Genomic DNA, 144,179 nt, shown 5'->3' on the forward strand with positions numbered 1-144,179 from the left:
CATATACTGCACAATGATTCACTTAGAGTAGATAGCATAGTTTTGTACCCGTTAGTCCACCCCTTCTCCCCCTCCCCACCACCATAACCATTATTCTATTCTCCACTTCTATGAGAACATTTTTTTTCTAGATTCCACATATGAGTGAGATCATGGTTTAACTAAGCTCAATGTTGTAAGTAGAATGCTGCAGAATCAGGATTGTAAAGAATGGGGCTTGGCTTTATGTAATGGAGATGTTTACATAAGTGGTTATTTGCCTGTGCCTGATGGCAACCAAAGCCAGCCTTGGTTTCTGAACATGTTCAACATTGCCTTTCTGCTAGAGAAATTTAAATATAACATCAAACCAAAACAGTTTTCTATTTACTGATGCACTGTCACTGTTTATTTAGTTGTGTTCTATATATTAAAGGAACACAACCATGACACTCTGACTTTACACAATAGAACAATTAAGTGCTAAGGGATTCATAACACCACAGTTTCCCCAGGAGATTCTGATGAGCACAACTTGGTTGAGACCCATGGAGCCTTAAGAGTATGTCAATTTGCCTGGAGGGACAATCAAACCAAAACAACTATGAACCATCTTTCAAGCTCATTAAATAAGACTGTTCATCTGCCACTTACCTGGATATGAAGGGGTCTTCAAAACGTTCATGGAAAGATTCGTATTATCTTTCCACATACTTTCTGAAGTGCCCTTGTATAAGGGCATCCTGACATTCCCCATACTGTAATGAGAAGCTCCTGCTAAATGAGTATTTGTGGGACTGAGGAAATTTCAGCTGAATGAACTTAGAGAAAATGGAAGAGCCAAACTTAAACCCAAGGCTGAGGCCTTTGAAGGAGAAACTATTTAGCACTTATGCTCTGGTAAGACACCAGCAATAAAATCTGGCATCCACACAGTTCTCTGATGAGGCTTACCTTTAGCCACTTTCATGAAGAATGATTGCCATTTTCTGTATAGCCTACCCACCCCACCCCCTGACTCCACTTCTTTCCCCTTCATCATTTGAATTACTTTTCTCGAGATCCTCTCCAACTCTATTATTCTATTATTCCTGTCTTATACACAGATCAGAACTACAAAAAAGAGCCCAGGTGCAGACACCTCAAGGATTTAGAAAAAAAATTAGGATGACTGCTTACTGGTTTTTCCTATTTTTCTTAATGATGTTCTACATTTGCTATCTTCAGGGACTATAGTCTACAAGGACTATTGGCTTCCTTTCTAGGGATGTAACAGCTCAAAACCTGTCATTTTAAAATATGCTTTAAGAAATGAAGAAGTGAGGAGATTTCAGAGGTGAAAATATAGGTGTGATTTGAAAAAACAATTTAAATAAAGATACGTTGTGGAGATAGGCTTGTAATACAGAAAAAAGGGGGGAGTAAAGATTTGTAACTGAGGAGTAATTCTGTCTAGCAAGAATGTGATATGAATAAAGTCATGATGGGAGATGGGGTTACAAATGTGGGTTAGAACCAATTTAGTCTTAATGACTTTATGTCACTAATCTGGAAGCACGTTGTAGCAACTCTAAAATGTGTTCTTATACTTCATCTTCAAAGATTACTTATGAAAATGAAAATTTAAGCCAATTTCAGAACTAATTCTTGGAGGATTCTGCCATTAACAATTAAAATATCTCTAAAATGGCATAATAAAACTTACTCTATTTTCCTCACAAGAATACAGTGATAATCAAATGGCACAAGGCATGTGGAAGACAAGTTGTATACACCTGCAGAGTGGCGGAATTGCCTAGAAAATTCCCCACTGGCTCCTACTTGTCTCTACTGCATTTCCTACAACACAATGCTATGTTGAGTATAATCACAATATTCCTTGGTTTGGAAACTTTCAAAGGCTTTTTTTTTTTTTTCTTAAGTTTAAAGTGCTTCTGTATACAGACCCCTACTTTTGTACCTACTTTCTACTATCTCAAGCTCTATTATATTAATATAGAATGGCTTTTTCTCCAAGTTCTGTGCTTCTGTGTTTCTGTAATCCTAATTTTTACTTTCCATTTAACCAGATTACTCAGTGTATTGTGAGACTATATGGAATTTGTAGTTTCCAGAAGCTTCTCTGGAGTATTTATCTTGCATTTATTCTGAACAATGTTCCACTAGAAACAAATTTTTTTAAAAGATAGCAGATTTTCAAGTGTTGGAAGGCGTAAAAATATAATGGCTAAAAGAGGATCAGATTGCCTTGATCTGTAATCCTGCCTTTATCTGTTTCCTCTCTATAATATGACAGTGATGATAATATCCACCTCACAGGGTCATTTCAACAGTTGAGTGAGATAACGTACAGAAATTGCTTAGCACCAAGCATGATGTATAGTAAGTGTTTAATTAGCATTATTATTATATATATATATAATTTATAACATCAACTATTTTGATTTTTAAGCATATTACATGAAAATATATTTAACACAATTTCATCCCAGTAAACAACCACAAGGCTAACCCCCATTACTTATGTGTAGTCTTATCACATAGGTCATGGCTCACGTCTCAGAAAATTAAAAACCCACAACATTCATTTGGGTGGCTGTTTGGAGAAAATACCTCATATTTGTATAATGCTTTATGGTTCAAAAGGGTCTTTCATGTGTATTTGCACTTAACGCTCACAATAACTCTGAATAAAAATGGTGAGTGGACTTTTCTAATACTACACAGTAACTGCGATGAAGCTGGTTTTAGAACCTAAGTCTGGATCTTTATTTCATGATAGGCTACTTTATTATTTGTTAGGATCCCCCGGATCATCTTGACATCACAAAACAAGTATATTTTAGGAAAATTTCTATTTGAAAGAAAAATATCTAAAAGTTAGCATAGCAAATTTATAAAGAAATTTATGATACTGAAGGTAAGCAATGGTGTAGGCATAACAGAATGCCCATCCCCCTCAAAGCTTGAGGAAAATGTAGAGCTCCCTTTATGACTGCCCAGACTGTACATTTAATCATGTTTCAGGCTCTAAAACCTCAGTGGTCAGAGATACTACAAGGGACTCAAGGGAAATTTTACTTAAGACCATCAACTGGAAAAAGCAGCTACAAATGGAGGACTTCTATAACTCTACTCATCTTTGGTGAAAGATATTTTCATTTTATTCCAACAGCTGTTCTTTGTCTATCATTCGGATTACATTACTGCCCATTTGCTTTGCCAGTACTTTTTTTTTCTCTCGCTCTACTTTTAATGAAATGAATGGTACAAGGTATAAGGCTCATCATCAGATTGGAATGCAGAAGATACAGTATTGGTATTGGCCATACTTTAAATTTGCCACTGTAGAAATTGTAAAAAAGAAAAATATATATATGAGGGGATACTTACAAAAATTCATGGAAAAACTGAATTGAAAGATAACATAAATCATTATGATGCCAGAGGAGAGAGTCTGGGGGTCCAATAGCTGGCCTCAACCCACCCTGTCCTCTTACCCAGTTCTTGACTCTGCCACAGGAAAGAATTCAAGAGCAAAGTCATGGTAGAAAATGAGAACAGGTTTAATGTAACAAATAAGAGATATAATTTTCACACAGAAAGTGCCACACAGCTCCAGAGACTGAGCAGGGCCCACACCAAGTTTAATACAAAAGTAAGAAACACACATTCACAGACAAAGTACAGACTGTCGGTAGAGTGAACAGCAGCCAGCTAAAGGCAGGTTTGATACAAAAAGAAAGATATATACACTCCACAGGCAGCGTGCAGGCTGGCTCTAGGAAAGTGAGCAACAGCCCCACCTTCTGCCAAGATTCAGCTTTTATAGTTTTGCTATCTAATACATATCCATGCTATCTAATGAATATTCAGTTAAAGGGGTGGTTCCCAGTTATGTAACATACTCTTGCACATGCCCAGTTGGTCTTTGAGGGCATGTTCATTGGTCCAATTCTATCACATGCACTGAACATATTCAAGAATATCCTGTGCTCTTTAGCACCCCTGGTGGAAGATCATTCAAAGGATAAACTCCCTTCCACTGAGCATGCTCAGTCACTGGGGTCATATAAATTGTTTTTACTGAGCATGCTCGGCTACTGGATTTCCATAAGTCTGCCCCTTGTGGTCTCCATCTCCCCATGTTGGTGCTAAAAATAGGTCCAATAAGCAACAGTAACTCCCCTCTAGGGGAGGGCCTAGAGGAGGGGCCTGAGACCTTAGGGAGTGGCTTGAAATCCAGAGGCATGTCCTGAAACCCAAACCCAGGAAAACTGAGCACCTCCTATCTAATTTCCATGAACTTTTTGAAGTACTCTCAGATATATAATGAAGTTTGTTACCTACTGAAAAACTCTGAAAAGACCTTGACAAAATTAAGGTATCAACTTTAGTGAAATATTCAAACTTACTAAAAACATGTAATTGAAGCATGACAATTCATATTTTTTGAAATTTTAGCAGTCCAAAAGGTTTTGCACTCTCAGAATGTAGATAAGACAACCTCTCTATCTGTATATGAATATGAAATCATTTAGCAGTCATCAAAAACTAGATATAAACAAAACTTTATTACTGGATATGAGTGGATGAATATATCGAATTAACTGATACAAGTGAATGAGAAAAAAAAGAAAAGAAGGATAATTGGTAGCCCTTCACCTATTATAAGGTTCATATTCTATAAAGAACAGTATATATGCCATCACATTTTGTTCTTAAAATGTAAAGGAACTCAAAGAAGGACTTAAAGATTAATGATTTAAGATAACCCCCCAATGTACTAAGAAACAATTATAGGGAAATAAAAATAACACTGTTGACAAGGCATGTACACTGGCAACTTGGCTATCTACGTGGTTGAGTATAAAGCTGTATGTATCCACAAAACAGGACCCAGATGTTTAGCATAGGAATAAAACTGCAGGGAGTTTCAAAAATATGCTAATTTAAAGGCCTTTACGGCTATTTATCAGTTTGGAATCTGCCCTGTCAATGCTTTCAATGTCTAAATCAGAAGACCATAAAAAACTTTCCTTACTCTTAATCTGCTGATTTGGGAAAGTAGAAAATTCTGGGGATTTTATTTTATTATTTTTTGATAGTATTAACACACCATGGCTAGATCCATAATGCCAATTGATAATTAAGACAATTACCTGAATAAGTCAGACCAAAAAACCACTCTTGCCTGCATTTGTGAAGTGTTTTGGTCTGCTCTTCAATGCTCAAGTTGCAGCAGTGAGGTGGTGTCTTAAGTGATAATAAATTTCATTTTAAACTCTCTATATGTCTTAAATCCTAAGTACCAGGAGTGGAACAAAGTGTTCATCTATTAACCACCCGATTTCATAAGTGAGGAGACTCAAGCCCAGAGAGGTGAAGTGTCTTGCCCAATATCAAGAAACTAAATGCTGGCACTGTTGGAGTACAAGTAGGTCTCCAGATTTGTAGTCTAGTGCACTTCTCTGACTTCAAGAGACTGCTTCAAGTTTTAACTGTTACCATCAAAAATATACAACAATTTGTATTTTATAGAACTTTCTGATTTTAAAATGATAACAAGAGTAATAATTCATTGACTGCCTATAGGTGCTTCTCTCTGTGCAAACTGCCTTATGTTATTGGGAAGAATTGACACCATAGCAACAATAACTCTTCCAACCAATGAACACATATATCTGTCCATTTATGGTTTTAGGCAATATTTCACCTATTCTGCCAGCTAAGTATAAACACCATTTATATGCCTCAAATTATTCCAGTTTTTCAGAACACTTACTAGGCTATTTTACTCTCCTTTTTAAGATGAAACCAGTAAACTACTGGGAAAGTACAATGTGTTCACTCAGGAGAGGCCTCTCATTTGGCTCCAATTAACATAGAAATATCAGCAAGACAGTTCATGGCATTAACAATGAATGCATTTCAAAAAAAATATTATAAGCTGATATTTAATTTTTAACAGCTTTATTAGGGTATATAATTTGACATTCAATAAGCTGTATACATTAAAACTGTACAATTTGATAGATTTTGACATATGTATATACACATGAAATTATCACCACAATCACCACCCCACAAAAGTTCCTCTGTGTTTCTTTTAACTCGTTTCCTCAAACTTAATCCCTACTTCCCACACCTGCAGGCAACCACTGCTCTGCCTTCAGTCACTATACATTAGTTTGCATATTCTAGTATTTCATATATGTGGAATCGTACTCAGCATAATTATTTTGAGATTCATCCAAGCTGTTACGTGTATCAAAAGTTTATTTCTTTTTAGTACTGAGTAGTATTCTGTTTGTATAGATATATCACAATTTGTTTATCCTTTTGACTGTTGATGGATATTTACGATGTTTCAAGTTTGAGGCTATTTTACTAATAAAGGTGCTATGAAAATTTGTGTAAAGGTATGTATGTGTTTAACTTTTTAAGAAGCGGCCAAACTGGTTTCCAAAATGGTTGTACCATTTTATATTCCCACAATCAGTTCCAGTTTCTCCATATTCTTGCCAACACTTGATATGGTCACTCATTTTCATTTTAGCCATTTTAATAGGTGTGAAGTGGTATCTTATTACCTTATTGTGTGTGTGTGTGTATTGGCAGCTGGCTGGTATGGGGATCCAAACCCTTGACCTTGGTGTTACCAACACCGCACTCTAACCAAGTGAGCTATCCAGGCAGCCCCTTATTGTGATTTTAATTTTCATTTCTTTGATAACTAATAATGAGCATCTTTTCATGTGATTATTTGCCATTGATATATTTTCTTTGGTGAAGTGCCTATTCGCATCTTGCCCATGTTTAAATTGGGTTGTTTGCTTTCTAATTATTCAGTTTTGAGAGGTCTTTACATATTCTCCATGCAAATCTTTATCATCTAGATGTAAATATTTTTGCCTAGTCTGTGGCTTGTCTTAGCATTCTTTTAACAGTGTCCTCCAAAGAGCAGAATGTTAAAATTCTGATGAATTCCATTTGATCGATTTCCTGCGTTTATGGATTGTACTTTTGGAGTTATATGTAAGAAATCTCTGTCTAACGTAAGAATGCAAAAACTTCCTCCGAAAGTTTCTTCTAGAAGTTTTATATATTTAAGTTTTATATTTAGATCTATGATCCATTTTGAGTCAATTTCCACATATAAAAAGTGTGGGTCCACATTCTTTTTTTTTTTTTTTTTCTTTTTTTTGCATAGGGATATGTAATTATTCCAGCATAGCTTATGGAAAAAACTGTCCTTTCTCCATGAAATTGCATTTGATCCCTTGCTGAAAATCAGTTGTCATCTCTACCGGCAAGCTACTGAAAAAAAAAAAAAATCAGTTGCACTTGCCAATATCTGTGTGGGTTTATTTCTGGACTCTCAATTCTGTTCCATTTATCTACATGTTTATCTTTACACGAGTACCATCCAGTTTTGATTACTAGAGATTTATAATGAGTTTTGAAAACAGAAACTGTTGCTACTCCAAATTTGTACTTTTTTTCAAAGTTGTTTTAGCTACTCTAGATCCTTTGTATTTCCATATGAATTTGAGTATACATGAATCTATACATCAATTCAGAGAAAGCTGACAAAATAACAAAATTGAGTCTTCTGTAAACACCATATATCTCTCCATTATATAGAATTTCTTTAATTTCTCCCACTAGAGTTTTGTATCTTTCAATGTACTGGTCTTGAATATCTTTCATCAGATTTATCCCTGTGTATTACATCGGTTTTTTTTTTTTTTTTTTTGATGCTATTGTAAATGGTAGTTTTATTTAATTACAATTTCCAACTGTTAATTGCTAAAATATAGAAATAACATTGATGTTTCTATTTTTATCTTGTATCCTGCAACCTTGCTAAACTCACTTATTGTGTCTAGTAGCTTTTTTGTAGATTCCATAAGATCTTCTGTATAGATGATCATGGTATGTGTGAATAATGATAGTCTTACTTCTTCCCTTCTAATCTGAATGCCTCTTACTTCTTGCCTTATTACACTGACTTCCAGTACACTGGTAAATAGAAATGGTGAGAACAAACGTATTCATCTTGTTCTCTATCTTAAGAGCAAAGCGTTCACTTTTTTTTTTTTTTTTTTTTTTTTTTTTTGGCGACTGGCCAGTTTGGCGATCTGAACCTATGACTTACAAGGCTGTGCTCTAACCATCTAAACTAACCAGCCAGCCCCAACTTTTTTTTTTTTACCATTAATGTGATGTTAGCTACAGAGTCTTTGTAGCTGCCTTTTGTCAAATTGAGAAAGTTTCTTTCAGTTTCTAGTATCCTGAGATACTAGACATGACATCTTTTTGAGCTTTTATAGTCTTTTGGGAGGAGTGGACAAAAGATTTAATAATCATCATAAACAGAAGTATACCAATGTTTCTCCATTAAAAAGATTTCTGACCCCTTATCACCCAGCCACCAAAAATAAAAATGAAAATGAAAAGATTTCTAAGAGGGCAGATATTACATGTGAAAATGCCTGGAGTTCTTATTCATTTCTATAGGCAGCTCAGGCACTTACTGCCGCATGTCCTTCTGTAAATGACTTCGCGTCTCTGAACCTCAATATTTTTCATCAGTAAAATAAAGTAATATCACCTACATAACTTATGGGGTTGGTATAAATTTCAAGTAAGATCTATAGTACACGAAAACACTTGTGTTTTAACAAAGCATATAAACATTGGTGATTCTACCACCAAAAGAAGAGAGTATATAAACCATATTTTAAATTAAAAGGTTGAAGAATTTATAAGAAATGTTTAAAAAGCAATATTTTTAAAAATATTATGATTTTTAAGGTTATTTTATTTTCATGGATATCTGTCATAATAGAGTTAAAACTTTAATGATACGCTGGTCTCAGGATTTCATAAAAACATTTTCTTATGATGCAATAAAGCAACTACTGAAAATCCATATTTCTTACAAGTTTTTGTTTGCATAATTTGATTCTCCTCCCAGAATTGCTGTAAGTTTAGAGAACAACCTATGTTATTAACATTAACTTGTACTATTTGTCATACTTAGAATCTGCCTTCAGGGATAGCCTGGAGTGGAGGGAACTTATCTCCTTTTGAGATAAGGAGTAATTAAGTGATCAGAGAAGCAGACATCAAGGTATTCAAATGTGAAAAAGATGTATTTCTCTTTCTAAAATTGGTAAGAACTAAATGTAGAATCATCAACTTTTCAAATACTTTTGAATCCTCAGATGAAAGTGTGAAGTGAATGTTGATTGAAATGATCAGAACAGGTAAAGCATCTGAGTTATACTTGGGAAGGTGAGATTCTTTAATTACAGGGAAATTCCACGTGAGATCTACATACTCATTTTAAGTGCTCTGCAAATTCTCATTTCAAATACTTCTGCTCTTTTGACTCAGTTCCATAGTCTCCCTCCCTCCCCTGTCCTATCCCCCCACCCCACCTCTTTCTGGCTGAGTCTTCATACTAAGAACAGCAGGGAGTTGAAGCACTTATAGTTGAGGCACTTATCTGAATGATTCAACAAATGAAGAGCAACTGGGACAGAACAAACAAGGGATCTAAAAGGGGCTTTTTGTTCCCTTTTTAAATTTTTTTTGCAGATGGGTGCAGGGCTTTAAAATAATTCGTTTATGAAATGAATGGTGCTCTTCACAGAAGATCTTTCCACTCATTCAAAGAAATCTTATATGCTGAGAAGACATGCAGGAATGAAAAAAGATGAAAACCTTGGAACTAAAAGCAAACCTGCCTCTTAAAAATTAACCAGCTCACTGGAATATTATATAATCAAGCAATGCTTTCTAAGGTTAGATTTGCTAGGTATGCATAGGGTATTCTTATACTAAAATTTCATTTGTTTATCGCAAATTCAAATTTAATCGGGCATTCTGTAATTTTATTTGCTAAATCTGGCAACCCTCATAAGGTGTTACACCATCACATCTGTGGCACTTAAAATTCAGAATCAGGTTTCATAATTCAACACTTTTTAAAGAACAGAGAGTTTTTACACTGCAATGTGGAGGGGGAAAATTTTTCCTTGACTGTAAAAAAATTTGAAACCTAACTATTCCATCACTTTTCTAAAAATTTAGGATTATTTATGGAATTTAGATTATAGGTTCTTAGGCAGTTTCAAAATCAATGTAAGAGTAAGTTCTAGGTTTTTAAGTTTTCTCTCTATCTATGGATTTTGCTACCTTCTCAATCAGGGCCCTGTATTTATTAATACCAGACTTTCTGTTTCAGTGACCTTGGGGGAAGGGGGAAAATTCAAGAACACTGCTTTGCTATTAGTACTGGCAGAGTGAGCACAATATCACACTTGCTGAGCAACAGAGGGTTAACATCTTTTTCAATAGTGCCACTCAAATTGCTGTTTACCATCTAAAGTACAGGGTACAGAGTGAGGAGAAAGGCCACAAGGGTCATTATGCTTTGGTGGCAAAAGACGTATCATTATTTTCATTCTATTCAATGCCAATAAATCGTTTATTAAAGGACAAAATTGGAAATTGTCCACTTTACTCTTTTTGAGAACTGTTTTATTTTATTTCCACAACCTGAAGAAAAGAAAGAAGGTTTTACAGATGGCATACTGCAATTGTCAGGGCCTTTTGGTGCCCACAGGCAGCGCTCACCCAATGACACTATGTTCATTGTTGAGACAATTGAATCTCATTTCTTCCTTATATCGAGTTGAAATATTTTAAAATCTTGTAGCCAGGACTGGCTGCATGAAACTGACAAGTCATTTGGTCAGTCACTGAAGGAAACTAATTACATGAGGTTTTTAGCCTGGAGGAATGTCTCCCTTCTCTGAAGACACATTCTATTTCATTTGTACCACACACATGTCATTTATCCCTTTAAGCTCTGTATTATAGTTGTTTGTGTGCGTGGCTTATCTCCCCTATTCAAGCACAAACTCTATGAGAGCAGTGTCCATAGTATACTCATCTTAATCTGCTCATCCAGAACTTTACATTGTACATCACAATGTTCTTGATAAATATTTGTTGAATGAATGAGTGAATGTGTAAACTGTTTTTATTTTGTGCTAACTCTAGTATGATCAAAGACATACCCAGATGTGTGGGGCTTCCAGGCAAATATCTCAGAAAGGAGCTTCCCTTTCATTAATTCAAAATAAAAGGCTTTGGAGTTCTATTATCCAGGACTACTTGGACGCAGAGAGAAAGGGAAAGAAAGGTTTTGGTATTTTCCCCACTGACAAAGTCTGAAAAGTAAGTAACACCCAGGAACTAGAAAAACTTCTTGGGCCCCTGTGGGTAAATAGAGAGGTCCATTTAAAATACATAAAATTAAATAATAGAGGTAAGATATTAGTACTGACTGTCAGTGCAGTGTATTCCAGACTCTTAAAACAGGTCTCTTATCATACTGTCAAGGTCAAGTGATGAAAACTCCAGCCTGATTGGGACATCATCCATCATTAGCTGGATTTTATTTTATTATTATTTTTTTTATTTTTTATTTATTTATTTATTTATTTTTATTTTTTTTAAAATTTTATTATGTCGATATACATTGTAGCTGATTATTGCTCCCCATCACCAAAACCTCCCTCCCTTCTCCCTCCCCCCCCCAACAATGTCCTTTCTGTTTGCTTGTTGTATCAACTTCAAATAATTGTGGTTGTTATATCTTCTTCCCCCCCCCCCCCGGTTTGTGTGTGTGTGTGTGTGAATTTATATATTAATTTTTAGCTCCCTCCAATAAGTGAGAACATGTGGTATTTCTCTTTCTGTGCCTGACTTGTTTCACTTAATATAATTCTCTCGAGGTCCATCCATGTTGTTGCAAATGGCAGTATTTCATTCGTTTTTATAGCTGAGTAGTATTCCATTGTGTAGATGTACCACATTTTCCGTATCCACTCATCTGATGATGGGCATTTGGGCTGGTTCCAACTCTTGGCTATTGTAAAGAGTGCTGCGATGAACATTGGGGAACAGGTATACCTTCGACTTGATGATTTCCATTCCTCTGGGTATATTCCCAACAGTGGGATGGCTGGGTCGTATGGTAGATCTATTTGCAATTGTTTAAGGAACCTCCATACCATTTTCCATAGAGGCTGCACCATTTTGCAGTCCCACCAACAATGTATGAGAGTTCCTTTTTCTCCGCAGCCTCGCCAGCATTTATCGTTCATAGTCTTTTGGATTTTAGCCATCCTAACTGGGGTTAGATGGTATCTCAATGTGGTTTTGATTTGCATTTCCCGGATGCTGAGTGATGTTGAGCATTTTTTCATATGTCTGTTGGCCATTTGGATATCTTCCTTAGAGAAATGCCTACTTAGCTCTTTTGCCCATTTTTTAATTGGGTTGCTTGTTTTCTTCTTGTAAAGTTGTTTGAGTTCCTTATATATTCTGGATATTAATCCTTTGTCAGATGTATATTTTGCAAATATTTTCTCCCATTCTGTTGGTTGTCTTTTAACTCTTTTAATTGTTTCTTTTGCTGTGCAGAAGCTTTTTAGTTTGATATAATCCCATTTGTTTATTTTTCCTTTGGTTGCCCGTGCTTTTGGGGTCGTATTCATGAAGTCTGTGCCCAGTCCTATTTCCTGAAGTGTTTCTCCTATGTTTTCTTTAAGAAGTTTTATTGTCTCAGGGTGTATATTTAAATCCTTAATCCATTTTGAGTTGATTTTAGTATACGGTGAGAGGTATGGATCTAGTTTCATTCTCCTGCATATCGATATCCAGTTATCCCAGCACCACTTGCTGAAGAGGCAGTCCCTTCCCCAGTGAATAGGCTTGGTGCCTTTGTCAAAGATCAGATGGCAGTAAGTGTGTGGGTTGATTTCTGGATTCTCTATTCTATTCCATTGGTCAGTGTGTCTGTTTTTATGCCAGTACCATACTGTTTTGGTTATTATAGCTTTGTAGTATAGCTTAAAGTCAGGTAGTGTTATGCCTCCAGCTTTATTTTTTTTGCTGAGCATTGCTTTGGCTATTTGTGGTCTTTTATTGTTCCATATAAATGTCTGAATAGTTTTTTCCATTTCTGAGAAAAATGTCTTTGGAATTTTGATGGGGATTGCATTGAATTTGTATATCACTTTGGGTAGTATGGACATTTTCACTATGTTGATTAGCTGGATTTTAGGTCAGTGTGTGCTTGCATATCTATAGGATGACTTGACTGTGGCTGGAAAAGAATGAGGAACACTGGAGGGCTAGGCAAATTACTCTGGAATGAGGAAAGGGGAGATGTGAAAAAACCTTGATATAACAGCAGGAAGAATGATGCCTAAGAAAGATTAGAAAGAGGACACACACACACACACACACACACACACACACACACACACACACACACACACACACACACACACACACACACACACACAGAGGCTAGTTTAGAGCAATCCTTCTGAGTAGAAGACCTGGGGAATATATTCAGTATTCCAGAGGCTAAGGGCAGAATTGTTAGTCTAGAAAGAAGTGGTCCTAGATTCCAGATAAAAGGAACCTCCCTTCCTTAGAAATAAAGGTGGGAAGGAATCCTATATGATTCCTTGGCATGGAATCAGATCTTACACAAAGAATCTTCCAGTACATGTATTTCTTATGCTCATTTTAAGGATAAGAAACCTGAAGGTTTTGATGCTTTCTAGGACACAAAGATATTAGGTTTGCAGAGCTTTTTTCTGATTAATAGACCAGTACTCTTTTCTTTTCACCTATCCCCCTGCCTACCGAGTGAAGTACTGGTTTCAGATCTTTGACTTCAAGTCCTCACATGCTTGCTTTTTGTCCTTTGCCTACATGGGTCCACTTCTTAAACTACTCTCTAGCCCTAACCTAGAGATTCTCAAACTTGAGGGTGTGCCAAAATTGAAAGGATGAGGCACAAACGTAAGGCAGCTCGCAGGAGAAGTTCCGATTTTTCTTAGCCAGTACATCTGTTTTATAGGGTTAGGAGAGAGTTGATAGGTTTACAGGGGATACAGGGCGTTTGGGGATTGGATGGATTATGTTGCTAAGGGGCCAGGAGCAGGGAGCCTGTGCTGATTGGCGCGCAATTCACGCCAGCGGGAAGGAAAAAGGCGGAAGAGAAGGGTAGCCAGCACCATGATGGGGCGTGGCTGAAAAAGGGTTCTCATACGACCTAATAAAAATGATCTGGAATGTTTGTTAAAATATGGATTCTGGGACCACAACCCCGAGGGATCTGATTTAGTATGTTTGGAGGGGGAATTCAGGAATCTCCACTTTAGCAGCTAGTCCAAGTGATTATGGTATGCAGAGTCCAAAGACCACCTTTTGAGAAATGCTGTTGCAGGTATTCTGAAATAAGGCTACAATCAGATAATCCTCAAATTGAAAATCCTGGGGGATTCTTCAGTTTGAGTGTTGCGTTGTTTTGAGTTACAGGGCTCTTACACAATGTGAAATGAATAATGCGGAACATTCAATCAACACAGTTGTTCACTGCAATAAAATGTCAACATTTCAAGTCTTTTTTTCAAAAGACTTCTTAAGAATCGCTCTTTCCACACCCGGTCCTGTTTAAAAGGAATTACAGCTGCTCCTACTGTTATAGCTAACACTTCCAAATCTGTCTATAAAATATTTAAAATGAACAAAGTGCAGCTATTGCTATATTTGCAGCTGTGTAAAACAAATCCATTCCTTCAAAATTATAAGCCTGACTAATTAAAACTAACAAAAAAACCCTACTGAATAAGAATGGAATTTTTAAGAATATAAGCAATGGAACAAATCACACATGGAAAAATCAATTGATTTGGACTACACAAAAATGGAAAAAATTGAAGCTCCAAAGCCATTACTAAATAAGAAAATCCAAAAGACAAGTCACAAACTGGGAAAATATTTGCAACAAACATCAAAAAGAAATGATAGATTTGAAATATAAAAAAGTTTACAAAACTCAAAAAGGAAAATGGGTAAAGAACAAGAGGAGATAAATACACATTAGATGAGTTCAAGAATTTAATAGATATATATTTTAAGTGTTCAGCATTTTCAAACACAGTGATATATACGGTTTTTGTCAATCAAATTAAGAACTTGGGGCTGGCTGGTTAGCTAAGTTGGTCAGAGCCTGGTGCTGCTAACACTGAAGTCCAGGATTGAAATGCCAAAATAAATAAATAAATAAAATAAAAAACAAATTAAGAACTTTTAAATGATTAATTGGGAGAGAGTTCAGTGAATTGGACAGGCACACTGAAACACTGCTGGTGGGTGGGTAAATTGGTGCAAACTCTCCTTAAAACAATTTTTAAAAAGAGAAATACTACATGTTCTCACTTATTTGTGGTAGCTAATAAAAATGAATAAATAAATATACAAACAAATAAATGGGGGAGAGGGGAGAAGACACAACAATCACAACAATTCCTTGAACTTGTTAAGACAAATGAACAGATATGATGTTGATGGGGGGAGGGGGGAAAAGGAGAGAGAAAGGAGGAATTGGTAAAGGGACACAAAAATCAACTACATTGTATATTGATAAATTAAAATAAAAATTAAAAAAACAACTTAAAAATTCTTATCATGAATGTTTTTTGAAAATAAAATCACACACTTAGACCCACTAAGCTCCTTTCTAGGATTCTAATCTAATGAAATAATCAGAAATTCAGACAAAGTATTAAGTAAAGAATTATTTTTAAGATGGAAAAATTGGAATCAAATTAAATGTCCAACAATAAGAGAACGTTTTAAAATAAACGGCACATGGTATATCCACATGACAGAATGTTATATGGCAATTTAAAATGATGTTTTCAAGCATTTAATGGTGCTTAAAAATGTATCAGACACAAGGACACTTTGAAAGATCAAGATATAGCATTTTATGTATACTATGATCCCAATTTACTTTTTAAATATTTTATATGCACATAAAAAAGCTGTAAGTAAATACATCAAAATGTTAACAGCCGTTATCTCTGGGTGTTGAGATTTTTATTCTCCTCTTAGTACTTTTCTGTGCTATTAGTTCTCTACAATGACCATATGTTATTTTTATAATCAGAAAGTGCAATAAAAGGTATTTCAAAAGTTCCTCTGAACACATAACATAAAGGAGAAAAAGCTGTCAACTTAATTAATTTATAGTTTGCAAGTGACAAAGAACACTCACCACTTGTTTCTATAGCAGTCACTGGAATCCATTTATGGAATGCCAGTGATCTTATACTCATAAGACAACTGCTTATCTGTCTCCCTAATTGAAAAAGGGGGATATAGAGAAAAGACAACAGTCTCTGGGAACAGATGTCTGAAGGGAGATAAGACAAGTATCAGGGTAAAGTAAAAGGAGAATAGTAGTAACAACCCTTAGTCTAACTATATTCTAATTCAGGACTCTTAGACCAAAACATTTCTCCTTGTACAAACGGGTGCACTAATTGATCGTGACTAACACCATTAATATTTATGAGTGTTTTTTTTTAAACAGGAAAGAATTTCCTGGAAGAATTTAAAACTGTAATCATATGAGAAATGTCTTATTTTTGAAGGTTGGATGGTTAAGTAAGGGTTAATTTTGATAATTAAAAGACTGAAAAGGAAGAAGATACATTCTGGGTTATTTGACCCCCATCAAAGACCAACTTTGCATGAGAAAATGCCAAAGAATCTTAGGCATCCATAATCATTTTGTATTGATAATGCTTGATAGAGAGACGTATGGGACAGAGATAACTGTAGTACACTATTTGCTAGCTGAATACTCAACTAGAACCCAAATTTCTTCATATTAAAATCAGCATGGAAAATGGCCCCTTTGTGGTAGCTGGACAAGTAAAAACAAAAGTGGGGATCACTTCAGGTAATCTGGGAGGGAGGCAGAGCCAAGATTTTCTCCCAGCTCCAGAGAAGATCATTACTTGAGCATTCCCAAGCTCAAAGGAGGGAATTAGACTTGGTGAGTTTAATTCTCCATACTTAATATATAGGTTCAAAGCAGGGATTTCTCAGGTTGATGCACTATATCTGATTTATCACACCTCTGCTCAGGGCTAGACACGCCAACTGACAACTGGGTAGCCACTGCATACAATGTACATTGTAGCTGGATTGAGGCACTGACTGGGAGGAATAGCAAGCAGTTAGCTAATAACACATTAGCAGAGATGAGTTTATCTTATTTAAACCTATTCTTCGAAACTTAGCAAAAGAAAGCAGAGACTGAGAGCATACATGGAAAGGCAGATATTGTTAGGATGCTATGAAGTTGATGGCGGAAGGTGGGGGTGTGGTTTACTAAAATAAAGGAAAAGAAACGGGTGGAAGAGCCCTAAAGACAGATTTTGCCTGCATTAATTCAACAGATATTTATTGAGCTAAGCACTGCATCAGTGCTGCAAATACATGGAAAGGGGGCCTTACCTTAAAGATTTCACGGTCTAGTGGGGAAGATAGATATGTGAATTAAAAGTATGGTTAAATCCTACATTCTAGTAAAAGCTCTGGCAGACAACTCAGTCTCTTGTTCATCTTTCATCAGACATGTATGGGCTCTATTATGTAATGGGACTTAGAAACTACAGATGCAAAGAACCAACAAGATAGGGTCACAGCCCTTAAGAAGCTTATTATGGTCTAGTTGGGGAGACAGACAAATCAATGATAATGGCAACACAATGCTCTGAGAGCTATGTATAAGATGTTATGAGAATGCAGAGATAGAAGCATTAGCTCTGCCTACAAGGGCTGAAGAAGTCATCTCCAAAGAGATGCCATCTGACGTCGGACTTAAAGGATGGCTAGGGTTTGCTAGGTTAAAAAGGAAGTTGAAGGCAGGCCTCCCCTCCCAAAGGGACAGAGGGTAAATGATAAGAGGTACTGTGTACTGATACTATGTGCCAGTCACTGTATTGGCTGCTTTATGTATGTTATCCGATCCTTCATTCAATAACAATTTATTGAGCACATGCTATATACCTAGTACTATGCTGGAGTGCTAATTCTCTGAATTTTCAAATGAGGATATCAAGGCACACTGAGACAAAGTGACTTTCTCAAAGCCTCACAGATAGTAAGAGACAGAGACAGATTTAAACCAAGTTCTGACTCTCTCCTAAGAACACATATTTTCCATTTTATCCCCTCCCTCAAGCTGGATTATATAGGTATACAGGAATATTAGGGAAATGATAAAATATCTGGTTTGAATAAATAAGGGAATGTGGGAGTGGGGGAGTGAGAAGTGGTAGTGGAAAATCTGTGGAATATTTCACTAATTTGCACGTTAAGGTTTACTTATCTGATCATTTGCATTTGATGTTAGAAAAGTAGAAATAATTTATTTTGTGCTTCTTTTCAAGAAGACCCTGGAATAGTACAAGAATAACTTTTAGAAGTTTTTTAAAACTTATGAGCCCACAACGTTGAGGGGGAAAAAAACCCAAGAAGGAATTAAAATTGATCCTTAATGCAACCAGTTTTTACTTGCAATTACTTTAAAACATCATGAAGCATGAATATTTATCACCTAGCTTTTCAGACAATATACCCAACCACTGATAAGGGAACAGCTGTCTGAAGCAAATATGGAGAAGAGTACCAAATAAAAACAGCCTTCACATTGCATCATAACTGTATTGTTTTTAGGTAGTTTCATGTTTTCGTATTCCAAAAATACATTGCCAAAATCTGCATATACCTTGAAAACTCATTACTTATAAAATTAAATCTCCATAAATGTGTTAAGAAGTGCTGCAAAACAGAAGAAAGTATTTTGCAATAAATACTGAGTTGCTGAGTAGTACAAACCAACAGTCATTTCATGGGATTTCTATTAAATCTTCAGGGCAGTAATTGAAATGACCTATCTTAGTGATCTAGAAAAGAATTATACAGTGTACTGAGATTTACGATGTTGGTTTATGTTTGTAGATGTTCATGTTTGAGCAAATATTTAGCTTCCATGGAGGACCAAAGTATTACAATTAATTTAATAGTTTTTAATAGGAATAACCAAAAACAGAAATTAGCTATGAGCACAGCACTTTCACTTTATATAATTTTTAAATGATTGAAAAAAGACAAATGGTTATGCATTTCTTGAATTTATGATTTCATTTGTGTTGTTATAGATAATGTATCAATTTTCCTTTTAGAAATAAAAATTTTATTTCTAGTTATTTATAAAATGCTGTCAGACATTTGGACAAAGTTACCAATAAGCACTTAATTAGCCCAATTTTCTGACCTGCACTTTGGAGGCTAAGCTGTTCCAAACCTTCAGAGGATTTTCCTTCCTCTGCCAAAAAACTGTGTTGATATAAATATTAATGAAGGTATAGATGTATTTTTGAAAAGTATGCATTTAATTCAAAATGGAAAATAAAGCATAGGAAATACCTAATGTTCTGAATCACTTCTGGCAAAAGAATAATATATATTACTATTTTAAACATCCCAAGACAAATTTTAGCAGCTTTTCCTTTTTTGGGGGGGGGGGGGCTGGCCGGTAGGGAGATCTGAACCCACAACCTTGGGGTTATAAGGCTGTACTCTAAACAACTGAGCTAACCGGCCAGCCCTTCAAGACAAATTTTAAAAAAGAAAGAATCCTGGACAACTGGTTCTAGTCTTGCACATCCATTTTGTGCATCTGGGGAGCTCCGATACATAATTATAAGTTGCTGGGAGCTAGGAGAGGTTGGTACTCATATTTGGATTTAAAGGAAGTACTGCCAACCCTTTGCAATGTGTTACCTATGCTTCTCTCCTTGATGGGTTTTCTGCTCTGTAAAAGTTGTAACTTACACGCATCCAGAGTGATTATGCCATTTTACTGAGAAGTACCTGCTTCAATCATGGTAAAAAAGAAATCAAAAAGGATAAGTAAGGCTGGAGTTTATTTGTCAGATTTGATGAAGATAAAGAGCTTCATTCTTCCTTAACAGAAGAGAAAGGATTTTGTATATACTCAAAGATAAGGTAAAGCAGAGCTGGCCAGTTAGCTCAGTTTGTTAGAGCTTGGTGCTGATAACACCAAAGTCTAGGATTCAATCTGTACTGGCAAGCTGAAGAAAAAAAAAAAAAAAAAAGTCTAGGGTTCAATCCTGTACTGGCCAGCTGCAAAAAAAAAAAAAAAAAAAAAAAAGTAAGGGAAAAAGGAGAATTAAAGCAAATGAAGTCCTCCTATTGTGTGGCAGAATGACCTGACAAGTGACCTTTTTGCAGGCACTGAATTGTTCCTAATGATGTAAATTATTTACTCCAGCCTCCCAAGGAATAATGTAGCGACTTTCACACCTCTTTGAATCAGATTGTGTCTTAGTCCATTTTCTGTTGCTATAACAATGTCATAGGCTGGGTAACTCTTACAAAGAAAATAAATGTATTTCTTACAGTTCCAGAGGCTGGGAAGTCCAAGATCATGGTACTAGCATTTGATGAGGGCCTTCTTGCTGTGTTATCCCACGGTAGAAGAGTAGAAGTGCAGGTGAGCACCTGCCAGAAAGAGGAAATCAGGCTGAACTCCTGCCTTTTATAACTAACCCACTCCCAGGAAAAAGGCCTTAATTCCTTCATGAGGGTGGTGCCCTCATGATCTAATCACCCGCTTAAAGGCCCTGCCTCTTAATCTTGTTATAATGACAATTAAGTTTTTAACACATGCACTTTGGGGGACATATTCAAACCATAACACAGGGAATTAGAGAGCAGACTCAGGGAGCAGCCCAAATAAAGAATCTTTGCATTGTGTGATCTGTCAGGGGCAATGTCTCAAAACAAACAAATCATCTTTCCACTGAGGTGCTAATTCAGGTTTCCTGTGCTTTACCTTGCTTCCTTGTCAAACCCTCATCCTGGAATAGAACCTTAAAGCTTGGATTTTGCATTCCTTTGGTTGACAGGGTTCTTGATCTTGGTCAGTCCTGGCCCTAGTCTTGCTCTGTGGATGCAAGCTTTGGAAAGCCACTTATATCCTACCTGCTATTTGACCTCAGCCAGTGCCCTATTATTAACTTCACTTCTCCAGGAAACTGACAGCTGGAAGGGACTCCACCCTACTACATGGCATGAGTTATGTCAATGTCACTGGAATGCATCATTATCTAGCATCTTTGTAAAGCTACACTTAAAATTAAAATATATAGAAAGAAAATTATAATCCTGAAAATGCCACCTGTTAAAGTAACTTGTAGAAAGACTTTTAAAGAACCAAATGATTAGAGGAAGTCATTTTGCTCCTGATAGCCTCAGAATTACTAACTTGTAAAGTGAGGGGAATGGTCTATAATGTTCCTCTAAAACAAAATCCTAGGATTTTAATTATCAAATTATTTTGCTTTTTAAATTTGATGCTTCTGAAGATCCTATATTAAATAAAATTAAATGAAATGTCAGCCATATGCTTTGGTTGCTTTCCTTATAAACACATTTATTTTAAATATATATTTAATGTGCTTAAAACTATCCCTTACAAAGATTTGTGACTCATAATTCAGAGTTTGTCAGGTAGGACAAGTTGGACTATAATAGTGTATTTTCTGAAAAATTGGATAAATTATGCCTCTGTCTATATCCTGCCTAGAGGACAGCTGAAAATCTGTTGGTTTTTTATTTGTAACAACTTATAACAATTTTTCACTAAAATTATTCTAAATTTTAGTATCCTGTAGAACATAGCCTGAAAATAAAACACCCTTTGCTTCCAGTCTTCATAGTACTAAAATATCTGTGTTATTATTCCTGGGCATCACCTAAAAATATTACTAAAGAGTAAGATAAAATTATATTCTTCCTGCTCCCATTGGCATTAATTGCTATTACATGGATTCATTGATTTACTCTTCAAAGTTGATAGTGCCATTCGGTGGAAAGAAAACACCATGGGTAGAATTATAAGAAAGTAAATATATGCTGTTTTACACAGCTAACAGTAGATTAACCATGAGTGAGTGTAATGTCTTAATCCAATTTCTGCTGCTATAACAAAATACCTTAGACTAGGTAATTTATAAACAACAGAAACTTATTGCTTTCAGTTCTGGAGGCTGAGTAGTCCATGATCAAGATGCCAGCAGATTCAGTGTCCGGTGAGGCTCTCTGTTTCATAGATGGTGCCTTTTATGTGACCTTGCATGGTGGAAGGGCAAGGCAGCTCTCTGGGGCCTCTTTTAGAAGGGGATTAATCGCATTCCTGAAGGGGAAGTCCTCATGACTTAATCACACCCCAAAGGCCTCACCTTCTAATACCATAACCCTGGTGATTAGGTTTTTGGGATTCTGGGGGACACAAACATTCAGAACATAGCAAGTAATAAACATGACTGCTTACCTAAGAAATTTACCACCAGTGGGCTAACCGGTTTTCTGTTTAAGTGGTGAAATCATCAGTAGTGTTCCTGTGCTTTATTTCTTGGGATAAAAGTACAGAGAATGCTTCCAGTGAAATCCTAAGCTTCTAAACACAGGCTATAGAGTTAGACATGAGGTGGAATCATTCTACACACACTCACACACCACAGCTCCTGAATTATTAGCCAAATGATTTTCAACAAAAGTTACTTATTCTGTAAGCCTCAGTTTTCTCACCTGAAAATGAGAATAATAATGCTTCTATTTATGGGAGAGCTATTAGCATTAAATAAGATAGTGTATATGAAGCTGCTAGAACAAGACCTGCTACAGAGAAGTAGCTCAGTAAGAAGTAGTTGTAGCAATTGTCGAGTTATCATCACCCCCCCACACCGTGGAATTTTGCCACTATGATTACATTCAAATTTGAAAGGTGGAAAACAAAAGAGAGTAGTAGCCATCTGTTCATTGCTTGGTATTAAAGATGGTGAAGACCAACTTAAGACAAGTGAAAAGATATGATGGGGGGAGGGGAGAGAGGGAGGGGGGAAAGACGAATGGATAAAGGATCATGAAAATTAACCACAATGTATATTGAGAAGCTAAAATATATATATATATATATATATATATATATATATATATATATATATTTGTAGGTCAGAAACAACCCCAAATGGAGGGAAAGTCTCACTCATGGAGCTTTTCCCTATAGACTCATCCATCATCGAAGAGACAGTGAAATTGCCAGGACAAAGGTGTGAGGTTTGCAAATGTGAGCGGTAATTTGTATTTTGATCTGTTTCATATCATCAGTCATGAACCAATTCTTCATTAAATACCCTTTTAAGAACACAGTTCTATCCAGATGCCTAGACCATACAGGAGCAAGCACAAAAATCTAGACAGTGTCAGAAAATGACAGCCTACAAGCCCAATATGTTGCCACTTGTTCTTGGGAATAAAGTTTTACTTGCACAACACCATGCCCATTTGTTTACTTATTTGCTACAGCTGCTTCCACACTACAGCAGCAGAAATGAGTAGTTGCAACAGAGACTGTATGGCCTATGTGCAAAAACTATTTACAATCTGGCCCTTTACAAAGTTTTCTGACTTCTGACTTAAAATATTCCTTAGAAGTCTGATCTCATTTCACAGGATGTTCTTTTCAGAGGACTCCCAAATATTTAAACATTTTTTACAAAGCTTACTTAAGCTTAGTGATAGGTCTACTCCATTCCATCCACTAAACAGGATTTATTCTACCATAATGCTTCTCAATGTGTGGAAGGGAATGCTTCTCTGAATGGGCAGCTTTCCATTCTATTTACAGCCTTGTTCAGGTGATTCCATGGAGTTGGTAAAGAAACAAACCAGTGAAAGCATTCTTGGTTCTGAATTATCAAAGAGATATTTGTGGATTCAAACTCAAACTTCTTATCTTCAACCTTTCTGTGACACTTCCTAAGGAACCTCTTGGGTTTTTAGACCAAATGTCCAATTATCTTTATAACTGCAAGTACTTATTAAAGTAGAGGCATGATTTAAATACTTAGACCAATTTAGTCACATTGGTAATTCAAACCTTTCTAAAGGTATCAAAGAAGAAACATATCATCTTTTGCTATCTGAGTTCTGTTCCTGGCTTATTTGATTTGTTCAAAATGGCTTTTTGTAACTTTTAACTTAGATATCTTTTGTGGTAAATTGAAGTGCTTTGCCTTCTTTCAGTGACAGCAGCAAACAAGGGATCATGATGACTAAACAGTGGATTAGTTTATGTTCCAAGGCCCTTTTGATTTCTATGACTTTAGTTTGTCTCCTGCAATTACAGATCCTTTCTCTACTTGTTTTCTGCCATCACATGTCATATCCTCGTTAGTATAGTTTTCCTTTTGCTTAAGCAGCCTAATTCTGTCAATCTCTTTTTATTAATAACAGCTTTACTGAGATATAATTCACACACCTTAGAGTTCACCCATTTAAATAGTACAATTCAATGGTTTTTAATCTATTCATAAAGATGTACAACAATCACCACAATCGATTTTAGAACATTTTCATCACACCAAAAAGGAACCTCATCGCCATTAGCAGTAACTCCCCATCTTCCTCTAACTCCGGCTCCAACCCCCAGCTCCTGGCAACTACTAATCTACTTTCTGTCTCTATGGATTTTCTCTTTTTGTACATTTCAGATAAATGGAATCATTCAATATGTGGTCTTTTGTAACTGGCTTCTTTCACTTGGCATAATGTTTTCAAGGTTCACCAATGTTGTAACACTGTCAATCTCTTTTTAAAGTCATATTTTGCATGTTTAGTAGACACATATTTAAATATTTAACTATGAACATTCTTGAAAGAATAAATAGTGATAGCACTTTAAAATCCGATTATATACTTCTCTCTCTCTCTCTCTCTCACACACACACACACACACACACACACACACACACACACACACACACACACACACACACACACACACACACACACAGGCAGACACTCATAAATTCACCAAAATCTGGCTTAACATATTTGGGAATCAAAAAAGCAAACATGATAGACTGGACATGACTGTTTCTTTAGGAGTTAGTGGTGTAGAGAATTATAGATAATCTTTATGAATTTTGAAATGTGCTGTACAATTTATTCCGAAGGGTCTTTAGTGTATCTTTAACAGACTCTTCTCATAGGAAATCTCCAGTATTTGAAATCACATTCTGATGAAGTTTGAATATTTCACCAGGAAGAATGCTTTATAACCCAGACACAAAATGATGAAGTCAAGATGTGTATGTGAGTTTAGTGCACTCACCTACCTTAACAATCCTGTAAGGTACAGACACATTCATGTTTCCTCTAAAAGCAAAATGTAAATATGTACAATTATTATGTGTCAATTAAAAATAATTTTTAAAAATGATGTGTGCCAATTAGATATGTAAACCTCATGGGGGAGGGTTAATATGGCTATATCTAAAGTAACTGTCAAAATTACTGTAAAGCAAAAGCCAGACCTCCTGTAACTTGCAGTTCAATTACCATAAGACAAGATTCATAGTCTTTTCAATCATTAAAGTAAGCACATCAAATATACTTTATCTTTTAAAGGGATAAAGTAGATGAAATCTCAAGCAACCTTCTTTTTGTTTGATGTTACCACTGGACCTTTATGATAGGCAAATCCTCAGCTTTTGTTTTGCAGTATAAGGAAGTAGAAGCCCAGAAAGGAAGCCCAATCTCAGAAACTCACCTGAAGCTGTACCTTTTTGCTTTCTTCCCAGGAATGGAATGTTTTTCACTTCTACTAACCTTTATCACGTCTTCCCCATCTTTTCAAGTCTAGCTCAAGTCCCATTGCACAAAAGATGCCTTCTCTGACTGCTTTACCCCTATCATTCTCATTCTTTCCAGAATTTCTACAGCATCCCTTATATATTCTATATTGAGTTGTTTTCTCACTATTTCACTTATGTTGATTTTGCTGTTAAATTAGTATTAGACAACTAATTCCTTGTGTGCTGGGACCATACTTTTTCTATGTTGCATGTAATACTTAATCCAATGCTAGAACATAACAGGCACTTAAAAGAATATTGTTGATGAATTATATATTTAACAGACAGCAAACTCAGGGAAAACACTTCAATTTTGAGTATTTTCAGTGATGACAGTGACCTTCTTTGGATCTACATAATAGAAGGTTGATTAAATATGTCCTAATCTTATTAAAGACATTTCAATTGATTTTTTTGTCTTTTTTTTTTAACAAGTGAAGATCTGAAATAACATTGGACATATCAAAGTAATTTCTTTATAAGAACGTGTTTGTAAGGTAATTGGCCTGCCTTAGTAGACATTCAGATTCATAGTAACCTCTGAGGCTTGAAAAATACTTCATAAGTTGATACTCACACAGATAAGTACAATCAACTATGTTACAATAAAAAAATTAAATAAATAAAAATTTGACAAGTGCCAATTCAAGGAATTAACAGTCATATGCTGTACACATGTGTATTTCTGGGTTCAAAACATAAAAACACTCCTCACTTAGCAAACAATGGGAATAACTACTCAAATTTTTATCCTCTGGATCAAAAAATTTTAAGAATTTTCTGAGTTTACCAAGATTTCCTCCATGCGTAACATTTTTAAAATAAAAGAAACCTTTAAAATTACATTTAATTTTAATAAAAATTTCATGTCACATGTTCATTAAAAAGAGGAATCAAGGATCATTCCAAGTACCTAAAATAGCATAATATGGAACAGAATTATCATGTAAACCATAAGATGAAAGAAAAATAGATGAGTTCCTGGAAATGAACTGACAAAATAAGAAGCAATTAACGAAAACAGATTAGTACACAATTATACATTTAGACACTGAGAAAACAATTAGGTGGGCTAGGAAAATTAGTATTGAATTGACTTAGTATTGAATTGATCAAGATTCTTTAAGCTATTTCTTACTTCTATTATATAAAGTTTGTGTAGCAAAATCACATTGTAATAGACTATTATAAATAGGAGGTTTTTAAAAATGTCTAGAAAGGAAACTGACAACTTACCCTAAGAAATTTTCAGGAAAAATCTCAAACTATATGCACATAATAAATTGTGAACTGGACGGGGGAGAGTGCTGCATGGAGCAATAGGAAAAAAGGAAAAGGGGGGTGTATACATCGAAAGAAGGAAAGAAAGTAGTTTGGACAGAGAGAAAACCTAGGGGGGAAATTGGAGCTCACTATGACGTTAAAGGACAGGAAGAAGAAATGGCTTTCAAATTTTTGAGATATTGATTTTAAGTAATTTATTACAAAGGCATGTAGGTTTGAAAATTGGAGATGGAAGGAAAAGGTGAAAACTCACAGGTTATTGATTCACAAGGTCTGTGAAAGACCTATTTTTGTTGCTTGCTGTTGTTTTAAAAGAATAGATCCATGAAACAACCATTAGTTCAACAGACACTGAACTCTTGATAAATTTAATGCTAAATGTACTATGCAAGGCACTGTTAAAATGAATTAGAGCCTATAATGTGCTCTACGCACCCGGAAGGGACCACGAAGATCAGCTGTGCAGGCCTTTTGTTATAGATAAGAAAACTCAACTTTGGGCTACTTTGTGAATGATCCTATGTGAGTTAAACTGATGGTGTGAAAGATCATAAAGAAAGCAGTTTATATAGAGCTTTGAGTTTGAGACCCCTTTCTTAGAGGAAAATGCTAAACTTTGAAAAGGTCTTTTAAATTTTGGGCAACACAAAGATAGCTTAGTTACATCAAACTTACTATCTTAATAGTACTCATTAAAATGAAGTTCTACCTGGATTATATTGTTGAGCTCGTTCAACAGGATTCTCAACTAGCATCCAAATAGGTGTTTCTGTGTTTAAGGCATGTTTTATCTGTTGGAAAGTTACTGAGGCACTGGGAAGTAGTGCTGCCACCTCGATACCCTGCAGCTTTGAAACTATAGACTACTGTGCTAATGAATGGCATTTCTTGACTGAATTCTGACATCCTCAATGTTAGCTGTGAATGAAGACTTTTATTAAAGCTTGTACGTAAGCGTCTTTGAATAAGAAACAGGAAAACGTAAATAGCATATGCATAGGATTCTTAATATTTTGATTCATCCTAACTTCAAGAACGTGAGAAATAAACTAAAATCTAATACTAAGTTAAGTAATTGAGACAAATGCTCGTATATCCACACTGGAAAACTTAGCTTGCTGAGACCCTTCATGCTATTGCTAAGTCTGTAATTTAAGTTTAAAAGCAGGTAGAACCTCTTCAATGGTGACTTACAGACACCATAAACAGTAGAAAACTGAAGTACCCTATTTAGTGTATCTAGAAATTTTGTGTAAAGAATTCCAGAAACCATACCAAACTTTGGGCCAATTACTGAAGGCTAGAGCTCTCATTTCGGAGCCTATTGTAAATGTGCGTGGCGAAGCACTGCATGTTCAATATGACACCAACATGTTGAAATCGGTATTTCTGTTCTGACCCAGTACAAAATCTCTCATAACAGAAATTTAATGTTTCTGAAAGCATGATTGCACTTTCATTTCTTTTTCACCTTTCTGTGCCTTTCATAAGTTCTTCCAGTTTGTTAATCATTAATTAATATTTAACAACGCTTTTCCCCACTGCCAAGTCTTTCTCTGCGAGGCTAGCCTTTAGGCAGTACTGAACTCGCCCAATCCTTTCCACTTAAGAAGCCCTGGAGCTCACTACAGGTTAATTTCTCTAAGAAAATTCATAATAGCAGGTGGAACGAGGATTCCCTTACAAGAGCATTCAATTGTTAAGCCTCTCTTAACTTAGCATTTTTCCTGATGCACGTAAAAGGGGACTTAATTGAACCAACTTTAAATTTTTACAAAACTTTCCAAGCACACATATCCTGAACAAAATGGAACAGGAAAGGGCTTAGACTTCTACAGATGTCTCACAAGCCAGTCTCTTGACCTGACCCCAGAGAATCCCTCAAACTCTGGCCCTCAAGCTGATTTTGGACCTAGGTTGACCCTCTCATTTCTTTTTCACCTTTCTGTGCCTTTCATAGGTTCTTCCAGTTGGTTAATAATCATTAATTAATATTTAACAAGGCTTTTCCCAGTGCCAAGTTCTTCTCTGCGAGGCTAGGAATGCAGATAAGCAAGGGAAACCTCCGCGGGTGTTAATGAAAGAGGTCAGCTATGACGTGGAAGCAATCTCGTGGGCAGAGAAGAAGAAATGGTAATCTGGAAAGCAGGAGCACATCTCCAAGTTTTCTTTGGTGAAAGAGGACTGATGAGAATTGATACCCACTTCAGACGAATAAAACCAAGTTACTTCCACCACCCCCTCCCATCTCCACCTCTCACTCCTCTGCGCATGGACAAACATACTAGACAGGTGATTTTGGTCAACAATTTTCTTGGCACAAAGCCAAAGGCATGAGGGCCCTGCCCTGCTCTTATTCTGCTCCCGTGGCTTCTTGAGGAAAGCTAAGATTCCTGAGGTTTCCCTCTGCGTCGTTTGGCACCCGGGCAGGTGAAAGTAGGAATATCCTTTCCCAAGCCGATTCTCTTCACGACTGGGGAGAAATTGTATCCCCCTCTTATAGACTTAAATAGGTGACGTTCAAACTCTCGTTCCCGACATTCCTATCTTTTCATTTAATTCCTATTCCAGAAGATTTTTTCAATATGTACTCCAAGCCAGGAACTGTGGACTTCTAACCTCTTAGCCCAGGTAGGGAAGGAAGAATCCGGTGCTGGGGAACCGCTCCCTGCCGCAGAATTATAGTCCCCATCCCTCTGGGGTGCCCAACCCCGTGCCTATTCTCCTAGCTCCCCACCCAGCTGATGTGACAGGCTCGTGGCCCAATCCCCTTCCTGGTTCCCAGGCCGACTGCTAGCACCACCCAAGCCAATGGCGGCGGCCGAGGGGCGGACGGGGCTGGCAGGAGGGGAGGGAGCGGTGGCTTTAGAACCACAGCCACAAAGATTCCGAGGGGCAGAAGTTGTCTGAGTGCGTTGGTCGGAGGCTGTCGGGCCAGACCAGAGACTCTGCGACTTTACGTAAGTGCTTTGTAGGCACGGGCGGGCAGCGGGGCGCGGGTTTCCCGGGTGTGGACCGGAGTGGGTCCTGGGGAGAGCATCTCCGGCAACCTCCGCTGGAACGTGCCTCGCACCGGGGGGTAGGGGTGCGGGGTCGAGAGGGAGGTCGGAGAAATTTCAGATCGGAGCCCTTGGGCGCCCAGGTGATCATTCGCAACCGGGATGGGTGGGAGTGACAGAGGGGCCCCCCATCCCCACGCGCTACAAACACGTTTTCTGCTCTTCACTATAGAGAATGGCGCTTTTCTCACTAGTTGCTCTTAACTTGTTGCCAACCTTGGGTTGGAGTCCTTGACGCCAGCCCTTGTCCCGAACCCCTTCCGCGGCAGCTGCGGCCCCGAAGTGGAAATCGAGCGCCTAACTTCCCTTTGCAGTCCTCCTCCAGCTACTGCCATCCCCCACCCCCTCCCGCGCGGACTCAGGAAATCCCGGAGCCCGCAGCCAGCAAAGCCTCCAGCCCCAGCTGGTCCGCCTCGGGTGACCCGGCGGGCTTACGCCGACCCTGGGGCTCGCTCGGGAGCGGGGGCTGCGGTGGTCTCGGGAAAGAACGTGGCTCGGGTTGCCTGCCTTCCCCCTGCTTTCCTCCCTTGCGGGAGCGTCGGGATCACACCGCGTCTTCCTATGAGTAAGCACTTTTTTTCTTTCAGTAGCAGAACATCTCCGGGCCAGTAGGGCAGTACCTCTCTGTTCTCCTGTCCCCCGACCCCGCGCCGCCTGTCTGCTCCCTTCTCAGCTCCTTTGGCTCCGCAGTCCCCCGCGCGCGGTCGGGGCAGCGGCAGCCCGGGACCTCTCGGGGCTCCCTGAGAAGCAAAGGCTGTGGGGCGGTGAGAGGGACTAATATCCCCCTCCCCCCGCACAGCTGCACTTGCCTGTGTTTAGTTTTCTCCACCCGCAGTACTTAAGCGCTCTAATGAGAGGCCAGGGGACGCCGACCACCCCCTTCCTGGCTTCTCGCCAGTCCCAGAGTTGCCACCGCCACCGCCGCCGCCGCCGCTCTGGTGCGCTGGCTCCGACCGCCTGGCTCCGGGACGTGAGATGATCCCAGCCCAGGAGGTGGAGTAGGGTTAATGACATCTGACACTTGCCATAGGCGATGCTACTTGCTTCTCACCTGATCTGCACAACATTCCCAGTGGTGCAGAAGGTTGAGCTTGGAACTAAGTGGGTTGGAGAGTCTCGCCATTTAGCATCGAACAGAAGGGATGCTGGAGGTGTCCTGTCTGTTACAAGGGATGGGAAGCGGGAAGGCAGCCTGTCTGGCCACAGTAGGTGAAATTAAAAACTACTGGGGAGTTAAGCACTTACTCCACTTGACTGGATGTCACAGTTTATTTGGGAGCCTAAACTTGATCCTGGAGATGCAGTTTACATGAGTTCCAACTAAGTGGCCGCGGTCCCACACATGCCAATTGGCATCACGTGCCCCAAGTCTCTGATTCCCCTAGGGTAATGGTCACATGACGCCTTTTGACTTGAAAACTGGAATGTAATGGCCGAGTCCCATAGTCCAAAAACTACTGCAACAAAGAAAGGGGGTTGAACCAGACTCGACTCAAGGGAATTCTGCTTGGATTTGGATGAGAGGAGCAGAAAAGGAATTTAGTGCTCGAATTTTATCCAAGATAAAAACAGAAGCTGTTCTTAAAATAAAGGCTTGAAATATATTTGTGCTGGGACATATATCTTCCCCTTTTCCTTCAATCTCATTATGACTTTTCTAAATTTCAAAAATATCTTATTAATTATTTTCTAGGAAAGTCATCCTTTTGCTCACGCCCCATTTCATCACAAAATGCTAGATTTGAAGCCATATCCCATAAGACAGTGTTTAAAAAAAAAAAAAATAAGGCTCTGTTTATATTCCATGGCCTGGCCTATATTTTAATCAAACCATTCTCTATATTACGCATCTACTTAAAGGTGGTGAATAATCTCTTGACTAAAATTAACCATCAGTTTTTTGTGCTTTGGACTTAATTGGCTCAGAAATCACGCACGATGACAGTGGACACTAAATTTTGATAAATTGGGTTGGGTTTCTGCCTGACAATGGTTTGGTAGAATAAAAAGAGGACACTGAAACAACTTTCCCATGTTGACCTATTCCTGCCCATGTAGCCCAAGTTAAGGAAAACATGGCAATTTTGCTATTCAGGTTATCTACTGCAGAGTATAGAAATGGGCAGAGGAATCTCTGAGGTCAGGAGTTTTAAAAGCTTTACTTATTTGTAAAACTGGATCCATTGATACACATTCAGCCTTGAAAACAACTAGAGCAGAAACTATAAAAATGAAACTGGGAATATTTAAGAGATTTTGGCTTTGTATTCTTTTAGCCAGAAATCCTTTGTGTACTGCAGCAACCTCTGAATGACTGGAGCACTCCATTTTCTTGCTTTGCAGCGGCTTCTGATCTTAAAAACTAGAACTACCATTAAAGCACATAGTTCTGACCCCACGGCTGGCTTTATAGCACAGATTAGCTGGAAATGAATTTAAGCTGCACCTGAGTTACTAGAGTTAACTACACTGGTAGATAGGCCCCCCTAGTGGAAGTGAGGTGATAATATAATTTTAGATTGAACTATTAAATGTTTAACCTCAAAAAAAGGAGGGTACTGCTGTCCAACTAGGTTAAAGTGGTAGGGAGATAAGTTCTTTTTCAAGTATTATGAAATCATGTCAAAACAGATTCATCACTGGGCTCTAGTCCACAGCATTTCATTGTCTTGGGATGTGCACTCATTTAAAACCACCGTTCAGTATTGCTGACTTCATTTTTTAGTGGTATGATCTAAGGAACCCGAATTTTTATTAAAATTAGGGGTTGTGAGTCTAACTCTTAATTTCTGCTATTAGACCTAACCACATATTAACCCCTTTTGTTACCTGGGGTGGAGAACTAAATAAATTATGCTATGCCTTGACTTAATACAGACAATCAACATCGAAGTCCAGAGTCTCTAGTCTGATGCTATCCTTTAGATTCAATTGCTAAAAATGACTAGGCTTATGGCATTTTGGGTGGAATGATTCATTATAACTAGTGAATAGTATTTTGTGTGATTTTAAGTCTCTTCTACAAATGGTTACCACACATCAGACCTGACTGTGACTATTTATACTGGCGGAATGTCAGTATCCAGGGCACCATCAGAAATCCAGTGAAATTTTGCTCCTAGGCAAACAGTATGACTAACTGAAAAGAAAAGGATAGCTTGACCATGGTGCTGGAGCAGTAAAGTGATTCTTTTTGGTGAGACTGACAGAGAAAAAGAAGGAAGTTCACATGCCATTATTCCATACTCTGTTTTAGGCATTATTTCTACTTGGCTTTCCACAAAATTTACTGACATAATATTCTTAGTACATACGATAAATTCATGAACTTGCTATTGTGTTTGATCTAGCATAATCTAGGTGGAATGTATATGCCAAACTGTTTCTTGTTTCTACTGTTAGGTACAGATTCCAAAAGTAGCTGGTATAAAATAAAATTTGAAAATGAACATCTACCAATAAATAACAACTTGGGTATATTTTTAGAATCATTTCATACTTGCTCATATGACAATTTTTCTTTTGGTGAAAAGTTATCCAAAGAGGAAAAAATGTTGATCTGTGAAAGTAAAAATAAACTCAGTTTGGAAGAAAACAGCTGGGTCATTGTTGAGTCTGTATAATTATTCTAGAGAGTGATATGCCATGTAACATATGTTCAATGTGTTGGAGGTTTCAAAAGCTTTTTGGATGCATTACAATGTTGGAAGCACAAATAGCTGTTTTTAGTTATAATAGGCTTTGGTTATAGTTAGGGAAATGGCCTAATCATGAAATGTCAGTCTTAAGAGAAGATTTGATCATACTTGGGCCAATTTATTTTAGTTATAGAGGTGAGGCAATTTCAAACAATTAATAATAAATTTAATAATATAGAATTTTGCCTTCTTAGCATTTGAAAGATAAATATTAGTGAGTTTAAATTGTTTTAGGATGAAGAAGCATTGCTGTTACATGAAAATAAGGGGGAATATGTTGAACTTGGCCTCAGAGGAACTAGATTCTAGGCATGGCTCTGCCATTGACTCATAGATTGACCTTGAGAAAGTCACTTAAAATTGTGATATTAAGTACCTACATGTGCCACACATCATGCACTTATTTTCTCATTTATAAAATAAGGGGATGGCTCAAGGTTTCTGGTTTGCTGGGATTTCTTTTTTTCAAATACTTATAATCTGGCTTATTTCAGTTATTTTTATCAGTTGATTTCCTAAATTTTGATGCAACTATATTGAACCAAGCTAAATAACCTTGTTGGCAAATTGGTGACTATTCAGGAAGATAATCACCAGTGGCTTATTCCATGACTAATGGTAGTTCTTTAAAATATAGGGGTGTAGCGAGGGGCCGGTTAGCTCAGCTGGTTAGAGCGTGGTGCTAATAAAATATAGGGGTGTCATTCATATCATTCCTCAACAAGAATTTTTGGTGTGGTAAGCCTACTGACTTTTTAATATGAGAAAGCTTAAGTTTTCTAAACACTGCAGACATTTATTTGATGGTAAGGAGGTAGTGTTGTTTATTGGAAAAGGCACTGAGCACGGAATCCAGGGTCTTTTAGTCCTCTGCAGCTTGGGCAGATGAGCCATCTTAAGTAAATCATTGAAGTTCTTTGTGGTTATATCTGGATTTCAATTTATTTTTAAGCCATCTGTTTTTAATCTACGTATTTCACAGACATGTTGAAAGGATAAGAGCTGTGAGAAGCCTAGCTAGGCTCTTCAACAGACAGGTGCTATATAAATTCAAAATGCTGTAGAAGTATATCATAGAAACACTAAGGCTTTAGCAAGAGTGTACAGAAATGGCAGAATTCTCATCACTGAAGTCTTGCCATGTTTTTACTTTTCCATAAATGTTTTCCAGCCATGCAATTTTTACAAGCAAAGGAGAAATAAAGCCAGACATAATGTAATGAAAACTAAGAGAAATGGTTGATAAGAGAATAAAAGCCTATATGTAATATTTACATTTCTTTCCTCAAATACTGTGCAAAGTAGCCTGTTAAAGCCATTAATTTGGTAGTGTTTTTTCCCCTTTTAACTAACTACTGGGCAGTATTTTGGTCTTCATTGGTAATCGCTAAAGAGTTTATTGACTTATCGTATTTCATTCTTAGTTTTGTGATTTACCGTCATGGGAGGTTTTGTGTAAAATTGCTCATGAAAAATCAAGTGTTTCTTATAATTGCAGTCTAAAGGAGGGCAGACAATAGGCGGGTATGGCAAAGTTCATAATGGAGAAGATAATCTATATATTTAAGCAGTATGCCTTCAATAACTCAGAAAATGTGAGAAGTTAGTGTAGATCTTCATTTGAAAAATAAACACGTTGGACTAGATAAATTCTGAGGTAATTTTCAACTCCCACCCTCAAAACTATTAATTTTGGAATTAATTTCAATATTTATTCTCATCTTGCCAGTTATATGATGATTCTATTTACTGTCATACTTTGAGTTATCGTGCTTTTTTATCTCATTAGTCAAAATTATTTTTGATAACATTTGTTAAAATATCATTTGTCAAGTGATCTTAATTAAAATGAAATAAGCAGAAAACCCTGAGTTAAGTGACTTTTGAAAATGATCTGGTATCATATGACTAGTTCTTTTTGCTACTAGAAATCATTTTCTTTCGTAAAGTCTGATTTCTTATTTCTGTCATCTCTGGTTTAAAAGATTCAATAGCAAAACATGATACACACACACGCACACCCCCACACATGAATACTATGTACACACTATATATATATACAAAGTTTTATATAACATATAAAACAAAATATAAAGTTTTTACTTTCTATATAATAAAATTTGTTGGCTGGCCGGTTGGCTCAGTTGCTTAGAGTGTGGTGTTATAACCCCAAGGTCAAGGGTTCGGATCCCCTTATTGGCTAGCCGCAAAACAAAACAAAATATTTTTTAAAAATACTACTAATAAAATTTTTTAGGGCTGTGTTATAGCTTTGAATATTCATATTATTCTGTTTACATTATAGGCCCTAATTAAATAGTGTTGCTCTCAGATTGACATCCTGCTATTGACACTGAATAATAAATTGTCTTCCACAGATGAATATAATTTTTAAGCTTTTTTTCTATTAACTTCAGAAAGTTCATGGAAAAATAAAATTAAAAGATAATATGAATCTTTCCTCATATTTCTTAACTTGCATGTTCCCCATTCTGCCCTTTCTTATTGTTCTTTTTAATATTTCTGGGCTTGTATTTCAAGTCAGGGAGAATTACTATAATAGATTGCAAAGTGTTTGCTCAGAAGTGAAAATGTTATGAAATTGTTCCTAGGGCACATCCTATAATTTTCAACATGTATGAATTAGTTAATCTACTGGGAAAGTGTTTTAAGTAGTATGTACTTAAGATATTTTAAATCACTAATGATGAACATACTAATAATACTGATTTGATCACATATTGTACACAAATACTGATAATCAATTCTGTACCTCATAAATATGTGTAATCAATTATGTTTCAATTAAAAAATGAATTAAAAATAAATGTTAATTGGTGGAAGAAAAAAATCAGTTTGCTTTGGATTAGGAAAATACAAGATCGTTGTAAAAATTAGAGGAAAACAAAAGTTTTTATAAAGAAGAAAATTAAAAAGTACTCAATTGTATCATCTGCTCATATTTTTATCTGTTTATTTCATATTGAGAGAGACAAACATTTTTTCAAATCGTAGTCATACTGTATATTCAGTTTGTATCCCATTTTTTTTCACTTATTACGTTATAAATGTGTTTTCAAGCAATTAAATATTTCTTTAAAAGTTTAAAATTACTCTATCATGTTCTATATAATGGATATTCGTAATTTATTTCACTAATCCCAAGTTGTTGGACATTTAAGTTGTTTTCAGATCTTACAGATAATGTTTCAGTGAACATCCTTAGGCAAACATTATTTTGCAGTTGTATGAATATTTCTTAGAAGAGAAATTGCCAAGATTATTTTAAATATAAATTCCTTTGACATTCTCTGAAATTTAAACACTGACTAAAAAAAAGATAGCCTTGATTTTAAACAGCAGCACTCCCCCCCAAAAAGCCAACCTTTATATAGTGTATTGTATCATATGTGACTCTAAACTGGACCTGGTTTAGGTAAAGTATATGTCTTGGAAATATTGTGGTTTCCTCTGATCTAGTTAACAGGTGCAAAGCAGGATGAAGTAGGATCCTGTGGGGTGTACAATCATAGGAAGTTCTATTTTTTGCAACAGAACTGGAACTGTTAATGGGGAAAAAGAAGCAGGTTTGTTTTTAAGTCGCCTTTATATTTCATGTTGCTATAAAACTCAGTTCAAATATACAAAGCTTATTTGTGCCCATAGACTTTCAGTATCCTGAAGAAACTTAATCCTGGTGTTGGTTAAATGACTTTGTTGATAGGCTCTTTTATCATAGGCTGTTCTTCTCAAATTACTTTGATATGACTCAATAAACTACAATTAAACTCAAAGTTTTATATTTCATTAGGCTGCTTAATTCACATAATTAAACAGAGGCCCAGTAGTGGTAAAAATTCTGATGTTGCCACTTAGTCTGTGCCTGGTTTCAGTATATGGTGACTCCCTAAATTACAAACACTTGATTTCACAAATATTTTATATAATTGAATGGCTCATTCTATACTGCATATCTCTCCCTAAACTTATCCCATGCTGCTTCACAGAACCTTCCCTGGTGTTTTTCTTCTTCTCCCAGTTCACTAACTATGGACCCTATCAGTCTAGGCATTCCATGAAGACCTGGAAGCAAGACGGAAGGTTTGTCTGACCGAACAACACATTCTCAGCACCTTCTTTTTTATTTTTTTCTTTTCAGAGGTATCATGAATATGCTATGTTTCACAGGCAGAATGGATTTTAGTATAAAACTTGGATTCCAAAGGTTTTGCCATTTTATACATCAGTGGCATTGGGGAGGTTTCTTAACTATTGTAAACTTCAATTTCCACATCTATAAAATGGTGGTAATACCACTTGCTTTCCAGTGTTGTTCTTAAAATTAAATGACAATTTTAAAGCAACTAGCTTATAGTAGGTGCTCAATAAATGTTCCCATTTACAGGTCAGTTAATGTTGCCTTGGATGATCTTTGTCAGATATCTAATTCGAACTCTTTTCCTTAAGTATCACCACTCAAGATAAATACAATCATTATTTTTTGTTTTATTTAGTGACATTGTGAAAATATTGCTTTCTATTGCTTTTCATTGTGAAGATGGAGGATTTTAGCAATGTTCCAGGTGCAAGAAACTTATTTGCTTAGCTCAGAAAACTGTTTATCATTTAACTTATCTTTGTGAGGATATGCCATCCACCAGTCGAAAGAACTCACCATCAAAGGAAAACTAGAAACATGGCTGAATAAATTACAGATACCATTATAAACTCACTGCCACTAACAAATATAGCTTAAATCAGGATGAAAGATAATAGGTTAATGTGGATGCCTGAGTTCAGGGGGAAGGAAAAAAAAAAGCTCTTCAGTGTTTCTACAATAGTAGAAATTATAAAAACATTAATGTTGAAAAGTTTACCTTTAGGGAAAAGATAGGAGCAAAGAGAAAATAAATTAGTGAAAACTTAAAACGGTGGGGAAAGCAGAGGGTTATAAATAAAATCGTTATCTTTCCAAGATGACACCATGTAGTTTTTAGAAATGGGTGAATCCAAAACATATTAATTTTAAATTTATGATGCCCATTATTTCCTCTAGTGGAAGTTTTCAAAAGCTAAAACCAGGAAATGATGAAGGATATTGACACATTCAACAAATATTTTGAGCAGTTTGTGGGTCTCCAGTTTAAAGCTGCAGTTGAATCATTTTTGAAAGTGGGTATGAATAATTAAAATTTAATATTTTGTCCTATGGTAATTAAAAAACAAATAAAACTAAATTACCATTAATTGTAAATAAAAAAGTAATATTGATAGATTTACATATTTACAAATATAAGCCAACCCATGCATTTGTTATCTTATTCTAAACCAAAGTGTTCCAGCTTTAATTGGCCCTCAGGAAGAAAACCAAACTCTAGAACATATTTGTAGTTGCTAGCAGAGGGGAAAAAACTTCCCTAACCAGAGATTTGTGTAAGGATGAAGGGAAGGTTATGTCAAGTCAACTACTTCGAAACATGTAAGCATTATATAAAAGAAGACCTACCTATAGGCCACTGACAAATAGATATAAAACTCAGGAAAACTTTAAAATGTGCCCAAAGTTCTCAAGTATGTACTGATATAGTACAAACTACAGATGGAGTAATAGTTAACCAAGGATAATAACATGGACAAATAGTCCATGTTAATTAGTCTATTTGTGGAATAGCTTCATCATTTATTCAACTAACAAAAGTTTAATGAAGACTGTTATGTGTTAGGCCTACAAAGATGGATAAGATACTCTTGCAATAGAAAAGAAAAGCACAAAAGTAATATTGGTTCTCATGAAACCTAAAAATATTCCTACATGTAGAAAATGAATTTAAATATAGCCTTTTTTCCTCAACATAAAATAATTTCTAAATTTAAACCTTGTGTGAACAAAGACATTCACTTATAACCCAATATAATCAAATCTAAACTAAGAACAAATCAAATTTAAACATTGTTATTTCTTTGCAATAATTATTGCATCCTAAAAAAGAGCCCACTATGAGTTAATTTTACTTAAATAGAACATTACTCAACCTAAAAATGAAGGTCAGCAGACACCAGTGTCTTGGAATAAAATAGCCCCTTGGCAAGAAAATGAGCCACACCCCATTTAGTTTTCACAAAAATAAAATTCTTTCCAGCTTTACTAAATTGTAGATGTTGTGCACAGCATGTACTTCTGCAGTAGTTGGTTCTGCAGCTGTAGAAATCTCCGTGTATGCAGAAGCCCTAAAAAACATCTATTTGCCATTGCTTGCACATGCAGCTCTCCCACTTTCTGTAATACAGTATTCTGTTAAGTTTTATCTGACTCATGGATAATAGCAAGTAACTACAGGTATAGCTGACACCTTAATTCCCTGCCATGAACTTTTTGATTGTCACAGACTTTAATTCGGGCAGGAAAACCTGGGATTTCAAATCCAACAATTGTTTCATTTGATGGGAGAGGATCAAAGCAATGTACTATGTCTGCTGTATATGGTTTTCTTCAAGGAGAGTAATAAATTCCTGCCATGTACCATGGGAAAGAGCTGTACTTCTAAGGAGAAAGGAAATAAACCCCAGGGAAAAGCCCCATTCTCTTAGTTCCTTCACAGTGTGCCTGGCACACAGCAGGTCTGGATACAGGAGGGTACTTCAAGAAGTTCATGGAAAAATAGAATTAAAAGGTGATATGAATCTCTCCATGGAGTTTCTGAAGTACTGTCGTATATGTCTGAAAGATGGCCATGAATGGTCCTTGCTGATAAAGATTAAATCGGGAAAACCTAATCAGCAAATCTGTGACTTATGATTTACACTGAATAAAATACATAATGATGCAAGCCTATAAGAAGACTAAGCAAATGGCTTCCTTGGTTTTCTTTACCTTTCAGTTATTTTAAATGAATGGTTATGAGTGAACGTTATAAACAGCACTTTCATTGTGAGCACTGCTTAACTTTAGAATCAGAGAGGTAATTGGAACATAATATTTTCACTTTTTTAGCAGCTTTATTGAGATACAATTCATATGCCTTACCATCTATTTAAAGTATAAAGTTCAACAGATTTTAGTATATTCGCAGATATGTGCAACCGTCACCACAGTCTATTTTCAAACATTTCATCATCTCAGAAATAAACCCCCATCCTCCTTAGCTATAACCTTCACTAGCTCACCTTGTCCCCCCACCCCAACCCTAAGCAACCACTGATCTACTTTCTGTTTCCATATATTTCCCTATGCTGGACTTTCATGTGAATGGTCTTTTGTGTCTGGCTTCTTTCACTTAGCATAATGTTTTCAAGCTTCATTCACATTGTTGCAGGTATCAATACTTCGTTTCCTTTGTATGGCTGAATAATGTTCCATTGCATGGATATGTAGCACATTTTGTTTATCCATTTGTCCACTGATGGACATTTGGATTGTTTCTATATTTTGGCTATTACGAATAATGGGACATGTCAATATTAAGTGTCTAACCAAAGGTCAGCTAATGATTTAGAGATGGTACTGACAAGATAACATTTCATTTATTACTACTCTGTCGTTAATGTAAATCCTTGCTTTGATTGACTCTTAGCACTACTGATTTTTCCATCCAAGTTTAGGTAATTTTTTTCTTGTTTCCTGATGCTTATTGACTCATTATCATCAACTTTTGCCATTAACTGTTCCCTTAATAATATTTTTACTTGAATAATAGAAAGCCCATAAAAGTTGTAGAATCATCTTTTCTAAAACAGATTGTATGTTTACAAAATTCTGTTAAACAAACTTTTGTTTAATCATGTTTTTTGAGGGCCAGCCCGTGGTTCACTTAGGAGAATGTGGTTCTGATAACACCAAGGCCGTGGGGTTCGGATCCCTATATAGGGATGGCCGGTTAGCTCACTTGGAGAGTGTGGTGCTGACAACACCAAGTCAAGGGTTAAGATCCCCTTACTGGTCATCTTTAAAAAAAAAATCATGTTTTTTGAACACTACTAGGGAGCAAAGGTAAGCAGTATTAAGGAGTGCAGAAATAAATGATAAATGCTGTGAAACAATGATTACAGTCAACCTAAAGCATAATTGAACACATCTAATATATTTATTTTTTAAATTTACTTTTCAAATATGAAATATATTCTCATAGAACCAAATTCAAAAGCTATAAAGGGACATAATGAAAAGTAAATAAGCCGTTAACACTTGACCTTTTCAGAAGAGTTTGTTGTTTTACGTTAGAAAGTATGGCATTAAGTTTGATGGAATAGTTACCCGTTGACTTTTTAGGGGTGAATGTGAGAATGAAAGATTTTCAAAGCATAGTAAAAAAGAAGCACTTTCAGTTTCAGATCAGAGCTTTTCTATTAAGCACCCCTGACCCCAGTTCTACCTATGTGGCATCAGGTCAAAATAACCAACGACCCCTAGAACCCTACTGCGTTGTTGTCTTCTGGCTTCAACCCGAAGAGAAACTCCTGGACCCAGTCTCCTTACTCTGATGGGCAGTTAGTACCTTGTAGGTCCTTCAGGAAAGGATGGGCTTCCCTGAGAGTGGAGGGCGGCAGTTCAGTCAAGAAGAGGTACAATTTCCTGGAGAACTATTAGAACTTCCTATGTAATTACTTAATTCATTTAACAGGACTTTGGTAATTATCAACAATATGCCTGGCATACCTAAGATAAATAAAACAATGTGACATCATTTGAAGAGCTCAGAGTCTAATCCAGCCAGTGATTATACAGACAAGGCAACTGAGTTCTGATTTTGGCTTGCCCCAGCATATGGTGGTTGAGGACATTGGTGGAGGACTGGGTCTCTCCATCACTGGAGACCCAGATTTTGGTGAAAACCTAATTCATCACTCTTCTTACTGTACATTTAAACATCACATCTAGGGTCCAACTTTGTTTAATAGCAATGCCTCTTCCTCCCTGAATCAGCTTATACTGTCATTTTCTTTTAGTTGTTGATGAAATGGCGGATGACATGTCATTAAAGTTGCCATAACTCTCTGAAACTCACATCACCTATAACTAAAGCAGCTTGGTTTAAGTCTGAGTAGCTCCCCCCTAGCTAAAGCAAATGTATTAGCAATAGCTTTACAGTGGTAAACTAGGTCATGTCTTCAATCCAGAGTGCTCATATGCTAATAAAACTGCAGTCCTAATCACTGATCTTATAAATTTCCTATATTGTAATGCAGCCAAAAGATTTTGAAAACTCTAGTTCAGATATATTGAATATACTTTGTAGGGTTAGTCACTTCTGATTTCTTCTAAACTGGCTTTTATTCTCACAGAGTCAGTCTTTTCCTCTGTATTACTCCTCATCAAGCAAAAAAATTTCATTCACTTATTCATTGACTTATTCAAATATTTACCAAGCACTTTATACTTGTCTTGTATATATCAGGTACTATTCTAGCCACTGGGGATTACAGCTGTGAATGAAACAAACAAAAATCACCACCCTTAAGAAGCTTGTGTCCTACTGGGGGGGGGGGCGGATAGAAAATAAATGATGATATAGTGTGTTAGATGGTAATGTGTTTGGGGGAAAATTAAAGCCAGATTAAGGGTATAGGGAGTGGGAAGTAGGACATTGCCGTTTCAAATTGTGTGGTCACAGAAGGCTTCAATGAGAGGGAAGTAGTTCATTCAAGACATGAAGGAGATCAAGGAGTGACCCATGTAAATATCTGGAGAGAGGTATCACTTGAACAAGTGAAAAATATTTCTAATAACAGGTATCAAAATCATCATGCATTGATGGATTTGAAACCTGAAATTCTCTTTTATGTTAGCTTGTTTTTATTTTGTTACTGAACAGAAAAAAATACCTTTTACCAAAATCATATATTCTATTGGAGTCATGAATTGACTATATATACTAAAAATATTATGTTAATAGCTATGTCAATAATATTTTGGAAAGATTCGCGGGGAAAATGTTTAAAATAGGATATGGAATTAGGGCTGGCCGGTTAGCTCAATTGGTTAGAGTAGGGGGTTACAACACCAAGGTCAAGGGTTCAGATCCCCATACTGGCCAGCTGCCACAAAAAACAAACAAACAAACAAAATAAACAAAAAAAACCAGACCAGGATATGGAATTAACGTAAGTAGATTTTCTTCCCTTTTCACTATTAATTCAGTTATTCTATATTTTGTGTTTAATTCTGAATTAGATTTTTTAGCTAAGCTTTTTATTTTGGGATAATTGTAGATTCACACATGGCTGTAAGAAATGGCACAGAGAGATCCTTTGTACACTTTATCCAGTTTCCCCCAATGGTAACCTCTTGCAAAACCGTAATACAATATCAAAACCAAGATGTTGACATTGATATAGTCAAGATGCAGAACAGTTCCACCAACCCTAGAATCCTTTTTGTTGCCTTTTTATGAAAACACACATCTTCCTCTCCCCACCCGCATTTCTGACCCCTGCAAATCTCTAATCTGTTCTGTTTCTATTATTTTGTCAAAAATATATAAATGGAATCATGTGGCATGTAACTTTTGGGGATTGGGTTTTCTCACTTAGAATAATGCTCTAGAGATCCATCCAGATTGTTGTGTATATCAATACCTTGTTCCTTTTTATTGCTGAGTAGTATTTTATGGTGTGGATGTATCACAGTTTGTGGGTTATTTAACTGTTCACTCATTGAAGGACATCTCGGCTATTTCCAATTTTTTTTTTTTTTTGGCTATCACAATTAAATCTGCTATAAACATTTGAGTACAGGTGTTTGTGTAAGTGTAAGTTTTCATTTCTTTGGGATTAATGCCCGAAGAGTGAAATTGCTGGGTTGTATGGGAATTGCATGTTTACTTTTATAAGAAACTGCCAAAATGTCTTCCCAGAGTGACTGACTCTATGATTTTGTGCTTCCACCAGTAATGTATGAATGATCCTGTTTTTCCACATCTTCACCAGCATTTGGGGATGTCACTGGCTTTTATTTTAGCTATTCTGACAGGTTCGTAGTGATATCTCATTGTAGTTTCATTTTTCATTTTCCTAATGGCTAATGATGTTGAACATCTTGTAATGTGCTAATTTCCCATATGTATATCCTCTTCATTGAAATGTCTGTTCATGTCTTTTGCTAATTTTCTAATTGGATTGTTTGGTTTTTTTAATGTTGAGTTTTGAGAGGTCTTTATGTATTTTAGATATTAATCCTTTGTCAGATATGAGATATACCAATGTTTTCTCCTGGTCTGTAGCTTATCTTTGCATCCTCTGAACTGGGTCTTTCACTAAACAAAAGTACTTATTTTGATGAGGACCAGCTTACTAATATTTCCTTTTATGGATTATCTTTTTGGTGTCATGTCTAAAATACCAAATCTCTTCACCAAATCTGGTTCTGAGTAATTTCGCTTTTTTCCCCTAAAGTTTTATGGAATTATGTGTTATATTTAAGTCTGTGATCCATTTTGAGTTAATTTTCATGTAAGGTGGGAATTTCAGGTTGAGGGTTTTAGTTGTTTTTTTGTTTTCTTGTTTTTTGCCTATGGTTTTCCAGTTGCTCCAGCACCATTCCTCCACTGATGTGCTTTTTTGCACCCTTGTGAAAAATAACTTGAACATATTTGTGTAGGTCTGTTTCTGGGTTCTCTGTTCTGTTCCATTATTCTGTGTGTCTGTCACTGCTACATACTAGGACACAAGATAGAGTGATTCCACTCACTTTATGTTTCAATATATTTTAGCTATTCTAAGGCCTACTCTTTCCATATAAATTTTTAGAAAAAGCTTGTCTATAATTACAAAAAACTGTTCTAAGATTTTGATAGGAATTGCATTAATGAATTAGATTTTTGAGATTGCACATGTAATGTTAATAAAGTTAAAAATGCTAATTTTATTAAGGAAGACAATTTAGTTTCTTCTATAGTCTAATGCTAGGTCTTATTTTCTAAAACAATTCCTATTTTATTATTACTATTTTTTATTGAAACACTATTGATTGCACATGTCTGTGGGGTATAGAGTTGCGTATCAATACCTATGTGCAATATGTGATGGTCAAATCAGGATAATTAGTATATTTAATACTATACAGTGTAATTATTTTTTGTGCCCCTTTATCAGTTCTCACCTTACCTCTTTGCCCCCTTCTCTTTCCCACCTCTGGTAACCTCAGATCTGTTCTCTCCTTTTGAAAGTTCAGTGTAGTATTATGATTGTTGTATCTTTCTTTCTTTTTTAATTTATTAATTTTTTTAGCTCCCACTTATGAATGAGGACATGCAGTATTTCTCTTTCTGTGCCTGGCTTATTTCACTTAACATAATTTTCTCTAAGTTCATCCATGCTGCTGCAAATAGCAGGATTTTGTTCTTTTTTATGGCAGAGCAGTATCCCATTGTGTAAATATACCACCACTTCTTTATCCAGTTGTCTGACAGTGGACATTTAGGTTGGTTCCAATTCTTGGCTACTGTAAATAGAGCTGCAATAAACATGGGAGTGCAGGTATTGAAATCATTGAATTAATATTAATTGGAAGTTCTTCAGATATGACTTGGATGTCTTTTTATGATAGCCAAAATTAGAGCTTTTCAAAGGAACGACACATTCTTGATTAGATATGTGACTTTCAAGTTCTAAATCACTGATCTGTATTTGAATTTAAAATTTTTTTGAAAATTTACTTCTGGTGTTTACTATTAATAAGATTCCTAAACCTATTGTTCTGCCTTAAAGAAAACATGGTGTACTTCTTTCATTGTCTCAAACAAATTCATTTCCCAGTGTAGCAAAATGGAATATTCTACTAAAGCATTGGGATTTAGGGTATTGGAGTTTGGGGTGTAATTGTTTTCCGTGGAGTTATTGGAGTTTTGTAACTCCAAAACTTTAAAATCGAAAGTTTTTAAATGAAAATTTCTGTGCATTCTCTCTACATTCTCATGCTTTGATCATTGGCTCTAGAAAATAAAATCTTAAAAATTACAAAAGGAATCTGGTAAACCCTTGATTTAAAAGAGCACTTGCAAATTTACTGTCAGGTGTTAAGAAAGTGAGGAGGACTGTCAAACAGATTAGGGCTGAAGAGAAAATGGCATCTTGTTGCATTTGGGTGAGGGAAAATGGAATGAGATCATGCTTTCATTTCTGTCTTGCTTTCTCAAGATGAAGCTTTTCCACTCTTCTTTCTGCTTAATGATTCAGGGTGGGAGGCACAAAACAAAAACTTCTGGTTCTTTTTTCCATCCTGTTTATGTTCTAAACTGGCAGTTATTGCTTTAATAAGATATATCACTGGTGACCTATAACATTATGAATATGGGCTTAAGTGGCTAGACTTAGAAAGCAGGAATTTGAAAATCACAGTCCAAATGTACTACCCCAAATACAGTTAGCAGAGTGACTTTTCTATAATGAAAACTTCCCTAAGTCACAGCACATGGCTCACAGTACTATCTTGACAGCGAAGTTTACCACTACTCATACCAGAGATTTGTTTCTTTGCCACTACTTCTAATTCCAACCCTGCTTAGGTAATAGTCACAGCTACATCAAAACCTATCCTGTAATTGAAAAAAAGTGTAATTTAAAGAAGAATTCAATGTAATGGCACTCATCATAAAGAGATATCCAAATTTCTGTCTTCACATGTAATTTATCTGCATTTTTGTGTTAATTAAGTCTAATGAGAGACTTAAAAAAGCTCATTCTCTAAAGCAGTGAATTCTCAGAGCCAGTGAGCTGAGGACAGTCTACCCCATCAAAAGAACTCTGCTAATGGCTTTAGTCAATTTCTCAGATAATAAGCTAGGAGAGTGAAGAGGTTGGTTACTCCTGCATGGATGACTTTTTGCAGACAATACGATTTTTAACAAGTGAAAACCACAAAAGCCTTTTGATTTATGGCAGAATTCATTACAATGAGACTTCTTAGCTGTACCAGGTAACAGATTTCCAAATAAAATACCAAACAAGCAAAAGTGGTCAGTTATAATCCAGTCTAGTAATCTGAGCCAGCCATAATGTTATGTTTATGGATTCAACTCCATCCTTAAAGAAATACAATTTAGTCATCTCAGGAGAAATAAAATAAATAAAATTTGTAGGGCATCTTTCATACATTTGAATGGTAAGGGCATATAACCACTTTATGAAACCATGGTATTTTTGCAGCCAATCTTAGGGATAAATCTACATTGTGTTCAGGGTTCTGTGTTGGTCCAAACTTAACAATGACCATTATGTGTAGAAAATAGCAACCATTGTTGCTGAATTAAACTCTCTCTGAAGATTTAAAAACATTTTTAATTAACCTAATAAAACCTTAATGGCAGCATAACCAAAGAAATTAGCCAGAGAAGAATGGTTAGAAACAGACAGCATAGTGGAATTATTGAATTATACCTGGCAAAGGAACCCTAAATTATATATAAAGCTGGAGATGGTTTACTTGTCTAAAACAGTAATTCCAAAAGTATGCACACACAGAAATTTGGATTTTTCAGCTAGAAAAAAAGCTAGAGCTTTTTGTGTCAGGTCCAAAATAATTTTTTTTTTTCAAAAGAAATATAAAGCAGACTGTTTACAACAAACTTCCAATGAAGTGGAATTTATTTGTATTGTATTTTGAAAGTGTGTATATGTGCTTGCAAGAATTACGTGAGAAAATTAGACTGACAGAGTACTTGGTGGTTTTTTAATATTGGCAATCTTAAGGACATTTTATTTATTAAACAGTGAGGCAACAATTTTTCTCTGAGAACGTGTCTCCAGGATAAAGTGGAAATCAGAAAATATTTCACGTGCAAATATATCTGAAACTCTTCATGGATGCATTTAACACTTTGAAGTGATGGCAACATCTGGTAACAAGTAGAAACCAGCATCTTATATGCTATGGCTTCGTGTTACCACTTCATCTGAATTAGTCATATAAAGGGGGTTTTATATGTCTTCCTAAGAACTGACAAAGTTAATCTTGTGCTAGGACAGGCTGGCAAGAAATGCTAAAGCGGCTCTTTTGAAAGTTTCTTTATTCCTTGTGAGGTCAAAAAGTAATCATTTTAAAGATTGGAAAGTTAAAGCAGTGATATCTTGATGGCTAAGTGATATTTTTCTTTCCTTTTTCTTTTTTTTGTGTGGCAAGTTGGAGAAAAAACTAGACACGTTGAGGGTTCTTAATACTTTCCATTCCATTTCTTTTCTCTGAAATGTCTTTATTTTCTAGAATTTAGAAAATCATTTCAACTGCCAAATATGATCATGGATTTGATGCCAGTAGAAGATGTAACCTACCATTTGCTGGGCCAGATTAGCTCTCAGGAATCATCCTATTCTATAGAGTTACCCAATGGGACAAGAGCAAATGCCTTTTATCTTTATTTGGTTTGCATTAAAAAGACAAGTACTAGAAGTTTACTCTTATATAATAAACCACTATAACAAATGACGGTGAGTTTAATTCCTTTAGGATGCAATGTCATCAACATACATTTAACAAATATTTGTTGAGTTCCTACTGTGTGCCAGGCATTGTTCTAGACACGACAAATAGATTGCTGAGCAAAACAGGAGAAAATCACTGCCCTCACAGACCTTAATAAATATTAAATATTAAGACAGTAGAGCAATTTTAAATCATTTAGTGCTATCACTCAGCTTTCAAAGACCTTCGCTGAATGAGTTTTAAGAACTTTTGTATATTTTATCTAAAGTTTGAACAGGAAAAAATTGACAATTTGTTTGAAACAGAGGGCAAGAAGCTGGAAGCTGATAACTAAAGTATTTTCTTTTTTGATTCTCACATTTATTTTTCATTTGTCAGTTATGCTTAGACTGCCTGAATAACTGAGGAACATTGCTAGCTTAATTTGTCAATTTGTTCTTTAGTATGGGCTTAATTTGTATTTGGTGGGGGGAGTAAAAGGACACGGTTGCCCGGGAAATTAATGTAAAGACATGGCATTTGTAAAAGTAACTCCTGTCATTTAAAGAATTATAGAATATAATTTTAAATTTATTTAATGTTCACCGTGGAAAATTAATGTATTGCTCAGTTATTTTTGTCTATGTGAGTAGTACAAGAGCTGACTCAAAGGAGATGACATGATGGTTCCTGTCCTGAAGTGAAATAAGATGACGGGTTGTGGTGGAAAAGTGATGTGGTCATGCCCATATTTGCTCACATCTCTTGTTCGTTTCCTTTTATAGTGGAAAGCCAAGGAGAGTCTCATTTCTTATTTTTTACGTTTCCTTTTTATATTTTCTTTCTCATCCCATTTTTCCTTTTTTCCCTGTAAAATTGCATTATAATGATTTGCAATTCAATTGGCTCAAGTTGTGCTTTGTAATAGCATAAGTGAGTACACCTTAGAACGGTCATAGTGGAGGCATTATACCCATTTTAGGGAATTAATTCCATATACGGACCCAGTCACTCTGAGCTCCTTGACAGTGTGAAAGGCAAGTTTCATAAGTCCTTATATTTCCTGATGCCACCTAGCACAGTGCCTTTTGCAGAGTGAATGCTCAAACAGTATTTGTCTATTGAATGAAAAGGAGCCAGGAATTTTGGTTTTGCTTTCCAAAATACCAAATACTTTCATATAAGAATTTTTTAAAACTTAATTTTATGGAAATGTTCAAACATATGAAGTAAAATAGCATAATGAACCTCCCAGCTTTAACAAGATTAATATTTGATTTTATTTAATCTTTGTCTCCCTTTTTTTATTTGTTTGGGATTTGCTTTAAAATAATCCACATAATTATTTAACCCATAAATAACGTAGCACACTTAGTTTTTAATATTTTAAAATAGTAATAACTTTTTCATTTCCTCTGGAGTTTTACTTTCAAACTCATTCTGTGCTTATTTATGCCAAATAAGGAAATTCTTACTGCTTATCACAAGGAAAATCTGATTTACTACATATGAGCTGGATGTTAAGTCACTTTGTAACAAATATATTTTCTTTCTTAATCTTTTATAAAAAAAGTATTATTTAAAGTTTCTAAATTACACTGTCATGATAAAGTCATGTCTTCTGGACATGAACCTGATTCAGCAAAATGTGCTTTGGAGTAGATAAGCTATAGATTGATCCTCTCAGAACTGATGCTAATGAGGGGCTGGCCGGTTGAGCTCAGTTGAGTGTGGCATTGATAACACCCAGGTCAAGGGTTTGGATCCCTGTACCGGCCAGTCGCCAAAATCAAGAATTGATATTTAACGGCCCAAAACCCAAGTTAAAACCTACATAGATAATTTTGATAATTTTTATTCTCGGTTTGAAAATCCTTTTTAAAACCTGCTTATGTTTTTTTTTTTTTGTCTCTAAAATGAGATGGCTTCATCATAACTATTGCTAAACAAAGCACTGGTTCTCAAAAAGTGTGGCACATGGGCCCTTGAGGGTCAAAATTACTTTCATGGGAACACTGAGATGTTATTTGCTTGTTCCCCGTGTTGATGGTTGCACTGATAGTAGAAAGCAATAATGCATAAAATTGCTGGTGCCTTAGCAAGCATCAAGGCGGCAGCACCACAGTGTATTGACCATCACTGTATTCCTCAACACCATAACCTCCACCTTTAGAAAAAAACCTACAACACGAGTTTCATTTGTAATGTCCTTGATGAAGCAGAAAAAAATGATTTTAATAAATCTCAACTCTTGGATATGCGTCTTTTTAATTTTCTGTGTGATGCGATGGAATATACCCATAAACAATTTTTTCTGAATGTGGATGTATGATGGTTGTCTTGAGGAAAAGTACTTGTGCAATTGAGTTGTGAGCTAAACTAGAGCTGCCTTTTTAAAAATAGAAAAGCATTTTTACTTCAAAGATCAAATTAACTGATTATTCAGACCTTAGTATTTGGCAGATAATTTATCAAAAATGAACCAACTGTGCCTGTCACTGCAAGGAAAGCAACTGAGAATATTTGTTGCCAATGATAAAATTAGAGCTTTCAAGCAAAAATGCAAATTTTCAAAAATTTGTATTGGCCACCATGATATCTTCTCAATACTTAGACATTTCTAATGAGATTGAGGTTGTATATAATGAAAGTGATTTGTTTGATATTGTATTTATGATGAAGTGTGTCAGCATTTGGAAAATCTGCATAACTTAGTGAAACAATATTTTTCCAAATGACCAGTGCATGATGTTATAAAATCAAGCATGGTAAAAGGCCCATTCAAAGTGCAAGATAGATAAATGAATTTTAATGTAACAGGATATGAAAAAAATCATTGATATGGTAAAGAAGAATATTCATAATTATCTGGAAAGGCTCTTAAAATACTTTTTCCTTTTTCAACAATATAGCTGTGGGAGGCCAGATTTTCTTCATATACTGGAACCAACAGCTTGAATGCAGAGGCAGACATGAAAATCCAGCTGTCTTCTATTAAGTTAAAATTAAAGCAATTTACAGTATAAACAATGCTGCTCTTCTCACCAAATTTTTTTGAAAATAGTTATTTTTCAGAAAAAACGTTATTTCTGTTACCATATTAACTTATTATTTTTAAATAAATAAACATCTTTAAAATTTTCCAGTTGTAATTTCTAATATGATACATTGATGGATCTAGTCCACATATCAAAAGCTCTTGAGGGTCCTCAGGTCCTGAGACCAAAAAGTTTAGGAACCGCTGGGTGATTAGGGTTTTTTTTTTGTTGTTTCCCTCCTCCCTTACCCCTCCCCCTTCACTCCTCCCCCTTTCCCTTTCTCTTCCCTTCTTTTTTTGAATGAGAGACCCTCAGGATAGGAAGATGTAGAGCATATGAGTTATTCCTTTGTATGTTTTCATTAGCTATGAACAGAACACAGATGTCTTTTAAATCAGTTCCCTGCCCCATGTGTAGTTCAGTTGACAATATCTGGAGGATTTATAATTAAAATTCTCTTCTATTTATCTTAACCTTTTGTTTTTAATGCATTAGAACAAAGTACATAATTTAATGTACAATAAGACAACCGTATCTTATTTTGAAATTTTGTTACTTTGTTACACAGATAAAGAGCTAATAAATATGATTATCAGGGAGCTATCCCTTGGGATACTGAAATTAAGATATTTTTGTGATTTATTTTTTTCCCCAAATATGTTTTTTAAAAAATGATTACATAAACCATATCTAATTGATTGTTAAACTGACACATCCATGCAATGGGAGGTTTGTATACCTAATGCTATTCCTAGTATAAATTTCCTCAATTTTCCATTATTGTCAAAAATTACACTAGCAGTTTCCTGCATGTTAATTTGGTGCCTATTTTATATGTTAGATCTTTTTGCTTTGATGCTTCACTCACGGTGGGTGTTATTTGTTTGTTTGTTTTGTTTTTATAAGTCACGAAGATAGGTAAAATCCAGCTTCATGAGAGGAAGATAGATTAGTGTTATGGAGGTATGTCATTTAGCACAGTGGGAGAGGCTTCCAAAGTACATGTCACACACTGAATGAGTATACCAAGTACTAGGTGTGGTGGAGAGTGTGACGTTTGGATGAAAGTGGGAAGAGACTTTAAAATAGTATGTCTAGATCTTGTGTTCTAACTGGAATACATTCATACGTAGATGAAACTCTCATGCAACTTTTTTGGGTGTGACTTTTCCTTCGTGTGTCCACAGGTACATGTGTGTGAACTCTTTAACTTTACGGGTTTGTTTGTAACAACTAAGAGAGAAAGAGAGCACATTTGGTTTCTGTTGGCTTTCCTTAGCATTCATCATGATGAATTTGGAATGAAACGTAAAAGTTGTTTTCATTCTGTGACCTGCTTGTAAAAATGTAAAATTTATTACACAACCCTTGCCACACCATCTTTTATTCTCAAACCACTTGTCATTACCCTTAGTAAAAACAGAGTCTGTTCACACACAGAGTTACACACATATATACATAAACACGAAAACACTCCCCCCACCCTCTGCATACCCACACATACCTCAGATAGTGAGTGAGATGGAAGTTTACACAATGGGCCACAGACTAAAACTGGTTGAACTATTGATGTGGTAGAACTCTCTTTTAGGAAATGTCCTACTTAGCATTTACTAAGTAGAAGATGTGCATTTTTTAAAGAACTTTGACTACGATGTTTTGCAGTTGAGATAAATTTTATTAAGTTATGGTGAATAGACTTTAAAATCAGCAACTTGGTGTTGACGGATTTAACTCTGATCAAAGATTAGCCTTTGAGTTTGGAAAGCTGGAGAGCATACACATTCCAGATGACCAAAAAAGGGGAGATCAAAGAAACAGTTTTTAAGTAGCACTCTTCTAACAACCTGTAAAACTTGTTGCATAGAAGGAGAAAGTCATCTTCTAAAGTTGAGCGTTATATGTTTAAAACATTAATTTCTTCAGTTATAATGCTACGTATCTGAAAAGGTTAGTTAGTTATGTGTGGGACAGACCCAACAAAGTGGTTTGAGTTGACAGGTGTGGCTGAAGAAAAAGTAAAGTGGGGAAAACCCAACTTTTCTGGTCTAACACCATAAGAAGACGGACAGTTGCCTGTGCCCCAATTTTCTCTGTCTAGAAAACAAATGACAATTCATATGTCATTCATATATTCTTCCTTCCAATTAGCTAAAAGTGCTTGGTAGTTACTTATTATCACGTATATTCCCTGACATGCCACAGGCAGATGGTGCTATGCTTGTTTTACAAATGGAGAAATTGAAACTTGGAAAATTTGAAGAGGCTTCATTCACATAGTGAGTCAGCAGCAAAGACAGATGGAAAAACATGTCCTCTTGCTCCTGCTGTTATATTCCTTCTCTTCTGGATTGTGTTGCCATTTGATATTTCACGTAGTTTTGGTGGTTGGTGAAATAAATTAAAGCACTTCTACTAAGGAGTTAAAATTTAATCCACTGTCTGCTAATGGTGATTAGTGATGAGGACAGGAGAACACTGTCTGCCTCATTATAGGGACTGTCCAGTGAGGGTTCCTTTTCACAAGTGAACGCACTGTAAGTCGCCTACTTAGGCTGAGAATACATTATGTTATCACGAAATGCTTCACTGTGTTTTTTATGACTGCACTTGTAAAGGACCAGACTATCTATTATCTCACTTTCTTTGATTCTCATGAGGTAGATAGAGCAGATAATATTATGCATGTTTTATCCCAGGCAAATTAAAATATCTGCCACTTACTGAGCACTTTGCTGGACCCAGATGCTCTTAGGCACTTATATTCCCATTGAATCTTCATAGCAACCTTGTGAAGTATGTGGAATTAGCTCCATTGTTACAGATATGAACCCGGGGCTCAGAGAAACTAAGTAATTTGTTTAAGGTCTCATAGACTTCAATTCAAGTCTGTCAGACTCCTAAGACCTTGATGCTTCCATTGTGCTCCATATCCTCTCAAATTATTAACTTGACCTATGTCAGTATAGAAATGCTCTCCTGAGCCTAGCCCAGTACTCCTATTGATTTTCTGTTCTCTCCCATAAGGGGCACTCACAACTAACCAGTTGTTTAATTTAGCAACTCACTGATTAGATTGCTAGAACGGTTAAAAAAGCAGATTTTAATAAGAAGAGCAATTATCACATATCTAATGCTTACCATATGCCAGGCTGTAATTTAAATTTATTACACATATTCAATCATTTAAGCCTCACAACAATGTATAAAGCAGTTACTGTTGTGGTTACTACTATCATCATCCCCAGATAAGAAAACAAAGGCAGAAAAGTTTAAGCAATTTACCCAAGGATTCACACAGCTAATAAATTGTGTGTGTGGAGTCGGGATTTGAACCCAGTCTGGCTCCAGAGCTCTTAACGATTATGCAGTACTGCCTCTCAATAGAAAATTATTCAGTTCAGCAAGCATTGGCTTAGTTCCTATGTGCCGTGCCAGCAGAAAATACAGTTCCTATATTAAAGAGCTTACATTTTCAACAGAAAACAAAATGTATGTGCTTGAAATAAATGCTATAACACCTAACATATGGAGTGTAAATGTTGTGTATAGCTTGAAATGAATAATAGAAAATATAAGTGGTCTGAGACAGTTCATTTGCCTTTCTAAGTAACGTACTTGACTATGGATGAGTGACTTGGGCACAAGGGAGAAGCCGTTCCATATGTTCTAAAATAAGCAGGTTACTTGGCTACTGTTCAAACTCTAAATAGGTATATGGGTTGTAGCGATTTGACCTAAACCAACTTTACATTCCCTCGAGTGCTTGCATAGTTTTAGTGGAGCAGAAATGAAAAAATAAACTTTTCTCTAAATATTGTGTTTAAGTTAGAATTTATTAAATCTTTGGCAAAATACTGTGAGGCCGACAGGAAGGGGATTCGTAAGTGTTATATCATCCTTTTGTCAGGGTGTTCTCTTTTTCTAGCAGGAAGTGTTGTGACTTGCTCTCTAAAGTTGCAATTGTAAGAAGAATGTTGGGTTTCCAGATTGCCGATCTGGGCGTGGGAGAAGGTTCTTTCTGTTAGTGCTGCGAGAAAGGAAAGAAACAGGTTTGCTGTCATCGCAGAAGGGTAACTATTTTAATATTATTTCATTAGGCTCTAACTTTTAGATTACTGAATATTTAAGCAGAAATTTATTTTTAAAAGCCTGAAATTTCTGTTATTTATTTGGGTTGTTAGACATTTGAAGTCACTCTCTAAATATTATTTATTCAATTAGAATCAAATTTGTTTTAAGAGAAATTTTTGAAGTTTAGAATCTAACCTGTTCTGTGTAAATTCTATTTTTTTTTTCCTCTCTTTATTTTGGGAATGATTTAGGAACTTAGGCTTTTTAAAAAATTGGTTTTGAAATCCTAATTATATAGCCATATTTATTAAGTTATATGACCTTAAGCTTAAATGGCAGAAATTATTTTCTATATCTTGCTGGGGAGGGGGGCAGGATTTCAGATGCCTTTGATGCCTGTTACATGGTTTTGCAAAAGTCTGTGAAATAGAAGTTGAGGTAGCTGTCATGATTAGATTGGTATTCTACTCTTACAAAGTGACTTAGGTCAAGCAGTTGTCCTAGTGATTATAATTCACAAAATACATGAAAATCATTGGGGATGAAATTTTGGTGGTGTTATTGTAACATGGCAGTGGCAGTGATTTTCAGTGCTCACAGATTCACCAGGGTTTTCCATCACATGGTGATCATGTAAGCTTTATTTCTTCATATTTCTGGCAAAGGGAAGTATAACTAATTATATAGTAAATCCCGACTCTGAGTTGAGTCACCTCTCAGATTGGTTGTACTTAGTATGTCTATGTAAAACAAAAGAATCCAGTTTTTTCAATTAACAAGTACCATATTTGAGAGCATATAATAAAGGTATATAACACAGCAGGAGGCACTTTCAGTGGAGACTAGATAAGCTTTTTCCTTAGCTCGAAGTATAAGCTGAAATTGTGTATACAGGGATTTCTGAGTTGTAGTTCATATGTTACAGTATTTTTGTTTTGAGTTGAAGCATGCTAACTAGTCTGATCTTGCCTGCACCCCTGAAAGTTGCCCTGGGCTTCACTCAAACATATGTTCATTTTCATAGGAAAAAAGATTGGAAATACCCCTCAGGTGTGAAGGTTAATTAATTTCATTAACAGCAGATTTATTTTTCCGTAAATGATTCAGATTTTGGGGAGAAGGTATAAAAGTTTATTTAGCAAATACAGAAAAGATTAAACCTTTCAAAACAGGAGTGTGCTATTTCATCCAAGAAGTTAATACACCTTAACTTTGTAAAGGTTGGGGAAGGAGGGGTGTCTTTGGGTTTGATACAGGGCTCTTTACTACAGGAAAAGGGGCTTTTAGATCATAATTAAGATTGCATTAGATATCTACAACTTTCTTATCTGGCAAACATTTAAGGAATGTCTTCAAACTGACTAAATCAAATTGAATGTTTCTGTTATTTGAAAAGTTATTTATTCACTTATATTTAAATAGCCATTGCTTTTAGATCTTATCTTTGTTTATTAAGTACAAAATTGGAAAATTTTACTTAAAATGGAGGTATTCGATATTCCTCCAGGAAATGACACAGGATTGGGCACGCTTTGGGGTTTAAGTGACTCACAGACATTGGTACTGGGGAAAAAAAAAAAGATCAATTAGAATCTAACTTATGCTTGATTCTAGCACAGGATAGAGTTATTTCCAGAAAACAGAAATGAACTCATTTCTTGATAGGTATATAGAGGTGAAATCACGGGTGTCTGGGGTTTGTTTTAATTCAGGGAAAAGAGACAGATAGGAAGGGGGAAAAGAAGAAAGGACAGGAAGAGAGAATAGATGAAGTAATTGTAGGATAATCCTGATATATTTAAAATCTGTGATGGCTCTGTGGGCTATTTTCCCTTTTGCATATATTGAAAATGTTCATAATAAAAAATTCAAGTATAGACTTAGTTTGGGGCAATTCATATTTATTTCTAAATGTTAACTGTTATCCATAAATTGCGCACCTGTCAAAACATGATCTAGTTAGAGTGCAGCCTTGTAACACCAAGGGCACAGGTTCAGATCTCCGTACCGGTCAACCGCAAAAAAAAAAAAAAAAAAAAAGTAAAAAAGTAAAAAAAAAAAAGCACTGCAAATTTAAATGAGAATTTTTTTTAAATGATGTGTATTATTGTAAAGAAGAAATGTGCTGCTTCAATGCCAAAATTGTGAAAAGTAAAAACTATTTCTGAAAAGACCTGTCTCTGTTTGACTTTCAGCTGAATTCAAATCACAGGTTGCAAACATCTTAAAGAGTTTTGTAGTATCTTCAACTATTAAACAAGAGTAGATAGTTAAAGCATGATAACAGGCCAGTTGCATGTGGAGAACATGGGAACGTTATTATGTTTTGAGTATTTTGTCCTCAGCTTTCTGTAACAGAGTATGTGTTTTTAAAACCACGTGAGATAACTATATTGCCAGCATGATGTGTAGGTCTGCTCACTTTCCCTACTCACCTCCATCAAAGTTTATTTATTCAACAAACACTTAGTAGGTGCTTGTTGTGAACCAAGATATGAAGTCAGATAAGATAACAGCCCCGATTTCGAGGAGCTCACAGACTAGTGGAAGAGACACAGGAGGAAGTAGCTGGTCATCACACTAAAAGGGGCTACAGAAATATGGGGAAGGGGAGTAACAGGTTAGCAACTATGACCCTATGATGCATCTCCTTTAAAACAATACAATCAGAAAGTTTGAGGTGGTTTAATTGGTTGTGGATATTAGAGGAGTAGGAAGAGGACTAAGACAGCTTAGTTTAACTCCGTGCATGATTTTGCACATAATGACCATCTCTGCTCCCCTTCCTTTCTCAGTAAACCTTAATAAGTGTCCTGGGCATCTGCAGGAGTTGTTGGAGCAGCCTACATGCAGGAGAGAGCGATCTCTTCTTCGCATTAAACAGTAGACTGTTGTTTAACTCTCCTTAAATGTTTGGGGTACATTCAAGGCAAAATTGCAGTTATAGGTCGGCAGCTACTTGAGGTTGGTTAAAGGGTAAAGTTAGCCTTCAGTCATAGAGCTTTCCAAAGTTCATTTCTCAATTGATTTGGAATGCAAAGCATATTTTGTCATGGAAATAGCAGGTAATGTTTTTCAGGTTACTCCACAAATGTCCCTGAAATCTTAAACTGTGTTATCTGACATATGTTTTTGTGTTCATATTATTTTAATCTAAATGGATTATAGAAGCATAGTTGCTAAATATATCCAGATTTATGTTCCATCAGCCAGTTACTTTATTCTTTAGCTCCTAATACTGTACAAACTAATCAGCATATATAACAACGCCTCATGAGAAAATGCTGTCAGTTTTATTGGGGTATCTAAAGATGTCCTCTGTTCAGTTTTACAGTTTGCAGCTGAAATATTAAGTAGAATTACCAGAAAATCTAGGCCTGAAAACTAATCTTGCTAAGTAAAGCCTGCTGTACGTGTTGAATATTGCTTTCATAGAAGTTTGCTCTCCACATTGACTATGACAAGCCATGTTTAATAATGCTGATTTACTGGATTAATGAACAGTAAAACCCTCCATCACTTCTTCCTTCTGCTTTAATCTTTCCTAAACTTTCAGGACTAGGAAACTGTCACACTTGTGTGGGGGTATTTAGGGTTTCACTCCCTTGTTTTGACTTTCAGAGCAACAAATCATTACATGAGAATGATGCATATCTCCTCTTAAGCTACCACCAGTACTCCTTTACTGAGATTCCATGAATGTTTTCTAAGAGGGAGCAAACAAAACTTCGAGCCACTTGCTCCGTGAGAAAAATCCTGTAAGAAAAAAAAATACTAACATAAAAAGTAAATCACATAGGTACTTGAGTGTTTGGTTATGTTTATGTTATGACTAAGTTATTAGTACTAATACAATAGGTGTGGTTTTTCACAATAGCATTTAAGAGACTGAAATTCAGCAATGTTAGGCACAGTGAAAGAGAAGCATGTCATATATAGGAATGAATGTGCCACAAGAGAAGGTAAGCATTTATGTGCTCATTTTCAAAGAGTATGGCCTGTTTTACAGTTAATGACAATTTAATAACAATGTTTTGAAGAAAAAACTTATTGAACTCTGCAGTCTTTACTGAACCTGTAGTCTATATTCTGCATGCTTTACACAATTACAGTTTGGGTTATTTCAGTTCAAGATTTAAGTGAATCCCTTTTCCTTTAAGTGATGAAAACAAGTTAGTATTAGCTAGAAGGGTCACTGTCTACATTTTCTGACAACCATTCTTATTTTTCAGTATCATGACCACATTTGTTAAGGAGCTTTTCAAATTATCTTCCATAGACTGTACTAGGCGTGGGGCTTCTCTATGCAAAGCAGTGTGTAGCCTGTTTTGTTTTTGTTTTTCTAGTAAGAATAGTTAATGATCTTTCCTCACACGCATCCTTTTAATTTTACATTTGCTGCACAGCTCTGTGTCTTGGGTAAAGTCACTTAACTACTCCAGGCACTTGTTTCTTCCATAATACAATTTAGGAGATGAAGTTATAGAACCCACCAGACTTCTCAGCTTTCAAATTCTCATTTCTGTGATCACTAGATACTGGGCATGCTGAGAATTATTACTACCCTTGAAGCATTGCAGTCAGTTGAAATACGTTTTAAGCCATGCCTGTGTATCCAGAATCAAGCAAGGTATTGTGAGAGTGTACGAGAGAAAGATGAAGTTTAGACTCTGTTCTCCAGAAACAAATAATCTTGAAATATGGCTTGCAGAGTAAGGAATTAGGCAAGTAGTTGTGTGAAAGAAGGGCTTTCTTTCATTGAGGAAGATTATTCTCTGTGACCAAGGTTGAGGATTTATGTGGAGGAGGCAGATGAGCTGAATCAACTAGGGTGGATGTCCCAGCTAGAGTGTCCTCACATCCACTTATATAACTGTAGGAGGAAGTCTATAATTAAATGGCTACAGATTCTAAATTCTGTGGGAGATGAAGAGAAAGGTCAGTGGGAGATGGAGTCATTGGGAAACATGCTTTGGGAGAGGATGAGGCTTCTGCTGAACTTTGCAGGGTGAGTAGAATTTGGATAGGGAGAGAAAAAAATAAAGAAGAGAGCATTATAAGTGTGAGAAGTACATACAGAGAGAGGAAGTTTTTAGTAGGAGAGAGGGAAAGAGGAAGAAGGCAGGATAAAACAAAAGGTACCAGTGCAGGAGTCCGCAGGACGTGTTGGGGAGGATAGTTGTGATCAAAAAGCTTGTTATGAGTGTTGTTGAAAGGTAAAGCTGGTTAGGTGTGACTAGTAGGACCATTCTAGAGGACCTGGAATATCAAGAAGAGATTAGGCAGTCCATTTAGGCATAGGCAATTATAGCTTCCTGAAAGGGGACTGACATGATCAAATGGTTGTGGGTACTAGTTGTGGGCCATTGTTGATTCAAAAGATAATTATGGAGAATGCACTGTGTCCATGCATTATTCTAAGTCCTATGGGGAATACAGACATGAGGAAACATATTTTCAATCAAATAAGTTTACAGTCTTGTTGGGGAAGTAAATTCATTCAATAAGCCATTGTTGATGAGGCTATATAGGATAATGGTTGAGAATACTGACTTAGGTGTCAGACAGGCCTAGATGTGAGACCTGATCTGCCTCTTTCTAGCTGTGTGACTTTGGGCAAGTTACTCAACTTCTCTAAGCCTGTTTGCCGTTCTGTAAATTGTGAATAACGTTATTGCTTGATTTACAGAGTTTGTCTGAGAAGTAACTTATATAATGTATATAACTGTTAGTTGCTATGATACACACATACAATGATTTGGTATTATATTATTTTAATTATTATTATTACCTATGCTGAGCAGACACTGTGATGGGGCTGGGAATTTGAGGATGAATGGGATATGATCCCTTCCATCAAAGAGCTTTGTGTAATAGTATTAAATGCTAACCTTGTACTGACTATATTTCCCAAATCGAAAAATGGTCCATATGATCTGACAGTGAAACAAGATATTTAAAATTGGAGGTGTCTGAGAGAATCCCAGACTGGCTGTAATGAAAGAAAACATAGTTCTGTGAGAATACTGAGAAGAAACAAATTTTATCTCAGGTGCGGACGATTGGAGGAGACTTCCTGAAAGATGCTTTTGTAGAGTAGAGAGGAAATGGGTGAAGAGCATTCCACTAGAGAGAACCACAGAGGAAAAGGCATGGAAGTGGGAAAATTGTCGCCTGTATGGGGAACAGGGAATCTTTAGGATTCAAGGGTGCAGTGCGTGTAATGGAAAGTGACGTTGGAAAGATAGGTGGGTATCAACTCAGAAAAGTGTAGGGACTTGAATACCGTGCTAAAAAGTTGGGGCTTTCTTTTGTGTGGAATGTTTCATAAGATCTACTCTTCAGGAAGTTAGCACTGTAAGGTTTACATTGGAAGGAGACAAGACTGCCAACAAATCAGGTAAAAGGTTTTTGGAACAAGCCACACATGGGGTGATAAACAGATATGATGGAAGAATCCCAGAGATTACAAAGGAAGATTCCAGAGGGCTTAGCGATTGACTGGACCTCCCTTTGTTCCCTGTGGCCAAACTGCAGTCTCAAAGGTGTACACCTGGAGATTAAGGAAAGTGGGGAAGTTGAAAATGAGACCTTGTTTGGCAGGACAGAAAGCTGGTGCGGGGGTGGGGGGAATAATGTGGCAATGAGTTCAGTTGTAGACACTTTGATTTTCCTGACTTGAATCCCCCTCACTCACTGACTTTCCTTCTCCCTTGGTCACTTCTAAGTTGTACCCTGACCTTTTGCTCCAGTTGTGTCTGTCACTAACCCTAGACACAATGCTCCAGCCACGCTGTCTTTCTCCAGCTCCAGATTTCATCTTCTCTTTTGGGATCTGTGTCTAGAATGCCTTTACCAGTGATGTCTATCTGAGAAATTCCTACCCGTGCTCTAAGACAAAGTTCAAAAGTCACCTTCTCAGAAAACTTTTCCTGACACCCACCGCTCAGTATGTATGACTACAATAGCCTGATAGCCCTAACATTATGTCATTGTTTTTCCATCTATTTCCCCCATTAGACACAGTAATCTCTTCCAGAGAGAAGGGGATTTGAGGTCCTAACTGTCTATATCTGCAGCACCCAGCATAGTGCCTGGTGCATGCTAAGCCGTCAGTTAAGGCTTGATGAATATAAAAGTAAATGAGGGTGACTGCAGTGGACATTCATGTTGAAATCATCTAAAGTCATTAGGAAACATGGGACTGGAGCTTAAGTAGTCATAGTAAGATTAAACGACCTTTAGCCCACAGAGTGTTGCACGCCCATCTAACCTGGAGACTAGTGCTGTTGACTCGCCTAACTAGGGAGGAGGCAGGGTGGCAGTTTCTGTTGGTACAGGTAGGTATGCAAAGTGTAGGTGTTCCAAAGCACTGCCTGTTTTGGATGGAGGAAGGTGACAACGCCCCTTTTTTCTTGACCACTTTTGAATTGTTCACACACAATAGTGGCTACATTTTTTTTTTCATTTATAGTGAAATAACGTATTCTTCCATGTTTCATCCACCCATTTTTGCATTCTTTGTGATATGAGCTTAAGTATGTGTTGCCCAATCTCTGATATAAGTAATCAGCTTCTCTTTCCCAATTCTAGTGACCCAGCATACTAGTGGCTGGAATAAAGTCTAAGATGAATATCCCTCATTTTTATCTTTTAGTTGCCTTTTCATTTCAAGGAAGAAAGAAATGATGTTCATAATCAAAGTTGATTATCCACAGTAGAGTTTCCCAATGTACTTGTCTTTCCTCCTTACCCACATGGTACTGAGGGACACAGATTAGTAAGTACATTAGTCAGTCGGCAGGAAGGCTGCATTCCTGCCGTGAGTGCCTTAGGAGATGAAAACAGGTACCCCTCCTCTTCTCCTTCAAATACCTTTCAGAATCTGAGGAATAGTTTCAGGTAGTTGTAGGTACACCTTTCTCAGCAAAGAGTTGTGTTCAGGGTTTATGTATAGTTAAATGAGCCGGTGGAGTGGTTTCATAATTGCTGTATTGTTAGTCAAACTCTGTAATTAAGGATGACTTCATAGCATAAGATTCTTCTATGGGTGACGCCCTGAATTCATACCCAGTTGTACACCATATCCTTTTATGAAAAAAAACAAACAAACAAGGTTTTGTTTGCTTTTGCTTTATTCCTTTATTTGAAAATCTGTTTTCCTGTGTCTCAGATGTTTGGGCAGAGAGGGCTTGCTTTTTTTTCTGTTTTCCCTTTACAGAGGAGGCAGGCATAGGAGCTCGGGAGGAGACAATTTGGGACAGATCAAAGTATTTAGCAGATGAGAGAATTCAGAAAAATGTAGAGCCCTGGGAGGTTTTATTTTCGATTAGTATTTCATTTACTGCATTTAAATGGAGGAAAAATGTACTTCTCGTTCTTTGAATATCAGTTCTCTCTCTTTCTTTTTCTCTCTCATGTCATGTAAATAAAGTTCACTTTTTAGGGAAGACAGACTGGGGAAAAGGACATATTTCAAAGTCAGCCATCTTTTTGCTTGTGAATCACATATTGTGAAATTGGAGTTAACTTTTTATTCAGCAAGTAATACTTTTTAGCTCTTCACCTTTTATTTTTCTTTGCTTGTGAAAAAAAAATCTAAGTTAGGAGAAATATAACAATATTGACAAGCTGTTAGCTATTTTGAAAATGGTCCTGAAAATATTTTAAGTAAAATGTGTATTTATTTTGTTTAGTATGTCTTATCCGCTCTTCAAGTTAGAAACTGGCTTTATGAAGGAGCGAAATTGAGTCATGGGTAAAAAGTGGCTGACAGGTTTTCTTTAGACCCATCCTCCTTAAATTACTTTGACTAAAGGCTTATAATCTTTTATATATGCGGGAGACCTATTATACTCTGTAGTCAGTAATTACAGGGAAGATGAGATAACTTTTCATGTATCCCATTGAAAAGGCTTTTAGTAGAACTAATGCCTTATATTTATATAGCCTCTCACAATTATTTAGGCATTCATTTATTATGCATTTTCTTTCATTAAGGACTTGAAGTTGCTGTATAACACTTTATAGTTTACAATGTACCTTCACATATGCCATCTTTAATCTTCATGAGGACCCGGGGGAAGTAGGTATTATTATCACTCTTTTCAAATGAGGAAACTGAGGCTCAGAGAGATTAAACTTGCTCATGGACCCACTGTTAGGAAATAGCAGAACTAAGTCAGTAACTGGTGTCTTCTGATTCCACATCCAACAGTCTTTCCATTAGAACATTCTAATGGATAACAGAATAGTTCTGCATTCTTGGGTGAGGAACAGCAGATTGGTACAGGTACTCTGGATTAAATGAAGTATCTGTAGGGCAACAATGATGTCAAATCTTTTGTATTGTGAGTCCATCTGGGATGTTTTAGTGGCTTTGAGACAAAAGGGCCCTATAGTACAATGAATGCCCCATAGAACTCCTGTCATTTTAATTTGTAACATTTAATTTTTTAAAAATCTGCATTCATTTTTAAGTTATTTGATATGATGATTTCTCCCAACCATCAAGTACCTATGAGTAATCTCGCCACGCTAAGGCTGGGTCTGGAGCTCACAGACCCCTCAAGCCCATTCACAGACTGGGTCACAAACCCTTCACACGTCAGGCTGGGTCCCCAGACCCCTCACACGCAGGTCTATGAGCTAGGTAACCAGTAAACAGGCCCTTGGAAGCTGTAGGTTGGAGAGCATGGCTGCGCACAGCGGACGCCCAAGACAGTTGCCAGCCAAGGTGGTGGTGCCGTGGATGCGCACTAACTCTACCCCCCCACTCACAATTTGCTTACAAAGAATGCACTGCACCACCCCCAACCGGATGGGCAGGCGAGGGGGCCTGATTAAATTATTCTATTTTCCCAACAAGTCTTAATGACAAACCTTTTTTTTATTATTATTCATAGTAGGGAAAAAAATCTACATTAAACAACTTTATTTTTAGCTTCAAATGGCAAATTTAAAAACTATGATTCTTATCTACTAGAGCATATATTGTGAGCCTTTTAAACTTGACTTTGTATTTAATTTCAGCTCAGGTACTTCAAAGTAGCATTTCTTTATTTACTTCCAAATAACTATCAATTAATGAATATGGGTTTATTTAAATGAAAGAATCCTACATTAAACTGTTTTGTTATCTTGAACCAACCTTGCCTGGAAATGATGTTTTGGGGATATGTGCATGTTCCAATTCTTCTTTTTATTTTTATTCAGGTGTGCCTCTAATGTCTCCTACAGATGGAAAATATGAGGTTTAGTTGTAAAAAAAAAAGTCACTTTGGCTTTATTAAGACAATTAGATGGGAATAAGACATTAGAAAATCACTTTAAGCTTTTATTAAGACAATTAGACAGGAACAATAAATTTAAAAACTTGAAAGTATATATATATGTGTGTGTGTGTGTATATATATATATGTATATGTATATGTATATTTTTAATGCATTGGATTAATTTTATTGGAGTAAACTGGTGCCCTAAAATCATTTTTAGAAGATCTAAAGCATTTCCTAATTTGTAGGAGGGACAAAAGAACCTGGCCTCACTGAGAAGCAATTAATAACCCTTAACATCTCCAAAGTCTTTTCCTTTCCAAAAAGCGGATACTGTATTGCAGCCACCAATTCACTTTGTGTCATATTATAATTATTTACATGTTTGTCTCCCCAGATTGTAAATTCCTTGAAGGCAGTAACTAGGCATATAACAGATGCCTAAAGTATTGCTAAAATTGTGTGAGGATAGAGGTGTGTGTTGAGAGGTAGAGACAGACATCTCGGGGAAGGGAATGAAAGAAGGGGAGAGATTCCTACCCTATTCATCCCGCTCCCTGCAGAGGGGAGAAATAGGAGAGAAGGATTTAGTCAGAACCTACCTGCCTGGTCAGCAGGGATAAGACATAGGTGGTGGGGAGTGGTTTATGTCCAGAACCATCTTATCTAATGTTCTCTTTTGTATAGAAGTGATGTGTTAGCATGAGAATAAAATCAATTCTGTGGTCTTTTTGTGTGTTTGGGTTTTTTCATTCACACACTTTGTTATTACTGACTTATAAACTGCCCAAACTGGAAAGAACCTTTAGAGATAGAGAGGCCACATGTTTTAGATTTTCTAAGATAATCTCACTTTCAAACTTTCTGCACCATTGTTCCACCTGATCTAATTCATGGAGATTGGTAACAATTTTGTTTTGAAAACATGATTGTTTAAAATATGTATAAAGAAAATTGGAATAAATCTTATATAGTATTTCTGTAATCAGCAGTGTGGAACATCATGTCACTGAATTATAGAATAATTTTAGAATTATTATCAGTAGGTTATAACTTAACTTATAAAAACTTTCTTTTTGTTCTTATTCTTTATTTTCTTATTTATTTTTTTTTATATTTTGGTGGCTGGCCAGCCAGCTCTCTTTTGTTCTTAATCTTTAAAATGCTTAACTTTACATTTAACAAAAGATCTTTCTTTATCTGATAGATCCTGAGACTACTTCAAAAAGTGTTTTTACTCAGCCTGTCTACTGAGAAGTTGTCCATCTTTAGTTGTATTTTAATATCATAGGTAAGAAAAGTTTATGGACAAGTTCTGTTTTATGTATTTTTAAATGTCTGTTTTTATTTAATTTTTAAAAATACAGTCATTATATATGCATTATGGTGAAAACTTAGCTCATAGTATCATATGGTCATTTAAAAACTTCCCTAGGATTTGAGAAACCTGAGTTTGAATTGCAGTTCCATGGTCCCACTGATCCTATGTCATCTAATAAGAAAAAAAGGGGATAAGAATATTTACCTCATAGGGCCATTGTGAGGGTTCAGGGAATTGACATGCATAGGAATTTATCTAATGTAGTGCTTGGTGCATAGTTGCTGAATGAATGAATTTTATTAAAGTACTATTTTATAGAGTGCCTTTCTATGTTCTTAGTACTGTGAAAAATTCTAGAAATAACAACTATACTGTGAAAAAGACAGTCGTGGCCCAGCTCTCTAAAGAATCCCCCCACAGCCTGAAGTCCCTCACTTCTCTATATAGAATATTATGCTTATTGGCAGGGAAAAAAATGAGTTGGCAAGTAGTTTGCTGCCTTTTAATAAAATGTCTGTAAGATCTCAAAATTGTATTTTGTATAGTTTGTGAAATTTAACATGTAGAATACTTTTCTGCAAAGGCGACATGTTTAGATCAGTGAAAGTATTCTGTATGATACTATAATTATGGAAACATATCATTATACATATATACCCAGAGAATGTACACCACCAAGAGTGAACCCTAATGTAAACTATGAACTCTGGGTAATAATGATGTGTCAATGTAGGGTCATCAATTGTAACAATGTTCCTCTCTGGTGGTGGATGTTGTTCGGGGAGGTTGGAGGGGGAGGGGCAGGAGATATACGAAAACTCTATGTACATTCTGCTTACTTCTGCTATGAACCTAAAACTGATCTAAAAATAAAGTGTATTTAAAAAAACCAAAAGAGAGAAAAAACCCAAAGCCAAAAAAAAAAAAAAGGCAACATATAATCATTTTCTTTTTCCTTTGTCCAAAAATTGTTAATAGGTTTGTATTTGGAGATTATCCATTGTGATACAAGCCTCCTTTCTATATTGCAGGGATCAGCATTTCTGTAAAAGTTCAGATTGTAAGTACTGTATGTCAAAAGGCAAAATCAAGAATATTATGATATTATTAATATTAAGGATATATATTTTTACAAATATTTATTGAAAAAATTCAAAATATAGCAATTGAGTACAATTTCTGGTAACACAGGTCTGCTGAGAAGAATGAAATTCTTCTTTTTTCTGGGATAATATTTCGCTTAATTGGGGTTCAAAGTTAATGTGACCTATCATCACAATTGTCTGTAAAATTTCTTCTGTAAAAACAATATTTAGCTTGGGGCCATACAAAAATAAGTGGTGATCCAGATTTGGTCCACAGGCTGTACTTGGTTTGCCAACCCCTGCTCTGTTGGTTAAATAGATCAAATAGGGCCAAATTGGAAATGGTACAAACTCAGATAATATAAAAAGTTACGTGCATAAGAATGTCTGTATTAACACACGCTTGTGTGTATTTCTACATCAAAATCAAATATAATTTAATTGATTCCTCTTCACCCCTCCTTTAATGGGAGTGATTGATAGGTGTCAGTATGCGATTTGAAAATCAGTGTTTTTGCAGTGAATAAGTTAAAGTGACTTAGAGGAAAATGATATTTTACATGAATCATTGGTCAAATAATTTTGACCTTTAGTTTTAGTACATATAACTGAGAATTTCTATTAACAGTAGTCCCCCTTATCCGCAGTTGCATTTCTGTAGTTTCAGTTACTGGTGGTCAACCACTGTCTGAAAATATTAAATGAGAAATTTCAGAAATAAACAAGTCATGAGTTTTAAATTCTATGCTGTTCTGAGTAGCATGATTAAATCTCACACTGTCCAGCTCAGTCCTGCCCAGGATGTGAATCCTCCCTTTGCTCAGTGTATCCACTGCCCGCCTGTTAGTCACTCGGTAGCCCTCTAGGTTATCAGATCCAAAAAACATAGTGTATACAAGGTTTGGTACTATCCAAAGTTTCAGGTATCCACTGGGGATCTTGGACCGTATCCCCCCAGGGACTACTGTATCTATTTCCTATCATTGCTGGGTACTTTGGCCCTTCCTTATACTCTTTGAATGTAATTTAAGATTTTTGTCCTCAAAAGGAAAATTCAGAAATTTTGAGGGAATAACTTTTGGTAAATGACAACTTCTCATTTGTTTTCTTTATTATGGCTGTAGCTACAGGTATGATAGCTTATTCCGACTGTTTTTGTAGTTTGCAGTTCTGTTTAAATTATCCCTAAGATGAGAATTTGGCAAGAGTGCTTATAATATATTCATCACAAACTTTTTTAAAGTCTGCAACCTTTTTGGTTTCTCTATAGATCTTTAAATGGATGAGATGGCTACCACTCAGATTTCCAAAGATGAGCTTGATGAACTCAAAGAGGCCTTTGCAAAAGTTGGTGAGTATTTCTTTTTTTTTTTTTTTTTTTTTTTTGTGGTATAACTATAGTAAAACAACCTTTATTTGGTCCCAAAGTTATTTCTCTAAAAAGTTGCCTCAGGGCAAGTTAGTTAAAATAGATGGGATAAAGTTTTAAAGCCACACTTAAAATTGTATTATTTGTAATTATATCTAGTATGTCATGGGTTTTTAGCCCAGAGTCCAAGTCCTTAACTGGCAGCTGCTATGGCTCCTGGAATTTTTATAGCAAATTTTGTGTTATTATTGTATTTTGTGTATCATATTTTTCTGAAGAAATGGTTTAAAACTTTTACCATATTTTCAAAGGGATGCGAGACCCCTGAAAACATTATTGCCCTTCCCTAATTAGCTTGGCTTTATTGCCTCTTTCATGGATCTTCTGTGCCTTTGGATAATGCACATTGGTCTACCTTCTCACATTAAACAATAGCATCAATATAAGATGGGAAGGCACAGCATGCCATTTGGTTTATTCTTTAACATCGTATAACATGTCTTACAACTGAGCAACTATGGAAGCAGTATATAGTATTTACATTCCAAATTTCAGTGCTCTGGTCAAGTCTGTAGAAGATAATGAGAAAACAGGGGAAGAACTTACTATTGATGTATATTACTCACATGAGTCAACATGTGCTTAAGGAAGTGGACTATTATTATTCAGTATCTCCTTGACTAAAGAGTATAAAGTTAGATCATAATGATTTGTTATTTAAATCAGAATTTACTATTAGACTTGTGTTGAAAATCGCATTGGTAAAAAGTGAGGAAGTACACATCTCTATTCCCATATTTTTATGATCAACATTTCCTACAAAGGCATCTAATAGTGACAGCATACCTTGGGAAGAATACTGACCCCCAGCCAGAGTGACTATTCATAATCCCATCAGAATTCTAACTAGAAAAATACCAAATAGTCCTGAATCTAACACGATTGTGTGTGTGTGTGTGTGTGTATAAAAGAAGCAGATAATTAACTTGTGTAGATACCACTTACTATAAAAAGAGTACTACATAGTCTGACATTGAATTGATTATGAAAAACAGCAAGTGAGCTCTTGTCTGCAAGAAATTTTTTACTTATTTTTTAATATCTCCCTCTCATTATTTTCTAGATGTAATCTTACCATAATTGTTTTAGGAATACATTTCCTTTAAAACTCCTGTTTTATTTATATTCATCTTTCAGTGTTGCGGGCAGCTTAATTTGTTTCTAATGTTGGGGTAAGGACCATGTCCTTATTAATGTTTTTGTTTAATCTCTAGTGCCTTACCTCCTCAAATAAATGTTTATAGTTGAAGGGGCTGGCTGGTTAGCTCAGCTGGTTAGAGCGTGGCTTTATAACACCAAGGTCCCGGGTTCGGATCCCCGTGCCAGACAGCTGCAAGAAAAAAAATAAAAATGTTTGTAGTTGAATACAGGCCTTGCCTTCATGTGCAGCATCTTGGAAATATTGATGTGTAATATTTCTTAAAAATTAAAGCTAATTCAGATATTGTTAGCTTGATAAGACTTGAAATACGTTTATCAGTAAGAAAGCTTTTGCTCCTTAAAAGCTTAGTGATATAAAGAGTTGACCAATTATCTCCATGGAGGAAGGAGGGTTAAACTGTAATGAGGGATCAATCAGAGGTTTGACTGCAAAGAAAGATCATTGTGGAACTGTTGTTTAAGTAGAGCTTAGGGCAGGCAAACAAAGTCCCAAAGGCAGGAGACTGGACCATTTGTCTTATTGAATTCCCTAGCAGGCATATGTTCCTAAACTGTGCAGACTCTTATTACCATATGCTGTAAATAAGAATTCTGGAGTACAAAATTTCTGCCTGTTCTAAATATTATTCTTCTTTATTCCCTGCTCAGTATCTAGCAGTGTTGTACAAGTTAGGTTCTCAATAAATATTTAATTAATTGAATCCCAAGGAACTATACATAGTCTTTTGATGTACTGGGATTTGTCATTATCAACTATACATTCAAAGAGCCTTTGTTATGAAGATTTTCACTACAGTGGAATTTATTATTAAAGGTTTCAGCTATTACATTGTAGCACATAAAATTTATATATATTTTTCAGCATAGTAAAGGTTTGTGTGCAGAATGTCTTTTAGAAACTCATTTAAAGGTCCAGCTGAGTCTTTTGATTTTCCTTAAAAATCCTTGTAGTTTTTAGTTGTCGTTAGTTACAGAACACTCAGGCAATTGTCAAAAGTGTTGTGGATTTTTTTTCTTTTTCATTTAGGGAAACTTTGTTTTAAAAACAGGCTCTATTACTTATTTTCTTGTCAAGGACAATTGTTTCCTATTTTGGGGGGAATAGAGAGTAGGGAGGACTACTTTGTCTCAGTTCAATTGTGACAAAATATGGAAATCATTATATGATTTCCCCCATCTATTAACAATAATAGCCTTGATTATCTCCTTAGAAATTCAGCAAAATCATAGTGTGTGGAGAAAATATCTGTAATTACCACTAATCATAGGTTTTGTCCAATCAATTAATCGTGCTTTGAAACTCTCTTTACTAGCAATAAATTGAGTATTAGAATTTAAAGTTCTTCTTTCACTCACTTTCTGCACCTGCTTCATTTTAAGCTCCAAACTCTCATCATTATTTTAATTTTCTCAACAATTGCTTCCAGTATTTCCCACTGGGATAGCAGAAACCTTCGCTCTCATTTTTTCTTACTTCATAATGTTTCTGTTTTAATTTAAATGCTTCAATACTGCATAATTTCTTTCTAAAGAATAATAAATAAAACATTTAGCCAGTAAATATTTTACCAGATAGACAATTTCTTTCACATTCTTAGATTTTAATCTTGCTGTGGAAGCTAGCAGTCATTTGGATGATTACACAAATTTGTCTTTATGACAAGTAATGTGAATCTTTCCAAGTTTGCTTTAGTCCTGCAAACACTTGCTTTTAAATCGGACGTTTTTTCTTTTCCAAAGTAGTCTCTACTGAGCTTTTTTTAAACACGAACTCAGCACTTCTGAAAAGAATAATGGAGTTTCTTAAACGACTAGGAATAGTGTGGGTGTATTCCTTTGAGGTTACCCACCAAACTAAGCCAAAAACTTTTGGTTGTGGTGATTGTAGCTGTACCAGATTTCTCTCATCCCAGGAAGTTGAGTTGTTTCAAATTACTTGATATTCTCTAGTATATAAAAACCACCTCAGGCTGATGCCACAAAAAACATGGTGGTTTAGTTTAATTTACTTTTAGTATTCAATAAAACTATACCAGTGCATATTTGTATGATTATGCCCTAAAAAATAAAAACTGTAGCCCAACTAAAAACAAAATAAGCTAACCAGTGCTCTTCCATTGTGCCATCTGGTTAATTATCTATGCAATATGAGCAGTGGAGGTCTTGGGATAGTCTGATAGCCATGTTTAACGGTGTGGAAGATAGTAAGAGTTCACATGTAGGCGCGTGGGTGAAAGCACACACGTGTTCATGTGAGCATGTAAGTGCTTTGTGTGAGTGGATATGTAGGTATGTATATCTTCTTAAAATGGGAGAGTGGCAGCAGGTGAAAAGTGATGGCCAAACTTATGGAAATTTTTAGTTTGAAAAGATTGCTAAACAGTCTTTTTCATTGCTTGGTCTCAGCCCTGTAAACTTGTCCATCCTTCAGCCACACTTGACCTCCACCTCTGGGAATCCATTATTAGGATGAACTCTGATATAGCAACCTCTAGTCTACCCTTAGCTGGGACTCATTAAACTGCATCTTATATTTGCTGAAGTGAGCTACCTCACGTGGTATAAGCTATGAATGGCAAACCCCATGTTTAGCTAAGCATCTGGAGATGTTTAGCAGCTGCCTTTCCTAAAGTTTTAATGTCTAATGAAAGCTTGACTTTACTGCTTAGATCTTAAGAAGGAATATAATCTAAATTCTTCTGCACAAGCCTTTTGGCCAAGTCTTTTAAATCAATATTTTGTGAGTTTTCATGGGCATTCAAAATTGTATATGTGTGGGTGCATGTGTGTGCACACACCCATGTGCATGTGTGCATGTGTGTGTGTAAACCCATTATTGTTAGACATATAGATTCCTTTTGTCATTTCTTTAGTGCAAAAAATTTGTGGAATATATTTTTCAAACTAAATCGAACTTTTAAACCTAGCTTTTCTGAAAGGATACGCATCTGCACTTGATTGGTTTTCTTCTTTAAGTCCTAATGAGCACTGTCCAGATTGGGTTAATAAAGCAGTCGCATGTGTGTTGCACATGAGGGCACACAATATGCGACCTCTTTATAAAGAAAGACACCAGCTTTAGCCAGATTCAAGGATGGTTAAAGCAAAACACAAACCCATACTCATACACAGCTTGAAGGTCAAAGGAAATCCCAGTCTTTCTTATTGTCAGATTTGTAAAACAAAGTAGCACCCCAAAAGATGTGTTTGAAGTGATAGATTGCACCACATACCACCTGGACAAGGGCAGTGTAAAACAGCAGCTGAAATCAAAACCACTTGAATTCTGGCTCAGCTTTCTCCAGACAAGTGCTTAAAATAGCTTAAATAACAGGATGCAAGGGGAGGGAAAACATTTCCTTTTAAGGACAGGCATTCTTGGTGTGATTCAAACTTCTGCAGGAACATGGCTGTAGAATAAGTTTATTTACTTTAAAGTTACTTGGCGGAGGGTATTGTGGGAGTTAACTGGCATTTAAAATAATACTTGGTAAAAGAGAATAATGAAGTTTCCTTTAAAACAAAATGCAGATGTGAACCTGCATGTGGAGAGAGAGAGAGTATAGTGATTTTTTTCTTTACAAACAAAAAACCAAAAAATCAGAACACTTGATCGATTGGTTGAAATTTAGCCCTTTACTTTTTGCCAAAACTTCGTTCAGTGGTTAGGTGAAGTGTCTTTTTTCCTGCTGCTTGTCGAAGTCTACCTACCCATACTGACCAAATTGGCTGAATCCTAAAGCTCAGACATGTGCTGGCAGAAACATGAAGACTGCTCTGGATGACATAAGCTGCGTGATAATACATATCTACTTTGTCAACTAGTTGAAAATACCATGCTGGAACAGACGAGTCTTCCAATTGCAGAGCCTTTTCCACCCCATGCCAATGTATAGTTAATGGCGAAGTTGCAAGGAAGCCAGAAAGGGGTTCCAGAATATTGGCAGCTTTAATGAAAAATAAAGGACTGCCATCATGCCTGATGGTTGTGATTTTAGTTTCCAGTTGTTAAAACTGCTTTCAATCTAGGTCTGTGTTTTTTGGGCCGGTTTATTATTAAATTCTCCTGTTTCTGTCAAAATTCAGAGTAGGAAAGGTTCACCATCAAACACAGTTTTAAGCTCCTGGTTAATATTGTCACTGATGAGATGGAAGCTTTCTAAAAAGCCATTATGCTACCTCATTTTTTCGCCTTCCAAAGTATATTACATCCCCGATATTGTTTAAGGATGTGTTTTTGTTTTTTTTGACTGGGGATTGGAAATAAAATTAGCATAAAACTCTTTAAAAATAATTGCATGCTCTTTTGTCTTTCAAGTACTTTACCAGCTGGGAGATTTTGTAAAATTAATTGCTAGCCGCCTTTTTAGGCTCCCTCTGCCTTCATATTGAAATTGAAATTGTTTTATTCAAAATATATGATTTAGGAACACTAAGAAAAGGCTTGGTATGATTTACTAGTACTAAACACTAAAATGCCTTTTATCATGGGAGTTAGTGTAAGCTGGACTAACAACTGCTGATAAAATGTGGAAAAATAGCAGCATACGTAAAACTTTTAAAAGATGAGACATGTTCTCATCTCAGGAAAGATAAAGGATAGATATCCCAAGAGACACAAAATTTTACCAGGATTTTGAAGCCACAGTTTCAAGTAAGACCCAGGGCTTCTGTCTGCTTCATTTCTGTACCTTTGGTATCTAGCTCAGTGCCTGCCCAGAGTAGGTGCTCAGTTTGCTCTGGAGGGTGACTCATGCTAAACAAGTGCACATGGTACGGTTTAATAAAGCCAAAGCAGGTTTCTACACTTGGAGAGAAACGTCCTGACCTGACAGCCATCACTGGTTGTCAACTTAGGCCCTCCTTGGTGGGCGTGTTCACTTAGAAAACCAAATTACAGATCTCAAGGCTGCTGGGTGGAGACAGGAATAGAACAAAGGGAATGAGATTGAATGTTATTTAAGGGATATTTCTGTCAAGTTTTGGTTTCCTGATGAATTGCCATTCAGTCTTTTAGTGCTATTTCTGTATTTTTTGTCATTGTCGTTTAGTTTTGTTTTTACAGTGCTCATCTAGGGTTAGAGCATTCTTTCCCTGGTCAATACTTGAGAACCAATGATTCTACAAAAATAATTTTTTTCCATTGCTTATCATATGCAAGGCATTGTGCTACGTGTTGGGGTGAGAAATAAAAAGCTTTAAAAGAATCTATATCAAGAGATTTGCATCCTAATAAGGAAGATTGTCATGTAATGACAAATTCTTATTCCCTCAACCCCCTTTGAAATTTTCCTTTCCCTTACTAAAAGCATCTGTTATTACTACCCTTACTTCGAAATGGAGTTTCCACATGTGGTTATTTTATGTTAGTTATATTTCAGGGTAGCTACTTCCTGGCATCTTTTAATCACATCAGTGAGCTGTCTTCTAATTAATGCTCAAGAGAGTTTATTTCGGAGAGGGTTCATGCAAATGGTAGTTCTCCCTGTTACCCAAACTTCTATTTCTACCTAATACAAATAAACCACCAGATAGACTCCCAAAGCCTTTTTCAGTTTCACATAGCTTTGAATCCATTGTAGTTCTTCAGTACTTAGTTTAAAACATCTCTACCTTCCCCTGCTATTATATCACTGATAATACAAAAAGAACAATTACTAAGTACCTGTTATATATTTCAGTCTAAACTGGAGTCAATAACAAAAGATTAAATTATGCTCAGATATGTCATTTCAGTAGTCAAAAAAAAGTAGAATACATTTAAAGATATTTTTCTATCAAAAACCACTAAAGTGGACAAAGTTTTGATAGTTAAAAGGAATGAGCTATCTCTTTCTCCAAAGATACCATAAAAATGAAAGAATATTATATTTAGGTAATAATGTATAGTAGCGATCAGAATGTTATCACTCTATATCTGTTTTTAATATACATTAAGATTCTATCTCCAATTTTTAAAAATGGGGGTGAGTTGTGAAGTCCTTTGTATTCTGATTTGAAATCAGTGTGTGATAGAGCCGAGAAAGGACTTTAGAGATCATGTAGTTCAAAGCATTCCTTTTACAGATGAGAAAACTAAGGCGTGGAGAGGTGACTTGTGCAAATCAGTAGCCAAGATAAAATTTGATCCTGTATCACATTACTTGCACTGGGTGTCCCTTCACTCTACTGTGCATCTTTCACTATGCCACACTTGCTCCCAAGTACTGAGCTCCATTTTAACTTTATAAGGAAAATGGGAGAAACAGATTAGTATCTGCACAGGAGCAGGTGTATTCAAACCCAAAAGTTTCATACATCAAGAGTTACTGAGGTTCTGCCATAGTGGCATGTGGATTACTTTGTTCTTTTTAACTAATGCAGATGTTGCTGGATTGATTTCTACATATAAACACTTTATATGTAAAAATGAAGAGTTTGATGCATTATGACCTTTTACAAATTCAAAGCAAAGAAAGTGAAGATATGCCCTAGGGAAATTACATGCTTTACCTTGAAGGAAATATAAGTGATATTCAGAAGTGTTGAATACTTTGTGATTGATATTTTTAAAGTACAGATATTTAATTGATAGCTTTAAAATGCAGTAATCAATGTTTAAGAATATTTGACTTTAGAAGTGTACTGCATTAAAACTAAATATAGAATTTCATTAGCTTTCAAAGTACTGGTGAAATGCTTTTATGTATGATACTTAATATTTTAGTAATTGACAAAAAAATTGGCTAGTATGAATTACACATAGATCACACTTAGAAAAAAATCCAAACTATGTCCTAGAAGAGCTTATATGATCAGCTCCCTGGCCTTTTCTCTCACGTTGTCCCTTGTTCACTCTGCTCATCATACTAGATCTTCACTGTTCCTAAAACATACCAGACACACTTCTGCATCATGGATTTTGCATTTGCTATTTCCTCTACCTGAAATCTCTTCCCCCAGATATCCACATGATTTGCTCCCTCACCTCATGCAAATCTTCGTTCAGCTATAACCTCCTCAAAGTGGCCTTCCTTGACCATTCTGTCTAAACAGCACCACCACAATTCCTGTGCCCAGTGTCACTGTAATCTGGGGTTACTCAGCTTCAGTACTATTGACACGTTCAGCTGCGTAATTCTGTGTTACGCAATGGGGATCATATGCATCGTATTTACCAGCATCTCTGGCCTCTACCCACTGTACGCCAGGAGCATCCTCTCTCTGGCCACTTTCCCCACCGCAGTTGTGGCAATCAAAATGTCTCCAGACATGTGCTGGGCGGGGGGCACAGTAGCCCAAGTCTAACCCCTTACTCTGCTTTATTTTTCTTCATAGTACTTATATTATTATATTATATTATATTGTTATATTACATTATGTTTTGTAGTCATACCTCATGTTATATGTTTATTATTTGCCATTAGAATGTGAACTCCTTGAGAGCCCAAACTTTCTTTTGTTGGCTATGGTATTCCCAGTCCCAAGAACAGTACCTGGTACAGAGTTAAGTAATGTGTCAAATACATTTCCTTGAATGGTGTTGTGGTCATCTTGAGTCATTTCTCTATTCAGATTGTTTCCTTCTATTATAATTAAACTTACATGTGAAAGGCAGACCTAAGGAATAAAAAACATTAAGGAACAGTGGGTATTTGAAATTGCTGGTGAAAGTCAAGCTTTATTCACAAAAAAATATATACCAAAGTGGTTACAATCCTTAGGACGTTAGCCTTCTTTCTCTATAAATTAACTTTTGGTCATCAATAAGTTTCCCCCCCCCCACATTTTTAACAGTTTCAGAATAAGCATCATTCATTTAATCAGCACTTTGATACATATTCTGTTAAAGCTACAGTAGCACAAAAAATAAAAAGATTATTTATGGAGTCATGTTATACTGTGAGTATGGAGTCACAGTACTGCTTTTATTCAGTACTGTGTTTATTTATGTGAACTCTATATTTGTCTTGGATTAATGTTTGTTTACATTAACTCCTTAAAAAATTGCACTGAAGGTGGTTGCTTAATTTCAGGTGTTTTGAAATATAATCAGCATTAATTCATAAAACTATTTTAGACCAATGAAAGAATAAGAAATATAAACATCCTAAATAGTTACAGTAAAAATTGTTTTATATTACTGCACTGTTTTGTTGGTATACAATCTATTAATTATTTTTAAAGTCTTTTTAGCCCCATGATTTAACAACAATTTTATTAAACAACTATGCTTTCTTAAAATTAGGGATGCTATTTTTAAGTGAAGCTACTTATACACTTTTTAAAATATAAGATACGTGATTAAAACCTTGCTCTTTCAGTTAAAACTTGCATCTCCCTTTCAAACAACCTTAGGTTCCACACAACAAGAAAAGATTGGATTTAGGTGAGCTTAGGAACTGAGCCTCAAATGAAGGAAAATAGTTTTAATAAGTTAACTTATTTCTCCTAATTTTTTTTTTCCTTTTTTGTTTCTTCTCACTTTTTACAAAGATCTCAACAGCAATGGATTCATTTGTGACTATGAACTCCATGAGCTTTTCAAGGAAGCTAATATGCCATTACCAGGATATAAAGTGAGAGAAATTATTCAAAAACTCATGCTGGATGGTGACAGGAATAAAGATGGGAAGATAAGTTTTGACGAATTTGTTTACGTAAGTATGTGAAAATTCACGATTTTTAGAAGTAATGGTTGTTCCTGTGTCTATTGAGATCTTATAGTAATAAGTACTATTATATTAAGTTCCTAAATATATCATATTAGTACTGTTATAACTAATAACATTCCTGTCATCCCAATCCCTAAATTTAGTTAGTTCTTTTAGCCAGTAGAATATCTTAACAAAAAAAGTGAGAAGAACATTGACAGAAACAAAGATATAGCACGATGCTCGCCATATAAGGTGAACCATCTCCTTTGGGGGCATCATTAAAGGGCATTTTTCAAGGTGCTAAATGACATCCTTGAAGTGTTCTTTCTCCCTCCAGTGGTGAACCATGTGCTCCAAAATTTTAATGACACACCCTGACTCACAGTCTTGGAAGCTTCCTGAGTTGAACTTTCTGATTAAAAAGATGTTTCCTGCTCTTGTGGTAGTGGTATTTTACTGTATCGTTTTCTCTAGGATGATAATTTTGATAATTAAAAGTTAGAAGCATATCTTTTTAGTCCATTGGGAGAGGCATTTAAAATTTTTCTTTTCTTCTCTAGTATCATTAAATACTCCTCAAGGTTAGGGTCTGATTTCCTAATTCTTCTACCCTCTAAGCACCTACTTCAGTGTTCCAGACTCAATGCCTGGAGAATGGATGTGTGGCATGTATTTCTTTCTCGAAGACTAACTTTTTTAGCTTCTAGCAAGGGAGCTCTACATTTTCTAGACTTACGCCATTTTTCAGTTTGTATTTATTGACACGATATTTGAGATACACATTAAATAATAGCTGTTGCTTCTTTCCTCTATTAAGAACACCTTTAATATTTTATTTATTTATTTATTATTAACCTAAGGCTGAGTCTGACTAGATCTTACTAGACTTTCCTTTCAGAAATGTCTAATAAGATCTAATGTCTAATAAGATCTTAAGCAAATTAGTGCCTAATATTTATCATATATTTATTTTTGCTTATATTTATAATATTTATAGTGCCTAATATTTATCACAAACTTCCAAGCACTCCTATCCTCCTTTTCCATGGCTTATTTTTGCCCCAAGAGAGCTGAAATGATAAGATATACTCCCATCAGTAACCATGGCTCACTATAGCAAGTGAAATTCTGGTATATTCTCTTTGACTAAAATTAACTCCTTTAGAACACTGCAGGAGTTCAAGAAGCAAATTGTCTAAGTAATGATGCTTACTCAGCTGATAGCATTTTGTGGGGGTATTTTTGTAAAATGCAAACTTGTGTCATGATTATAATGATATATAGTTCTTGCGGTTTTCTTTTGAAATACTGATTTCCTCCCACCGTTTTTGTCTCCAGTTATGGCCAAAGCCTTTTGTTTTGAATTCTGTGTTCAATAGTAAGTTACAATTGACTTGCGATTTGAGCACTTGCATGTCTTCTGGTGTATCACTCGCTTCCCTTGTGACTGCATGTTTAATTGTGGACTTAAAGCAGCTCAAACCAGCAGTTAGTGATGATGATTGGTTGTTTTTGATACAATTTTTGACTCAGAATTTTTTTTTAATCTACTAGAAAGAACAGACCCAAATCATTAATATTTGTAGTGTGCCAGTATTGTCAAGGACAAAATTATGAAAGTATCTTTGGAGAAAAAATGATCTTGGGGAAATTTTTAATTTTGTATATTTTGAAATGCAGTTTCCACATAGCTCTTTGTGGCTTTTAAGTGAGGAAGTGTGATTACCTTAGTATATTCTTAAAAAGTGAAGAACATACATAATAATTTTGGCAACATCAGGAATTTTTTGAAAAACAAAACATTAACGGGGGTATTTTAGGTTAAAATACACATTTTAGAATTAGAAGGAGTCAATATATTTACACTCCCTCATTTTCAAATTAAAAGAAACAAACTTGGGTTCCTGAAAAAGGAAATGACTTTCCCAACATTACACAGAGTATTGATGCCTTTTTCCAGTAAACTCTCTGCTACTCAAGAAATTTGAAATATGAAGGACAGTAAAGTAACCTGCCTGAAGTTTCAGAATGGTACTACTATGACTGTACCAAAAGAAAGATGGGTGTTTAACCAGATATCTGTCCACTCCCATCTGCTTTGTCATCAATGAAACATCTTAGAATTTATCAAACAATATATGGGTAGAGCTTAGTTATCCAAGAAATAGAAGTTATTCCTTTCAAGCATTAGCATAAGGAAATAGAAATAAACATGTTCTTGCATGTTCGGTTTTTGTTTTTTACTTGAATTGCTGCTTAAGAAGTGTTAATTGCAAACCAAACTACAAACAAAATCAGTTTGTGTTAATTTGGGAGAAGAAAATATATAGGGCACAAAAAAGCCCCCAAATTATATGTAAACTTCAAATGTGAAAATTAAATTTAATACCCTGTTTTTGTTTCTTCTAAACATTTCAAAAGTAAATTACTGTATTTTTATACTTACAAGATAATAGGATTTTTTTTTTCCTTTGACTGTTAAAGACTGGTATGACAATAGTTCTTTCAGCAGAGATGGCTGCATTAAACTCTTATCTCCACAGTGAGAAACTTGCTCTTGCATAATGGTAGTAAGTTGTTAAACTTTTTAGGACTTTTATTAATAGTCCTAACCTCAGAGAATTAAATAACTATATATGTAAAGTTCTTAGAACAGTGCCAAGCTTATAGTAAATGCTATAATAGGTGTTAGTTGTTGGGGTAGTTATTTCTATTTTTAAAAAGGCAATTTTCTTTTCCAATTATTACTAATTTTAGGCCTACAACGGATTCCACAAAAAAGGAAAAATTCAAACCTGCTACTTTGGAAATAAGCCCCAAACCCTGGAAGCCAGTCAGTATTTTTTTTGCAATTCTTTTGGAAATCTTTCCTTCTTAGGTCATATGCCTCTGGATTGCTTTGGTTTGGCCACAAGTCCTGTGCTGAGCTAACTCTGAGGTCAAAAGAAGTTAGCTGGCTGCTGAGGGTCTTTGAGAGAAAGGCCATGAAACTTATAAAAGGAATAAGAATCATATATGTGCCATAAAAGCGGCTGAAAATAATATATAGAACGAGAGTGGATATTGCTTCCTGAGCAGAGTACACCATGAGTTTGTTCACAGAAAAAGCAAAGCTTTCCTCGTGGAGGGAAAACAGCACAAAACAGTGAGCTCATTAGTATCACAACAAGCAGCTTTGAAAAGATTCATTGAGAAGACTCCAGGCTTTGTGCTATCTCTGATTTCAGAGATTCTAGTTAAGCCAAAGCTTATACTCAATTAGCTTTATCATCCACTCCAGCAATTTCTTTACTAAAGTAGAAAGTAAAATGAAAATTTTCGTATAGTGAATCAGTTTAACAGATACACAAATCTTCAATTCTCTCATCATTTTTTAAGTCTAAAAAACAAAAGAAAAAAACCCTGAAATTTATAGTTTAGCTGGAATAATTTATTTAAAAATATTTAGAAAATGAAGATCATTTTCAAATGAAGGTGCAAGACAATTGAAAATACACAAATTTAATTACACTTTTGTGTACCATTCCAAAACCATAAGGAATTTTACTAGAGCTTCTAAGTAATTACATTAAGATATTATACAACAGACATTTTTTAAAAAAATCATTCTTGTTTACCATGATGTATACAAATTTGGGTTTCTGTTTCAGCTGAAATTATGATCATCAAATCAAAAATCATAATAACCTAACTTTTACAAGTAAATGATCCTTGAGGCAAAAGCATTCATAACAGGAAAAATAACTTTCATCTCATTCTGAGGCAGTAGCACTTTTTGTCATTGCAGTGATTTATAGTGTGTCAGGCATGAGGAAATGCACACCTTTCAGATTTTAACTTACTGGACAATGTTTTACTAAATGAAGTAGAGTTCAGAATGAGGTAGACTAGTGAGTATTGTCTTTTCACTGAACACGTGCATTTATCAAAGGGTGACCTATAAGATCAAAATTCATCACAGTTAAGGATTTGCCGCATTCCCAGGTAACTGTTCTGTTGTATAATCTTGGCTTGGAAATTTAAGAAAAATTAAGTGAAATCAAAGTTGAATTTAAAAATCAGATTGTGAGCAAAAATACTTTAATAACTTGAACATTACCTGGAGCGTTTGAGTCAGCTCTACACTATTGATACTTAGCAAGAGTCAGTACGAGGGTACTTTAAAAAGTTCATGGAAATATTTATATTATCTTTCAATTCTATTTTTCCATGAACCTTTTGAAGTACCCTCATGTATACTGTGATGCCATTCTGTGAACCTCAGACAAAGGCTACACCCCTGTGGTGTTGGTATGTGTCTGTATTTGTCAATTACACTAAAGGCCGTTGAGTTGTTCGGCAACTTTTCCATTAGGTCCATTAGTTTCTTTTAATAAGCCCACTTAAATGGGGTTCTAAACACCATTTTTATAAAGTTTATAAATAAATACGTTTTATAGAGTTTTATTTAAGTTTTATGAAGGTACTACATCTTGCTCCTGTTTTACCGGTGGTGGCTAATTTAGCCATGCACGTTGGTAGATCAGGAACAAATCTGGCATCAGGTAAATTCCAATTTTTAGGAAATATATAGATGGGCCTTTAGAATGTTCATTCATTCAATCGAGTGGTTATACTAGGATGCAAAGTTTGCTTTGTTACAACCTGCTTTTTTATAATTAGAAAGCACAAGGTAACTTCATTAGCCATGTTTCTTACCATGAAGATAAGCTAGACTTCATAAATGCCCAAACAAGACAATCACTGAAAAACCTCTTTTTTTGTTGTTTTAGTTTTAATAGTTATCTATTTCTGCCAACTTAACACACTTTTTCACCTTATTCTGTAACTTTTGACTGAATGAACTCTTACTGAACTACTTCATTATACCACAAAATAATTTCTTGGTTGAGTCATAAATTTTTATCTGTTTTTGCACTAAGAATTGTGGTTAAAGAAGGGGGATCCTTCAGCCTTTTCTTTCCAGGAAAAGAACACAGACGTCTTTGTTCCTTAAAAATTAACAGATTTACATGTGCCTCTGAACCACACTAGTTTTTAGCTTAAAGTGGATTCAATGCATGCAGCGCTTAATGTTCTTGACAAGTGTGTGCAATTGACTTTCTGGCCGCTTTGTTTTCAGCAGTAGTATTGTAGTACTTGTTTAGCATTTCAAAAACTCAAGCCAAATTTTCCATATATCTTAACACATCACCTATGGATAAAATGTAGGTGATCAAGTTATAAAAGAAAATAAATGTGTTTATTGTTGTGCCTGATTTAAAATTAATTGTGGATCAACAAAATTATTTTAATTAATAGATTTTTCAAGAGGTAAAAAGCAGTGATATTGCCAAAACCTTCCGCAAAGCAATCAACAGGAAAGAAGGGATTTGTGCTCTGGGAGGAACTTCAGAGTTGTCCAGTGAAGGAACACAGCATTCTTACTCAGGTAATAGTTTAACGTGCATTAGGTTAATACAATGAACTAATAGGTAGGGTGGATGCCATAATGACAAGGAAGGGCTGTAGAAAAGCATTTCCTTCTATTTAAGAGTGCAGTAGAAGTTCTTCGTGACTTGTATTTGTACTTGGGCATTATAGGTGTTCATTGTATGACTTTGTTAGCTTACAAGGGACACAATTCAATAAGTGTAATAATAGGCTTTATTACAGTGAAGTTCTACAGTAATACAAATGTAATTTTTAAAGGATTTTGTAACTAACTTCTCTAAGGATCAGTTAACCTGCTCTATTTTTTTTGTTAATTTTGTAATTCCTAATAGCCACTGTGTTGCATTCCAGTGTCTGGGTTTCCAAAGAGGATAAGCACATGTTTGTGACACATTAACTTTCAGCAGTACTGTACAACTGTTTTAGGCTTTGGAGGCAAATATTTAACCTAGACCATGCACTAATTTTTTGTTACTTAACATAATTTTAGAGGAAGAAAAATATGCTTTTGTTAACTGGATAAACAAAGCTTTGGAAAATGATCCTGATTGCAGACATGTTATACCAATGAACCCAAATACCGATGACCTGTTCAAAGCTGTTGGTGATGGGATTGTGCTTTGGTAAGATATTAGCTTGTTTTGTGTCCATATTTCCAAAAATACCTTCCATATAATTAATATATTTGTTTCTGAAAGCTTGACAGCTTCACCTCAGGAAATAATTGGAATGGAAAATTATCCAGGTTCTGGCTTTTTCATTTCACTTCTAGGTCTGTCCATGAATCTAAAACTCAGTCATAGGTTGGGGACCTCTTTATAGAGAAGCTCTCAGCTTCCAGTTTCTTATTACCGAGCGAGCAGAGCATTACCACTTTGTTCAACTTAAGAGTGTCAGTATCTATTTATTCTAAAGCACCATAGCTTCCAAAAGAAAAAAAGAGGCTACTCTTCATTTCTCATTCTCCAATGACTTATTTCTGGAAAATGCTTTTGTCACTGCTGCTGCCGCAGAGCCGACAGAACCTTGGCAGAAATGATATAAGATTATCAACATTGTCAGCAGGTCCTTCTGTTCACAGAGGCAGTGCAGTATAGTGGTTAGGGGCAAGCTCCACAATCAGTCTGCCACTCAGTCGCTGTGTAACTGTGATCAAGGTAGTCATTCCCTTTGCATTTCATTTTCCATCTATTGTGATCCCCATATTGTTGTACTTACCTCACAGGGCTGTTGTGATCATTGAGTATGTTACTACATATAGAATACTTAGAACACTATAATAGATAAATATCAGATGACAGTGTACAGTATATAAAATCCTTCTTTTTGCGATAAGGTTATTCTGGTTGTTTGAAAAGCTGATATTCAAAATGTAATACATCACCTTTTGTCACTTATAGGTACTAAGGAAATAATTCCTGATGTGTTTTAATAGAAGTAATCATATGGAAAGAAGCATGGTTCTCCCTATGTGGAATAAAATGTATTAGGGCAGTATTACAAACATCTAAAGTGTGAAAGTCTAACTGCAAATTTTACCAAATGAGATTCTTCCTAACAAGTCACAGATTGTAGCCTAACTAAAATAATTCTAATGTCAGCACTGTATGAGCATCCCTAATCCAAAAATCCAAAGTCCAAAATGCTCCAAAATCCAAAACTGACATGACACTCAGAGGAAATGCTCATTCATTGGAGCATTTTGGATTTCAGGTTTTCAGATTAGGGATACTCAACTTGTTAAGTATCTGCAAATATTGGTTAGAGCACGTTGTTATAACACCAAAGTCAAGGGTTTGGGTCCCATACCAACCAGCCACAAAAAAAAAACGTATCTGCAAATATTCCAAAACCCGAAAAAATCCAAAATCCAAAACATTTCAGATAAGGTATACTCATCTTGTATCAGCACCAAATATAGTGTATGTTTTCCAGAGTAATAGAAAAGCATCTGATTTATGATGATAGGGGAGGACTTGATCACACCTGTCTCAGTGCTGGACATATCCTCATCATCTAGGCAACAAACCAACAGAGGAGCAGTTAATTTTCAGATGGAGAGAACAAATCTATGGTTATTAGAGGGGGAAGGGAAGGGGGAAGGAAAAAGGGGGAGGGGGTGGGGAGGGAGAAAGGCAGAGGGGAAGGGGAGAGATTGGATAAGGGGCATAAAGAATAAGTATGATTTGTAACAATGAATATGCTAATAAAAAATTTAAAATAAAATAAAATATAGTGTATGTTGAGGCACTTAGTAAATATTTGGTGAATGAAAAAATCTGGTGTGTTCAACTAATTTTACTGCTTTGTGGATAAATGGTAGTTTAATTGTGAATTACATAATCTAGAAGAGACTTATTTTCAGTGTGTGATTTTATGTTTTTATCATTTATTTAATAAAGTTTTTTTCAATGTCCAAGTTACTCATTCTTATAAGAGAATGTGAAACAAAAAAATTAAAATGGGAAATATGTCCCAATCCCTTACTCAGAAATACAACTACTATAAACATTTTGGTCCTTTTTCTTAATTAGCTTTTTGTGTATACATGTTTTTTTGTGATTAACAAAATAAAAGTCATCTATTGCATTCGTTTTTTGAGATTACATAAAAGACATGCTGTAATGAGCCTTTAAATATTTGTCAGTATTTACAGGCTCTTTAAAAGTAAATCTATTCATTTCTTTTTCATTTTTATTTCAGTAAAATGATCAACCTTTCAGTTCCTGATACAATTGATGAAAGAGCAATCAACAAGAAGAAACTTACACCCTTCATCATTCAGGTATGTGTGTTTTCCCCACCCTCCCCGCCCCAAAGACCTGTTCTACAGACCACAGGCTCTGCACTCTGTATGTTTTCATTTAATCCTCATAACAACTCTGAGTTTGGGATTATTATTCAGATTTTACAAAGAGACCTGGGACTCAGAAAGGTTTCTGAGCTTGCCAGAGGTTAATGCTGGAACTGCAGTTCAAATCCTGATCTAACTCCAAAGCTTTATGTTCTTTGCATTACATAAAATGGTCCACATTGTAGAAATAAGCAAAAATATTTAAGTTCTTAATTAACTGGTATGCTTAAGGAATGGAGCATTTTTCTTTTCCCTCAAATGAGTACAGATGATCCCCGATTTACGATGGCTGACTTTACGATGGGGTGAAAGTGACATGCTTTCAGTAGAAAACATACAACCATTCTGTTTTCACTTTCGGTGCAATATTCAGTAAGTTATATGAACTATTGAATACTTTATTCTAATAAAATAGGCTTTGTGTTAGATGATTTTGCCCAACTGTGGGCTAACGTTAAGTGTTCTGAGCACGTTTAAGGTAGGCTATGATTAGGTGTATTAAATTCATTTTTGACTTACGATGGGTTTATTGGGATGTAACCCCATCATAAGTCGAGGAGCATCTGTATTAGATTATTAGCAACATTCCCTCAGGCAAGAGCACCCCTTGGGATGTGGAGACTGATAACTCTTTCAGGTGTATGCAATACTACTGGACTCCCATTTAGGCATTTTTAGAAATATGACACTTTACTCACATGGATATATGTATTCTGGTCATTCAACCTTTTCTTTTAGTGTCAGCATACTTCAAAAGGGACCAAAATAAAAATACCAAGTTAACTTCCCATAGAATTCTGCAAAAGATAATAGCAATAAGGCTCAGATTTGTTTTAGCTATAGCTAAGTCTGGAATTTGTTTTCTGCGGGTTATATATAGGTGTTATTTTCAGTGAAGGAAGAAGTAGACTGCTAAAAAAATGGAAACGTCAAGAAGCAAGTGTGTAATTTGGCTGTCTTGCAGGAAAACTTGAACTTGGCACTGAACTCTGCTTCTGCCATTGGGTGTCACGTTGTGAACATTGGTGCAGAGGATTTGCGGGCTGGGAAACCTCATCTAGTTTTGGGACTGCTTTGGCAGATCATTAAGATTGGTTTGTTCGCTGACATTGAATTAAGCAGGAATGAAGGTAATGGAACACAGTTGTTATTTTAATGTTGTTTGTTGGTGTTTTTTTCCTAGTCATGTGGACTGTCATGATTTCACTTAATTGAGATGACTAAATGATAGCTGGAATTAACATAAGATAATGTTATAGAGTTATTCAGGAAAACAGCCCAGATATATAACTCTCTTCTTTAGTAGCAATTAACATTTGTCTGGCAATTTAAAATTCATTTTACAAGGAAGACAACGAAAGCACAGAGAGGTTAAGGAACTTTCCCAAGGTCCCAAATTTGGTATCTATTCTTTTCTGCTCTGCCCACTCAACCCACACCCCATCACCACCCTCAGCTCCAATATTGTGCACCATCACCTGTTATTTTAATACTTTTTATATTATATCATAGATTTAGACTTCTTCAAAAATCTTCTAACCTACCCTTGATGATCCCACACTTCCTGAACAAGCAGAAGCATTATTTCTTTTACAGCATAGGTTTTTATATCACATCATCAATTTATACAATGTATAAGCATATGCAATATAATTCTCATTGGATCCTAGGAAATACAACATTATCCTCTCCCTTATAAAGTTTGAAATATTGAGCACCACTTCAAATATTCATATTTTATTCCAGAAATCTCTAGCATCACCATCTGAATCCTCAGTTACTTTGGGGGAAGAATATATATTTGGGATTCTCAGTAATTTCAAGGTTTCATAATATCTATCAACAGTACTTTTTTGCACTTTCAAGACTTTATTATGCTAACATTTTCAATCCACTCAAAGGTACTTACTTTTGGATGAGTAAAATTATTCTATTTGCTGGCCTTCTTCAAAGGGGTATTTGTCTTGTTTAAAGGAGTTGAAGTTCATTCAAAAAAGAAAGGGAGAGAACAAAATAAAATGACATTGGCTCGTGAAATAAATCAAATTATTTATCTTTGCTAAGGCTTCAGGTGCATAAATGTCAGCTATTTAATTCTTCCCAGCCTTTGATTTGGTGAAGGTGGGAAACTGAAGGGCTCGGTACAAATGGCCATGCTGCCTTTGCTCTTGCTTAATTCCCTGAGTGACAAAATGACATGGTGTTGGCTTGTGCATCCCTGACAACACACACACACACACACACACACACACACACACACACACACACCCATACACACACACACACGTGTTGGCTTGTGCATCCCTGACAACACACACACACACACACACACACCCATACACACACACACACGTGTTGGCTTGTGCATCCCTGACAACACACACACACACACACACACACACACACACACACACACCCATCTTCCTCTGGATAAAGTATACTTTGGTTCCTGATAATTCACATGTGACCTTCTCAAGAAAGTCCTGTCCTACCAGTCCCCTCCCCGCATTGTGCAGGTTTATCTTCCACCCTGTCCCATAAAATACTTTTTTCATTGCACTCATCACACTCTGTTGCCTTTATCTGTCTGACTATCTTACTTATGTGAGATTACTAGCAGCCATAACCCTGTCATATTCATATCTGTGTCCCCAGTACCTAGCTCAATGCTTGATGAATAATAGGTTTTAATAAATATTTGCTGGATAGTTAATGAAAAAATAACAAAAATAATGACCTGATGTAAAGCAGAGTTCATTGAACATGAAATTTGCCTGATGTAAGTATTAATTGGACCTCTTCAGAAATCAGGCAGTTTTAATCTTCTTGTCCAGCATGAATCTCCTTTCATTTTATGGGAGGCAATTATTGCATAAGCACTACACAACTTCTTTTTAAATCAGTATTTAAATTTAGAGAGTTCTCTATGCAAACACCCAAGCTTTTACCTATTACCTATGGGAACACTTACCAAGAAAAGTTTGGCTACTTCCACATTCATTTCAGCAACAAAAAAATTACTAAACAGTCCTTACGTTGTTAGATGCTATAGAAAATGTAAGGTCCAATTATATTCCTTTAAAAATAGGTTTAACCTTTCAAGAGTTAATTGATGAATTATACTTAAATATAAATACCATAGTTTGTAGACTACTTTGATCAAAAAGTAAAGCAAAAGATTCTAAAATTTTAAATATTCTTCCCCAAATTCCTGATCTTAGAAGTATTAAATAAGAACAATTCATATAAATATATGACATGAAATGAAAGTGTTAAAATTAAAAGCATGTTTGGAATAGGAAGCATAATAAAGAATAGAATGAATAAATTATAATATATATTTGCTATGCAATTTCATAATACCATGTCTCTATCTATATCACCTTGTATTATTATTATCTACTGATATATCTTTTTTATTAGACTATGAGTATCTTAAAACCAGGAACTATGTCACGCTAGTTTTTGCACCTCTGTTACTTGACAGAGCATCAAAAGACTGAATGAACTTGGCATGACCATTATCATATCATATATTGGTTGTGGGATTTTTTTCTTCCAGCCTTGGCTGCTTTACTTCGAGAAGGTGAGACTTTGGAGGAGCTTATGAAATTGTCTCCAGAAGAGCTTCTGCTTCGATGGGCAAACTTTCATTTGGAAAACTCGGGGTGGCAAAAAATCAACAATTTTAGTGCTGACATCAAGGTAACTGTGCAAAGAACTGTAACCCTTTTGTGGGATATAACAGCTGGGGGAATTTTATCCCACTGGAACAGAGAGAAAATCTTAATAGTATATCACCAAGCCTTGTTGCCTCTTGGCCCTGATGGTAGGTTTCAGTAGAGAGGTAGAGCCAGTAAGGAGCATGAGCACCAAGTATATTTCATTTCATTGAAAAGGGTAGAAGTATTATAGTGCTAATTTTTTATATCTTGCCAAATGTTGAACATGGAGTATAAAAGGATGAGACATGACTGCTCTATTTCTAACTGCCTTTCCCAGGCCTTAGGGTACCTGTTAGTAAAGACCTAGAAGAGAGAAGAAGGGCCTCAAGATTTCCTTTGACCTTTCTTGTTTGGCTTCTCTCCTGTCATATTCTCTCATCTTTAGATGTTGAATTCCTTGAGGGTAGTGATGAGCTTATTTATGTCCGGGTCTCCTACCTCAGCCTTTGTCCCAGGGTCCTCCTACTAAAGCTGACCTCTAACACAATACCTGGTACATAAAAGACCCTCAAATATTTCTTGTGTTGAATTGAATTTTGGCACTCATGGCTCACCATGAGCAGTAGGAAAAAACTAGCAGTGGAGGGAGACATTGGTGGCATTCATTTATCATGCGTTGTCTTTGGCTTCTCATGTAAAAAGTGCCAACATTACTGTAGCAAATATGGTGCAGTTCTCATTGACTGACTGAATGTTCTCCAAAATCCAGATGTTGAGACATAGGGAACAAACTCGAGGATCTTTGTCAGATGTCACTGACCAACAGGGCTATGAAAACAATATTCTGTGATCATATCAGTTTGTTCAGTGGTTAGAGAAAGCAATGGGATACTTGTACTACTGATCTCATCATTGAAAATTAAAGATAACCCCAAAATTATAAGACCAACTGACCCCCTCTTTCAACTTACACATCATGTTTGGCCAGACATACTTTGCTTCATGCATTAGATATGCTCCTGAAAACTATTTGTAAATGGATTTTATGTACTGGGACATATTTTAAGTGTACAAGAGGAAATCTTTTTATATTTTAATGAAAGATGCTTTGAATATTTTTAAAAAGCAAAATATTGTTTGGGAATGCTAAAACTAACTTCCAGTTTATCTATATTCAAGTTCAAATTTTCAACTGTAAAGCCAATTTCAGGTCTCCTGGCTCTGCTCTTTACCTGTTCATAAGTGCACAGGATTAGATTATAAATTGTTTATGTAACTTTAGCAAGTAATTTGAAGTGAATGTACTTTCACAGCTGTAATGCACTATTCCTTAGAAAGAGGTAAATCCTATGCCCCTTAATGATAGGATCTGGGTTGGCATTTCATGAGTTTCTCTGGAATGGCTTCTGCTCACCTGATTTTCCCATTAGTAAAATCATTTATGGCACTGAGTTTCAAACTCACTTGGGTAATTGGTTTAAGATGCAGCCTTCTGGACAGCTCCCAGAGATTCATATGTGGTAGGGCTGGGGTTGAATCCAGTAGTCCACATATTGAACAGTTTTCTCAGGGAATGAGGATGCACTTTGTCTACGGAGCTTCCTATGAGAAACACTCCTTCATAGCCTGTCTGGACTTTCAAGGCCCAGGGATAGAAAACTAACATAGCTGGGAAGGTAGTCTTCAAATACAGCAGGATGAAGGAATCTTGACCCAAGTTGCTGCCCTCTAGTATTCCAGAGAGGCAGAATTGTATTTGACGTGTGTGAAGACACTTACAAGACTTTGCGCTGGTACAATGGTTTTCAAGCTGTGTTCTGTGGAATGTCTACACAGCCTGAATTCACCCATCCCACCCCCAATATGAGCAACTCCACTTTGTTTTATGTATTGGGGTTCCAAGTGATAAAAGAGTCCAGGGGCTTAAAACAAAAAGAGAAGCTTATTTGTTAAGTACATTCAGATCATAAAGGGTTAAATGTTATTTCACCTACTAAAGTGTTTCTCATTTTAAACTTTTTGTCATTTAAATTTACAATTAAATATACCTTTAACAGAGTTAATCTCTTCCACATAGGTTATGGTGTATATTGTGCTTTGTAATGATATAACCTGTTTATTTTCTCTTTCCCTATGCTTCCTGGATTTCTGCTCTCCTACTTTATTTTTTCATGCTTGTTTTATCTGTCAAGCTTATTGACTTCAGTAATTCAGTGAAGGTACAGAACTAAGTTATATGTTTATTAGCCTTATTGCATTGATGACTTCCATAAATTATAAAGTTGTGTCAAAATCCAGTTCATCCATATTCAAGACAGACATAAGACAGATAGATGACTGTTTTGGGAAAAAAATGATCTGTTAAATTAGAAGACAGATTTGTGCTATATATTCTCACAAAACCTAGTGCAGATATCTTTCCAAACATGGGACAATAGGATACATTCATTCTTTGTATGATCTGACTGACATTTCCAATTCATTTGTAGGATTCCAAAGCCTATTTTCATCTTCTCAATCAAATTGCACCAAAAGGACAAAAGGAAGGTGAACCACAGATAGACATTAACATGTCAGGTTTCAATGTAAGTATAGGTGCTCTTGAATTCTACACTCTTTCAAAATTGTTGTCAATTTCTTATAAATACAAGAATTTTTATAATTGCATGTAGTGGTGTTGACAATTTTAAACATTTTTAAGTGTATTACTGCACATATAAGTCAGAGGCAAAAATTAACTTTGATTTATTTTGATAGTGTATTAATGAGTAATTGTGGTAGCATTGGCTTACATGGGTGGCATAAAATCTTTAAAGTAAGTACGGGGAAATAAGCGCTAGAGACTAACCATTTCCAAGTATTCTGATTATAACCACAGTAACAGATTTAATGATTGCCTGTTCATATATACATCTATAATGTTCCTGTGTTGACAGTAAAGTGAGTATGTATACAAACTGCTGATCCAGGAAATACAATTTGGGGGAATCACTGTCAGGAACCACGTTCTCTGGTATGTCACTAATTTTTCAGTGACCTTCACAAGTTTCTTCCCCAAACTGGATCTCACTTTGCTCATCTATAAAATAAAGAGTTGGACTACACTATTTAGTCCCAAGTTTCTAGGATTCTGTGGTTCTTTGTATCCATTATATATGGAATGCTTTCTACTAATTAACAAAATCTGCATATCTAGCCTATTATACAATAGGCTTAAGTGGATTACACTTAAACCATTTTACACTCAGTGCCCTTACAAGAACTGAATTTGTAACTGACTTGTGTGCTTATATTTCTGTCTACACGTTAAATGCAAAACTCTTCATCTCAGATCCCTCTTGTAGGAATAAGGTGCCATCCTGTGCATTAAGGAAGCTATCTGGGATGGCCAGCCAGGAGATCTTATGCTTGGGTGAATGGCACCAGTGTACTAACTGATTCCGATTCTCATACAGCCCTACTCCAGTCAGTCTTTCCTGACTGATCTTCTCAAAACACTCTTTTCTTTGTCTCTTCCCTCAGAATCCTTCAAGGATTTCACCTACTGACTCTAGAAGTCAGTCTAAAATGCTCTACTAAGCATTTAAGGCCCTACACAATCATGCTCCTTCTCTCCTAGCCAGTGTTATTTCCCGCTAGTCTGTACCCCTCAAACCTCCCTTACCACCACCATCCAGGCACCCCACTCTTCTCCCAACACTCATTTTACCTCTGAGCCTGTGCTCATGTTTTCTTTTGTTATTTGGTGTCCATCATCTTTTTCAGTGGTACACCTTCTTTAGGGCCCATTTTTTAAAAAAAAATCTGAACAGTTCGAGCTTTTCTCTTTTTGTTTTATTTTTTCTATTTCCAATTTAGCTTTTTTCTTGATGCATTTTGCCAGGAGAGATGTAATCCCAATTAAGTGTACTCAGTAGTTAAATATGTGATCTGGCTCCCTCTAGAGTATTTTAAAGGTACTACATGTCCAGCTGAGCCAACTTTTTTTCTTTGCATTCAAAACAATTTTATAATAAATACCGTATGTTGGCTAAAAGAAAGTAGAATTGTATACCCAGACTATGATTGTAGGGAAAATTTCTATATTTTTAGGATGGCCTTTCAAAAATGTCTTCTTATTTGACTTTAACAGGAAACAGATGATTTGAAGAGAGCTGAGAGCATGCTTCAACAAGCAGATAAATTAGGTTGCAGGCAGTTTGTTACCCCTGCTGATGTTGTCAGTGGGAACCCCAAACTGAACTTGGCCTTTGTGGCTAACCTGTTTAATAAATACCCGGCACTGACTAAGCCAGAGAACCAGGATATTGACTGGACTCTATTAGAAGGTAACTAAAAATTTCTCAAACTGCAATGTGTAGGACAATAGAGTAGAAATACATAGACCACAGTGATTTCATAATCTTGACTTAAAGTTTCTTTACCAATTTCCTTTAGTATCTGCTACAAGTGGATGCAAGCACTGAGTAAAAATTGGCAGCTGCTAGAAATGAATGATACAAGTGAACTTTTAAAGTAAAGTAGTCTAGGGTCACTTAATATAAGGCCACATAGTAAACAAATGTTTTGTTTTAATATTTAAGGTTAGCCCACTCTTCAAACCTCTCACCAGAAAAATGCACATGCATATGCATTAAATTCGACTTGTAAATTTCTAGTATTTCTGTTTCATTCTTCCACAGTCAGACTAACTGGAAGTGGCCCCAGCTCCTTTCACCGTTACGTCCTCAGAAAACAAACAATATATGATAATTGTCTAAGTTTGGGAAAGGCAGAATTTACCTTTTCCAGATTATACATGCATGAAGTATAGTATATAAAATTAACAAATGCAAATAGTAGTCCATTGGGGGTCCACTGGCATTACTTATAAAATCTTTAAATTTTATACCTTTGAAGTTTCAAGTAATTTATTGCTTTAACATAGGCTTGTAAAAGTAGTAATCATGTATAGTTTGGTATTTTAAAATGGATAGAGGAAAAACATAAGCCAATATGAGTATAGGTTCATACGACCATAGCAAAGTTTTTAAAATGTAAACTAAACTGATAATATCAATTACTTTGAAGTATGCAGATTTGAGGAGATATTAGAGAAAGATTAGAGGAGAAAGAAATTATAAAAAGTTTAGAAACCTCTAAGTTGCCTAGCTGGTTGTGATAAGGATGTATTCTTTAATTTTAAAATAAATTCAACAAATTTTTTAAAAAAACATTTATCTAGAGAATGTATTTAGAGATAATGCTTGGAAATTCATACTGGAGAAATTTCTAGATCTGAATAAGAGCAGATAAAATAATGTAATGTATGGGTTGACATTACTTATATATGCACATATACAAGGTGTTCAATGAATAAATATTGTGAATATTCTTAATAGGAGAAACTCGTGAAGAAAGAACCTTCCGTAACTGGATGAACTCTCTGGGTGTTAACCCCCACGTAAACCATCTCTATGCGTAAGCCTTTCTACTGCTATTATAAACGGTTGTGAACATCATGAATGAATGCTACACAAATAATGACAGTTCTAAAGATTTTCTAAATGTTAGTTTATAGTGATTATTTATATTGGAAAATGTTGAGCAGCGATTTTCATCATCATTTTCCAAATACACAAAAGCCCAATTATTTCTTTACATGATCTTTAACTGTAAGTGATAGAATGGATAAATGTCCTTAGGGAGCAAATACTTTATTTTTTGAAACAGAGACCAGGGAACATTTTAAGCAAACCATCCATGATGCCTCAGGGCCTTTGGCTCACTGCTTCCTCAGCCTGGAATGTTCTTTGCCACATATAATGGCTCACACCCTTGCTGTGTTCCAGACACTGATTTAGAGAAACTTTTGCTGTCTTAACACCTGCCACTCTCTAACTCCTAACCCTAGTTCCTTTTTTTTTTTTCACAGCACTTACATACACCCCCATCATATTACCTGTTTATCCTTATACTTGTTTATTGTCTATCTCTTGACTCTAATGGAAGGACAGGGATTTTTGTCCTGTGTGCCCAACACCTTGCTCACAATAAACTCTCAATAAATAATTTTAAGTGAATCAGATGGCCTTCACTCTGTTTTTAGCACAGATTAATAGAAAATATGAGTCGGGTATTATCTGTGGTTTTAAATATATTGTTTGACAGTGTGGTGTTAACTGTTTTTGTGTAGTTATTGTTGTAAAGGAAGTAAATGCCCAGCTGTCTGAAAACACTGATTTATTTTTTAAATTGTTAGTGACCTGCAAGATGCCCTGGTAATCTTACAGTTATATGAACGAATTAAAGTTCCTGTTGACTGGAGTAAGGTTAATAAACCTCCATACCCGAAACTTGGAGCCAACATGAAAAAGGTAGATAATTAAATTGCTGTATATCTTTATTACAGATTATTTTTATTCTTGATATGTTTCTTTTGTTTCAAAAGTTTCTGACTGAGCTTCTGGAAGACAGGAAGTGGGTCTTATTGTTTTCGTGTGCTAATACCTAGCATTACACAACACACACACACACACACACACACACACACACACAGATATGTATACAGATTAAGCAAATGAAAATCTTTAACTGCTTACTTTTGTGTGCTTGCAGCTAGAAAACTGCAACTATGCTGTTGAATTAGGGAAGCATCCTGCTAAATTCTCCCTGGTTGGCATTGGAGGGCAAGACCTGAATGATGGGAACCAAACCCTGACTTTAGCTTTAGTCTGGCAGCTGATGAGAAGGTACAGTACACAATTTTAGCTATTTAAGATTCATGATACTACAGGTTTGTGATTTAGTCCTTATTATTTTTAATAAGTAAATGTGCCAATGACTACACCTTTAAAATTTATTATATTTAGACTCTGAAATGAGTTTAAGTAATGAATACATGTTGGTTGTTCAGGGAAGACTCCTCCTTGCAAGTTAGGCAGCAGAACTGTGCATATTCCCTTTTATCTGTAGGAAGCCTCGAGGATTTAAGCCTCATTTAGTGTCAGTGAATAAAAAGTTGTCAGAAAAAATTATGAACATCCCCATGTATTCATTTGAAAATGAAGATCTCTTAACCAAAATGCTGAAAAGCATTCATTACGCTGGGTACCAGCCAAAGCACAGTAGTAATGATTTATCTGAAGTCATTGCCACTGTTGGAATAGTACAAAACATGCCTGCAGTAGACTGCTTGGCTTGCTCATTGAAGCACTGGAAATCGTCCCCCACCACTGCAAAGTGTAGGTCAGTAGTAAGCCGCTACTACTTGAAATACTTTTTTCACAAAGTGTGAATCTCTTCATGAAATATTTTGTCTTTTTTATTTCAAAATAAAAGGAATGAAGATAAAGCATCTTTCTCATGTTGGCATTTTTTCTCATAAAGTAGATTGTTACCTTTTCTTCCACTGCTTCTTTTAGATATACCCTCAATGTCCTGGAAGATCTTGGAGAGGGGCAGAAAGCTAATGATGACATCATTGTAAACTGGGTGAACAGAGCGTTGAGTGAAGCTGGAAAATCAACTTCCATTCAGAGTTTTAAGGTCAGAACCCATATTTGACTACTAAACATTATGTTTGCTAGATAGTCTATAATTTGGAAGACAGTCTTTGGTTTCTGAGTGAGAATTATTGTTGCGCTAACGGCAAGATTCTGTTTTAATTCGCTGGGCTTTATTTTGGGCACTTTATGTAAGTCAGCACATGTTAATTTGTACATATTGAGATTCTCAGATCTGTTCTCCCTTTATGCTAGGACAAGACGATCAGCTCCAGTTTGGCAGTTGTGGATTTAATTGATGCCATCCAGCCAGGCTGCATAAACTATGACCTTGTTAAAAGCGGCAATCTAACAGAAGATGACAAGCACAATAATGCCAAGTAAGAGAGACTGCATTATATTATGGAAAGAACACAGGCTTTGCAGCCGGGTGGAGATCCGAATCCTAATTCAGGTTCTGCTGCTTAAGAGTGGTGTCATGGGCTGGCCAGTTAGTTCAGTTGGTTAGAGCTCAGTGTTGATAACATCCAGGTCAAGGGTTCAGACTCCCATAGCAGCCAGCTGCCAAAAAAATTAATTAAATTAAATTTCAAAAAAACAGTTGTATCACCTGGGGGAAACCCCTTTGATCCTTAGATTCCTAATCATTAAAATGGAGGCAATTATACTTACCTTTGAGGTTTTGTAAAGATTAAATGAAAGAAATGTATAACAGCCTAACATGGTGCCTGACTTACTAGGTGATCAATCAATTGTTGCTTTAGTGGATTACAGAAAGAACATAGTATATGTTCTAATGCAAACCAGTTATAACCTTACAATAAGGAAAAACTGAGCTAAGGATATTGATACCTCAGAGTGTTCGTCTGTCTCAATCTTTTTTTAAAACACATTATCCACTTCTGTCTCTTTTACTGTACACACATCACTTCTACTGCATATGTTGGGATTATCTTCCTCAGTATCCAAATTGGCAGGGGGCTTGCTAGCCCTCAGCAGAAGACTATGCTTTGATAGTTTTTTACATTTCAACAATATTTAGAAAGTCTTTTCCTCCTGTCTCTTCTCTTCTTCACCAAAGACCTAGCCTGTGACCTGGTTTCATGGGTGACCCATGAAAACATTACTAGTTACATTGAAAATCAGGCCACAGCAGGGGCTGATGGGATAGCTGAGAAGAATTCCTGCAAAACTTTGGAGTTAAACATATCATTTCCTTCTTCCTTGAAAAATATTTGTAGCAAATGTGATAAATGTGATATCCATAATATATAAAGAACTCTTGAAACTTCTCTTTCCAGAAATTTCATGGTTTACCTTTAAAGATTCCTGTTACAATACACCTAGAAATGCTTCATAGATTAGTTGAGGTCTGTTCCTGCAAATTCCCCTAGCATGACATGTCAGTTCTTTCATCCCTTCCCTTGTCTACCCTTTCCTGTCCTTGGTCCCGCCACTCTGTCCATGTGCCGTATAGACTCTCTCCCCTCCCTCGAATATTTGGAAGTATTCACTGCATCCACCTAGGCCAGGTGGAATTTGCATCTGGCATAATTTTGCATTCCATGTCTCTAAAATCACATGAGAGTGTCTGTTATCTCATTACGTGTACAATGAGATCAACATTGATTGTACAACCAACCTAGGTAATTATATGTATAATTTCATTGTCATATAAAGTCAGTGCTTCAAGCTTAATTCTCACTTCACATTGGAGGAAAGGAGTGAATAAATATTACCAGTCCCAAGTAATAGAGCTTTAAAACCTAGTGTAACTTAAAAACAAACTCCATCAAAATAAAACAGAAAACAAAAAGTAAAATCATTCTGATCTGAACTTTCAATATGGAATATTTCCATCACGGCCAAATAGTTACAAAAGAAATAGCTGTCTCATATGGTGTCCTTGACTGATAAGAATTTCATCTTAATTTTTGTTTCCTCAAAAAATAGGTACGCAGTGTCAATGGCTAGGAGAATTGGTGCCAGAGTGTACGCTCTCCCTGAAGACCTTGTGGAAGTAAAGCCCAAGATGGTCATGACTGTGTTTGCATGTTTGATGGGAAGGGGAATGAAGAGAGTGTAAAATAACCCATCTGAATGAAACAACCTTGTTCCCAGGTGCATGATTTGCAGGTCAGCTATTTCCAGATGAAGTGCTCACGGCTTAAGGAACTCTTGGTCATTTAAAGGACTTTTAGTTTTGATTAACAAGACTAGCTCATCATGAGAACTCTCAGGGGAAAGAGTTCTAATATAAACAACTCCTCTTTCCCATAGTCAAAGTTGGATTTGTCAGGCACACCTGAAATGTGCTCATAGCCAAACGATTTTACTCCCTCCTCCTAGAAAGCTGCCCTTGAAATGTCTCATGTCTGTATGTTATTTCTCTCCATGTATCTTTTTCCCTCTTAGAATGTCCATCTCTTGGGACTCGCTTAGATGATTGGATATGAATATTATTAGGCAGTCATTTTGCTTTCCATCCAGTATGCTAGTTCTTACCAAGAACTATGGTCAGAGGGTATGGATATGAGTATCCTTTGCTTACCTTCATAGTACTGAGAATTTGCCAAAGTAACTGGCTATGCAGAATGTAATGGAAGCTTTCCTTATTCTTTTATTCTTAAAATCAGTATCTTTTTACAGTATTCTTTCTACATGATCCTTTTTTGTACATTTAAGAATATTTTGATTACATTAAACAAGACTTCTGATTTTGCTACCTTTTTTAAGGGGTCCTCCTCAGTAAGTAAAAAACACATTAGCGGTAGAGGGAAAATGTACCTTAAATTTAGCATCTTTCCTCTCACACTCAAGCTGTAAACAATTGAAATATTTTGTCTTAAATCACTTGGTTCAATACACGCTTATTTGTTTTAAAACCTGTATCATCAAACTCTCTCTTTAAATTTAAAATGCTGTTAAGTATGACACTTTTGAGGAGAGAGTATGCCCAGAAGTTAGACAGGATTCGGTAGACCAAGTATGCTAAGTGTACAATATATTTTTTAATTTTACACTTAAACAAGGAGATGTGGTCATTAAAGAATTTCTATGTAGGACTTAATGTACTCTTGCTTTGTCAAGCTGTTTGCTGTAGTTCTCAAGATCATTATGTTACCCTAACTCTGAAAAGTGATGTAGTCTGGTAGCCATGCAGTAGTTCAAATAAAGGCATTTACATAAAAATTAGTCTCTTCTTCATGCTCTGTCCCTTAGTAGTATGTCAGTCTTAGTCAATTTTTTTCCCTTTTTCTGGTGTATTCAATAAAATGGTGTTTGTTAAATTTGAGCTTTTGGAGCTGGACTAGAGGTACTGAATTAAGGATAGTACAAATGGGGTAAAATGGTTTACTTCAACTTAACAAAATTTCCTTATCCAGTTCCTCCCTTTTTCTTTCTTTCCCATCTCCGTCAACCTTTTCAGTGTTCTGTGACATACAAACCCTGAAACACAGGGGGATCTGAACAGCCAGGGAGAAGAAATGGTTTATGTCAGGTTTTCTCAACCTCATCACTGTTGACATTTTGGGCTGGACAGTTCTTTGTTGGAGGTGGGGGGGGAGGGGCTGTCCCGCAAATTGTAGGCCTCTGCTCATTAGATGTCAGTATTACACCCACAGTTATGTCAGCCAAAAATGTCTCCAGACTGGCCAAATGTCCCCTGGGAGGCAAAAGTATCACTGGTTGACAACCAGTGGTTTATGGCTCTCTTGTAAGTCTCTGTGTGAATGAATAATACGAAGTGCAGTCCTTTGAGGAGCTGGTTACATGGTGATGTTATAAAATATTTTGTATTTATAATCTGAGAGTAAGAAAGACCTTTCTAAATATGATACAAACCCCAAAGACATAAAATAAATGAATGATAAATTTGGAATAAACAAAAGACAAATGTTCAGCAAACATGTACCAGGGTAACAGATGAGGTAGGGACAATCACATCTTGTGACCTGTTTTCTACCTTGAATTTTCTACATTCATCCACATTTGTCTCCAAGTACAAAAGATCTCTGTAAGCAACTATGGGCCTAATGCCTTGAAATGCCTTTGAAACAAGATAGAAAAGGTTTATTCTATGTGGCCCTTTCTTCAAAGAAGAGGTAATTTCTTGGGTGATTTGCTATACAAGGCCTGCAGTCTGTAGGAGAGCACCCTGGGATAGTTAAGTAGCCATATAAAGCAGTGGGCCTGAACACACCATTTTTTCTTTCCTCCAGAAAAAAAAATTGCAATCCATATGGTAATGGACTAAAATCACTAATATATTAAGAGTTCTAGCAAATCTATAAGAGAAAGTTCCAATAGAAAATGGGCAAAGGAGATGAATGTCTAATTTAAAAATCTTTAATTGACCAATGAACATAAAAATGGATACTGATTCTTGAAAGTAGTCAGGGTTATACAATTTAAAACAAGCAAGACTGCCTTTTTTTTTTTTTTTTTGTAACAGGCTGTATTTCTTAGAGCAGTTTTAGGTTCATGGCAAGATTGAGCAGAAGGTACAGAGTTCCCATATGCCCCCGGCCCCCACACATGCACCATTATCAACATCTCACACTGGAGTGGTACATTTGTTATAATCAATGAACTTACACGCTGATACATTATTATCACTCAGAGTCCATAGTTTATATTAGGGTTCATTCACTCTTGGTGTTGTACGTTCCAGGGGTTTGGACAAATGTATAATGACATGCATCCACCACTGTGTTATCATACAGAATAGTTTTACTGCCCTAAAAATCCTCCACGCTCCACCTATTCATCCCTCTCTCCCCCTAACTCCTGGCAACCACTGATCTGATATTTTTACTGTCTCCATAGTTTTGCCTTTTCCAGAGTATCATATAGGTGGAAGCATACACAATGTAGCCTTTTCAGATTGGCTTCTTCTACTTAGTAATGTGCATATTTTTAAGAAGATTGCCTTTTTTATGAACTGCCTTTTGAGCCTATCAGATTGATAAAAATTAAATGACTGATAATTATCTGATGTTGATAAAGGTATTTGTATACAGGCATACAGGCATACACGTGGAAGGGTGGCCAGTTTATAGAGTTTGTTAAAGGCAATTTGATAATAGTTATCAAACGAAAAACTGTCATATCCTTCAACACTGCAGCCAGCAAGTATAACAATGTTCCTTGATACATCTTGTAACGATGATTGGTGAAATAAGTTGTGGTCCAGCCACACAATAGAATACATACATGGTAGTTAGAAAGACTGCCATAGCTCTCTATGTACTGATGTGGAAAGGTGTCCCATGTTATCCGTTTTCAAAAAAAATGGTACTATATGCATAGAAAAATATCTTAATGAAACTGCACAAATATATTTCTATAGTTGTACCTGGGGAGAGGGGAGTGGGGTAATAAGGGCTTTTTACTTTTTGTGTTACATATTTCTATAATGTGGGGAAAGTTTCAAAGGGAAGCCAAAATAAAAGGGGAAGAGACTGCCTCTTCAGCAAATGGTGCTGGGATAACTGGATATCAATATGCAGAAGAATGAGACTAGACCCATACCTCTCACCATATACTCAAGTCAACTCAAAATGGATTAAAGAATTAAATATACACCCTGAAACAATAAAACTTCTTAAAGAAAACATAAGAGTAACACTTCAAGAATTAGGACTGGACACAGACTTCATGAATATGACCCCAAAAGCACGGGCAACCAAAGGAAAAATAAACAAATGGGATTATATCAAACTAAAAAGCTTCTGCACAGCAAAAGAAACAATTAACAGAGTTAAAAGACAACCAACAGAGTGGTAGAAAATATTTGCAAAATATACATCTGACAAAGGACTAATATCCAGAATATACAAGGAACTCAAACGACTTTACAAGAAAAAAACAAACAACCCAATTAAAAAATGGGCAAAAGAGCTAAATAGGCATTTCTCTAAGGAAGATATATGAACAGCCAACAGACACGTGAAAAAATGCTCAACATCACTCAGCATTCGGGAAATGCAAATCAAAACCACAGTGAGATACCATCTCACCCCAGTTAGGATGGCTAATATCCAAAAGACTGTGAACGATAAATGCTGGTGAGGTTGCAGAGAAAAAGGAACTCTCATACATTGCTGGTGGGACTGCAAAATGGTGCAGCCTCTATGGAAAATGGTATGGAGGTTCCTCAAACAATTGCAGATAGATCTACCATATGACCCAGCCATCCCACTGCTGGGCATATACCCAGAGGAATGGAAATCGTCAAGTCAAAGGTATACCCGTTCCTCAATGTTCATCACAGCACTCTTTACAATAGCTAAGAGTTGGAACCAGCCCAAATGTCCATCATCGGATGAGTGGATACAGAAATTTTGGTATATCTACACAATGGAATACTACTCTGCTATAAAAAAGAATGAAATACTGCCATTTGCCAAGACATGGATGGACCTAGAGAGAATTATATTAAGTGAAACAAATCAGGCACAGAGAGAGAAATATCACATGTTCTCATTTGTAGGAGCTAAAAATAAACAAATAAATACACAAAGAAATTGGGGGGGGAGAAGACACAACAATTAACAATTCCTTGAAACTGATAGGACAAGCAAACAGAAAGGACATTGTTGGAAGGGAGGTTTCGGTAATTGGCCACAATAATCAACCACATTGTATATTGACAAAATAAAATGAAATAAAATATTAAAAAAAAAAAAAATATATATATATATATATATATATATATATATATATATATATATATATATATATTATTACCACAATCAGGCAAATAGCATAACAGAAATATTTTAAACATACAGAGAAGTTGAAAAATTATTACACCTATGCATTCTTTGCCTGCATTCGCCAGTTGTTAGCATTTGGATATATTTACCTCTGTGTGTTTTTGCTGGACCGTTTGAAAATAAGTTGCAGGCATCATGATATTTTACTCCTAAATACTTTAGTATAAATCTCCTGAGAACAATGACATTCTCCTACATTACTACAATAACTTTGTCACATCCCCCAAATTTGACATAGATATAACACCTAATACAGAGGCTAAATTTAAATTTTCCTAATCTTTCCAAAAATATTCTTAAAGATGTTCTCTTTAATGCAGGATACAACAAAAATTTACACATCGTAGGCTGGCTGGTTAGTTCAGCTGGTGGTGTTATAACAGCGTGGTGTTATAACACCAAGGTCAAGTGTTTGGATCCCTGCACCAGCCAGCCAACAAAAAAAAATTTATACATTGCATTTGATTGTCAAGTCCCTGTTTTGTCCTTTAAGATTTAAGATACTGGAAAAATCTGTTGCCTTTTTTATCTTTTATGCCATTGACATTTTTTAAGAGCTCAGACCAGTTTTTTGTTGTAGCATGCACCACAATCTAGATTTGTCTGATTGGAAAAAGAAGAAAAAACATTCTTTGCAATTCAGACAAAATAATATTTACAAAACCTGGTATAAATAAGCTTATTGTATGAGTTCATAGGTTTCATTAAGTGGGTAGAATTGAGAAGGTGACACAGGACTTCATGGGGAAAAGGGTGGCTGAGTCATTTTAAATCTTTTTTGAAATAATTAGAAGCTAAAAGAAGTGTCAAAAAAAAAATAATGAGATGCCATGCATCTTTCACTCAGTTTTGCCCAGTAATAACATTTTTATATCTGTAGTAGAATATCAAAACCAGGAAATATTGGTTAGCTCAGTTGGTTAGAGCACAGCCTTGTAATACCAAGGTCAAGGGTTCGGTTCCCTGTGCTGGCCAGTTGCCAAAAAAACAAAACCAAAAACACTACAACCAGGAAATTCACTTTGGTACAAAACACAGAGCTTATTCATATTTCACGCTTTGCATGCACTCGTGTGTGTACATGTGTGTATTTCAATATATGAATATATATAAGCAATTGTATCATAGTTAGATTTATGAAACCACCACCACCATCAAGATTCCTAGTGCTACACCTTTACAGCCAAACCCACCACCTTCCCCCTTCATCAGAAACCCTTGAGTATTTCTGGGTTCCCTATTATGTTCCATTGATCTATGTGTCTATCACTCTGCCAATTACCAAATTGTCTTTATTACTGTAGTTACATAGTAGGACTTAACATCGAGTAGAGTGATTCCTCCCACTTTATTCTTTTTCAAAATTGTTTTACCTGTCAGGTCTTTTGCCTTTCCAAGTACATTTTAGAATAAGCTTGTCTGTGTCTACAAGAAAAAAAATTATGCTGGAATTTTGACAGAAATTGTGTTAAATTTATAGATCAATTGGAAAGAATTGATATCTTTACTGTGTTAACTCTTCCAATCCATGAACACAGCATATCTCTTCATTTATTTAGGTCTTCTTTGAATTTTTTGATCGGCATTTTGTAATTTTTATCATATCAATCCTGTACCTGTTTTATTAATTTTATTCCTATTTCATCTTATTTGGAGTGTTTTTATAAATTTGGGGGGATTTTCTATGCAGACACTCCATGTCATCTACAAATAAGGAAAGTTTTATTTCTTTCCTTTCAATCTGTATGCTTTTATTTCTTTTTCTTGACTTGTGGTACAGACTAGAATGTCCTGTGGTATGATGAAAGAGTAGTGAAAGTGGACATCCTTGTCTTTTTCCTAATATTAGGGGGAAAGCATTCTGTTAGCTTTAATATTTTTGCAGATGCTTTTTATCAAGATAAAGTTTCCCCTCTATTCCTAATATGCTGAAAGGTTTTTTTTGGGGGGGGGTTGTTTAAGTGGGTGTTGGATTTTATCAAATGCTTTTTCTGCATCAATTTATATCATCATATGATTTTCTTTTACCTGTTGAAATGGTAGATTACATTGATTGATTTTTAAATGTTGAACAAACCTTGAATACCTCAATAAATACCACTTGGTCATCATGTATAATTCTTTCAATATATTGTTGGATTCAATTTGCTAATATTTTATTGCGGGTCTTTGCAACTAAGTTCATGAGAGATATTGGTCTATAGTTTTCTTTTTTTGTGCTTTGTTTTTCTGGTTTTGGTGTCAGGGTAAAGTTGGCCTCACAAAATGAGTTGGGAAGTGTTCCCTACACTTCTGTTTTCTGGAAAGACTTGTATAAAACTGATGTTAATTCTTATTTAAATGTTTGGTAGATTCTCTAGTGAAACTAAGCCTGGAAATATCTTTTTGGGGATCTCCTAATTACAAATTCAGTTTCTTTAATGATTATTTCATCTTCATTGCGATTTGGTGGATTTTGAATTTCAAGGAACTGATCCACTTCTAAGTCGTTTAATGTGTGAACATAAAGTTGTTTACAGTATTTCCTTAATTATCCTTAATAACTGCAGAATATGTAGTGATATCCCCAGTTTCATTCTTGATATTGATGATTTGTGTCTTCCCTTTTTTAATCTTTTTCAGTCTTGATAGAAGTTTATTGATTTCATTGCTTTTTTTTTTTTTTTTTTTTTTTTTGTCTTTTTCGTGACCGGCACTCAGCCAGTGAGTGCACCGGCCATTCCTATATAGGATCCGAACCCGTGGCGGGAGTGTTGCCATGCTCCCAGCACCGCACTCTCCCGAGTGCGCCAGGGGCTCGGCCCTCATTTGATATTTTTTGAAGAATCAGCTTTTTGTTTCTCTACTGTTTTTCTGTTTTCAATTTAATCACGTTCTGCTTTTATCTTTACTATTTTCCTCTTTTCTGCTTGCTTTTGATTAGTTTTGCTCTTCTATTCTACCATCATCTGCCTAAGACAAGAAAAAAAGCTGCTAACTTTAAGAAACTACCATTGTGGAATTATCTATTTCTCCTTTAAGCTTGATCAGGTTTTGATTTATGTATTTTGAGGCTGTGTTGATTGGTACATACACATTTAGGGTCACCATGTCTTTTTGGTTGATTGATCCTTTTATCATTACATAATGTCACTCCTTGTACCTAGATTTTGTTTGTTTGTTTCATTTTGTTGCTTTGTAATCTACTTTATGTGATATTAGCATAGCCTAACTATTCCTGCATTTTAAAGTTTGCATGATTGTCATTTTCCATTCTTTTATTTTCAACCTGCCTATGTCATTATGTTTGAAGTGAATTTCATATAGATTGCACTTGCGGGCATACCTTGGAGATATTGTGGGTTCAGTTCCAGACCACCACAATAACGTGAATATCGCAATAAAGTGAGTCACACAAATTTTTTTGGTTTCCCAGTGCATATAAAATCTATGTCTACACTACACTGAAGTCTATTAAGTGTGCAATAGCATTATTTCTTTAAAAAACCAATGCACGTACCTTAATTACAAAATGCTTTATTGCTAAAAAATACTAACAATCATCTGACCCTTCAGCAAGTTGTAATCTTTTTGCTGTTGGAGGGTCTTGCCTCAGTATTGATGGCTGCTGATTGATCAGGGTGGTGGTTGTTGAAAGCTGCGGTGGCTGTGGCAGTTTCTTGAAATAAGACAACAATAAAGTTTGCTGCATGGATTAACTCTTTAGCATGCGATGCTGTTAATAGCGTTTTATCCACAGTAGAACTTCTTTCAAAATTAGAGTCAGTTCTCTCAAACCCTGCCACTGCTTTATCAACTAAGTTCACGTCATATTCTAAATCCTTTGCTGTCATTTCAACAATGTTCACGGCATCTTCACCAGGAGTAGATTCCATCTCAAGAAACCACTTTCTTTGCTCATCCATAAGAAGCAGCTATTCATTCATTAAAGGTTATTATGGCAACCATTCAGTCACACCTTCAGTTTCCACTTCTAATCTTAGTTCTCTTTCTGTTTCTACAACATGTGTAGTTACTTCCTCCACTGAAATGTTGAACTCCTCGAAGTCATCCGTGAGGGTTGGAATCAACTTCTTTCAAACGCCTATAAATGTTGGTCTTTTGACCTCCTCCCATGAATCACAAATGTTCTTAATGGCATCTAGAATGGTGAATCCTTTCCAGAAGGTTTTCAATTTACTTTGCCCAGATCCATCAAAGGAATCACTATCTATGGCAGCTATAGCCTTATGAAGCGTATTTCTTAAATAATAAAACTTGAAAGTCAAAATGACTCCTTGATGCACGGGCTGCTGAATGGATGCTGTCTTAGCAGGCATGAAAACATGAATCTCCTTGCCTGTCTCCATCAGAGCTCTTGGGTGACCAGGTGCATTGTCAATGAGCAGTACTATTTTGAAAGGAACCTTTTTTTTCTGAGCAGTATGTCTCAACAGTGGGCTTAAAATATTCAGTAAAGCATGCTGTAAACAGATGGGCTGCCATGCAGGCTTTGTTGTCCCATTTATAGAGCACAGACAGACAGATTTAGCATAAGCAAGGGCCCTAAGATTTTCAGAATGGTAAATGAGTATTGGTTTCAAGTTAAAGTCACCAACTGCATTAGCCCCTTTTAAGAAAATCAGCCTTTCAAGCACTGTAGCCAGGTATTGACTTCTCTCTAGCTATGAAGTCCTAGATGGCATCTTCTCCCAGTAGAAGGCCATCTCATCTACGTTGAAAATCTGTTGTTCAGCGTAGCCACCTTCATCAATGACCTTAGCTAGATCTTCTGGATCACTTGCTGCAGCTTCTACACCAGCACTTGCTGCCTCACCTTGCACTTTTATGCCATCTGCACAGCTTCTTAAATCTCATGAACCAACCTCTTGTGCTTCAAACTTTTCTGCAGCTTCCTCACCTCTATCAGCCTTCACAGAACTGAAGAGAGTGAGGGCCTTGCTCTGGATTAGGCTTTGGCTTGAGAGAATGCTGTGGCTGGTTTGATCTTCTGTCCAGACCACCAAAATTGTCTTTATATCAGCAATAAGGTTGTTTTGCTTTCTTATCATTTGTGTGTTTACTAAATTAGCACTTTTAATTTCCTTCAAGAACTTTTCCTTTGCATTCACAACTTGGCTAAACTATTTGGCATGAGAGGCCCAGCTTTCAGTGTATCTCGGCTTTCTACATGCATTCTGCACTAAGCTGAATCATTTCTAGCTTTGGGTTTATTTTATTTTATTTCTTATTTTTGGCTGCTGGCCAGTAAGGAGATCTGAATCCTTGACCTTGGTGTTATAACACCATGCTCTAACCAACTGAGATAACCAGCCGGCTGTCTAGCTTTGGATTTAAAGTGAGTGATATGTGACTCTTCCTTTCAGGTGATCACTAAAAGGCCATTGTAGGGTTATTAGTTGGCCTAAATTCAATATTGTTGTATCTCAGGAAATAGGGAGGCCTGAGGAAAGAGAAAAGGCGGGGTAAGGGCCAATTGGTGGAGCAATCAGAACACACACATTTATCAATTAAGTTCGCCATCTTACATGGGCACAGTTCATGGTGCCCCAGAACAATTACAATAGTAACATCAAAGATCACTGTTCACAGATCACCATAACAGGTATAATAATAATGAAAAAGTTTGAAATATTGAGAGAATTACCAAAATGTGACACAGAGACACAAAGTGAGCACATGCTGTTGGGAAAATATCCCCAACTGACTTGCTCACGCAAGGTTGCCACAAACCTTAAATTTGTAAAAATCACAATATCTGCGAAGCACAATAAAGCAAAGCACAATGACATGAGGTATGCCTGTAGTTGGGTCATGTGATTTATCATCTCTCTGTCAACCTGTATTTTAATTCTTGTATTTAGACATTTACACTGAAAGTAGTTATTGATATGTTAAGGCTCGAGTGTTCCGTTTTATTTAGTTTCTGTTTCCTGTTTCTTAATTTTTTGTGAGCTACTTGAACATTTTTTAAAATTCCATTTTGATTTACCAATAGTCCTGCATATATCTCATGTTTTTAGGGCTCGCTCTGGGTGTTTAACATACATATGTAGCATATCACAGTCTGCTAGTAATCAACATTTTCTACTTCACGTAAATCATCACTTCACCCTCCCTACCTGTTAAATATAAATGTGTTAAGTGATTCCTCTACGTACACTGAGCACCACTTTAAATGATGCTATAATTTTGGCTTCAACCCTCAAATAGTATATTATAAAAGCCTGAGGAGAAGCCTGGTCTATTACATTTACTTCTATCATACCCATTTTACTGTTTTTTCTTCCTTCCCAGGGTCCCAGCATCCTTAGGTTATAGTTTTCTTTCTGTTTAGAGAACTTCCTTTAGCCATTCTTTAAGAGCAGGTCTTCTGGTGAAAACTTAGGTTTCCTTCAGCTGAGAAGCCTTTATTTCCCTTTCCAGGACTCCTTTTACACAACCCCACGAATTGAGTCTTACTTGCTGCTGGACCTTGGTGAGCTTATCAAGAGTCTAGACTAGGATCTTATCTCTCAAACCTGAGAATGGCTCTGTCACGTGCTGGATAAAATCTAACCCCCTTAGTAAGTGACTTTGTGATCTGGTTCCTTTCTAGCCAAGCCACATCTCTTACTACTCACTGCCATTTCCAACTTGTGTACCCACAAATACACAAGCACATATTTTGTTTACACACACAAGCACACACACACATTTTGAGTGTCTAAAGATACCAGGAAGTTTAAGCTATTTTCATGACCAAGTAGTACGCAAAACACAAATGTTCACCTCAACTCTGAATTTCACTTGTTGTTGCCTACGCCTTAAGCTGCAGTTGGAGGATGAAGTGTGGTCAGGATATGGTGCGAGGCTCCAAATGGCCAACAACTTAAATATGCACAAAAAGAGCTTTCACTTATTAAGCAAAATGTCTGCTAATTGTATAAGGTTCCGTTTGTAACTCAAATGGTTTGCATTTCATTAATACTTAATTCATTTCGCTGATCATCCTCCCTCAATTACACATTTCTATCCAGGTACTACCACATTTCTCTACTCTCCATTCCATACAAACTTCAAAAAGCAGTCTTTACGTTCTGTCTCCTCTTCCTCTACACTTTCTCTCTTGGCCTTTTCCCCTACCTCCACAATCATAAATAAATACACCATGTATCAAAATTTGTTGGGTACACAATAGGGTAATTATAGTCAACAAAAAGGTATTACATATCTCAAATAGATGGAAGAGAGGATTTTGAATGTTCCTACCACAAAGAAACGATAAATGTTTGAAGTGATGCATATGCTAATTGCCTTGATTTGATCATTACACAATGTGTACATGTATTGAAACATCACATTGTACCCCATAAATATATATTATGTGTGACACATAAAAATAAACATAATTTTGAAATTATTTTAAACCACACCAAAAAAACTTCAGATAATGCTAAATCAACAGCCATTAATTTTATATAAGAAAAGAAAGGCTGAGTACTAATGAGCTAAGCACCTCTTTTTTAGGCTAAAAATCATGATAAATGCAAAGGAGGGAAATAATAAAGCAGAAAATAATGAAATAGGAACTACGTGATAAAGCAGATGAACAAACCAAAATTTGGTTCCTTGAAAACATTGATATAACACCAAGGTCAAGGGTTTGGATTCCTGGACTGGCCAGCAGGCAAAAAAAAAGAAAAAAAAATTGATAAAATGGATAAATCTTAGCAAGACTGATCAAGAAAGAGGAGGAAGAGCATGAAAAATATTAAAAGTAAAAAAGTAGACATAAGATGCAGCAGAGATTAAAATGTGAATAAAAGGGCATTATTAAACATTTTATAACAAATTTGCAAATTTGGGTGAAGTTGATAAATACCCAGAAATATACTGGAACAGACTCAGTTAGTAACAGGAAATGTAAATAGTTCCAGAACACAAAAAGAATTTGTATCTGCACAAACAATCTTTCAACAACAAAAAAAATCAGTTCAGATGATTCTGCTATTGAGTTCTATCAAACATTCAAGAAAAATAATGATTCTTATCATTCACAGAATTTTTCGAAGTCCAGAAATAGAGGTGAAAGTCCCCACCTGACTTTATCAGGCTATCATAACCATGTTAACAAAGCCAGACTAGGAAAGAATATATATAAAAGGAAAAAAAAATTACAGGGAAATCGGACTTATGACATAATTGTAAAAATAATAAACAAAACTGGTAAACCTAATGCATCAGCATTTTTTATTAGATGATAAACTATGTCGTGACAAGAGTGGGACTGTCCCAAGAATGCAAAATTGGATCAACTTTAGAGAATTAATTAATGCCAGTCACATTAATAAAAAGAAAAATTATATAATTTCAATAGATGCACACTAAGTATTTGCTAAAATTTTAAATTCATCAATTAATGGTTTCGGGGAACAGCCCTTCTATGGCACCCTGGAGACCCTACACAGCTCCACATAGTCCTTCTAGGAAAGGTGCGACCACATTCTGACCCAAAACTTGCCCAGAACATGGCAGAATAAAGAATCTCACAAGGAGTTGTCCCAAGGCCGTTTCTGTTCCCTTCCTTATCTTGTAAAAGGCTACCATGAGCAGTTTCTCATCCAATTTTCTGGTTCTGATGAGGCATGGGATTTTCCACCTTTACCTCCCTTAGGGTACAGTGGAAGTCTAGAAAACCATTTAGTTGTAGTCTAGAGTTGGTTCCTCAGCAACATAATGACCTACCATTCCTGTTGTCTGTTATCTGGCCTCTCCGGTTCAGTGTTTGCCTGTGAAATTAGTGTTGCATGAATCTGACACCATACTGATTTTATTTCTGCAGTTGATATAAGTATTTAAAAATCTGATTAGGGCTCATTGTTTCCTTACCAGCCAAATCCATGGAAGTGAGGTAAGCCTATCTAGCAGCTGCCATCAGCTGGTGCTTAGGAACTGATTTCTTTCTTTCTTTTTTTTTTTTTTAAAGATGACCAGTAAGGGGATCTTAACCCTTGACTTGGTGTTGTCAGCCCCACGCTCTTCCCAAGTGAGCTAACCAGCCATCCCTATAGAGGGATCCAAACCTGTGGCCTTGACGTTATCACACCACTGATTGATTTCTTGACACATGATAATGAGACACTGGTTATCTATATGGAAGGAAATGAAATTGGATCTCTACCTTACATCACACACAATAATTAATTCCATCTGCATTAAAGGTTTACATCTGAAAGGCAAAATTATAAAAACTGTTAGAAAATACAGGAGAATATTTTACTGACATTAGAGGTAGAGAAAGATTTCTTAAACAATACACAAATTTGAAAATGTGTATATTTGTTTATATTAAACTAGATATTCTGTTCTTCAAAATACATTATAGAAATAGAGAAAGGTCAAGGCAAAACTGAAAAGATATATTTTCAAATAAATGACAAAGGATTAGTACCCAAAGTATATAAAGAGCTCCTACAAATAAATAAGAAAAAGACAAACTGATAAAAAAAAATGGGCAAAAAATTCAAACAAGCCCCTCATAACAGAAAGAGAAACATGCATGGCAAATAAACCCATGAGAAAACTGCTCAACTTAGGAATCAGAGAAATCAAAGCTGAATAACATTGGAAGAAAATTTAAGTCTGACAATTTCCTGTATTAGCTGGGATCCACAGCAACTGGAACTCATACTCTGTTGATGAGAGTGCAAATTTGTACAACTACTATGGAAATAAATTGACATTATCTAGTAAACTTGAAAATTAGCATACTTTATGGCCTTCAGTTACACTTCTAGGCATATACCCTGGAGAAATCTTGTACACGTATACTGAGAAACATGCATTGTGCCAAAGGGTATAGTAGGAAAATAACTGGCAACAATCCAAGTTTCCATCAGCAAGATGAAAAACTTGTGATTTACTTAAACATTCAAACACCATATAGCAATGAAAAATAAATAAGCTACAGCCATATTCATTAATATGGATTAATCTTAAGACTGTTAAACAAAGTCACAAAAGAATATACACAGTATGAGTCCCTCTAATATAAAGTTCAAAACCATGCAGAACTAAGAATCGTATATCGTTTAGAAATATAGGCATGGTGAAACTACAATGAAAAGCTAGTGAATGGTAAACAAAATTTAGGAAAACACTTATCTGATAGGGGAGGGAGCTTCAAATATATGGGTAGTGTTCTATTTCCTAAGCAGAGTACATAGGTTTTTGTTTTATTGTTACCCATTAAAACATATACTTTTGTTGAAAATATTCTTGTATATGTAATAAATATTTCATAAAAATTGTATTTGATTCTTGTGGGGACCAGTACTTGAGCTCTGTGGTTGAGCTAAATTGCTGCTTTACTGCTGATTCCCTAGGGAAGGCTTTTTGTGCAGCTCAGGTTTCAATTGTTGACTTTCTAGGTACTTCCGGCTCTCATGAGATCCAGTGCACCTGGGTTGTATAGAAACTCTGGTCTGGGCCTGAGTCTTTTCAGGAAACTGCTCCCCTACCCCCACAGTTTTATATTCCTGACCCAGTCTCCTCTGAGTGGTCATCTACTGATTGGGGGGCAGATGAGCTGTCCTTGCTGTGCCTCAGTGTTCTCCCAGTGGGCATGTTTCCCCTGGGAGAACACTGGGGCACAGCAAGGACAGCTGCAAACACTCCCCATGGGACAGGCCCTGCACTGGTCCCTTGTGATGACTCATCAGCCTCTTAGTGGCTCCTTTGGTTCAGTTGCTGTGGCTCCTTGCTCCTGTGTGGGTCCATGGGAACCCTATTAGTGATCTTGCTGGCCTAGGAGCCATCAAGGCCCTCTTCTCCCCTGCTGCCTCCAAGCAACTTCATCCGAAGGGCACAGCTGCAGCTTTTGCCAGCTCCTGCTCTGAGCACTCAGCAGCTCTGGCCTGGAAGTGGCCCGGGCTCGAAATGGTCAGAGCAGTTCTTTCTTTCTCCCATTGTGGTTTCTCCCTCCGTCGTGCACTCCATAGGTCTCTCCTCTTCTTCCCCTGAGCTCTAGTGGTCCCAGCTTGGCTGTTGTTGCTTTTGAATAGTTATAAATTGGTTGATTTGTGGGAGAGACTGACGCTGGGGACCATCTATTCTGCCATCTGTGTCTTCAGCCTCGTTCTCCCCCTCTTCATCATCTCCTGAGGATGAAACATCTGGTGAGGCAGGGCCTGGCTCTCTGAACTGGCTCCCACTCCAGCTGGCTACCAGCCCGTCCAGCACTCGCAGGGTCCCTCCGGTGGTTGGCCTGCCTGTGCACCCATGCGACAGTGGGCCTGAACCGGACTGCCTTCCCTAGCATTTGCAGTGAATGATGAGAGTTCCGTTTAGAACACAGCAAATGTCCTTATGGCTGTGGCCAACTGCTTGAGGAAGATTTTGGTTTCAGTGTGTGTGTACGTCTGTATGTACATGTATACACATATATAGTACAAAGCAGATCAGGAAGAAGATAAACCAAAATATTGCTAGTGGTTACCCCAGGGAATGGGTCTAGAAATCATTATTCCAGAGGATGGGCCTAGAGATATTTTTTTCATAATATATTTTCTTAGTCTTTAAAATATATGTATCATATTAGTAATAAGACCAAAGCAATCATTGCTTATTTAATGGAAATTGACTCTGTCCTTTATCTACCTGTATATACCTTCCTGGGAACACTGCATGGGAAGGTATACAAAAAGGGCCAACAAGATAGAAATGACAACCACTTATGGGGCAACAAATAGTATTTGTAAAATTGTTTTTTACTTAACCATTAAACACTAGGGAAAGAGGCTCACTGTGATTCATGAGGAATGTATCAGGTTTTGTTCATTTTGTGAAATGTCCCTAAATGAAAAACTTACTTCAGTCTTCTTTCTCTTTTGTCACTTTTTATTCTTTCTGTGGATGGGGAAGTTTTGAAAGTCACATTTTCTGTTGGGTGTTCTGTTAAAACCTGTCTAATTAATAATAAATTAGTTAATCAAATAAATAATATGGAGCACCTCCTTTGTCCCAAGCTTTTGTCTAAGGCCCGAATAAGACGAATGAGATACATTCTTGTCCTTGAGCTGTACAGTAATGTATCTGGGACACAAACACCATGAAGTGTTACAATGAAAGTTTGTATAAGGTAGGGGCACAAAGTCAGACAGGATGTGCACACGTGGTGGGTGGGAGGGGAGAAGGCAAGGGTCAGCAAGGTCCTCAATGTGAAAGTTATGCTTTAGCTGGTGATCAGTTCATTACAAGATTGGCCAGAAATAAGAGGGCCCAGAGAGGTTAAAAAAAATTCCTACAGGCTTCAACTTGATATCTAGATTTAATCCTTACCTGCTGTCTGGTTTCAAAGTTCTATTTCAAAACTGTGCTAAGCTCATTAGATTTCCTAGAAGGGCCTCCTTGTAAAGCTTGACAGCTTAGACTTCAAATATACGGAAGAGATGCTTAAAAAGCATTGACAATTTCCCCTACCACAGCCCAATACCAGTGATGAGAAAGAGAAAACTAATTCCTGACATATGGGAACTGGCCTGGCACTCACAGCTAGGCCTTGGTGTTCTCCTTTGAGCATAAACAATTTCACAGAGCATCAACATCCGACAAGGTCTCTCTTTGATGGTGATGAAGTCAGACAAAAAATGAGACCACTACATAATCATGTCTGAACACAGACAAAACATGAACGTTGTCCAAGCCACTGAAACAAACAAACATCCCCCTCTCCTGGCTAATGTGAGTGATTGCTGCTGGGTTTTTTTTGTTTGTTTAGTGAATTATAGCTTTAGTCTTAGTACAGTCTAGTATGGTTTTATAAGTTGATTGTAAATATCTATGTCTTTAAGTACTTATGACTTGTATCTTGTCTCCTCTAACAACCATTCTTGAATTTTCCTTTCCCAAATTCAGGATCTAAATTCAGAATTATAAAACTATTAAGATGTCTTTTATTCCTTAAACTTTCTTTGGATTTCCTAAAATTGCCATTAAGTAATAGCAATGAACTGAATGGATATGTCCCCTCGTGTCCCCTCGAAATTCATGGGTTGAAATTCTAACCCTCAATGTGATGGCATTTGGAGGCCGGACCTTTGGGAGGTAATTAGGTCATGAGGCTGGAGCCCTCATGAGTGAAATTAGTGCCCTTATAAAAGGGACCCCCCAGAGAACTCACTCACCCTCTTTCTGCCATGTGAGGACATAAGAAGTCAGCAGTCTGCAACCTGGAAGAAGGTCCTCACCAGAACCAATAACACTGTCACCCTGATCTCCAGCTTGTAGCCTCCAGACTGTGAGAAATAAATTCCTGTTGTTTATAAGCCACCTAGCCTATGGTACTTTGTTATATCAGCCCTAACAGAATAAGACAGTTGTTGAGCTAGGGCAGGGTCTGGAGCTCACAGACCCCTCAAGCCCGTTCACAGACTGGGTCACAAACCCTTCATACTCCAGGCTGGGACCCCAGACCCCTCACATGCCAGGCTGGGAACCCAGACCCCTCACACACCAGGCTGGGTCACCAGACCCCTCACACGCAGTTCTATGAGCTGGGTAACAGGCAAACAGGTCCTTGGAAGCCACAGTGTTGCACTCTCTTTGTCCTCACACAGATTTGCCACCTCTCTCCCCTGAGTGACAGAGATGCAAAGGATTACTCAAAGCCCATTTCCTCTGAGCAGTGAGACACCCTGAAGGGGTTAACTTCCTGGAACCCTCAAGAGAGAGGTACTCCTCCTTAGGGAAATTAACACTGAACTGGGGTTCTGTCTCAGTATTTATTCTCCAAATGAGAAAGTTACAGAAAAGCAACATAGGTAGAGTTATGGCTAAGTACAGTTTAACAATAGAGGCTGGTAACATCAGTGAGATAAAAAAGTGGTATTCCATAATGCAATTTGAAAAAGGTAAAGTCAATCCAGCAACAAAAGCTTGTTCTTAGCAAACATTTTATTTCTCTACAACAATGTCCTTAGTATGTTTACATAACAATCAAGTAAGATTAACCTGCACCAAGGACATCTACTCTTTGAGCCAGCAATTTTGCTGTGTTACAGTTCTTATCTTCAACAGAGACTTTGGCCTGGGGAAAAGTTTCCTGTCTTTTGCAAGGTGAACATTTCTATACGTAATTCTAAAAAGTTAGGTTAAACCTGAAACTACAGGGCATTGGAAACTAGGCCCTGTGAAATACATTTGCTTTATAAATGTTAGTGTACTCCACACCATAGGTTGGAGCACATGGCTGCACAGGGTGGACGCCTGAAGCAGTCAACACCAGCCAAAACAGTGGTGCCGCGCATGCCACTAACTCCACCCACACACAACTTATTAACAAAGAATGTGCCGCACCACCTCCTACTGGGCCTAAGGTGAGGAAGCCTAATCAAACTGTTCTATTTTCCCAACAACAGTAATATAAAGATTTGCTTCTCAATCTTATAAAAGAAAGGACAATAAGAGTAAATTTCTCCAACTTTTAATTAAGTCAAAACTATTATGACAGCTTTTGTCTGCCAAACTCATACTAATGGTATAATGATAAGAATAAACTTGAGAAATTTTAAAGGTTTAACTTCCTAAGTTAGTCTAACGTAAAGAAATATAATTAAATATCTTTCGATGATTGAATACTTATCAAGTTAAAGCAAACATACATATGTTTAAGCAGAAAGGCTCAAGCAATGACTGTCTCAAAATTTTTCCAGGATTCCAGATTCACAAACTATTTTCTTTTTTTATTCAAAATGTTTCTGAATAGGCAGTACGAGTACTGACACAGTTATATAGGAATCATCAGGAGTCTGCTGTTTATTTCAGTCTTTCACTACATCCAGTAGCCAAGACTTACCCACTTTGTCTGCCTGCTGTAACAGCAGCAGTGAAATACCTAAAAACTTCAGTGACCTTAGTTCTAAGATCTTCACTAAATGTTATACTTCTCCTTGGCATATAAACTCTTCTATTGAAAAATGCTCAGCACTTTTCGGCTAGTCACCTACCTGCCTAAGATTTTTTTCCTTTCTACTTCACACATGCTATCCATTGCTGCAGCACTCCAAACCCAGCCACTCTTCTTCCTTTAGCTGAAAAAGAAAAACCCCATGGTCATTTACTTCTTTTATGAGATTATCCATGCCCTGGACAGACTTTATCTAGAGACTTCCTTGAATAACCCTGACTTAACTGTTCTTGTTAATGCTTGAAAACTAAAAATTGCTAAACAAGATATGCTAACACATACTTAATTTGCCCTTAAAATACAAGCTTTTCAAATAAACTAAATCAATTCAAGAGGTGTATTGTAAATATTTTTAAGTTTTCTGTATATGATGATGTTTTGACACCTTAAAGAACTTTTCCTGATGGGGAAAGAATATCCCTCCTGGGGCTAGCCAAGTTTTAGAAATAACAAAGGCCCAGCAAGGAGCTCCTTTGATATATAAACTAACCAATCCAGAGCCATACCTCCTCTAAATGGCCCAGGCAGCCCAGAAGGCCCGAATCTGCCTTAATGACCCTAGGGCCAGATACCAGGCAACTAGAGACCACCCCTACAGCCCAAAGTCCACATACGTTATTCAAACTATTGCCTGCCTCACCTTTTCCATGGAAACCCCAATAAAGGCAGTGGCCTAAACCTTCTCACTGTCGCCTGCCACCTGACCACACTGGTTTCCTTCCCATGCGGCCCTACATGGCGTGCCGTGCCTCCTGTCTCTAGGACCTGGGAGTATAATAAACTGTGTTTCCCTGAGCCTCTCCGGCATCTCTTCTTGTGACTGCACCTGACTGACCATCACATGGAAGAACACAAAACAGATGGTTCAATTAATGACTCTTGCTCAGACTCACCAACTGACAAAATAGAAAAGAGGATATTTTATATTCACTGTAAATATGTGGTTTTAGGTTAGCCCATGACATCCAAATGGTTTAGAAACAAAGAAATTACCTGACCTCTTCAGGAACCCCTATAAGACAAATGGTGAATTAAAAACCCTGAAGATGCTTTCACATTATCGAAGAAAATAATCATAACGAAAACAGATTTTAGCAAAAATACTTCATGATTTTACCCTCAATTGCAGGGATAGATAGATTGGCCACAATACCGAACCAGCAATGGTGGGGATTTTAAGAGATATTGCCAAGGATTTTCCTACCCACAATTGCACAATTCTGTAAGACTAAGTAAGACAATGGACAAGATATGGATGGGATCCAAAGCGTCAAGGTCGTTTTTAAACCTCTCCAAATGGGCTATGAATGTGTTCCGGTTATCACTGTGTGTTTTTAGTGTAGTTGAGGCCTCTCCTTGCTGAAGAGATGAGTGTATTGTCTTTTATTTATTTGTTTTTAAAGCTTTTGGCCCCAGGTAGAATTTTTATTTTTATATTTTTTACTTTTTAAATTTTTTTTGGCAGCTGGCCAGTAAGGGGAACCAACCAAGAGACCTTGGTGTTATAACACTGGGCTCCAAACAACTGAGCTATCTGGCCAGCCCAAGTCTATAAAACTTTTGACTTAAAAGATATACGTCACTTCCTCCTACATTAAGGGACATCCATTTCATCAAAAAACCTTAAACTGAGGATTCCTAGGCATTTTCTAGAAGCCGCTGACTGCAGAAATGAACAGCTTCTGCACAAGATAAAACAAGCTGGGACTTCAGAAGTTTCACCCAAGATGATGGAACAAAATTGATTTTCTGATTCTTTAACACGTTTTTGTCCTTTGCCCGTTTACTAATACTACCTATTATTACACTACGACACCCTCTAGAACACTAATATAATCTCTCTTAACTTATCCTATTATTTTGAACCTCTATGGTCGTCTTCTGCTGATTAAGGGAAAATGAAGTTTTTCTTTACGTTTTTCACAGGCCATGGCTACTGATCTGAATTTAACTGATTGCTGGATCTAACATCTACCACCAGACCCTGCTGATCATAATTTCATGGCAATCCCTTTAAACACTTCAGAAGGCCAGTTCCCTTTTATAGTCCCCTTCTGGCACTTAAACTTCCCTCATATCATTAATGCCCATCTTCAGCCTTGCAAAAATGAACTTCAACCTTACATTATCAAATACTTATTATAATACTATCATCAAGACCTTAGCCAATCAGAAACAGGCAATAATATTGAAACCTTCCTGAACATAATAGTCAGTTTATTCTCTTCAGAAACATGTCATCCTGCTTTGTTGAACTATGTAATTTACTCAAAAATTCGTCTACCTGGAGGGACACAAAACTGGCCTACACCTATTCCGGTAAATGATACGTATACTCCCAATACAGTCTACCTCCTACTAGGGTACTAAATTTCATATGGATATTAGGCTTCCGCTGGTCTGCCACACACAAACTTATTTTGTGTATTCAGAATAATTGTAAGACACTTTCAGATATTTAAAAATACTGTCCCTTCAGTGGATCGTGTTTCCCTGAAAAAAATACTATTCAGAAACCTCCAAAATGCAGTACACACAAGGTTATTTAAAAACAAATGAACTCCCAGAAAGTATAACTGACTCCCTTTTCATGGATACTATGTAAGTTGCAATTCCCTCATTAGGGATAATACCAGTGGCAAACATGGTCCAAAACTTGCCTCAGACCCTAACGAAACACAACTTCAACTCCGAAAGACAAACTAGTCTACGCTCACTAGCCAAGATTGTTACGGACAACCACATAGTCTTTGATTACATCTTAACTAGCCGAGGGGGAATTTATGCTGTAGCAAACACTCCTTGCTGCACCTATTTATACCAGTCACTCTGTGTTCGTGGGGGATTTGCTCCAGGACCCCCCTCAGATAACAAAATCTGAGGATGCTCAAATCCCTTATATAAAATGGCATAGTATTTGCATATAACCTGCACATGTCCTCCCATATACTTTAAATCACCTACAGATTACTTACAATACCAAATACAATGCAAACACATCATTTCATTCACGTGGGTTCAATGTGGTACTCAGTGCGCAGCAAATTCAAGTTTTGCTTTTTGGAACTCTGTGAAATTTTTTTTTCCCCAAATATTTTCTATGCCAGATTCATTGAACCCACAGATACAGGACCCACAAATACAGACGGCTGACTGTACTACAAAATAAATAGGGATCTCTTTTATAGATGTAAGTTTCTTTTACAAAAGGGTAACTTTTATTCTTGTTTTTAGAGCTTCTCCTGTGTCTGCTGTTTCCCAAAATATCAACTCAAAATAATCCTTGGGCCAAGGAGGCATATTTTTGGGGTGGCATAATCTGGTCTCCTACAGTCATATTTTTGCGGTGGTATGCCCTGAACCCCATCAGTCTTAAATGCTATCCTGCAACCATCAGAGACTTCAACAATTCATCCTGCAATAAAAGGAGCAGGAGAGACTAACGAAACTCCAAATTTAGACTATATTCTCTGCAAGTAAAATCTTGGCTATTGTGAAAATCTGCATATAATGGATGAATGTTCTGCAGGCTGACTTCATCTGCCTTCCGCCAAATGGGGAGACTGAGAAAGAGCAAGGCATCCCCTGACATCCAGGAGCTGGCCTAGTACTGTCAGCTAGATCTTGTTGTTGCCAGGAGCAGGCCCTGCACTCACAGCCATGCCATGGGGATCTCCTGTTGAACATGAACAATCTCAAAGAACAGCAATACCAGGCAAGGCCACTCTGTAACAATAATGATCAACCAAGGCAAAAAACAAGAACACACAGTAATCGTGTCTTATCAAAGACTAAGCATGGACATTGTCTAACATACAGAAATAACCAACATCCCCCTCTGCTGGCTAATATGTGTGACTACTGCTTTTGTTGTTTGTAACCAATTACAGCTTTGGTCTCTGTATTCTCGCCTCCTCCTAGACAGACTTATTAAGATTCTCACTCATAGAATTAACCTCACTCCCTGGTAGCATCCGATACAGAGCAAAGCACTAATTCCTCAAATCCTCTCTAAAATCACCTAATACAAACCCAAATCCTAAGATAAATCCTTTCTTAATAGCCTTTTACGGAGGCATTCCATGGTTTCTTCAACAAGCAAAAAAACCCCACTTGTTTCACTACAAGGATGTTCCTGGTGTTCTTTGACCCTGGAAACAACGGACTCCATCTCCAGATTGTTTGTACAGCCAGCAGTGAGAAAAAGCACTCAAGTTTTCACCCCTACTCACATGCCCAGAACTGGGCTCCTCTTCTCCACTTTTCTCAGGGCCTATTTGTTCGTCTCCTCTGACTTTATCATCTTGGAAAAGGAACACCATTTTGCAGTACCCCCACTTCACCCTTCGAAGGAGTTCAAAGTACTTAGCATGCAATTAATTATTGTAAAGGTCTAACTGTGAATAATTGCTCTAAATAAAATTTGGATCGGTTCTCTGTGTTTGATGACCTGTGTTCACGAAGCTTACTGAAGATTCCTAGAGACTTCTTTTTGTTAAAAGAAATTAAATTTAACAGAGTTTAATTGAGCAAAGAATGATTTGAGAATCAGGCAGTCGCCCAAACCGAAATAGGTTCAGAGCGACTCAGCAGCTGCCACGTGGTTGGCTAAGATTTATAGACAGAAAAGGGAAAGTGATGTATGGAAAACGAGAGTGAGGCACAGAAACAGCTGGATTGGTTACAGCTGGGTGTTTGTATTATCTGAACACAGTTTGAATAGTTGACTGCCTGTAATTGGCTGAGAATTGTCTACCTGTTAAAGCAGTAGGTTACAGTCTGTTTACACATCAAGTTGGGTTACAGTTCACTATGTCTAAAGGAACCTTTAGGCCAAACTTAATCTAACAATTTGAAAAACATTTTTCCACAAAAGTGGAGTCTCTGTATTTGCCCTGCATTTCCATAAAAAGTCTCAGGTTTTCCTTCCCGACTAAAGGAGGTTGTTGTTTTTTTTTGTTTTTTTTTACGAATTCTTAAGTGTGGAGAAAGAGTGTAATGAGGACAAACGTATCACTATGGAAACAATCTAGATGATCAAAATTGTATTTGCTAACGTCATTATCAAAATAAGGATAAACTTGAGAAGATTCAAAAAAAAAAGTTTGTGAAAAACAGAAGTGAAAGATAATACAAATCTTTCCACAAGCTTTTTGAAGTACCCTCATACAAGAAGAGCTCCTTTCGCCAAAACTTCCTAAATTTCTTTTGCTTTCTCTGGGGCTGGCCAGCAGGACCACTTGGGGGTTTTCCCTGCCAGCTTCAGGTTATACTCATGCTGAAGAGGTCCTGCCATCTAGTGGTCGAAATGAATAGTGCCACTAGCTTATTTTATTCTTTTTTATTTTATGTATTTATTCCGTGTGTGGCTGGCTGGTACAGGGATCAAACCCTGGACCTTGGTGTTACCACAACAGTGCTCTCACCAACTGAGCTAATCGGTCAGCCTTTATTTAAAATTGAACCCAATGCTGAAGGAGTCCAGCCAGTCCACCACTCTCGGGCTTGGATGAAATACTAACAAAGCCTCATCTATTTCAAAACGCAAGAAACACTTTAAACACCTGGGAAACAGTCTGACTTTGGTGGGAAAACAAGTCTTTATCTGGGAAAGATCTTGATTTAACCTTGAGGCTGAGGTTCCCTTTGACCCTGACTATAAATGATGATGTGTGTGCGTATCTATCTTGGAATCATAATGGGACATACTCAGGCAGCAGAGTTCTGGAAGCACTACAACTGAGCATGGGGATTTCAGGAACAGTCTTTGCCAGTCTGGGCTTCCCCTACATCCTGCAAGGGTGCAGCCAAACCTGAAGGGACCAGGATTTGTGTGCCAGAGGGCCAGAGATAATTGCGACATTCCAGAGGATGCAGGGCCCAGAGAGTCAAGCTTGATGCGCTGAGTTTAGATCTTGGAAAATCAAAGTCTGTCTAAAGGCCAGGAGGTGGGACCATGATGGGAACTAATCCTCAAAGCCCTGAGCAGAGGCAAAGCTGGAAAACACAGGAGCAAGTCAGAAGCCAGGGTGAGATGGTCCTGGCCTCTAGCTTAGAAAGGAATTGCAGTTTCCTGAGCTTGCCTCTATTGGCCTTGGAACTAGACAGGCACAGAGAAGGGGAGCTGGAGCAGGAGCTAGGGCAGGGAGTGTAGAAAAATCAAGTGTTGGGAGCGTTACAGGCAGAGTTGGTTTCTGTCCTAAGATGAAATTTTTAAAAATCTATTTATAGCATGAAGAAAGCAGAGGATTTGCAGCACATGTGAGAACTCCACATGTGTGACTCCATCCTGTGCCACCTGGTTCAACTTGGCAAAGCCATTTAGCCTCTGGGGACTTCAATTTCCTGAAGGAATTAGAAGCTCTTTTAACTTTCCACTCTGTAAAAGGTGGGAAAGTTGTGACAGAGCATTAACCCCTCCTCCAACCTCCACCAGTTGGAGGCAGCTGGGGTTTGGGAGATTTCCTGTGTAGACCTGCAATGCAAATAGGCAGCTGCCTGGTCAGGACAGAGCCCTTCAGGGGCCTCTTTGTCCTTCTCCTCCTGCCCTGGTAATTCCAGCTTTACCCAAACAGCAAGGGACTGGGTAAGAATAAAGGGCTGTGAGTCAGGGCCTGAGCCCAAGGCTTGGAGTACCAGGCCAGCAGGTGGCCTTGGGGGCCTGGGATTGTGAGGATCCGCTGGGGGGAGTGGAATGGAGGCAGGAAGTTCTGAGGAAGTAGGGGCCCTCAAAGAACAGTAGTGCTGACCTCAGGTTGATGGAAAGATTTCTTTTAAACATGTTCTTAATACATATATAAATGATTTTATAAACATAAAAAAATTAGTATGCAAATACACAACAATCTTTTTTTCTTTTTATATTGAAACATATTGATTATACATAATTGTGGGGTACAGAGTTGAATTTCAATTTCAATATATGTATGTAATGAAATACAAAACAATCTCTAAGGGTGATTACACTGAGCAGTGGATTTGGACAGGAGTGACTAATTCTTTCTTGAAACAATTCTGTATTTGTGAACATTTTTTTTTTTTGGAAAATAAATATAATCAAGCAAGAATTACATTTGTCAAAGAAAATAAAAAGGGCCCACAAAAATATCTTCATATTCGATCATTTTTACTAACTATATAGCTAGCAGGTTACCCATGGGCCTATGGAGCTCACTAGAATATTGCTTTAAAAATATCTTTATTTGTTTCTCACTCTGTCCTTAGGGACAAGGTGCCAGGAAGATACAGGCCCCAATTTCCCACTCCTCATCCCGCATTTCTGAGTGGTGGCACCACTGGCTATCTTTTCCTCTCTACCTTATATATGTCTCCTTAGGTGAACATTATTTTGCCAGAACAGTGTGTTCCTTTTTTTCAAAAGGAGAGAAAATACAAATCAAGGTGAGATAGGAGGTGCTCAGTTTCCATGGGTTTGGGTTTTGAGACACACCTCTAGGTTTCCGTCCACTCCCCAAGGTCTCAGGCCCTTCCTCTAGGCCCTCCCCAAGAGAAGAGTTACTGTTGCAGGTTGGACTTATTTTTTGGTACCAACATGGGGAAATTGAGACCTCAGGGAGCTGATTTATGCAAATCCAGGGGCTGGGCATGCTCAGAAGAGAGGGGTTATATAACCCTAGTAGAGGGGACTTTGTCCTTTGAATGACCTTCCACTAGAGGCACTGGAGAGCACTGAATATACTAGGTGTTTACCAGTGGGTATGTTGGAATTTAACCAATGAATGAGCTCTAAAAAGAGACCAACTGAGCATGTGCAAGAATATGCTACATAACTGGGAACCACCCCCTTAGTTAAATATTCATTATATAGAGTGAATATGTATTTGATAGTGAAACTGTAAATTTGAGTCCCAGGAGAAAGTGGGACTGCTGCTGCTTCACTCTACAGCCAGTCTGCACTTCACCTGAGGTCTGTATTTCATTTTGCATTAAACTTGCCTTTAGCAGGCTGCTGTTCACTCTGGGGCCAGCCTGCTCTTTGTAAACTTGTAGTTCTTACTTTTGTGTTAGACTTGCTGCGGTTGGTTGCTGGCTTTCCTGGAGCCCACCTGCAACTCTCCGGGAGAGGTGCACATACTTTATTTTCGTGGTAAGCTTATTTCTAAGGGGCTGTTGCTCACTCTCTTGAGCCAGCCTACACTTTGTACTAAACCTCCAGTGTGCATTTTTTACTTTTGTTTTAAACTTGGTGCAGACTCTGCTCAGTCTCTGGAGCTAAGCCACACTAGCTCAGTGAAGCTTGTACTTCTTAACTGTTACATTGAACCTGTTTTCACTTTGTACTGTGTGTCCGTCCTTGAATTCTTTCCTGTGGCAGAGTCAAGAACCTACTAGAGGACAGGGTGGGTCGAGGCCAGCTACGAGGCCTTCACACACTGTCTCCTCTGATATCAAAGACACCAGACAGGCAGGGGAAACCTGCCAGTCGCTGTCACTCCTCTAGACCCAGCCCAGAACATCCCACCCATGTTGGCAGTGTGAATGCCACCTGCAGTGGCCCCTGGAAGAGGTGCTGGTCCCCTAGCAGTTCTGTGGCAAAGAGCTGGAGGAGATAGTGCTCCAGTGGTGCCTGGTCTTGGAGGGAGCAACTAAGGCCTATGATTGATACAACTTAAGATAACGTCCTTTGAAAATCCACTTATTTAAAAATCTCTGACATGTAAATAGGTTTCTGAATGTTGAATGGTACATTTTCTGTTGTATTGTTCTGTATCGGACATCGTTTGTGCTCTTGCTAGCAGGGATCCTACTCAAAGGCAGACAAATATTTCTCCTTGAGAAAGTGGCACAGAACAAGAGGTTTCTCCTCTGGCTTCCTGAAGCCCATGCCTTCCTGCCTCCTCAGGCAAAAGGGATGGTCCTTCAGGGCACACAATACATAGAATGGATTGTCATCCCAATACCGGACCACAAACATTTGGGGGCTTATCTCTACCCTGGAGGCCAGGAGAAGAAGAGGGGACATGAGAGGTGGTGGCTGCCCAGAATAATGGGACACTACCAACATCATCCTAGCTCCACAGCAGGATGGACAAGCCATGAAGAGTAGAGGCTTCGGTGTCCATTCTTAGAACAAAACGTTATTTCATGGAAAGTGGCTCATTGTCCCTAGTCAGGTGCAGTGGCACAGGGGATTTTCCAAGAGAAAGATAGGCCATAAGGACTAAGAGCTCTGCTGCTAGGTCTGAAGGGATTAACTTTATTTAGAAGAGAGTGGAGAAATCTATGATCACTGGGGGTCTTGGAGGAGAACAGTACAGAGAAGGCTGGTAGCTCTAATACAGGCAAAATAGCATGTTAGCCATTTAAGAGAGAAAATCAGGTAAAGAAACAGCCAAGAAGAGCCCTCTGGATCACAGTCAACTCTGGGTTTGGGGAAGTCTGCACATAAGCATGGCTGTAACCAACCAGAAGTAAACATTAAGCAAGACATTTGGTAGATAAGCAAGCATTCTCCAAGCCACACACAGATCAACACAGGACACAAACTTCACTGGCACAAGGGGTTTAAACACAAACTCTGACAAAACATTGACTGAACAACAAAGCTGCTCTGACTCAGGGGTGACCCCTACGAAGCCAGAATTAGCAATAATATAATAGATACCAACAGCACAAGCAAAAAAATGATAAAATAGATGTACTGGACAACATCAAAAGAAAACCGTCTATGCTTCAAAGGACACTGTCAAAAAAGTGAAAAGACAACTCACATAATGGGAGTAAATTTTTGCAAATCATATACCTAATTAGGGACTTATAACTAAAATAGATAAACAATCACAACTCATAACTCACAATTAATGAAAAGACAAATATCTCAATTTAAAACGGGCAAAAAACGGGAGACACTTCAGGAAGTAGAATTGGTCATAGACTTTATGAATTCGATCCCCAAAGCACAAGCAACCAAAGGAAAAATAAACAAATGGGATTATATCAAACTAAAAAGCTTCTGCACAGCAAAATAAACAGTTAACAGAGTGAAAAGACAACCAACAGAGTGGGAGAAAATATTTGCAAAATATACATCTGACAAAGGACTAATATCCAGAATACACGAGCAGCTCAAACAACTTAACAGCAAAAAAACCAAGTAACCCAATTAAAAAATGGGCAAAGGAGCTGAACAGGCATTTCTGAAAGGAAGATATATGAATGTCCAACAGACACATGAAAAATGCTCAACATCACTCTGCATTCAGGAAATGCAAATCAAAACCACTTTAAGATACCATCTCACTCCAGTTAGGATGGCTAATATCCAAAAGACTGAGAATGATAAACGGGGCCTTGGAGAGTACTAACATTAATAAAACAAATGTATTTCACAGCAACTAACTTTGTAAAATTACACATAGAAACGTTAAGCTTGCAAAAGACAAGAAACTTTCCCCGACTGAAGTCTCTGTTGTAAATAAAGAATTGTAACACAGCAAAATTACTGGCTCAAAGGGCAGATGCCCTTGGTGCAGGTTAACCTACTGATCACTATGTTGAGAAAGTTACTTGATTGTTACGTAAAAATAATGAGGAAATTGCTGTAGGAAAAGAAAGTGTTTGTTAAGAACAAGCTTTTCTTGGTGGATTGACTTAACCTTTTGCTAATTGCGTTATAGAATTTCACTTTGTTTACTTCACTGATGTTGCTAGTTTCCATTGTTAAAACTATACTTAGCCAAAACTCTGCCCATGTCCTTGTGTTCTTTGTAATGATTAAATCAACTGAATTTTCTTGCAAAACTTCCTTGTCTTTACAATAAAAGGGAGAAGCTAACTTTGAATTGGGGCTGTAACATTCAGCTTTCTCCTCCTAATGGGGAAATTACTGAAGTGCAGTCATTCCAGGCTTCTCAATGCATTCATAGTGCCTTGAGTAATTGAGGCGATAAGGAAAATGTGCTGTATCTACACAAGGAATACTACTCTGCTGTAAAAAAAGAATTAAATACTGCCATTCACAGCAACATAGATGGACTTGGAGAAAATTATATTAAGTGAAATAAGCCAGGCAAAGAAAGAGAAATACTGCATGTTCTCACTTATTTATGGGAGCTAATAGAAAAAAACAAATAAACAAGTATACAAACAGAGAAGTGGGGGTGGAGAAGAGATGACAATCACAACAATTCCTTGAACTTGTTAAGACAAGAGAACAGATATGATGTTGATGGGGGGAGGGGGAGAAGGAGGGGGTAAAGAGGAATTGGTAAAGGGACAGGAAAATCAACTGCATTGTATATCGATAAATAAAAATAAGAGACACCATCTAATTAAAGTCTGAAAATACATAAATAAAACAAATAAAATTTTAAAAAATAAAATGGGCAAAAAATAATGAAATTCTGCCATTTGCAACAACATGGATGAGCTTGAAGAAAATTATGTTAAGTGAAATATGCCAGACACAGAAAGAGAAATACCATGTCCTCACTCATAAATGGATGCTGAAAAAGAAAGAAAAACCATAATAATATGCTGAACTTCCAGAAGGAGAGAAAAAAACCTACGGTTTCTAGAGGTGGAAACCATGGAGGAAGAGGGGGTTTAGGGAGAAATTGGGTAAGAGGCACAAAGATTAATTACAATTTGTTTTTTTGTTTGTTTATTTGTTTGTTTGTTTTTAGGGATGATTTGAAAGCTTCATTAATTCATTTCACACCAGCATTCACAATTGGTAAGAAAAGTAGAAAGTAATCAACCGCATGCACCAAAAACCCCAAGACAGAAATCTCAGGTATTCAGTTTCTTTTTCACAGGCATTGCTAGTTCAAAAACCAAAACTCAAGGAATACTGGCACTTAGAGGAAAAAAAGTTTCCACTGTCATTTTAAAGTAAGCATTTAAGATAAAAGCTAACAGTTTGCATGGAGCAGGAAAAAAGTTAGGTAATGCTAAAACAAACGCTAATAATTTAGTGTAATGTACAAAAATTACCACTTTTACACTTAAGTATGCCTTAAGAAAAAAGTACAAATTGTATTTACATAATTATACACTTTGTCTTTGACTTCTTTTTCTTCTTCTTACCATCTTTGCTCATCTTTTCTTTATGTTTTCGAATTTCTCGAACTAATGTATAGAAGGCATCGTCAACACCCAGATTACATTATAATGCATTTTTTAATTTTCACACAGCCAGGATTTTGCTGATTTTTTTCAATCTGTATTGTCAGATCTCTCTCACCAATGTATAAAAAGCATCCTCCACTCTCTGTCTTGTCTTTGCTGATGTTTCAATAAAAGGAATTCCGTAACTTCTTGCTAAGTCCTGAGCCTGTTTTCTGTCTACTGTTCTAGAAGGCAAATCACATTTATTTCCTACTAGGACCATAGGTACATCTTCAGAGTCTTTAACTCTTTTAATTTGTTCTCTATAATGGTGAATATCTTCAGATGATTTAGTATCATTTATGGCAAATACACAAAGAAAGCCCTCCCAAGTCCCTCATGTACTGGTCCCTCATTGCACTGTACTCCTCTTGACCTGCTGTGTCGAGAATATCCAAGAGACAGGTTTCTCCATCAATTACTACTTGTTTCCTGTAGGAATCCTCCATCGTAGGATCATATTCATCCACAAAGTGATTCTGAATTAGCTGTATCGTCAAGGCACTCTTGCCTACGCCACCAGCTCTAACTACCACAAGTTTGTATTCAGTCATTTTCAGCAGGCCTCTCTCCCGCACCTGGGAGCCGCCGAGCCTCTGGCCCCCGCCGCCGCCTTCAGTGCCTGCGCCGCGCTCGCTCCCAGTCGGAAATGGCGGGGGCCGGAAGTACTGGCCGAGCCGCCGCCGCCGCCGCCGCCGCCTAGGGAAATCGAGCTCCGAGCACACCGATGAGTTCAGGGCCGGGCGGCCACAGAGGGCAGAGCTATCCAGATTAATTACAATTTGTAATAATGAATATGCTAATAATATTGATTTGATCATTATATATTGTACACAAATAATGATAGTCAACACTGTACCCCCAAAATATGTATACTCAATTATGCTTCAACAAAATAAATAAAATAATAAAATTAGCAAAACATTCAAATAGACATTCTACAAAGAGGATATACAATGGCTAATAAACACTTACAAATATGCTTGCCATCATTAGCCATCAGGCAATACAAATCAAAATCACAAAGAGATGCAACTTTAAACCCACTAGGATGATCATAATCAAAAATCAGATAAAAAAAGCTTTTGATGAGCATTTGGAGAAATCAGAACCCTCATACACTTCTCGTAGGAATGTAAAATGTTACAGCCACCTTGGAAATAAGTCTGGCAGATCTTTACACAGTTAAACATAGAATTACCATATGGGCCGACCCCGTGGCTCACTCGGGAGAGTGCAGCACTGGGAGCGCAGCAGCGCTGGGAAGCGCCAAGGCCGCGGGTTAGGATCCTATATAGGGATGGCCAGTGTGCTCAGTGGCTGAGCACAGTGTGGGCGACACCAAGCCAAGGGTTACGATCCCCTTACCAGTCACAAAAAAAAAAAAAAAATAATAGAATTACCATATAACCCAGCAATTCCTCTTTTATATCCAAATTCCCATATTCACATGCTCTGCGGAGCCACCGTCACACGATCCAGTAGATAGGCTTCACCTCCACCACCTGGCTCCATTCCCAGCCCAGCACAGTGCCCACAGAGTGGGGAGACATCTGGCAGGGGAGGGGGAGTCTCCGCAGAAATCACACACACTGTGGGGCCACCACTGCGTGATCCAGCAGGTAGGCTTCACTGCAGGCACCTGGCTCCATTCCCAGCCTGGACTAGTGCACTCAGAGCAGGGAGACGTCCGGCAGGGGAGGCGGGAACTCCACAGGGACCATACCACTGTCGTGCGATCCAGCAGACCGGCCCAATGCATAGGGAGCACAGAGACATCCAGCAGGGCAGATAGAAGCTGCATAGAGTCTACACACCCTGTGGGGGGCTGCTACCGCCGTGTGATCCAGCAGCAGCACCGCTGCCACCAAGCTCCATCCCAAGCCCGGCCTAGTGCGCATGGAGCAGGGAGACATCCAGCAGGGGAAGGGGAAACTCCCCAGAGACCACACGCTCTGCAGTGCATCCACACAACCCAGCATCCGGGCCCAGAGCACACAGAACATGGAGTCCAACACGGGAGGTGGAAGCTCGGCAGAGACCACACACCCTGTGGTACCACCCCATGATCCAGTAGCCCAGCCAAGTCCAAGCTGAAAAGAGAAGTGGCTCCCTGGAGAGGCCCAAGACCCGATGCAACCACACACACAAGGCACTAGTGGCCAACTGAGCAGTCACTGAGGTAGCCATACTAAATTGGCAACCACAGCAACATCTTAGTCAGTCAATAGTGTCAAACCTGTAGACTGTGAAACCCCCTGCCACAATGAATAAACATCAAAGAAAAGATACCAGAAATACGAAAAATCAAGAAAGTACACCACCAAAGGATAATAATTCTCAAGCTCTAGATCCTACAGAACAAGAAGCCCTTGAAATGACTGACAAGGAATTTCGAGTGATAATTCTAAGGAAAGTGAATGAGATACAAGAAAACTCAGGTACACATCATGATGAAAGGAGGAAAAGTATACAGGACCTGAAGGAAGAAATGTACAAGGAAATCAATGCCCTGAAAAAAAATGTAGCAGAACTTGCCGAACTGAAGAAGTTATTCAGCAACATAAAAAAAAAACAACAGAGAGATTAACCAGCAGGCTTGAGAAATTGAAGAGAGAACGTCTGACCTTGAAGATGGGCTGTTTGAAATAACACAAGAAGACAAAAAAAAAAAAAAGAAAAGAATCAAAGGCATTGAAGAAAATCTGAGAGAGATATCAGACAACCTTAAGCGCTCAAATATCCGAGTCATGGGTATTCCAGAAGGGGAGGAAAAAGGAGATTGCATTGAAAATTTATTCAACAAAATAGGGGCAGAAAACTTCCCAGGTATAGGAAAAATCACAGCTCTTCAGATCCAGGAAGCTCAACGATCTCCAAATGTATTCACCCAAAAAGATCTTCTCCAAGACATATTATAGTCAAATTGGCAAAACTCAAAGACAAAGAGAGAATCTTAAAAGCTGCAAGAGAGAAGGGTCAAATCACCTATATGGGAGCCCCAATCAGGCTAACATCAGACTTTTCATCACAAACCCTAAAAGCCAGAAAGGAATGGGATGATATATTCAAAATACTAAAAGACAGAGATTGCCAGCCAAGAATACTATACCTTGCAAGACTGTCTTTCCGAAATGAAGGGCAAATAGTATATCTCTCAGACAAACAAAAACTGTGGGAGTTCACCACCACATGACCACCCTTACAAAAAATTCTCAAGGAACTACAGGGTTTGGTTCCTGAAAAATAACTACGACCACCATATAAACCAAAGAAAAATCATAACCCACTAGTATAATGAAAATGGCATTCATGAAGAGAAAACAAACAAACGAAAAGGCTATCTATAACTCAGGGAACCAACAAACACAGAAAACCAACCCTAAATCAGAAAGTAAGGAACAAAAGACACCTAAGACAACCAAACAATAATCAATAAAATGCTAGGAATAAATCAACACTTTTCAATAACAACTCTTAATGTAAAAGGCTTAAATTCCCCCAATCAAAAGACACAGACTGGCTGAATGGATTAAAAAGGAGGACCCAACTATATGCTGCCTTCAAGAGACCCACCTCACCCATAAAGATTCAAATAGACTAAGAGTGAAAGGATGGAAAAACATTTACCATGCAAACAGAAAAGAAAAATGAGCTGGAGTAGCTATTCTTATATCTGATAAAATAGACTTTAAACTAAAAACCATAAAAAGAGACAATGAGGGGCACTATATAATGATCAAAGGATTGATCCATCAAGAAGACATAACAATCATAAATATATACACACCCAATGTTGGAGCAGCCAGATTTATAAAACAAACTCTATTAGACCTAAAGTAGGAAATAGATATTAATACCACAATAGCAGGGGACCTGAACACCCCACTGTCAATATTGGACAGATCATCTAGGCAAAGAATCAGCAGAGAAGCAGAAGATCTAAACAACATTCTAGACCAATTGACCTTGGCAGATATCTACAGAACATTCCATCCAATGACCTCAGAATATTAATTCTTCTCATCATCATGTAGATAATTCTGCAGGATAGATCACATATTAGGTCACAAATCAACTCTCAACAAATTCAAAGTAATTGGAATTACACCATGTATTTTTTCGGACCACAATGGATTAAAATTAGAAATCAATGACAAACAAAATTATGGAAAGTATACAAAAACATGGAAATTAAACAGAATTCTACTTAATGACATGTGGGTCCAAGAAGAAATAAAGCAGGAAATTCAAAAATTTATGGAAACTAATGAAAATAATGATACATCATACCAATACCTTTGGGATACTTCAAAAGCAGTACTAAGGGGGAAATTTATTGCATTAAATGCACACCTCAGAAGAATGGAAAGATGGCAAGTGAACAACCTAACCCTTCACATTAAAGAACTAGAAAACAAGAACAATCCAAACCTAAAGTTAGCAGACGGAAAGAAATCATTAAGATCAGAGCAGAACTGAATGAAATTGAAACCCAAAAAACAATACAAAAGATCAATGAATCAAAAAGATGGTTTTTTGAGAAGATAGATAAAATTGACAAACCATTAGCATGGCTAACTAAAAAAAGAACACAGAAGATTCAAGTAACAAAAATTAGAAATGAAAAAGGTGGTATTACAACTGATTCATCTGAAATACAAGGAATCATTTGAGACTACTATAAACAACTATATGCCAACAAATTTGAAAATCTGGAGGAAATGAATAAATTATTGGACACACAATCTCCCAAAACTGAGCCATGAAGATGTAGAAAATCTGAACAGACCAATAACAATAAAGGAGATTGAAGCTGTTATCAGAAGGCTCCCAACAATGAAAAGCCCAGGACTAGATGGATTCACAGCAGAATTTTACCAAACTTTCAAAGAGGAATTAACACCGATTCTTTACAAACTATTCCAAAAGACTGAAACATACGCAAATCTCCCAAACTCATTCTATGAAGCAAACATCATTCTGATACCAAAACCAGGTAAAGGTACAACCCAAAAAGAAAACTACAGGCCGATATCCTTGATGAATACAGATGCAAAAATCTTCACTAAAATACTAGCAAACAGAATACAGCAACACATATGTAAAATTATTCACCACGATCAAGTGGGATTCAACCCAGGGATGTAAGGTTAGTTCAACATATGCAAATCAATAAATGTGATACACTGTATTAATAAAATCAAACACAAGGACCATATGATCATCCCTATAGATGCTGAAAAAGCATTTGATACACTGCCAATATCCTGAATGGGGAGAAGTTGAAAGCTTTTCCTTTAAGAACAGGAACTAGACAAGGATGCCCACTCTCACCACTCCTATTCAACATAGTATTGGGAGTACTAGCCAGAGCAATCAGAGAAGAGAAGGAAATAAAGGGCATCCAGATTGGAAAAGATGAAGTCAAACTGTCCCTGTTTGCAGATGACATGATCCTATATATCGAACAGCAAAAAGCCGCTCCAAAAAAACTCTTGGAGTTGATAAATGATTTCAGCACAGTAGCAGGATACAAAATCAACACACAAAAATCAGTAGCATTTCTATTCTCCAATAGTGTACATGAAGAAACAGAAATCTAGAAAGCTTGCCCATTTACAATATATAGCCACCAAAAAAATAAAATACTTAGGAATTGAGTAAACTAAGGATGTGAAAAATCTCTGTAATGAGAACTACAAACCACTGCTGAGAGATATTAGAGAGGATATAAGAAGATGGAAGATATCCCATGTTCTTGGATTGGAAGAATCAACATTGTGAAAATGTACATACAATGCAAAATGAAATACAAATTCAATGTAATCCCCATCAAAATTCAAATGACATTTTTCTCAGAAATGGAATTATCCAGACATTTATATCGAATATCAAAAGAACACACATAGCCACAGCAATGCTGAGCAAAAACAATAAAGCTGGAGGCATAACACTACCTGACTTTTAACTATACTACAAACCTATAAAAACCAAAATGTATGGTACGGGCATAAAAACAGACACACTGATCAATGGAATAGAATAGAGAATCCAGAAATCAACCCACACACCTACAGCCATCTGATCTTTGACAAAGGCACCAAGCTTATACACTGGGCAAGAGAATGCCTCTTCAGCAAATGGTGCTGGGCGAACTTGATATCAATATGCAGGAGAATGAAACTAGACCCATACCTTTCACCATACACTAAAATGAACTCAAAATGGATTAAAGAATTAAATATACACCCTGAAACAATAAAGCTTCTTAAAGAAAACATAGGAGAAAAACTTCAGGAATTAGGGCTGGACACAGACTTTGTGAATACGACCCCAAAAGCACGGGCAACCAAAGGAAATATAAAGAAATGGGATTATATCAAACTAAAAAGCTTCTGCACAGCAAAAAAAACAATTAATATAGTTAGAAGAAAAGCAACAGTGTGGGAGAAAATATGTGCAAAATAAACATCTGAGAAAGGATTAATATCCAGAATATACAAGGAACTCAAACAACTTTACAAGAAAAAAACAAGCAACCCAATTAAAAAATGGGCAAAGGAGCTAAACAGGCATTTCTCTAAGGAAGATATATGAATGGCCAACCGACAAATGAAAAAATGCTCAACATCACTCAGCATTCAGGAAATGCAAATCAAGACCACACTGAGATACCATCTCACCCCAGTTAGGATGGCCTGGTGCTCCGGGACCCAAGGAGGACTTCCGGGAGCATTGGAGACGCCCGCTGTGCGTCCCCACGTGTTGCGCGTCCATATGTGTTGCGTCACAGCTGAAGCTTCCTCCTACCTGACTTCCGGCCGCCACCACCGCCATTTTGCTCCTGCTGAAGACCCACAGCTGGGTGGGCTTCCTGGAGCTGAACGGAGCTGACAGAGCTGCTGTTGCCATGCAGTCGTCACCACTGAGGGTGGCTGTGGTGTGCTCAAGCAACCAGAATCGGAGCATGGAGGCACACAACGTCCTCAGCAAACGAGGATTCAATGTCCGGTCCTTTGGAACAGCAACTCGCGTGAAGCTTCCAGGATCAACACCCCACAAGCCGAATGTTTATGATTTCAGTACCACATATGATCAGATGTACAATGATCTTCTTAGGAAAGACAAAGAACTCTATACAAGCAATGGCATTTTGTATATGCTGGACAGAAATAAGAGAATCAAGCCCCGGCCAGAAAGGTTCCAGAGCTGCAACGATGTGTTTGATCTGATCCTCACGTGTGAAGAGAGAGTCTACGACAAGGTGGTAGAACATCTGACTTCCAGAGAACAGGAGACCTGCCAGCCAGTGCACGTGGTCAACGTGGACATCCAGGACAACCAAGAAGAGGCCACCCTTGGAGCGTTCCTCATCTGTGAGATCTGCCAGTGTCTTCAGCTCCTGGAGGACATGGACAACAAGATGGAGGAGATGCTGAAGGAGTTGGAGAAGAAGAGGGGCAAGACCTTTCTGCACACCGTGTGCTTCTACTGATGCTGCTGGCCACTAGTGGCTCAGCCTCCTGAAGGTATCTTCTTGAACTTCCAATTGTTAGGACTTTTCCTTCCTAGTATTTCTTTTGGCTTTTAGGTATTGCCTCGGTAGACAGCACTGTTACTTGAATAACCTGTACATGTGAAATGGGAAGACATACATAAATACCAGATTAAAAACAAGTTTTTTCTATTCCCCTTTTACTTATGAATAAAATATAGATAACAGAGGTTTTTTTCTATAACCAAATAAAGAAGAAAAAATGGTTTATAGTACATTTCCCCCAACATATGTGCGTCTGTGGTTGTGCGTGCCATTCCCTTTTCTTCTCCCCTAACTGGCTGGACTGTAGAAATACCTGAATAAAGCCACGAGCTGCCTCTTATTAGGAAAGAACCTGGAATTGTCCAGTAAGTGGATGCTACTGGTCAAAAAAGGCGGGGGGGGGAGGAGATTCTGATATATGCTACATATTTATGGGGTACCATCTGATGTTTTGACACATATTTAATGTTGTATAATAATCAGACTATGGTACTTAATGTATCAATCACCTCGTGCATTTATCATTTCTTTGTGGCAAAAACTCTAGCTATTATGCAGTATGCTATCAAGTACAGAGTTTTGTGTTTGAGAATGATTTTTTAAAGTTGTGGGTATAGATAGTGTTACAGTCCAAATGTTTGTGTTCCTCTAAAATTCATGTTTAACACCAAGGTCTGGGGTTCCATCCCCGTACTGGCCAGAAAAAATTAAAAAATGTAAAGTTTATGTGTTGAAACCTGACTTCCAAGGTGACGGTATTAAGAGGTGAAACATTTGGGAGGTGATGATGTCATGAGGGCTCATCCCTCATGAATGGGATTTGTACCTTTATAAAAGGGCTTGAGGGAGCCGGTTTGCTCCTCCCACCATGTGAGAATACACTGTTTGTCCCTTCTGTCACGTGAAAATACATAGAAGGTGCCATCAGGAGGAACAGCCCTTACCAGACACCAAATCTGCTGGCACCTTCATCTGGGACTTCCAGCTTCCAGAACTGTGAGCAATAAATTTCTGTTGCTATAAATGACCTGGTCGAAAGTATTTTGTTACAGCAATCCAAACAGAGTAAGATGGTGATGAGGTTTACACAATAATATGAAGGTATTTAATGCCACTGAATTGCACACTTATATATGGTTAAAATGCTAAAGATTCTATGTATATTTTACCACACTTAAAAAAAAAACTGAGATATCAGACTCTTTCCCGTCAGACTGGGTGTGTGTACACACACACACACACACACACACACACACACACACACACACACACACACACACACACACACACACACACACACACACACACGTACACACACACACACACACACACACACACACACGCAAATCTGATATTACCCAATGTGAGTAAGGTCTGTATTTATGAATAGTCCCATAATCTTCTAAGAAATGCCAAGATATTTTGGATGTAGGAGGCAAAGGAGCTGAAGAGAAAAGAAGGAAATGTCAAAGGAGGGTGAAATGGGACCCAGTGTGTAATGTTAGTAGGTCAGCACTTGAATTGTAGACGGAACCAGTGAACACTTCCCAGTGGCAGGTCTAGGAACAAACATGACTAACGTTCAACTTTTAAATTAAGGTGTGTTTTTTTTTTTTCTTTTTGCTGTTCATCTCTGAGTTATATGGAAAAACCGATTTTTTCCTTTTATTAGTGAAGAAAAACAGCATCTGTAAACAGCATTTATTTTATTTGAACAACACACAAGAAGAAAAATAACTCAGATTATAAGTCTATACAATTTTCTCATTGGCAAGAAAATTTATGTTGAGGCAAATGGTAATAAGGCCAGTGAGGTAATAAGAAATGGGTTTGTTATCACGACGTCGTTTAGCAAATGTAATTTTCAGTGACAAATTTGAAGTTCTATCATTTTTAACTTTAGAAATACAAACACATTTCTATAATAAATATTTAAAATGTAATTCCTGTAGTAAATTTAAACACTAAGGTTACAGACTGCAGCCTTTGTAGTTAAAAATGTCATATTACAGGCTCTCTCAACCATTGAAGACCAAACATACAATGGAAACTGTCGTTATATTTACAAGAGACAGATCATGTATTCATTCAAAGTTAAAGGAAAATCTTTATTCCCCTTGGCTTAAGGTTCTTCTTCCACTGTGTTCTCCAACACTACCAAACGTAGCCACTCCATTTAGTCTTCCTTATCCCTTTGAATAATAAATAACCGAGGACTTTAAAGAATTTTTGACCTATGCTTTAGTTTTAATTTTAACGAAGGTGGAACAAAATTATTCTTTAACTTATAGATATACATACATATAACTTACACAACACATCCTTTAATGCCTTTTTGAAAACACTTAAGTTTTTAATGTATTTTAGGATGTTTTTTTTGTTTAGATAGGTATAGTTAGTCTCTTTTAATCATCATTTTTTAGATGTAAAGCGAAAATCGTTTTTAGTATAATTTTGTTACCTGGAACAATTTTAGTTCTTAGTCTTTTAACATATTGCCCCAGACTAATTATACCAATACTAGGCTCATACAATATGAAGGCTTCTATATTACTATGAGTGGTTATACAAGAGTACTTCAAAAAGTTCATTGAAAAATGCAATTAAATGATAATACAAACTTTCCCATGATCTTTTTGAAGACCACTTGTATTATGGATAAGTTCTGAATTAATTTTAATGTATATGTGCCATGATTCATTAATAATGTCACATACTCCTTTTTGCTGGATAAAATAATATTGAGATCCATATGACTTTACATTTTTTTCTTGTCATTTGGTCTGAGGAGTTGTCTGTGTTATTAGTCATCTGTAGTATACATAAGCCCTGTCTTTCCTCACTCAGAAAACTTTGTTAGCTCCCATACTTACTACAGTTAAGGTAGCTTTTACTCAAAATTTTTCAAATGACATATTATCACACCAAGTGAAGGTTACTGCATCATGGGAATATTTCTTTAGAACTATGGGGAATATTGGCACAGACACACATTTAGATATTTAAATCTCTCACATACTGATCCGCCATAAAGATGGTAGCACTGCTTTTAAGTCCTTGAACTTGTGAAACAAAAAGACATTAGCAGGGAGCAGATGAAAGCTGATCAATTTCATGAAGATTAACCTATTCACTCAGTTGTAGCGAGCCCCTTTCTCTCTGCATTTCCAAAGTCTCTTATCCTTCCCTTTGGAATGGCATTTTTTAATTCTGAGATTCAG

General features: G+C 36.7%; 2 protein-coding genes and 1 pseudogene across 3 annotated transcripts; 2 read left to right on the forward strand and 1 right to left on the reverse strand.

The window, feature by feature from the left end:
* The first annotated feature begins 29,837 nt into the window (after positions 1–29,837).
* On the forward strand, positions 29,838–102,749 carry PLS3 (plastin 3). 2 transcript variants are annotated; one of them, XM_063083163.1, is made up of 17 exons: positions 56,138–56,213; positions 67,697–67,780; positions 70,166–70,246; positions 79,961–80,124; positions 85,423–85,552; positions 86,045–86,177; positions 88,258–88,339; positions 89,373–89,538; positions 91,971–92,113; positions 94,563–94,658; positions 96,206–96,401; positions 97,455–97,533; positions 98,315–98,429; positions 98,671–98,804; positions 99,477–99,600; positions 99,813–99,937; positions 101,511–102,749. In XM_063083163.1, exons 3-17 carry the CDS (start codon positions 70,174–70,176, stop codon positions 101,641–101,643), a joined length of 1,893 nt encoding a protein of 630 aa, XP_062939233.1. In that variant the 5' UTR covers positions 56,138–56,213; positions 67,697–67,780; positions 70,166–70,173; the 3' UTR covers positions 101,644–102,749. The 2 variants fall into 2 exon arrangements, with proteins under 2 accessions (XP_062939234.1, XP_062939233.1); XM_063083164.1 differs by lacking the exons at positions 56,138–56,213; positions 67,697–67,780 and adding an exon at positions 29,838–29,914.
* Positions 102,750–133,287: 30,538 nt separating this feature from the next.
* Positions 133,288–134,072, reverse strand: LOC134367347 (GTPase KRas-like; annotated as a pseudogene).
* Positions 134,073–140,328: 6,256 nt separating this feature from the next.
* LOC134367574 (RNA polymerase II subunit A C-terminal domain phosphatase SSU72-like) lies at positions 140,329–140,913 on the forward strand. Its single transcript, XM_063084319.1, has one exon. The coding sequence runs from the start codon at positions 140,329–140,331 to the stop codon at positions 140,911–140,913; it is 585 nt and encodes a 194-aa protein (XP_062940389.1).
* Positions 140,914–144,179: the final 3,266 nt, after the last annotated feature.

This window comes from Cynocephalus volans, chromosome X (assembly GCF_027409185.1).
Source record: "Cynocephalus volans isolate mCynVol1 chromosome X, mCynVol1.pri, whole genome shotgun sequence".
NCBI classification, from domain to species: Eukaryota; Metazoa; Chordata; class Mammalia; order Dermoptera; family Cynocephalidae; genus Cynocephalus; species Cynocephalus volans.

Coding starts and splice junctions, on each gene's coding strand:
- PLS3 (XM_063083164.1), top strand. CDS start 70,174: ATGGATGAGATGGCTACCACTCAGATTTCCAAAGATGAGCTTGATGAA. Junction 89,539..91,970: donor TGAATTAAGCAGGAATGAAG/GTAATGGAACAC, acceptor TTTTTCTTCCAG/CCTTGGCTGCTTTACTTCGA. Junction 98,805..99,476: donor GTCTGGCAGCTGATGAGAAG/GTACAGTACACA, acceptor TGCTTCTTTTAG/ATATACCCTCAATGTCCTGG.
- LOC134367574 (XM_063084319.1), top strand. CDS start 140,329: ATGCAGTCGTCACCACTGAGGGTGGCTGTGGTGTGCTCAAGCAACCAG.